This window comes from Stigmatopora argus, chromosome 1, assembly GCF_051989625.1.
Source record: "Stigmatopora argus isolate UIUO_Sarg chromosome 1, RoL_Sarg_1.0, whole genome shotgun sequence".
Taxonomy (NCBI): domain Eukaryota; kingdom Metazoa; phylum Chordata; class Actinopteri; order Syngnathiformes; family Syngnathidae; genus Stigmatopora; species Stigmatopora argus.
Window position 1 is genome coordinate 6,717,532 of NC_135387.1, and position 144,179 is coordinate 6,861,710.

General features: G+C 39.6%; 2 protein-coding genes across 2 annotated transcripts; both read right to left on the reverse strand.

Moving 5' to 3' along the window:
• Nucleotides 1-35,608: 35,608 nt before the first annotated feature.
• LOC144071616 (putative glutamate receptor) lies at nucleotides 35,609-45,197 on the reverse strand. The gene is made up of 10 exons (XM_077596870.1): nucleotides 45,085-45,197; nucleotides 44,927-45,002; nucleotides 42,398-42,429; nucleotides 41,035-41,220; nucleotides 39,908-40,131; nucleotides 38,341-38,438; nucleotides 37,570-37,787; nucleotides 37,265-37,484; nucleotides 36,948-37,198; nucleotides 35,609-36,032 (listed from the first exon to the last, which is right to left on the reverse strand). Exons 2-10 carry the CDS (start codon nucleotides 44,988-44,990, stop codon nucleotides 35,934-35,936), a joined length of 1,392 nt encoding a protein of 463 aa, XP_077452996.1. The 5' UTR covers nucleotides 44,991-45,002; nucleotides 45,085-45,197; the 3' UTR covers nucleotides 35,609-35,933.
• A 4,055-nt stretch (nucleotides 45,198-49,252) lies between these two features.
• plch2a (phospholipase C, eta 2a) lies at nucleotides 49,253-89,484 on the reverse strand. The gene is made up of 22 exons (XM_077589265.1): nucleotides 88,772-89,484; nucleotides 79,910-80,056; nucleotides 77,625-77,868; nucleotides 77,308-77,437; nucleotides 74,056-74,226; nucleotides 72,899-72,992; nucleotides 71,926-72,129; nucleotides 71,035-71,155; nucleotides 67,160-67,331; nucleotides 65,007-65,114; nucleotides 63,640-63,792; nucleotides 63,413-63,511; nucleotides 63,208-63,305; nucleotides 63,038-63,126; nucleotides 62,775-62,957; nucleotides 62,437-62,544; nucleotides 60,944-61,068; nucleotides 60,668-60,752; nucleotides 59,857-60,003; nucleotides 59,628-59,707; nucleotides 55,579-55,951; nucleotides 49,253-52,067 (listed from the first exon to the last, which is right to left on the reverse strand). Exons 1-22 carry the CDS (start codon nucleotides 88,998-89,000, stop codon nucleotides 50,509-50,511), a joined length of 4,719 nt encoding a protein of 1,572 aa, XP_077445391.1. The 5' UTR covers nucleotides 89,001-89,484; the 3' UTR covers nucleotides 49,253-50,508.
• Between the last annotated feature and the right edge of the window lie 54,695 nt (nucleotides 89,485-144,179).

A 144,179-nucleotide genomic window follows, 5' to 3' on the forward strand; every position in this document is an offset into this window, starting at 1 on the left:
GACACACACAGTATGTAAAAGGAAATAAAAATGAGACAACAGGAAGTGCGGATGATGAACTGTGGGAGTCATATCGCTTGAATGCCGTGTATCCCACAAATGCTGTCTGGAATTGGAGGAAGGAAATGACAGTACAGGTCATATTAGAAGGAACTCCTCTCGAGATGCAACTGGACACAGGAGCGGCTGTAACACTGGTTTCAGAAATAGTGTATAAGAAGCATCTCTCTCATCTGCCTTTGGAAGTAAGTAAAGTGCAGCTGTCAACTTTTTCCGGAGAGAACATTCCTTTGATGGGACAAGTGGCGGCCAAGGTAAAATATGGGACCCAGGGTGGGGAGCTACCATTAGTGATCGTAAAAGGTGACAGACCAGCCCTACTTGGCCGTAACTGGCTCAAAAACTTCAAACTGGACTGGGCACGCATCTTCTCAGTTATACCAGCAAGGGGCGGTAACGATGCAGATGAGGAGTATGGTGACTCAAAGCCCAAGAAAGTGCGTGCAGTACCCCGTGAGCAAAAGCACAAGCGCTCCAAGGATTCACAGGATGAAAGTGAGGACTCCGAGGAAAAACTCCCCAAAACCAAAAATGATTCAGCAGATGACTTTGGTAGTGATGACCAAGACAACGACTTTGGAGAGGAAGATGAAGACGGAGGAAGTGACTACAGTATAGAGTACAGATCGTCAGCAGAAAATGCCAACGCAGATGCGTTATCTAGACTGCCGGGGAAGGGGAAGGATAACACCGCGGAGGAAAACAGCATCTTCTATTTCTCAGTAGTAGATGAGCTTCCCGTGCAAGCTACAGAGATTGCACAGAGCACTCTCAAGGACCCAGTCCTATGCAAAGTACTGGAGCTGACTCGGTCTGGATGGCCAAGTCAAAACAAGGACGAGAGACTGAAACCATACTTTTCCAGGAAAAATGAACTGTCGGTGGAACAAGGTTGCATATTGTGGGGAATTCGAGTTATCATTCCACCAGCACACAGAGAGCGACTACTGCATGATCTTCACCTAGGACACCCGGGAGGGTGCAGGATGAAGGCCTTGGCCAGGAGCTATTTGTGGTGGCCGCAGTTGGACAGTGACATAGAACATACAGTACAACAATGTGACGCCTGTCAGAGTGTGAGGAAACTACCTGCAACCGCACCTCTACACGTCTGGAAATGGCCGACTAGAGTTTGGCAGAGAATACATATTGACTTTGCAGAGAAAGACCAACACCACTTTTTAGTACTAGTGGACAGTCATTCAAAATGGCTGGAGGTCATCGCCATGGCAACAACCACAGCAGCCAAAATGATTGAGGTGTTGCGGAACATTTTTTCTTCCTACGGGCTTCCTGAGGAGATTGTTTCTGACAACGGACCTCAATTCACTTCGCAGGAGTACAAGACATTGCTGCTGAGGAACGGAATAAAACAAACTTTGGTACCAGCTTACCATCCCGCTTCCAATGGAGCGGCAGAGCGAGCAGTTCAGACAGTGAAAGCATCACTGCTGAAACAAGTACTCGAGGAGAAGAAACAAAAGGTCACAATAACTATGCAGCACAGGCTAGCTAACTTCCTGATAGCATACAGGAGTACACCGCACACTGTTACAGGATGTGCACCAGCGGAACTGTTTTTAAAACGTCAAATCAGGACCAGGTTCAGCTTACTGAAACCAGATCTCGCTCGAGTGGTGGAAGCAAAACAAGAGAAGCAGAAACACTATCATGATAGAACCACCTCCAAGCTGAGACATCTGTCTGAGGGTGACTCAGTTCTGATCCAGAATTTCCGTGGAGGGAAGGAGAGGTGGACAAAAGGAACAGTGGAAAAGAGACTCGGACCAGTCACCTACCTGGTGTGGAATGGTGTGAGCCGACGCTCGATCCACATTGATCATCTGCTGTACAACCAACCGTCCAGACCAGAGACATTGGAGCTTCCGGATGAGCAGCTGGACATCACAAACAAGTACCCTGTGGTGGTTCACGCAGATGTGGGGGGGAAAGGCACACCTGGAGCAGTAGGTGGTAGCCCGTACTCACCTGAAGAGACACGTGTAACATCTTCGCCAGGCTCAGTGGCCTGTGACAAGACAGTTACACCTGACAACCGAGCAGTCAGTTCCCCAGAGGTGTGTGGGCGCAGGTACCCAGTGAGAGATAGAGCACCTCCGAAGCGACTGAATTTGTGATCGGTCAGTTGTGAGGAACGTCGTTCCTAAAATAAAAGAGTTCCTGTTCATACAAAAATGTGAAAAGAGTTCCTGAGATTGAAATGTCAAAGACTGGAATATTGAGTCTAATGGTTGTGTTAGCAGTAATAATTTAGTTACAAGTTGAGAAGTAAAATTATAAAAAGTTAATGAGGCAAAGATAATTGTTGGAGTTGAGTGCTAAGTCTAAATAGGAACTTCATAGTTAAAGGGGGAGGAGTGTAATATATTGATAATGATAGTTGCCTCGGGTTATGGAAGTGTTTAACCACGCCACCTGGAGCCGTGGGGTAGCACAGCGTAACCCGGACGTAGTAGTGTTGTGTGTCCGGTTTGTGTGTGTGTGTGTTGTTGTTGGAGTGGCAATAAAGAGCTACACGTGTTTTACCCTGGGCTCCGCCGTCTATTGCTGTTATGGATATATTAACAGTTATATAAACTGCAAAATTATTACAGGGGGTATATTAAACAGCAAAATACGGTACTCCAATTGTGCCGTTTTGAGTTCCACTATGAATGTTTTCATCGTGTCTTGCGTACATTTCTACTCCCATCACGGAATTGCCTGACGTTTACAGACAAAATGAGACAAAATTACTCGGTGGATCTTAACTTTTCATTTGTGTATGGAGCTGAGAGCTTTTTTGTGGGTGTGCCTTCCCTATTTTGCTCCACTCAGGGGCTCGGCTATAATTGCTTGTTTAAGGATAATAACAAGGGAGGACTCTCGGAGGAGCCCCACGCTGCAATCACCAGCCTTGAGGCAAACACCACAACCGCATTGCAGTGTGAAAAAGAAGTGGAAGACGGGGGTGGGAACATATGAAGGCAGAGACAGATTGAATGGTAATTAGGGGCTTATTTTTCTTACAGACTAAATGAGCATCTGCATAACTCTCACCTGCGCAGAAGGGATTTACGGTTGTTTGTACATGTGATCCCATTCTTATAAGCCTTTGTCATTTCCGTGCGGCTAAAGGCTACGGCCTCGAAATCCTCCCTGATGGATCTGGGTGTGTGAATCTCGTGAGAATATATATTTTTATTGTAATGTGCGGATAGGAGTCAGCACACGAGGCAGCTCTCTCAGACAATGCGCGATAATTAAATTAAGGGCTGCACTTCAGCAACCAGCAGGTTGAATGTTATGTCAAGTATTTTAGAGTGTGATTCCTAGGAACTTTTGAAATGATAATGAACCCCCCAAACCTCCAAAAAACTGTTTGTTTTGGAGAGTTGTAACAAAGCCACAGGTTTTAGAGGCAGAGGTAGGTCTGATTCTTTTATAAACAACTGAACACAGGACTGTTGCCGTGAGTGTTGTTACAAACTTCTCCAACAGTGCAATGGGCAATTGATGCATGCATTATATAGCCACACTATGTAAATTGTCAGTTTTTAATGAAATAAGAATAACGCACTTGCAATTAGTTTATACCTAAACAAAATCATTTGATGTCATTTGTTGTCGATCAATTTTAATTTTTGGATCCACACGTTGTGCACAGGTCCACGCTTGCCGAGACCACTGGTGGTAGAAGTATTAGTATGCTATTTTGACGCTTACGTATTAGAACACCAAAAATATGTATGTAGAAAAGTTTGACTATGCAGCATGCATGAGACAATACCAATACCAATATTGATGGGCTGCACATTTACCGCATGTATTTTCAGGTGTCATGTAAAATTAAAAATATTTTTTGTTTTGTGAAATTTAAGGAGTATTAATATATTTCACCTCATGAAATATTCTGTCCATTGCGCCAATGGAAAAAACACACTGCTATACTTTAGCTTTTTCCCCAGAATACTTTTGCTTTTAAATATTGAATTTACCGTATTTTCACGCCTATAAGGCGCGCATAAAAGTCAAATATTTTCTCCAAAATAGACAGAGCGCCGTATATTCCAGTTCGCTTTATAGATGGGCCAATACTAAAATTGTTATCACGATAAAATAAAATAAATCAGTCAATAGGACAACTACGGAAACCAGCCCCCGACTCTACTATTTTCCCGTAGATAAAGTACTGCGCAGTGACTGCTGGGATATAGAGTTCTTAATACACCCAGTTCTTCAATACAGTTAGTATGATGGCAACCACACTAAATTGGTGCTGGCCGTCATTTCGGCTGTATTTACAAAAGAAGTCCTGCCGCTAAATGTTGGCGTCAGCAGAGCATTCAAAGTTAGACTGTGAAATATATATATATATATATACAGTGGCGGGCGGTGCATTTTCTGGTAGCGCCTTCAACGTATCAATCCAACCCTCAAAAACTATTTTAATGGCTATAAAACCTCTACTGCAGCTACAGCTGCAACACATAAATAATAATCAATAAATTAATGCACAAAAATGGGGTAAAATCCACTTCCTAGCAGCATTTCATGATTAAATACAAATACTGGAGCTTTTCAGACATTAAAACCAGGCCAGGGGGTGATTTTCCCGGGAAAAGACAGCGATGAACGTCAATGGCGTACGGGCAAACATTGCCCGAAAATGGGGTAAAATCCAGCCGAAAACAGCATTTATTGATTAAATACAAATACTGGAGCTTTTTAGACATCAGAACCGGGCCCGGAGTATCATTTCCCCGGTAAAAAGACAGCGATGAACGTCGATACATCCATACGTGAAATGACAAAAAATGCACTCAAATACTAAAATTAGGTAAAATCCACTTCCTAGCATCATTTATTGATTGAATACAAATACTCGAGCTTTTGAGACATTACAACCAGGCCAGGGGGGTGATTTTTCCCGGGAAAAGACAGCGATGGACGTCAATGGTGAAACGCCAAAAATTAAACTGGGGTAAACATGACGGCCAGCACCAAATTAGGGTGGTCGCTGGCCGTCATTTCTACAACCGCGGGACCCAGCGTTTTGGAAGACTCATTTGGGCAATTGTTTGATTCGGACACAGAAAATGAGGACTTTGATGGATTTGTGGGTGATGATGACGTGAGTAAGTTGTAAAATGTCAAAATAAAGTACTGCCGAACTCAGTTTTGCTTCCGTTGCCTTTTTAAAGCGTGTTTTTAGCGTGTGGGTGTAGCGTCCAAGAACTATATTTCCCAGCAGTCACTGCGCACCGGAACCCGGAAACAATCTGCTTCCGGTAGCCAGCGCTATTGCGTTTCGATGTTAATCCAAATATAATATATAATATATATGCATCTAATGAAATGGTGCGTGCTTTGTGTGTCTAAAATACAGAAATAGCACTCGTTACTGACACTGCGGCGTAAAAAACGATGCGCCAAATAGGCGTGAAAATACGGTAATTGAAATGAATGCTTTTACTGTCATTATACAAGTATAATGAGATTCAAAGCTTCACCACGAAGTGCACAAATACAACAACAAACATATATAAAATAGGCCTGGCGGATGAGTGGTTAGCATGTCAGCCTCACAGTTCTCGGGTCCTGGGTTCGAATCCAGGTCTGTCTACCTGTTTGGAGTTTGCTAGTTCTCCCTGGCCCTCGTGGGTTTTCTCCAGATACTCCGGTTCCCTCCCACATTCCAAAAACATGGATGGTAGGCTAGTTGAACTCTCTAAACTGCCCCTACTACTTTCTCACTCACTCAGTCATTCATTCACCCATTCATTCATCCATCCATCCATTTATTCATCCATCCATCCATCCATTCATCCATCCCACCCCATTCATTCATTTCATTTAGCACAGTTGATGGATTTCATGCATTACTTCTACCACATGCAATAGTTTTAATGTGTACTGTAAAAATTGAATGTGATCAGTGATTACAATTGTTGGCAGTTACCCCAAAAAATCAATCTTCAAATTACTTGCATCAAAGGATAATTTTTGAGCCGCCTTCAAATGATCTGGCCTCTGCTTGCTAAGGTTGGAAGGAGTAACAGGGCTAAAATGTGTTTCACTAAACACCTTATTGCTATATAACACATTGTCAATATTTTGTACCAAACTGCCGTGAGACAAATAAATCTTTGACTTTAACAGACTCCTTTGATTTCCAAAATATTAGAGCACTAAAACATTTACATGGCAAAAAGCAAAGTCTACCATGTCTTTCCCATCATAGTTGACTTCATCTTCTAAAAATTCAGCCTGTTGAATTACAGAGAAAACACGCACTGCCAAATATTCTCTCTTTGCTCAGTGTGGGAGAGGAAAAATATTCCAAAAGAAAGCTGGAGATGAGTATGGAAGGATTCCCATATCAACATTCGGTGCAGTTTGGTGAGAGAAAAGTATCCGTCTCGCTGCAGTCCTTTAGACCTCATGGTCAGTCCTCATATGTACATTACATACCGAATATAGGGTCTCAATAGAACAGGAAGTGCTGAGAGTGAATTGTTATAAGACAGTTGAGTCTGTTATTCCTACGGGTTTCGTTAAAAATTTCAGCTGGAGACAAGTGTACATGATCACACCGCGTCCTACCTTTTAACTTGGCCTTCAATATCTTAATTTTTCTTGGATGTGATTCGGTTCTCTCAAGAGGAACGAGGAAACCTGTGTGTGGTGAGATGAATATTATGAGAGAAACTGTACCTGATCTCATGCCCTTGACCTCATGAGCAGTTTTCTTTGAGTTGTCTACAAAGAGGAAACAAAATAACCCTTGCTTGGTCCAAAATGGAAAAAGGTATGAGAAAGTGGGTGCTGGAAACGAATGAGAAATATGATTGGCAGGTATTATTATTTTTATTATTGGACTTAATATCTATGACTCCGTGTCTTGTGGCCATGTATACGGATTGCATCATGTTTTTTCTAGTTCTTTCTTGGTTTGCCAAATTTTACATTCTTTTACACAATTTACAATTGCTTCGGAGATCTTCCGCATTTTTGTACACAAAAATGAACAATAATTAACGATAAGTGCATATATGGTCAAGGGCGGCCCGGTGGTGCGAGTGGTTAGCGCATCGTTCTCAAAGCTCTGGGGTCCTGGGTTCAAATCCAGTTGACGTACACCTGTGTGGAGTTTGCATGTTCTCCCCGGGCCTGTGTGGGTTTTCTCTAGGTACTCCCGTTTCCTCCCACATTCCTAAAAACATGCATGGTAAGCTGATTGGACACTCTAAATTGTCCCTAGGTATGAGTGTGTGTGCATGGTTGTCCGTCTCCTTGTGCCCTGCGATCGGCTGGCCACCGATTCAGGGTGCCCACCCGCCTCTGGCCGAGACAGCTTGGATTGGCTCCAGCACCCCCCGCGACCCTAATGAGGATAAAGCGGTTCAGAAATTGAGATTAGATGAGATGTATGGTCAAGTTTACTGTGGAAAGGGTAAAATAATAATAATAATAATAAATTGCGATAATTTTTGACCCACTTTTTCCCCAGCTAAAAGCAGACAAAGGGTGGTGTTTGACAAAAGCCATTACTGCTTCCATTTGGATTCCAGTATTTTCAATATATTTGTTGACCCAATCTACGGAATGTTGAGTTATTCCCTGGCTGGACTGAGCAGACAGATATCATCTGCAAATCTGAAGTTGTTGTGGGGTTGGGCAATGCAGCCAAAAAAAGGATCATATCATTTTTTTTCTTCATATCATTTCATCTTGATTGTTTTTCATTACTTTTTTAAAATGTTTTTTAACTAGTATTTTTAAGGAATGTGCAATTAAAATGTTCTCAAAGAAAAATAAGGTGAAGTGATGCTAATTTAGGTCAGTGCCTAAATGTCATCTTCCATTGTATATATTAGCATTAAGCTATCAGGTCTTTGATAAACAAACATTTTGTATTTCATGCTCAGTTTGTGTAATTAACTTTTTTAATGTGTATTTTTTTAACTATTTCAGTTTTCTTTAAGTGCAGTGAAATAAACTGCATGAAAACCATCATCATTTTACTCTTGATGGAATGTTCAAATTTTGCAAAACTATTGTCAATTTGCATCTCCACCATTTTGGGTCCATTTACAGTTGATTACCAAATTGACCCCCAAATTGTTTTGAACTTGATATTAAAATTATCTAGCCCAAGATTGTTGGTAGATTTATTTCGATGAAACACCCATACCATGATAAAACACTCTTTGTAACCCTAAACCGGAAGGAATTGCTTTATTGAGGTTTGCCGAATGAGGAAATCTTTGGTAAAACTTTTGTTTTTGATTCAGTGTTTCTTTAGTTTCAATCATGCTTCCCTCCATGTTCTTTGTTGTGTTTTCATTCCATTCTTTGGTTTCGTTTTGCAAAGTCAAACTTTTTCGACCTTCTTCTTGTTATATGTCTTATGCGTGTACGTGAGGCCGACGCACTAACCACTCTGTTGCCGGGCTCCCTTCATTAAAACATGATCAATTCAAATAAATGAATGCATATTAGGCGTAATGTTTTTCCTTTTCTTTTAATTTAATGAAAAAAAGAAAAAAAAGAAAGTTGAAAAATAAGAATAAATAAAATAAAAAAGTAAAAAAAAAAAAAAATTCACTTTTAACTCACTGCCTGCCATTCACAATGATAGACGTCCAATTCAATGAAAATAGGGGGACAGGATGTGAATGCTCAAACAAATGCCAGCCATCCACTCCATTTTGACTTAGGTCAATCGCCAACACCCTGTCTCACTTCTAATGGATTGGTTGTCTATCACCATCAATGGTAGCCACTGAGTTAAATTAGTGCCCTCCAAAGGTTTCAATGTTATTCACGCTTTGTTATACCCAACCCATGTGCTGTTTAAGATTGTGGTGTAGCTATATAGCATTCTTTTTGCCTCACAGCTATGATTATGAACACACTCTTATCTCTATTAAGGGAATCTTTGTTCACATTGATATTTGCCAAGCGTTTGCCAAATCCAAAGAGAACAGAAAATATTAAGCTCTGTATCAAAATCATGGATTACGTGGGTTACTCAAACTATATCAGAGGGGTCTTTTTTTGTTAGGAGGTTTATCCAGGATTGGTAGAAGTGGGGGTGTTTTTTTTAATGTGTGATTGTATTTTTTTTCACCGTTGGAGTCCAGAGTCTTACAGGCTTTGTGATACTGTCACATAATGGCCTCTCTTGTCACAAGGCTGTCTGATGCCATTAATTTGACTCTCCCGCAATGTTCTCTTGGGCTATGTCTATGCACCAAACTCTGTGCTTTTCATTGTGTCACATTTTTCTCTGTCCCTCTCACATTCTTTTCAAAGTGCGCCATGGCACTGCTGGAGAGGCTTTTCAGGAAAACCATGCAAAGTAGAAGAGAGGCAAAAGGTTTCAACCTGCGCCGTCTTTCAAAACATGCAAGAGGGTCAACGTCTTTGCATGAATTATACAGTGCAGCTTGGATTTCCTAACAAGAAAAAAGGCCCAAAACAAGAAGGGATTTGAACGCCATTGCTACTCAGCTGAAATTCCAATACCAGGGGTGTCCCAAATTTTTCTTCCAGGGCCGCTTTCAAATCATCTAAGGATGTGAGGGCCAACTTGTAATCCTTCCACCTTTATTTTTTTTAAAGAAACCATTGGAATCAGATAAAAAGAAAAATCAATGTAATTTAAGTATTAACTCATTGCCTGCCATTGAGGACAATCCATTTTGACTGGGTGGGCTGATGACGATCAGACGGTCAGTCATATCAGATTGAACGTATTTCACCGCCAATGGCAGTTAGATACAATGACTGGATACCAGCATTCCAAAATAATTTAATGTCTATGACTGTCAATGGAAGTGAATGGGTTAAAGGCTACAATTAACGAAACAAAGGCATAAGGATACTCCAAAATATATACACTAATATATATACACTGAAAAAAACTTTAGTCTTCAACATTTGTTTCAACAAGCCAGGTTCTGACCCTTCAACTAATGGAGAGGCACCCTTTAAGTTACTAGCTTCATCTAATGTTAAAGCGGAGAAGTGAAATGTTGGCTGAATTTAAGTTTCCTATGCAGGCCATATTCAATGATATTTTAATCATTTACTACAAGCCATTAAAGTTGGGCAGCAGGCCGTAGTTTGGACACCCCTGTCGTACACCCTGTGAAATTCAGAAAACATGAAAGCCAGGCAGTGTGGATGGTAAAATGAGTGTGTATGTGTATATACACATACGTGATGAGGCCTATGAGATATATCCAACCCCTGCTGCCCCTGCTCTTTTACTAAATATCCAGGATGACAGGGATGGGCCTCTTCATCTCAAGTAACTCCTGGGGGGCCAAGACGGCGCTTTTGTCTTTGTTGAGTCTGTTAGTCTGGTTTGGAGTGGGAGAGAGTTGGCCTTCTATATTTGATTGGCTCAAAAAGTTTGAATGAAGAGAGAACGATAGAAGTTTCTTGAAAGAGTGGAGATGATTCTGTGATGAGGGTGAGCAGTGTCTTTAGATGCTATTCAAGTGTATTCTGTTAAAATAAATCCAAACCCTAATTCCATTGAGGTTAGGAGGTTGTGTAAAATGTAATTTAAATCAGAATACGCTCTCGGATTTGCAAATCATTTTCAACCTGCACTATGAAAAATAAAGCCTCCTATGCTAACTTGAGATTTTGCGTAGATATAACATACATTCTGAAGTAACTTGTTAACGTGCATTCAATTATCTTCCATACCAAGCACCCTTGCAAGGGTTGAGGGGGTTGTTTGAGCCTATGCCAGCTGACTTCGAGCGAAACGCAGACTAGACCCTAGACTGGTCACCAGTCAGCCGTAGGGCACACAGAGAAACAGACGATCATTTGCACTCAAGATCATTCCCAGTGGGAATCAAGTCTGTGCCAAAGTCATGTGAGTGGCATCCTCACTTCACAACAACACTCAATGTGAAAGAATCGGGACCTGAGGACATCAACTGCTTTGGAAATTAAATTCCTTCACAGTCTTGCTAAATATACACGTTCTTCTAAAGCAGGGGTCGGGAACCTTTTTGACTGAGAAAGACATAAACAATTCATATTTTCTAATGTTATTTCTTAAGAGCAGTAAGTAAAAAAAAAGAAAATGTATGATTTTTCTTGGTCATTTCACCACTTTTAAATTACCAAATGTCTCTGAATTCTTTTGACAACATTGTTATGTTTTTGCTAATAAATCAGTATCAATGATATCATGCATACAGAAGAGTAATAAAAAATAAAATTATGATTAAAGTGGTAGTAGAGGTAGTGTCAACGCGACAGTGACACTTTTATTACTGTGTTCGAGACTCAGCTCTCTCACCAGTGAATTCTATATTTTACCTCACAGGTTAGTGGCGAGCCATAGGTTCCCTACCCTTGCTCTAAAGACCAGTTTCTATATTGTCGTATGTTCCGCTTTGTTATACACCCCACATCTTTAATAGGAGACAGGTCTGGAGCCCTGCTACACTGTTGTAACACGCAGAGTGTGGCCTTGAATTGTCTTGCTGAATGAAAGAAACTGCTGAAAAAGATGTTGCTTGTAATCTCTGGGCATTAACTAGAGTGTTCTGGTTGTCTAAGATGTTTCACCTCTCCGCGAGCAGGCTTCATTAGTTCATGCAAGGGTCAGGACAGCATTAGCCTGCGTTTTGGTGATGAAACTCAAGTATTCATGCTACAGGTTGGGGTCGCATTGCCAAACTACAAATGCTATCAAACTTTGACTCATGAGACATGACGTCTATGAAAAATAAATAAATAAATTTATCAGATCTTCTATACACACGAGCATGTTATGGAATTATGTTATACAAATAAAGGCATGAAATTTGTTTTGAGAAATATTTAGTAAGTTATAGAAAGCTTTTTCATAATACAAAGGAAAAATGCTGCATTTCTTATTTGCCTGGTAAATTGATGTTGCCGAGCAACCCCAGCAAAGCAAAATTCTTTCTCTGGCCACACAGGCGAAGTTTCCATCAGCGTAAACATCCAAGTAGACCTCACACCGATAGCCCTCCCTCCTTTCCACTGGCCTCTACTCTTCATTATCTAATTCAAGTGTCAATTTTAAGCCAACGCCTGTGTTGACCCTTTCTTCTGCCATTGTCTCTTCTCAGTAGGGCAGCAAGACTGTCACTTAATCGTTGATCCAATTAATTTGAGGAACCTTTCTGGGCTTCTTTACAAACGTGAAGGCCACTGAATATAAATGTGCAACAAAAGGAGTAAGTGAACACAGGGCGGTGTCATTGATTGACACCGGAGCCAAAACTCCTGTGTGCTGCCATAATGCTGATCCAGATATGGAACTTTAGAAAAGAAAAGGTTGGGCGTGATGAAAGACATGAACATGCCTAATTAACTTGCGTCAAATAAAAGTTTCCAGTTTTATAGGTCTGCCTCCTAGTAGGGCCTTTTGGAAAGAAATAGCTGATTGAACTGATTTTAGTTACGTTTTTTTTCTTGTGACTGCTGTACACACCTGGCATCTCTATGCACCATTCTTTGGTGGGCCAAACCAAGGACTCTGCCATGGAGATTTTTAAATGGTTTCACACTGTTGGAGGGCGGTTACTATTATATGGTGTAATTATGCATGTCTTTTGTCAATTTAGGGTTTTTTTACTCAAACCTTTTGCCTAATTGGCCATATTCCCAAAGGTTCATACAAACTGTTATCCTGGTGAGTTCTATGTGATTCATTCATCATGTATTACCTTCTTGCCGACCTCATGTGTCTGTGGACCGAGCCAAGTCAGGAGAAAGGCGGGAGCTGCAGACGTGACAAAGAGGCAACTACAGTGGTTAGGTTAAAGGTTGGGATTAGACTGCGCTACAGTTTCAGTATTCTGCATCTCAGCCAGTTCTTCGTCCCCTTGAATGCGTTGACCATTTCGATGGTTTCCAGCTGCTTAATGACCGTTGAGATCGTCTGACATATTCTGGCTGTTTGGCCTAGCTAGGTTAAGCAAACAATGCCAGGCTCATAATTTTTATGATTTCTTTCTTTATTTCGATGGAAAGGACATGGCCGCGATAATCGAAAAACCACAAAGTAAAATCACCCTTTTTATTACTACTTTACTACATGTTTTCGCACCTATACAGAAATGCAAGTACACAAGGACAATTATGTATTTTTTAAATATTACAGCTATAAGCATATGAAAAGACTGTAATGTATTAATATCTAAATTTAATCAATATATGAATAATTGTAAATACTTTAAATACTGTGCTGTGAGTCAAAATAATTCCTCTCCACTTAATTTGAAATTTTTTTTTTTAAAAAAAACAGGTTATTGGGAGCTTTAGTCCAAGTCTTTTTTGAGAGGCATTGGATCATTGATGGAATCTATGTTGAATCTGATTTGTGATCGCTGTTTCCTTTTTGGTACTGAAATGCTTTTGTACAAGGACATGAAACTGACAAGATGATTGCAATAGAGGTTGTCTGTCTTCTCATCTCATTTTCTGAACAAATTTATCCTCATTAGGGTCACAGGGGATGCTGGAGCCTATCCCATCTGACTCCAGGCCAGAGGCGGGGGACATCCTGAATCGGTGGCCAGCCGATCACAGGGCACAAGGAGACGGACAACCATGCACACTCACACCCATACCTAGGGGCAATTTAGAGAGTCCAATCAGCCTACCAGGCATATTTTTGGAATGTGGAAGGAAACCGGGGTACCCGGAGGAAACCCACGCCGAACATACAAACTCCACACAGATGGACATGACCTGGATTTGAACCCAGAGCTGTGAGGCCGACGCGCTAACCACTCGCTTCACTGGGCCCGCCGGGTTGTCTGTCTTTTCCAAGGAAAGTGAGCATTTATAATGAGCAGTGATGGAACAATCAAGCTTTGCATCCAATTGGTTAAAAGCTTCATGGTGGTTAATTTGGTTTCAAATAATCTGGAAGCACAGGGGGTCAAGAGGATTAAAATTCTACGGCGATTTGTGTACGAAAATGATAAACTATGTGCTTGTGTTACTAAGTATATAAACAAAAGCATAAATGCTATCAGGAAAATGTGTTATTTATTTGTATTTAGAAAGAATAGCTTTCCCCTAGAAACAAAACAAGGATGTGTCTTTGGTGATACAAAACGAAAGAAAACTAAATAAAATGGATGAACTCTTAAAAGTTATAATTAGGTAGTCAGTATTTTTTGTGACAGACAGCTTCAAATATCAAGCTCAAAAAGCAGAGTAAATGCACAAAAACTGCTTAATGTTTAGTACACTGAGCACTCGGTGCCTGCTGATATCTCCACATATGGACCGCGAAATAAGTTTGTTCAATGATAAGGTTACATTTACTGTTTAAACACCCATCTCTCCTACTTGCTGAGTTGGAGTTTTTGGTTGTGAACACTGGTTGCGCTGCACTTAATTAAATGTATCTAAGGCAATCAGTCTTTACCCCAAGCGGTCATAAATGTCTTGATTTTGAGCGTATTCCTGTCTGACCAAGGACAGGGCAGTTTATAATAAAATGGCCCATGCATTTATCGAAGCAACCATGTGAACCGTTGCAAATAGCATGTGGCGTGAGGACAAGGCAGGACTAACGGCATAAGCGGTTACGGCTTAAGTGTCTTAAGTGGCAAAGAATCCTACAGTCTATTAATTTCCAAATTAAGTGCTGCCTGCTATGTCCTTAGTCATAAATGTATTGAGGTGTAGGTTATTGCACCAGTCTTTATGTGACTATTCCTTCAGGGGTTATCTCAGTCAGTTCCCACGGGATGCCCTTGTCGTTGTGTATCTTTGTCCTCCAACCAATTATCATGTCATGTTAGCAAGCAGACGCCATGCTGGGCTTAATTTGCCCAAACCTGCCTACCTGATTTCAGTAATTGCACTGTGGTCTCATTATCTGATCTCGCTGAGCAAGTGTGTGTGCAAAAGGCCATGAGGATTGATGTGTGCGAGCACGGAGATTTCCAATCTTGTTTATGCTGGTACAATACATTTATGTACAAGTTATGTCACTGCTGAGCTTTTAAATGGTTTAAATGAGACCACAAATCAACACAAATGGGGAATTTTTGCTGTGATTCCAGGTAAAGAGGTAGAGATTGTCATTATTATACATAATAGTTAATTGTCATGGTTTCATAGTAGCGTGCAAATGACCCTGAATGTCTGTTAGCCGTTCACTAAGCAACAAGAAGGTCAAACTTAACCTGAGCCATTATATTCTTGTCTGCAAATATCAGTTGGACTGACATCTGCTGAGCGGAGATGATCTTCAAATAATGTCAATGTCAATTATGTTATTATGGCATACTTTGGATACAGTAAACACTATTGTAAAAGGACACTGCACGCTCCTTTTCACCAAGCAGTATGTTCTCTTTTTGCATTACATTTGCATATAACTGGCGCCCCGGCGGCTGAGTGGTTAGTGCGTCGGCCTCACAGTGAGAGACCTGGGTTCAAATCCAGGTCGGTCCATCTGTGTGGAGTTTGCATGTGCGTGGGTTTTCTGCGGGTAATCTAATTTCCTCCCACATTCCAAAGACATGCATGGTAGGCTGATTGGACACTCTAAATTGCCCCCAGGTATGAGTGTGAGTGTGAACGGTTGTTTGTCTCCTTGTGCCCTGCGATTGGCTGGACACCAATTCAGGGTGTCCCCCGCCTCTGGCTCGAAGTCAGCTGGGGTAGGCCCCAGCACCCCCCGCAACCCTAGTGAGGATAAAGCGGTTTAGAAAATGAGATGAGAGAGATCAGATTTGCATAAAATGCTTTGATGTCATGTTGCGGATAATAGAGAAAACCGTGTACGGTTTTGGGCAAAATCACCGCTGTATATTCTGAGCTGACGGAACAGGGTTAGGGTTAGGGTTACAGTATCATGAACCTTGGTCTATTCTAATAAAATAGCGTAGTCCTATCATTTGTTACTCTATTTTTCCCAGCTAACTTGACCTATCATTAAGTGCATTGCGGATAAGTGGTACAGATAAAAGATGGAAATTGTCATACTTACTTAATACAGTACTGCTTGCATACCACTAATAGGGATTGTTCATTAGCACGTTGATTAAATAAGAAAACGTAACCACAACGAAGGTTGACTTGACTTTATACTCATGGCTGACTTAGCTTTATATCTAAGGATTTAAAATGAAGTACACGTAAAAGCTTTTCTTAAATTTACACTTTGTTCCTTTTACGGAAGACTTACAGATATGATGTATGTCTGATAAAAACAGAATGATTGTTAGTTCAGTTAAGTACTTTAAACAAAATGTCCAGAATTATGTGATTTTGAAAACTAGAAGAGATTGGAAAAAGATTAGATAAAAGATTGGATCTAGGAAAAATGGTGAGGCGGTGACAGGTTCATTGGCTTGAATTTACAGTTCTTAACATAACATCTGCACTCCATAAACGGGTAACCACATGAATTTACTGTATGACTTTTATTATTTGTTGAACCAATGTCACACCGGCCATGTAGTATGTAAAACAACCTGAGTATCATGTTGCATTGACATTTTTTTTTTCCTTGCGCCTTTTTTGTTTTGTATTGACGAGATTTTGTCTGCTCGTTACAGGTGGGAAAGTGAATTTTCCATTGACATTGTCACAATGACACAAGCGGTATAACCTGTCAATAATGTGTTTGTGTATTTGTGTGTGAGTGTCTCTTTATGATAGAGAAGCTGTGCTTTGTCATTCAATTTAATGAGAGTCCAATAACTAGAAAGTGGCAAGTGAATATGATGAGCAAATAGAGTATCATGTCCATTACTTATGTACTTTGTAATGTTTCAATTGTCCACCGATCACACGTCTAAATTGAATACTTTCTTGCACATGTTCTTGAATTAGAAAAACAATCCACTATTCCAATGACGGTGTAATTTCAAATGTTTTTTTACTACTCATCTAATGTCATTTATTTTGGTACTCATGAATTGTCATCTTTAGCCTTAACAAACGGTGAGCCACAGACAATATGGTACAACCCGAAGAAAACTAAGTGAAGAGAATCACAGATGTAGACGGAGGAAGTGAAGGCACACTAAAATAAATCAATCAAGCCGGCTAGCTGCAGAAGCAAGGGTAGGGATTACTTATCGAGAGTTATCAGAGGCTAATCTGATGATGATGCCCTTTGCTACCCACTAGCAAGCAGACTTGATGAAGGAGCACTCTTGCGGGTTTGGCCCATGCTGTGAAGTCGACACATGCAGTTAGAGGACGTGCAAGTGTGTGTGGTGTATTGTAGTAATAAGTCAATCAGGAAGCAAATGGGGAAAACGACAGCAATCACATTGATGAGTAAATTGAGTCCCAGCCTTCTTTTATTTGTCTTTTCAACTGATAAATTTATGACATAATTTTAAGTTGATGAGTTGTAAAAATGTCTTTACTCATTGCAATGCGCTGAACACTCGATCGATTTGAACTGACAGGGATGGCAGAAAATGAACATTGCTTCATCTCACCACATTTTAACCATTCATAATACTTATGTTGAGTTTTTTTTATTACTAAAAAGAATACATACTGTATGAATAAAAAATGTGTGATTTTGTACAATAGGTGGCCAATCGAATCACCAATATCAGACATACAGGCTGGCCGAGGCAACGGCAATGTCAGTATTTGTTACAACTGCAGTGTATGGGAGAAGTGGTGGGACACAAATGCAGGGACGCAGATAGAGACGGGGAGTGAAGGTGCACTAAGAAAATGTTAATAACGTGCGAGGCAGGGTTTAAATAGATAGATATGGAGACAATCAGAAACACCTAGGTCACACAAGACACAACAAGCAGGAGATACACTAGGGGCAGGAAATGACAGGAGAACTCAATGGGCAATCACAAGTATAAGTTACACAGGGGAAAACCCAACAAAACTTGACCAACCCAATGTGTAACAGTATTGGCGCAGGAGAGTCAATCAATAACCAGAAAGTATTTACTTGCAGACAATTGCACGACTCCCTCTGATCTAGGCCACAAGCGAATTACAAGTCATTTGGTCCGAGTCCGGACCGTTTCCTGCAAGTCGATTCGTGTCAAAAAGTTAATTCGAGTGAAATCAAACCGAGTCATGAGGTTATGTCGAGCGAGTCAAGCCAAATCACAAGGTGAGTCGCATCAAGTCACAATTTCAATCTGAATTGAATTGAATATTTTATTGTGATTATACAAGTTAATGAGATTTTAAGCTTTCACCACGATGTACACAAATAACAACAACAAACAAACAGACAAATAATTAATCAGAAAATAATAAATACATATTCAATAAATAAGTAGTCCAAAAGAGATCAGTAGAGCCTTGTTCCATCTCAAATCCAGGATGAGTTCCTTGGTTTTGGAGACATTCAGCGCCAAGTTGTTCAGAGCGCACCACTCGCTAAGTCCATGGACTCAACAACAAACAAACAAACAGATAGATAATCAATTCATATTGATGATAAATACATTCATTCATTCATCCATCTTTCATACTGCCCATCCTCGATAGGGTTGCGAGGGTTTCTGGAGCCTAACCCAGCTGTCTTTAGGCGAAAGGCAGACTACACCCTAGACTGGTCACCAGTCAGTCATAGGGCACACAGAGAGACAAACAACCATCCTCACTCCCAATCATACTGCCACCAGCAGGAATCGAGCCCACGATTGCCCGCACCGAAGTCAGTCGAGTGAACCTCTACACCAAAAGGCAGCCTGATAAATACATAATCAATAAATAGGTAATAGATAAATAAGTAGGCAACATTATAAATAAGTAGTATTCCACACAGATATGTAGTCACATGGATTTGCCATGACAATAAAAAAAAACAATCAGCAGCACAAGTGATTGGAATGTTGCTCTGTTTGCGAAAGTGATGTGCTGCCATAATATGATATGACCCACTAAAAATTCAACAACAATATAGGGTCAGAAGTGACTGAAAGACATGTTCAGATCTGCAAACTTTTTTTTTCTTCAAGTCGGTTGCAAGTAATGAAATTTGCTACTCGAGTCCGAGTCCCTATGCTTGTGTTACACCCTGCATTCGATCTTAACACACAGGGGGAAATAATCAGAACAGAGAGATGTTGTTGTTAGTTCAATCCAACTTTTACTGTAATCAATTAACACAAAAACCCATAACATACAATTACACCCATATATATACATTATCAACACGTTAGAACCCAAAACATAATGTACAATTACACCTATATATATAAATATATATATTATCAACACTTTAGAACCCAAAACCCAATGCACACACACACACTCGTTCAACACACGGTCATAACTTGTTATATCTTTTACTTGTACAACTTCTAGTAGTCCTACTATTATTCAACAGGGCAAACAATGCAATATCAATAATATAACATCATTTCTATGACCGTTATAGACACTGTCAACGATAATGGTGGCCGAAGGTAGCGTGCTAAATGCTATTCCATGTGCGTGACCCGAGACTCTCACATTCACGCCCGTAATTCAAACGTAAATAAACATTAATAACCATTATCTCTTTTCTCACACGCTAAACAGTGTATATTACAAACCCCAAACTCAAACAGCCTTTACAACAAACAGCATACCTTAACACACAGGGGGAAATAATCAGAACAGAGAGATGTTGTTGTTAGTTCAATCCAACTTTTACTGTAATGATTCAGCAGACCTCCCGTGCCTCAAGCTATTTGCTAAGACATCAATAATCGAATACCGATCTACTTTAACATGCCCCACACTTGCCATGTGGATCCAAGGATCACCAATCGAACACCGATACACACATTCAATCCAAACTCGTCATAGCTTCTTTACATGCAATCGTTAATAAATCAAACACTCTAGCATGTCACACTAATAAATCAAACACTCTAGTATGTCACACTTGCTTGACTCCAATCGTCTGCTTATTTGTGAACAACTATGAGAGGCGAACGATTACACGGCACTACAGTACGTGAGTATGGATATTATTACAATCAATCATTGCACATGTACCTTCAAGGAATAAATAGCTTTATCTGGCATGCAAACTTGCCCATTGGACAAGTTTAAGATGTAATCCAGACACCAACATACACTATTCTAAACCTTGCAAGCTTTGGATTTGCATGTGGAAAAGAGAGAAGGATTGGAATTAGTTCTTGCTTTAACATGACTATTTTTTAAGCATTTACAAATCACTGAAATGGTTCATTTCTTCTTTCCCACACTAAAACATGGAATCAATGCATGAGACGAGGTGATAAATACTGAGAAGATGTATATGTCAGGAGCATTTAGACCCTGTTTTGAGAGGCTGCCAATGTGGGCACTCCTACACATTTATCATGTCACTGTTGGTGACAACAAGGTAGTGACAATAACATTTTGCAAAACAGTACCCATGCCAGTTTGTCTATACCCTTGCCTTTGAGACATGGCGGCTGACAAAAATTTAATCCAATTATTGGTCCCATTCTTTTCTTAAGATGTCTCATAGAGGATGTATTTTTGCCAGTGCATCTCTTGTCAAGTCTGCAAGAGGGATTTTAAACTGAATGCAAACATAAATAGCTGATTTAGAAGAGAGAGTTAAATGGAAGACACATCATCATATACTGAGGCATTTTATAAAAATGGCCGAGAGAGTGAAGCAACAACATAGACTCAGCTGTTGGAAATGATATTGGGGTGCTTTATGCAGTTAACTACTGTAAATGCAAACGTTTTTTAACTTTGGGCATTCCTGAACTTTCGTGCTACTTCAGATCAATACTTCACAGATCAATATACGAACAAACAGTTAATCCAAAACAGAGTACTGTCATTACTTACTACTTCACAGCTTCAGTCTTATCGCAGTATTTTATATTATTCTATTTTCTTTAAAATGACGATGAAAGACCAATGCAGTACGCTTAAGGTGAAGTGAAGATGATGATTTTGCGCACAGGGTGGCCCGGTGGATCGAGTGGTTAGCACGTCGGCCTCACAGCTCTGGGTTTCTGGATTCAAATCCAGGTCACGTCCACCTTTGTGGAGTTTGCATGTGTGAGTTTCCTCAGGGTGTCCCCCACGTCTGGCCCGGAGACAGTTGGGATTGGCTCCAGCACCCCCCGCGACCCTAATGAGGATAAAGCGGTTCCTTAAAATGAGATGAGATGAGATTTAGCGCACAGGTTATTGAGAGCTTTATTCCAAGTTAGGCTTCCAGCCGCATTTCTGGGAAAAATCCACCTCTTCCAGTTTGCTTAGAGAGCTCTATTTTCGGTTAAGAGCGACGGTGTCTTCTATTATTCCTCCTGATTTTAGTGGTGGTCCCCTGTCTTCTGCTTGCTTGTGAATTCAAGGTCAATTTTGACATGTTTATGAACATTTTGGATTTGGATACTTAATATAAAATACTGCAAGAGTCTGAAGCCACGAAGTGGTGAACGAGGACAGTACACCCTAGACTGGTCGCGAGTCAGCTGTAGGGTAAACGGAAAGACAAACGACTATAAGCACTCAGAATCATACCACCACCAGCAGGAATCGAGCCCACGCCTGCCCGCACCAAAGTCAGGCGAGTGAACCTCTATATCAGGGGTCTCAAACTTGCGGCCCGCGGGCCAACTGCGGCCCTCGGGACGATAATTTGCGGCCCCCGTCTTAATATGAAAGATCGATTTTTTTTTTTTTTTTTTTTTTTTTTTTTTTTTTTACCCCTTTCCCCATGATGGCGCCGTTTAAGTGGCAGCCAGTGGCAGTAGCTCTGTCCACTCATGTTTTTCTTGTTTTACAGCATGTTTTACATGAAAAATTAGAGGGAACATTGACATGCACCTGCTTGTTGCAGGTGTGATACTGGTGTGCCGATAGCGAGCAATGATGATGTCGTGACCGGATGATTCGCCTAAAGACGTTTCGCCGACGGACGTTTGACAGACGGACAGGTCGTACTAGTATTTGTTAGTTTAATGATTAAATACAAATACTAGTATTTGTATTTAATCATTAAACGCTGTTTTCAGCTGGATTTGACCGAATTTGAGAGCATTTTGAGCCGTTTGGCGAATGGACGTCTATAGACGTTTTTTTGCCTCCATCGCGATATCATCCAGTATTTGTATTTAATCATTAAATGCTGTTTTAGGATGGATTTGACCCGATTGCTGTCATTTTACCCCTCGGTTCTGCTACATCTGCCTGCCCAAGGGTGCTTACTCCCGGACTGCCATTGATGGTAGACGAACATTGATTTTTACTATAATTTGGACAACACCGGCGGCGGGCCGGATTAAAAATCCTAACGGGCCGTATATGGCCCGCGGGCCGAGGTTGAAAAACTTGTACACACACGATCCGGCGGGGCGAGCGTTCGAATCCCGTTTCGGCGAAACCTCCGTTCGGCCGAATGAACGTTCGGTGGAACGTCCATTCGGCGACCTGCCCGTCTGTCAAACGTCCGTCGGCGAAACGTCTTTAGGCGAATCATCCGAGTACCGATGATGTCGCTCACACTGGTACTCAGTGCGCTCAGGGAGGTTGTCTTTCTGCTCAGACCAACAAAAAATTAGAGGGAACTTTGGTTCGGAGCTGAATGAACCAATCACGGTGAGGTATACGGCTCTGGAGGGCGGGACATCGGCCGGGCTGTCCAGTGCCTCGCTCACTCACTCATTCATTCCTCCAATCAGCTGGGCGGAGGAGAAGCCGTGAGGCCGATCACTCCGCTCGGCGCGCACACTCCTCCGCTGCTCTCAGCATAGAACTGAATGAGGCGCTATGATCCGTGATCCAGCCTGTGTCAGTGTCTGTAGCCATCTCCGCGATTGAAACGGAGAGCGAAAGTGCACATGCGCCACAAACCCGCGCGACTGAATGTGAAAGATCAACCCGAGACTCATTCCAAGTGGAAAAACATATTACAGAGCCCCAGAGATGTCTCTTTCAAAGCCTGCCGTGAAGAGAAAGGTCGGTGATGAGCACAGACAGTTTCAAGAAAAGTGGGGAGTGCAATATTTCTTTGTTGAACACAGGGGCACCCCGACGTGTCTCATTTACACTGAAAAAGTTGCGGTGCACAAGGAATACAATTTGAAACGTAATTGTACTACGAGACATGCTGAGGAGTACGAAAAATACCAGGGAGATGAGAGAGCCAACCAGGTTGCCAGTCTGAAAACACGTCTTCTGAGGCAACAGGATTTCTTCAAGAAGGCTACCAAAGACAGTAATGCAGCAGTCAAAGCTAGCTACGCCGTTTGTGAGTTGATTGATCCTGTGCTAAGTGATCCCAAATGGCTCATGGACTTGGCTTTTCTTGTTGATATCACACATGAGCTTAATGTACTGAACAAGAAGCTACAAGGCCAGGGGCAACTTGTCAGTGCTGCCTATGACAACGTGAGAGCATTTTGCACTAAACTTGTGTTATGGAAAGCCCAGCTCTCTCAGACAAACCTTTGCCATTTCCCAGCATGCAAGGCTCTCGTGGATTCAGGCACACCATTCAGTGGTGAGAAGTATGTTGAGGCCATTTCGAAGCTACAGGAGGAATTTGATCACAGATTTGCAGACTTCAAGACACACAAAGCCACATTTCAAATTTTTGCGGACCCCTTCTCCTTTGATGTGCAAGATGCCCCTCCTGAGCTTCAAATGGAGCTCATTGACCTGCAGTGCAACTCTGCACTCAAAGCCAAGTTCAGGGAGGTGAGTGGAGAAGCAGACAAGCTTGGGCAATTTTTGAGAGAGTTGACCCCCAGCTTCCCTGAACTTTCCCGAAGGTTCAAGCGGACCATGTGCCTTTTTGGGAGCACATACTTGTGTGAGAAGCTCTTCTCCACCTTGAACTTCAATAAGTCCAAGTACAGGTCCAGACTTACTGATGAGCATCTTCAAGCTCTACTGAGGGTCTCCACTGCTTCCTCCCTCAAGCCAAATGTGACTATGTGAGAAGAAGCGCTGCCAGGTTTCTAGCAGCAAGGAGTAGGCAAGAGAAGCCGTGTTCAGAATATTTCATGTTCAATGTTCCATTCAAGTTCAGAAAGTTTAAGGTTAAAGAGCTGTTAATACAGACATTTGAAACGGAATAAAAATAATTCATTTTCTCTACTTAGCCAGCCAGTGTATATCTACTGTATGCTCATTAGTATTATTTGGTTTTGTATTACTGATTGATTTATTTTTTGTTCATCTTTAAGTTAATTTATTTAATTCATTATTTTTTGTTAAAAAATAAAGATATTTGATAACGTTGGAATGTTTTATCAGTGCTTTTCTTGTGGAAATCCTGATGCGGCCCAGTCTCACCCAGACTCGGCCTCTAGCGGCCCCCAGGTAAATTGAGTTCGAGACCCCTGCTCTATATTATCAGGCAGCCCACGATGTATAATTTATTTGCTAACTAGATGACCGTTTTACATTTCGGAGTTCCTTCTTCCTCAGCCACTACAACATAGCTCTGTTCCACACAATTTGGCTACCTGGGAGTCTAGAAGCTCACCTGTCGGCAGAAAGCTTACAGGTGGACTGGCTGCCACCTCTAGCCACTTGGACACTGGAAAGAGATTATGATGTACATGAAAGCTACCTCAATAGCTTTATATAACTTTAATCCAAAAATGTTTATTCTGATGAAAAATAATAAGAAATTTGGTCCCTTCAGCCTGTTCGACATTCGCATAAGGTTCTTCAAATAAATAAAACATGAACCCATTGTGAATTTGATAAAGTGGTTAGCATTGCTAATTTTGGGTAATCAGATCACTTTAAATTAGCGGTGATGAGGAACCAGCAGTGTGCTGATAAGATCTTCATTCAATATTACCCCTATTTTTCATATACATTTTAGTTTAGCCTTAAATACCTAGTTCGACTGACTGTTTACATCAATTCCCTGTATACATTACTTTTCTGTCATCTGTACTTCATGTTTAAAAACCTAACAATGAAATCTGAAAATATCAAGCTCATGATTTGTCTAGATGATGAATGTTAAAATTAATGTGACAGAGCCTCTGATTAGATATCAACTATTTGTGTGCAACTTCAAGTCTGTCTGTAAATTAGCATCATTGATACCGTTTAAACTTGTCTTATGGCAGGTCTGCTATTTTCTCATCTCCATCTCAACTTGTCATTAGCCCACGTCAAACAATTACTGCGCTAAGATCAGAGCGGATTTAATATTTCATCTGGAAATCTATGAAGGCATAGGGAAACTGTTGCTGTGCTGACAACTGCAACCTGTCGTAAACGTTAATAGCCATTGTAAATATAGCGGCAAGTGGTTTCCGCAAACGTTTATTTTAAAAACTATTGGTTTACCACGGCTAATACAGAAAAGTGTGAACAGGTTTATTTGTGTATGTGATAAATTGATTATATGATCTGCATGCCAAACTGTTAATGAACATTGTTGAATAATAAAAAAATTGTAATACAGTAATACCTTGACATACGAGTGCCCCAACGTGCGTACAAGTTGCATTTTTTTGCATTAATCAGTGCAAAATTAAGGGGAAAAGCAATGGGTCCAAAGAAGGCCAGTCCAATGAAGCTTAGCATCATTTCCAAGCTGGACAGTGACATTTATTAAGAGATGGAGAGCCTTGGTTGAATATGCTTAAAAGATAAACAGTTAGCGGGAGATAGCGTGACTGAGTCGATAATCTGCGAAAAAGCCAGTGGAATCTACATGGACTTGAAAGCAAAGCAAGCATCTGAAAAAGACACCAGCAAAACCCTTCAAAGCGAATTGTGGCTGGTTCGATAATTTTAGAAAACTAACTGGATGAAACGAACACTCAGTTCTGAAGCATGGAAAAGCCGGAAGTTCCACCTCGAAAGCTGCGGTGGAATACATTAACATCTTTGCGTCGGTTATTGCAGAAGAAGGTTTAAATTTAGTGTAACGTAATATTAAAACTCATTTTTAAGTGTGTGTGTAATAATCAAAGTTAAATTTAAAGTTTATGTTATGTTACGAGCACGTCCGTCAAGTCTCTCTCTCTCCCTTTCTCTTTCCGTCTGTCTTTACTGAGTAATGTCACATTTTAGTATCGAAGATAACCGCTAGATAGGTATTTGTTACTTTGTGAGTAGGTGGTGAATTAGAACCAATAAAAAGATGGTTTTCCATTGTAATATCCAGTTTTTGGTGTGTTTTTTCTGAGGGTGCGAAAAAAGTAATTTGTATTGCGTTAATTTCTATGGGAAAAATTAATTTGAGATATGAGTAAATTGACATAAGAGCTCAGTCCCGCTATACATTAAGATCGTATCTCAAGGTATTACTGTAATACCAATAATCCTTTCATTTTCATTTAACATACTATGTACTCTTGTTGGGCTCAAAGCACTGAACCAGACTTATTTGTGAAATCTCCAATGACAACAAACGTGTATGGCAAAAATCCTAAATTTGCAGCCCATGTGATTTCATTTTCTGTTTCTCCTTCTCTCTCTCAACTGTTTTCATCACCAAATGAGTTTTGGACAACCTCCAAGGCTTTGCTTCTAGCCACTCTCTGCCACCTGTCTTACACAAATCTATTTCAATGCCTAATCAAGACCATTCACTCTTACCCAGCGCCAACAGCCATTTTGAACTCTCTTTTCTACACTCCAAATCAACTAAAACACTCATTAACAGGCCTTGGGTAAAAGTTTGGAAGAAGATAGGTTCAAAGCCTGAGCGTGTGTGAAGGAGACATCATTTTCTGGTTCTCCCTCGCCAGTTTCTGGAACCAGCGCCCTGTAGGTTAACAGAATAACATACAACATCAGATGTGGGTATTCACAAGCATCCAGGAGGCCTATCAGGTCCCAACTCATGCATATGTTGCACAAGATCTATTAGCATGCATGATGGATTTACCATCTGCTAGATAAAACTGGCCATGTCATGTCAAATCCTGTTATATTCAATTCTATTTTGAAGGTATCAGTTCATTACACACTGTGTAAATGGCAATGACAATCTGACAATTTAATACTACTCAATTTGAGAGTCGGCAAACCAGCGGATGAGTGGTTAGTGTGTCGGTCTCACAGCTCTGGGGTCCTGGGTTCAAATCCAGGTCGGTCCTCCTGTGTGGAGTTTGCATGTTCTCCCTGGACCTGCGTGGGTTTCCTCCGGGTACTCTGGTTTCCTCCCACAAACCAAAATCATGCATGGTAGGCCGATTGGACACTCTAAATTGCCCCTAGGTATAGGTGTGAGTGTGCATGGTTGTCTGTCTCCTTGTGCCCTGCGATCAGCTGGCCAATAATTCAGGGTGTCAGGGTGATATATTATAATAATATAGCAACAAAGTGGGAAAAAACAGGCAAGAAATGTTTTTTAATGTAAAATATAAAGAGTTATTCAGATAACTATACCCTAATCAACACAATTCTTTGCCAAATGTCACTCCAAATCACTGCCAAATCCATCCAACACTTCATCTTCATTTAATCTCCAAACAACTTTACCAACTATGGAAAGTGATGGCACGCCTATAACGCCCTTTTTGCGACTGTCACTATGGAAAATAAAGACATCAGGTCACACCTGTGTATATCCAAAATATCCGGAAGAAAATGCAACTTTACTCCCGGAAAATATGGCAAAATACAGTAAATGTACTGAATCTATGTATGAGGTGAGTGGCAGGATAAACAAGTAAGTTTTTCAGTTAATCATGAAGAAAATTGTGACGTAGAGAACTCACGTGAGCCCAGTTAAAACTTGCAAATGCCACAATTTAACAGATGAGACCTTCTCAGTGTGAGGCGTCAGTTCTAACTGCCGACAACAGAGTTGCTTTCTTCTTTTGTGGCTTCTCTGATTTATGCAGGTCTTAATTTGTCACTGGTGTGTATTTACTGTGCAGCTCATTCAAGGATGAATCACGTCAAAACCTAAAAACGAAAAATGGGGTATTCTGTGTCCTAGACTCTCCAATTCCATGAGTTCCAGAACCGCTACAAAGCGCCAAGCAGATGTCACTTCAATGTCCTTCACAAAGCCATAGTGACTCCTCCCGTTACTTCACCTGCTGTTCTCCGAGTCTTCACCTGTCAGCATCAAAAGTTAGCGGTATGTGGCTGGAGGTGGGTGTCAATGCATGCCGGGTCAGCCAAATGCATCCGAGCATTCGGATACCTGTCTCCAAACATTCCAACCTGCTCCTCTCCGCGCTTTCAGCCGTCTCCTGAGGTTTATCAATAATGCAGCGCGGATCTCCATGAGCAGCGTATGAATGCACCCACACAGTCATATATGCACAGAGTTGAAAATGCTTAACGCAGGAGGCTCAGTCAACTCTGTGTCCCCTGTGTGATTTATAGATCGGCGCTGCAAGGGGCTCCTCCTGTGAAGGCCATTATCATGCAGGCAGGCACATCTGCAGACTTCAATGACAGAGGCAGGGGGTCGAGGGAGGTCCCAAGGTCACCGCCATGGGGTGTCTTTGGTGTCAGCACCATCCCGTTCTTACTGTTGCCGCCTTTTCAACAGGGGCGACAACAAAAGGTACCTCCTCATTTCTCTACACTGGCTGACTGTTGCTGGGTTTGATGAACAAAAAAAGAGCAAAAGACCTCCTGAGACATGTGTATGAACAAGAGGGAGGCCAAAGGAGTAACCCAAAACGGGAGCAATACAAAAGTTTGCGCACAGTCAGATGGGTTTTTGTGTTTTCAGTTCTTAAAAATAATAAGTATCTTTATATTCATTCATTCATGTTTCATACCGCTTATCTTCAAAAGGGTCGTGGGGGTTCTGTAGCCTAACCCGACCAACTCTGGGTTTTAGTTGGGGAACAGCCTGAATTGATGATCAGCTAATCGCAGGACACAAGGAGAAGAACAACCATTCACACTCATAGCCAGGGACAATGTAAAGTGTTCAACTAGCCTCCTACGGATGTTTTTGGGATGTGAGAGGACACCGAAGTACCCAGAGAAAATCCACACGCCTGTCAAATTCAATGCAGGAACCCACTGGGGAGTGAACCTTTGATTTCAGAACTCTGAGGGAGAGATGCTAACCACTTTACACCAGGACGCATCATAATCTCTATCTGTATAATTTGTACATCATAAATTATTTTGAGTTAAACAATTTAGTCAGGACATCACATCAATTAAAAGCAACCTTTTTAAGTATTTGGAGAAAAAAGCAGTTGAGTTTTGCAACTGAAGAGTATTTAGGGTTTAAGAGTGTGTTTGTTTGTCTAATAAATCATGAATAATTGGGTGCTGAGGATTGCGTGGATGTGCATGTGTGTGTGTGTGTGTGTGTGTGTGTGTGTGTGTGTGTGTGTGTGTTTCAACTGTTATGGAAAGAGCAAAGTGTTTTTTTTTCTTGCCAAAATGCTTTGTCATTTTAAAAGACTGTTCTATTGCTTTCATTTTTGGCTGACTCAGTTTCTGTTCCAAAATATGTTTAGCAAACCAGCAAAAGTCAAGAACACCTTCACGTGAGCTGGTTAACAGTTGAAATTAAAAGAAAAAAATCATATAACAATATTTAAACAATACATGATGTGTTTCAGTGAAGTTCCAGAGCTAGAGCCACATCAGATATCATTAAAATTGAAATGATACTACGTCGAGAGTTCCATCCCAGGTCGGTCCTGACTACGTGGAGTTTGCATGTTCTCACGGACTTGTGCAGGTTTTCTCGAGTACTCCTGTTTCCTCCCCAATCGAAACAACATACAGGATAGGCTGATTTACAACTCTAAATTGACCCTAAGTATGAGTGTGAGCGTGAATTGTTGTTCGTATCCTTGTGCTCAGCGATTGGCTGGCCACCAATTCAGGGTTTGCACCACCTGGTGCCCATAGTAACCTGGGATAGGCTCCAGCACCCCCTGCGACCCTTCTAAGGATAAGCGGTTCCAAAAATGAATGAACGAGCTACTTCCAATATTAGAGTAAACACACCAAACTCTCGTCTCTTGTCATGCACTCAGCAGGGAAAACCTGTCATGGAAACCCACCCTACAAACTGTGGGTTAAAGCAAAGCCTACATTGAAGGTGAAAAGTAGTTTGTAGTTTGGGTTAGAAATCTTTTCTTACTCCATTCCTGGTGCTTTCCTGACACACCTCTTATATGGAAGGCAGAATATAGAAGACGGAACACAAACCAACGGGCCAGCGGCAAGAGTAGAAATGAGAGGGAAAGAGGGAGAGTGTCAGAGTCAGAGAGATCAATGAGCAGACGTTGCCGGCCGCATCCAAGGGAGCAGCAGACTCAAAGTACTTCAAGCCCTCAGTTCAAAGTAGTGACATGCCTGTTAGAATTTCTAATTCTGAGATCATTGACAGGCGTGGGGCTGCAGTAGGGGCAGTGAAGAGAGGAATCAGGAATAAGGCAGAGAACTCCCTGCATAGTCAGAATATTGCATTAGTATTTAAACGACCACCTTCTTTTTTCCAATACATTTTCATAAATGTACAAAACAGGTAATCAGCATAGTCACATCCTTCAAAATTAACCTCAGCAAAGAACTGGAGAATGGGTTCCTCAATGGGTGTGCTAAATGTGTAGCATCGTCGATCTGAAGCTGCAGTTCAGTGCTTCATGTTGAATCAAATTTCACAAATTTTCATAACATTACCAAACTAGAATGGGGATTTTTTGGTCTGCGGGTCAGTAACATTTTCCCAATCACCATTGGAATTGATGGATACATCCGTCATTGAATTCGACGGTTATTTCGGCTAATGCAATTAACGGTTATTTTAGTCGTTAGAATTGATGAAAACAGCAATAAATTCAATTGACAGATGTTGACTAACCCACGCTATATAACCAAGTGCCAGCGTACGGGATTGGCACGTTATATAAAGATAGATCATATAGAGTCTAAGCCTTAACCAATGACATATTTATCCATCAATTCCAATAAGTTGTGTCTATACCAATGACGACAATATCTGTCAATTCAAAAGACGTCTCCATCCATATAAAAAATGGTTGAATGCTTTAAAGTCCCAGATGAAAATGGCCATAAATTCCATTGATGTATACTCTATATCAGTTACTTTTTCCAATGCCATTCATATCCATGAATTCCACTATTGGAGATTCTGTCAATTCCAGTGAAATGTGGGAATTGGGAAAATGTTACCAACCATGGGCAAGGCATCTCTATGCAATTTCTCCATAAATGAACACAAGGGATAAAAACCTTGTAATTTCGGCATTACAGTAAATCATTTAATGCGGCAAAATTGCAGAAATATGACAGCAGTAGTCAGTGACCGAGTGGTTTACAGTTCTGTAAACACAGGCTTTTTTGTTTGTTTGTTTTGGCTGTTTTTACGTCTGTTTATGGTATGAGGTACATCAGATGTATTTTCATAATACGCTTGCATTTGGGTCAAGTGAAACAGTGACCCACCAAATCCTTCAGACTCTTTCTCATCTCATCTCATTTTCTGAACCGCTTTATCCTCACTAGAGTCGCTGGGGGGTGCTGGCACCTATCCTAGCTGACTTTGGGCCAGAGGCAGGGCACACTGAATTGGTGGCTAGCCAATTGCAGGGCACAAGGAGACAAACAACCATTCATGCTCACACTCACACCTAGGGGCAATTTAGAGTTTCCAATCAGCCTACCATGCATGTCTTTAGAATGCGGGAGGAAACCGGAGTACCCAGAGAAAACCCACGCAGGCCTAGGGAGAACATGCAAACTCCACACAGGTGGACCGACCTGGGTTTGAACCCAAGTCCCCACTGTGAGGCCGATGCGCTAACCACTCAGACGCAGGGCCGCCTATCTTTGAGACTGTAGCGAGAAAACGTCTCGTCTAACAGGTGGCCCCTTCGTAAGGTGCACTACTGCCTCTCACCGGGATGGAATAGTACCACTCAATACCTTGGGGGTTTTCACTCAAATGAATTAGCTAGACATGTTTGGTTCTTTGAGCCTTGGTGGAGTTTTTTTCTTCTTCACAAGAACTACCTTTTTGATCTGATGGGGAGCACCACAGATTCCTTTAAAGATATATATTTTCATAGTTTTTACCATGAATACCTGAAATCATCCAAATCAATGTCATATGCAATAAGCTAGTCAATAATTATGAGAAGAGGGACAGTGGGGGATCGGGTGCCATGGGTTTGAGGCACTGAAGGGGCGGCAGGAAATCTGTAGGATTTACAGCTTAATCTTCTTAGGCACTTCCCTGTCAGTTGAGCTGCAGACTGTGGCACAGGGAGTATGTGCTATCTTAGCACAGCTGTCAGGAGCTGCCTGCCACCAAATCAATACTTGTCTTTTCCTACTCTACCACTCACATACACACCCTTTTTCATGGCTGCAACGTATCATGTTCATGTTGCCTCCTCAACCTCATCCTGACAGCTTCTCCTGTCGGCATTAAATCAATATGTCCTGATTAGCAGGTTCACATGCAGGTCTTTTCATACTGCCAGAGGACACTTGTGAAGATGAACATATAGGCTGTTTTGCGGCAATGTGTAGAAGATACATGTTTATATAAAATTTGTTTTCTCCACATGTCTGAAAGTTATGGAGCTCCCTGGATGCCCAGGCTATAAAAAAACCAACATTTTATTTCTAATCTATACTCAGTTTGGGAATTTCTGGGTACAATTCAGTCATCTGTATCCACAGTTTAGTACTCTGTGCTCTCAGAGTATTAAACCGCAGGTACTGTTTAGTAATCTGTACCTACAGTTTAGCAATGACCTGGAAACACTAGTAACCAATTTGGTTTGGTGACTTCTATTCCATGGAAAGTTTGGAATTGTGAGTGAGCAGTTTTATTAGGTATATATGCTCGAGTTGTTCTTTGGAGTTGTGTGCAATGCACTTCAAAGCAACATTTGAGTTTGGTTGCCGGTCAATTGCAGGGCACAATGAAACAGACCAGGCGGCCCGGTGGTGCAAGTGGTTAGCGCGTCGGCCTCACAACAGTGGGGTCCTGGTCATGTCCATCTGTGGGGAGTTTGCATGTTTTCCCCGGACCTTCGTGGGTTTCCTGTGGGTACTCTGATTTCCTCCCACATTCCAAAAACTTGCATGGTAGGCTGATTGGATACTCTAAATTGCCCCTAGGTATGGGTGTGAGTGTGCATGGTTGTCCGTCTCCTTGTGCCCTGCGATCAGCTGGCCACCGATTCAGGGTGTCCCCCGCCTTTGGCCCAGAGACAGCTGGGATTGGCTCCAGCACCCCCGTGACCCTAATGAGGATAAAGCGGTTCAGAAAATGAGATGAGAAGAGATGAGATGAGAATGAAACAGACCTAGGGGCAATTTAGAGTGTCCAATCAGCCTACCATGCATGTTTTTGCAATGTCGGAGGAAACCCACGCAGGCCTGGTGAGAACATGCAAACTCCACACAGATGGACCGATCTGGACTTGAACCCAGGACCCCAGAGCTGTGACGCCAACACGCTAACCACTCCTCCACCAGGCTGCCCAGCAGATAACTCTGCATCTGAAATTTGATCCTGTGGCATGCTTTCAAAACTACGTATTGGAAATGAGGACTGACGCTTATCAATAGAAATCCAATAGCACGGTCAAGTGGTAAAAGAGGGGAACAACATGCTGTCAAAAGGGGAAAAACAAGTGTGACAGTCAAACTTTTAGGAAGGCCATATAACCCTATTTGCAAAAGACAGTGTTTCTCTCATGAAAACAGGAAAAGAACAATACAACTAAATTGAGTGAAATAGTGACATTTTACCCAATTTGAACAGGGGCCTAAAAGGCTTCTTGCATTTTCTCCCCCAATGTCTCATCCAGCTTCTCAGGCACCTGACCGTGCCTCAGGTGTTAAAATAACCTTTGCCAGAAATGTTCTGCAACCAGAAAAAAATGTGCTGAAAAGACATACTGACCATCCAGCAGACGGTGCTGCCTTGCTCCATCCTGAGAGATTGGTGGAGGCTTCATTGGCTGAGTAGGATGCGGTAGAATGTCCTGCCAAGCATACCAGCTTGTGGAATTTTCCACACTTGTACCCAGGTGATAGCTCCAATGTTGACAATCTTCCTTGCTGGCCTTGCTCAACAGCTTTCACGGCATATTGCTGATTCCATCCTCTTGACGTCAGAGAGAACCAACGTCCTCTCCTTCTTCTTCTTCTTCTTGAATGCATAGATGGCGGTTTGCCCCAAACACACTCATACCTAGGGGCAATTTAGAGTGTCCAATCAGCCTACCATGCATGTTTTTGGAATGTGGGAGGAAACTGGAGTACCCAGAGAAAACCCAACCCAAACCATTCTATAGGTATTAACCCAACCAGACCAAGTGACATGCTGCTCTATATCCTACGTCTTTGTAGTCTAAATTTGATACCAGATTATTAATGCTTGATCAACACAGCCTGAGATACCTATAGTTTAACCATTCTGCCAGTTGTTGTATTTGTGTCTTTTTTTCATCAGGGACTTGTCTTTTTTTTTCCAGATAAAGGAAATGTATATTTAATGAAACTAGTCTATGCTTCTGATTGGTAGGACACTGAATTTTGCTGCTTTTTGAATAAAAGAAAATTAAAATCTTCCACAGATCTCTGACAATCTGATATGCATTTTTTTAATTTGAGACCATTTTTAATATCCTTCACAACTCCTGGGGATTCATGCACTCGCTGTCAAAGCTTATCTTTCTTGCAGAATAATGTTCTCAAGCTCGCCTAGTTTTTACCCTGATATATTCATGGGATTTTAGTGGAATCACTAGGCATTATGTCATGGGTCAGAGGCCTTGTGTTCTATTGAACATTGACAATGTTGTTGTGAAATTTCTAATTAAGTCTACATCGTATCTATTTGAATATCATTCATTCATTCATCTTCTGAACCGCCTTATTCTCACTAGGGTCACGGGGAGTGCGGGAGCCTATCCCAGCTGACTCCGGGCCAGGAGCAAGAGACCAGCCGATCGCTGGGCACGAAGAGACGGACAACCAGTCACTCTCACACTCATACCTAGGGGCAATTTAGAGCATCCAATCAGCCTACCATGCATGTTTTTCGAATGTGGGAGGAAACCGGAGTACCCGGAGAAAACCCACGCAGACCCAGGGGGAACATGCAGACTCCACACAGGTGGACCGACCTGGATTTGAACCCAGGCCGACGTGCTAACCACTCAAGCCGCCGGGCCGCCCCTATTTGAGTATGTTTAAGGAAAATTGGTAAGGTTGCCTCGTGGTGTAGAGGTTTACTCGCCTGGCTTTGGTACGGGCAAACGTGAGTTCAAATCCTGATGGTGGTGGTATGATTGGGGATGCATATGGCTATTTGTCTCTTTATGTGCGCTATTGCTAACTGGCGATCAGACTGGAGTGTAGTCCGCCTTTTGCCTGAAGACAGGTGGGTTAGGCTCCAGCAACCCCCGCAACTCTTTCGAGGATGGACGATATGGAAGATGAATAAATGAATTTTGATAAGTTTATCATTTTGGCAACATAGAATCTTTTAGATTTTTAGCATAGGACATATCATCATTCAGATACTTCCATATCACTGTGTATCCTAGAGACGGTTAATAACTGTGCACACTGAAAGGAAACAAGAGTAGATCTTTATTCGAATGAATAAATCAAGATACATTTTGATGGAGTTATAATTGAGAACGTTAATGCATTAATATTATTGTTATTAGTGGTTAGTATTTTACCAATCAAAATGTTATTGCCATGTTTTTTGTCCTCTTAGTATGATGCCACTTGCTGGTGTGTTTCATAGAATCAATCAGATTTCTGGCTAGAAATGAAACATCAGCCAACACAAGTTACAATGGAAACACAAAAAGCCGGGTGTGCTTGTACTGTATATCTAAGTTGGGAGATCACCCTCAGTTTATCTTCGTCTTGCTTTGGTTGCACTAGGCTTTGCTTTTGTTGGCTGCGTCTTGCTCTGCCACCTCTCCTCTATTACCAAAGCGTTGATTAAGCTCAGATGTCAACACCGAGCAGCATGATCTCTGGAGTAGAGAAGAAAAATCAAAATGGTGGTTGTATGAACCTGTTTGTTGTTAAATGCAGCAAGTGTGGGCTTTTGAAAACATGGTGACACGTAAAATATACCAAATGGCCCCGAACACCCTTGTAATGTGTATATATTTATTTGTTCTGATTCTCCTCTTTGAAAATAGATCAGGTATATATTCAAAAAATTTAAACTTCAAATAATAGCATTTAAGGACCTGTTTCATTAGTGAATGCAGGTTGCTGCATGCACAATGAGATATTGCCACATTTAAAGAGGATGAGAGGTGCCTTTTTGGTTGTCGATGAATCAGCTTGGTTGTGTAGACTGTGCAATAAAAAAAATAAAAAAAAGAATAAATAATCAATCTTGACCGTAGCAGACTTGGCAAACGTCGTCTTGTTCAGTACCGAGCCTTGTGTTAAGTGAGCGTTAACCAAACAATGATTATAGAAAAAGTCAACATTCAGATTCATTCATTCATGTTCTGAACTGCTTATTCTCATAAAGGTTGCCGGGGTGCTGGAGCCTATGCCAGCTAACTATGGGACACTAGGCGGGGGACACCCTGAATCGATCGCAGGCCACAAGAAGATGGAAAACCATTCACGCTCACCCTCAACCTAGGGGCAATTTACAGTGTTCAACCAGCCTACCATGCATGTTTTGGGGATGCGGGAGGAAACCAGAGTACCCGTAGAAAACCCACGCAAGCCTAGGGAAGACATTCAAACTCCACACGGTGAGAAATGACCTGGGATCGAACCCTCGGCCTCAGAACGGTGAGGCCAACATTATAACCACTCAGCTGCTGAGCCGCCCTACCATTCAGATTAGTATATTGTAAATATAAACAAGTGTAAGGAAGAGATTGCATTTTTCATCAGACATTGTAGACTGACATTCATACCTTTTGTTCCTTGGCACCATTGCGAGCCTTGGATAAGAGCTCGAGCAAGGCAAGAAGAAGACCCCCAACCAGACCGAGGCCGAGAAGGAAAAAGAGGCCCCGCAGGTCATGGGGCTGAAGGGTTTCTGTGGTACGAGCCTCGTTGTCGCCTACACAGCTGCTGGCCCACCACTTCTCCTGCAAATAAGTCAGCTTGCCAGATTCGCTGAGCTGAAGAATAGCCATGGTGAGGGATTTTAACAGTGGGGAACCTGGAAAAGGAGATTTGAGTCTGTGAACAACTGTAACCTCAAGGCTTATTGGTTGCTGGGCCTCACCTTGACGTGCAGCGATACTGTATGCTCTCATCCCAATGACTTCCTCTGAACGGATCAGTTTGCAGTTGCGAGCCACGGCCAAGTCTAAGGACACTGCTTCACCGATGAAAGCAAAGTTTCCTTCCTGAGCACGGCGAACACCTTCCTCCATGCTTGCCACGTAGCTCTTTTTTCGCTCCATGTGCTCGTACACGCGCCTATGCAAGGCAGTGGTTGAATTCTTGGACAGTAAAGAAGAAACTCCATCAGTGCCTTCAAGATGTCATTATCACAAGGAAAGTGTGTTATCAATGCACACGGAACACCTTAAAGAAAAGCGTAGTGGAGCCGCCGTCCACTGTGCCATATTGGATGTCATCCTGGTTGACGAGGTCTTCAAAAGTTTGGACGGAGGTGTGCTTGTTGTCCGAGTGACGCGCTGAGTTAAAGTTTGCCAAGTAGCAAGCAAGCAGCAGAATGGCAAATAACCACCAGATGGCACTGACTAGTTTTCCAGACACTGCTTTAGGATGAGGACCAGCACCTGAAAACACACAGACACACTCCTCATCTCATTTTCTGAACCGCTTTATCCTCATTAGGATCGCAGGGATGCTGGAGCCTATCTCAGGTGACTCCGGGCCAGAGGCGGGGGACACCCTGAATAGGTGGCCAGCCGATCAGAGGGCACGAGGAGACAGACAACCATTGACACTCACACCCATACCTAGGGGCAATTTAGAGTGTCCAATCAGCCTACCATACATGTTTTTAGAATGTGGGACCAACCTGGAGTACCCGGAGGAAACCCACGCAGAACTCCACACAGGTAGACCGACCCTGGATTTGAACCCAGGACCCCAGAGCTGTGAGGCCGACGCGATAACCACTCATGCACCGGGCCGCCCACACACACAGACCTACTTTTTACTTTATATGTTAAATGATTTTTTTGTGTCCATTCTGCCTGAAGACAAAAAAACAGCCATTTGCATTGAATCTGCAGAGAATCAAACTTCTTTTTTGACTGAATGCATTGTTGGATTTTGCAGCAGTGCAGAGATGAAGTGGTTAAGTTCAACTGGTTGCTAGGATACCTTGCAGCGTGAGTGCTCCTGCGATGTACCAGTAGCTGTGCAGTAAAGTGAATTGGTGCTCCTCCGTGTCAGGCTCGGTCCATTCAGTGGGGCTGATCCTGTTCAAATAGCAAAACAAGGCACAAGGCAAGGTTCACGCCAGTCTAAAATCGGTTAGTCGTTTTTAGATATGCTCAATTTATAGATAACTATGTTTAGAAGTGGCCATTTACAAACACTTATTCATCAATTCTGATTTGGATTCCTTGTATAAAAACATTGGTGTGAAGTGAATGTATTTTATAAAAACCACCTGGTGGATTTAGTGGTTAGTGTGTCGGTCTCATAGTTCTGGGGTCCAGGGTTCGAATCCAGGTCAATCCACCTATGTGTACTTTGCATGTTCTCCCTGGGCCTGTGTGGGTTTTCTCCCGGTACTATGGTTTCCTCCCACATTCCAAAAACATGCACGGTAGGCTGGTTGGACACTCTAAATTGCCCCTAGGTATGAATGTGAGCGTGAATGTTTGTCCGTCTCCTCGTGCCCTGCGATCGACTGGCCACCGATTCAGGGTGTCCCCCTTTTTAAAAAAAAGTGCTCGGCTGAATGCTCAGATGAAATAAAAGAAAAATAATTTCATAAAGTAGATTTATACATTTTGGAATTCACCCAAAGTTTTTACTGAAAAAGACATGAATTAGAGTCCACAAGAAAAAAAACATGTTTTTGGATTATCAGACGAAACTGGATTACCTAGCGAGAATCCAAGAAAATTCCTTATTTTCCTCCCCTACTTTTATGTGAAAAAGGAATTGAATGACTTCAGTCATTTTGTTTCTTTCTTTGTTTTTTGGTGAAACCCTGAATGGAAACACTCTGAATAAAAGTCGTTTTTTGCCTTTTCCCCCTGAAATATTAATGATTAAAATCATCATCCACCAGAGCCCTTGATTCCATTATTTGGGGGGGGGGGATGTTGGGGGGGCATGGGCAGTATATACTATGTCCTTATTTGATTATACTTAATTTTTCCTCTTTTTTTACCATGCGATTTGCAGCATTCATTTATTCCGTATCGCTTATCCCCACAAGGGTGGCGGAGGGGGTGCTGGCGCCTATTCCAGCTAACTACGGCATCAGGTAGGGGACACCCTGAATTAGTGGCCACCCAATCGCATGGCACAAGGAGACGGACAACCATTCACGCTCACACCCATAGCTCGGGTCAGTTTAGAGTGTTCAACCAGGCTACCTGCATGTTTTTGACTTGTGGGAGGAAATTGGAGTACCTGGAGAAAATCCATGCAAGCCCAGGATGAACATGCAAACTCCTCACAAGTTTCGGACCTGGAATCGAACCCTCGATCCCAGAGCTAAAGGGCCGAGGTGCTAACCACTGGCCCAGCACCAAGCTGGCATTGTAAATAAGAATAATTTCTTGACAGGTTTACATCGATAAACAAAGGTTAAGTGCACCACAGCATCATCAGTGACTGTACACATGTATTTTTTAGGCTTGGGGAAAAGTGTGTTTGTCAATGAAACAGAATACATGAGTAAATGTTTCTAGCAAAACTTTGAAAATACCTGCCCACAAGGAATATGCAAAGACCAGTCACTAGGAACAAAACCAGGATGCCCACCCACATCTCAGTGGAGAAGGGAGCAAGGAGGCTAAAAGAGGTATCATCACCGGCCACGTCTTTGTGAAGAATGAAGCTAATTCCTGTTTGCATGAAGGGGGTTGTCATGTCAACATATTGCTCTCTGATGGCGGTGAGGGTCAGTGGTGCCACAGCCAAGTCAGCTTCCTAATGGGTCATTTTGTAAAAACATGATGTAAATTGTGAACTTTTTCTAACAGCTCTAAAATACTAATAAAGTAAAATTCATAAGAATCCAAAAATGATTTCAGTTTTTCTCTATTAGGTAGGTATATATTTTTGATAGTGTTAAATAAACATGGAAGTCATGCCAATATATTCCATATTTTATAGCATGTCATTCTTTGATTGTTTTAATCAAATTAAGTAAAGGGATTTTTGCATTTTTTTTAAGTGACAAACAACACCTTTGTGTATTCCAGCAGAAAGAACCTTGTTTGAAAAATTGCTAACAAACTGAGAATTTAAATTTTCCAATGTGAAATACTAGTGAAAACAAAATAAAAAAATAAAGCAAGAATATTTAGGAAGTTGCTAACCAAAATGGGGGCAAACATTTACCAATACGACCAGTCTAGGGTGTAGTCTACATTTCGCCCGACGACAGCTGGATTAGGCTCCAGCAACCCCTGCATCCTTTTCGAGGATGGGCGGTATGGAAGATGAATGAATGAATTGTGCATTTATCAATCCTGATATTTTAGCCAATCAAATGGGAGTTTCTGAGCTTTCCTCGCTTCAATTTATGTGTTTAAACATTACCTTCTCCATTTATAGAAAGCTAAATCAACATTTGCACAGTAAATAGTTTGGGAAACTATTCATATGGTCATTTATGCTTCCTTTAGAAAAACAGGGATTGTATTGGTAAAAAAAAAAAGTGACCTGATAGAGAAAAAGTAAATCCAACTTTGGATTCTACACATGAAAATCTATTGTTCACAACTGTTATACCTTATCAACAAAAAAAATGTTTCCCAGTGTATTTAGTCAGAACTTGTCAAATTTTAAGGTCAGTGGCATGCTTTTGTTATATGTTGTTTTGCTTACCCCTCTGACGACTTCACCAATCATTCCATTCCAGTTCCCCTTGGAATCCATGACTCCATAGCGACTGTCCTTGACTAGATGGACTTTGTAGGTGAGGCCGAGCAATTGGCTGAGCTCAGACATCAAATCGATGCAATATCCTTCCAGCTCGTCCCCTGAGCCTTTGGACATTGCGTATGGGTCTTGCTGAGAAACATAGTCATTTTATTACAACTCATCTGGCAGCCAATGACATTACTAGACGTCTATTGCATTTTGACTCAAAATGGATTGAACGCCTAATTCTGTTAATGTGTTTTTAAATATGTCTTCATTCTTTTCACTCTTTAAACTATAACAGCGCATACTCTGTGAATACTATGCATTGAGGATGAGGTTATCTTCTCTTGTTTAACCAGCAGGTTAAAGCTATGATGAGAAATAGTGATAAGATGACAAAGGTCTAACTATAAATATGAAAAATACAGACAAAGAAGTATTAATGTGAAAAAAATCAATTTACCGTAAAATACTGGCAGATCTGGTTGGAGGATTATTACTGTAATATACAAATAAAAATGGTATGGTGCAGGGGTGGCCAATCTGGTCCTTGAGAGAGCCGCTATCTGGTCTGTTTTCCATATCTCCCTCCACCAACGCACCTGAGTCAAATAATTGGATCTGTATCAAGCTTCTGGACAGCTTGCTGATGAGTTGATCATTTGATTCAGGTGTGGTAGAGGAGGGAGATATGGAAAACAGACTGGATAGCGGCTCTCAAGGACCGGTGTTGGCCACAGAGTGCTTCGGTAAGTGTAAATGGAGATTAATTTTTTTAATGAAAATCGTAGTGCAAAAAATGCAACTGTATTTTTTTTCACAGTGAAATCCATTTGTAACCAGTTTTGACTGTTGTAATAATGTCACTGGACTCTTGTTCTCGTTCTCCGCCACTCCAACCGGTACTTAAGCCCACACATTTATCTTGGCATTTGGGCGTCCTGACTACTGAGCTAATGCAGACTGGATAGAACAAGTCCTGGCCGTGTAGTGCAAGGGTCACCAACTCTGGTCCTCGAGGGTACCTGCCCAGTCTGTTTTCTATGTCTCACTCTTATAACACACATTCAGGTGTGTTGGAGGAGGGAAACATGGAAACGACACTGGACAAGTACTGGAGTTGGTGAAAATATGACTCCCTGAGAACTTGAAAGAGCTTCCATGCAGCTGAAACTAGACTGGGTTGACGGCTCGGTAGTCAGCACACTTAACGGCCACAGTGACAATGTAGATTCAAAGCTTGTTCTCCCTTTTTTTAATTGGTAGAATTCCACTGCCAGTATTTTACAGTAAGTGTAACTTACGTAGGAACAAAAACAAGTACCTTTATTGTAGTGATGGATAATTCCTTGGTGCCTAGAATGTGGATGGGGAAAAACAGCATCTCTCTTAAGAACAAGTCACAGTTTACCAAGCACGCTTAAATGTACTTTGATTTGAATGTTTGATGGTTTCTATTGATGCTTTGTGTCCTTTTGGCTTTTCTCTCGCTCTAGCGGTAAAAAAGAATCGCTGCCACTGAAGGACAAAGGAAGCCTTGTATACAATAACACACAACATTGTCGTATCTGGGAATCAAATGAGAGGGAACCCTTTAGAAAGATCCAAGCTTTCTTCTAAGCATGTAAACAAGAGCAGGGCAAGGAATTTGCACTCCGATAGACATTGCACCATGGCTTCTGTCTGAATAGTGGCCAGTCATGGTCTCAGCGTGTCTTACATCAGAGAAGGCAGTGGGGATCAGGAGGTGCCGAGGGTGCCATGTCGCTTATAATTTCACACGGCCACAAAAGTCAGCACAGAAGGGTCATATGAAGCTCACGGCACCCGGTGAACCTCCTCCAGAGAGGCTGGCAAGACCTATTATCAGCGGAGATGCCTGTCAGTTCATCGCCTGCCTGACTACAGGCGTTAGGGTAATTGATTCATCACAGTGCTTTCTAGAACACAGCACGACACAAGCCCCTCCACTGGTGAGAAATGGGGTGATGCCCAGTGGACGGTGCATTGACAGGACCCATACAGTGCGGCTGGGTCAGCGGGAGGAAAACACACATTCAAGAAAATTGGTTGGGAGCAAGACCTTTTTTCAAAAGGTCAGCCATAGCTCAGCGTCTGGGATAGTGCTGTTTATAACTGTTTGGCTGGAGAAAAATGCACTGTGAAAGTGAACATGTTGGCTGCCATGGATAGTGATACACATCCATCCAATCCATTAGAACTTTGGGAGGCCGACAAGTAGGGTTTAAAATGAGGATTAAGGTTTTAATTAGAATTTCAAACTAAGGTTGGGTTGACAAATGAGGGTTTCAAATTAGGGTTGCAGTGACAAATGAGGGTTTCAAACTAGAGTTAAGTTCCAAATTAGGCTTCAAATTACAGTTGGCGTTTCAAACTAGGGTTTCAGCCAAGGGTGAGTTTCAGAGGAGTGTTTTAAACCACTGTCACTGTTCCTAATTAGGGTTTCACACTAGGATGAGTTTCAAATGAGAGTTTTAAACTAGAGTTATGATTACAAACTAGGGCTACAAAGTAAAGTTTCAAACTGGGGTTAAGGTTCTACATAAAAATAGATAACACTAGATTTTTGAGGTTGCACCTAATGATGTAGTGGTTAATTCCTCTGACTTCGATGAGGGCAGCATGGTGGTGTTGTGATTGCAAATAGTTTTCGGTCTCTGTGTGTTCCCTACAACTTTAGGGTGTGTTCGGCCTTTCGCCCAAAGTCAGCTGGGATAGGCGCCAGCACCCAACAAGCCTGACCAGGATAAACAGTGTTTAAAATGAATGAATGCTTAAGGTTGGTTTATTTTTTTACATTTGTACTGGATGTAGGACATATGTCCCCATTGGCTCATAGGACAGCCTATAATACATCGATCCATAATTCATTGTCTGTAGCAGCTTACTTCAGGAAAAAGGCAGACTGACCTACACTGGGTGCAAGTCAATGGCAGGGCACACATAGAGACAGACAACAATTTTTACTCCCAACCACCACCAAGTGGGAATCGATCCCACGCTGCCCACACCCAAGTCAGGCGAATGAACCAGCACTACATAGAGTGGCACACATCCATCATGTTGGTTTCATTTTTACATTCATGAGACTAAAGAAAAAATATTACAATAGCGAGGGTTCAAAAAAATCCTCTCATAAGAAAGGAAAGCGTGTCACACATTGTTAACCTACAGGTTACAAGAGAGAAACAAATACTGATGGGCGTTGTACTGGTTCATGGAAATGTTTTTTCTTTTGCCATTCAACTTGCTCAAGAAAAAAAGGTTTTGCAAAAACTATTGAAAAATATAACAGACAGTCTGCTTTAAAAAGTTGAGAGGGGTTCAAATTAAGTAGTTTTTTTAGTTATAGTAATGCTTTTTAGGCTCAACCTGAAATTTTACGCAAAACAAAATATCCTTTATTTAGTATAGGTTATGCCAGCCAGTTTCTGCTGAGTAGTTTCACAGTAGTGAAATCACTTTTGTACCTGCAGTGAATCTATACCATGTCTGATATTGTCAGAGAGCAAGTTTTTAGCAACTCTATTTCACCGATAGCTATTGCCCTGATACAATTTCTATTTTATCGTTCCATCTATCCATCCATCATTGTAATGATACTTAATGTATAGGCAGGTCAGTGGATCGTCCTTGCATAAAAAAACATTTTTCCCCAAGCAAGGAATGAATGAAGACAAACAAAATCTAAAGCTTGAACATGTTTTAGTCTCAATTACTAGTTTGCTATATCAAATAAGAACAAAAATCACAGTCAGCAATAATACTCATTTGCATGTTTTATGCTTGTTTTTGTGTTCATGTAGACATTATTATTGAGAAATGATCTTACCTGCAGCAGAAGCCCATCTACATAGGACTCCTACACTGAAGAAAAAAGCTATGCAGGCTTTCATAGTGTCGAAACTCTGAAAAATGACACATATTTAATGTGAATGTTGACATAGCTGTGTAAAAATATAACTTTCTTTTTCCAATATTCTTACTCACCTTTAATTTGTTGAGTAAAAAAAGACAGTGCCGAGAAGTCAATCTACTTGTAAACAATCTTGCAAGTGGGAAGTGTTGTATTCTCTGATGCCAGTAGTGGGAGATTTTAAATGTGGGAGGACAGAGGGAGGGTCTAAATGGGGGAATACCAGGATCTATTTGTTGAGCTTGAGACTGAATAAAGCCTTGAGACAGATTTATGTGTCTTGCATGGAAGAAGTCAAATAAAATATACATTTTTGACAGCAAGCGGCCCGGCGCCTTGAGTGATTAGCACATCGGCGACACAGCTCAGGGGTCCTGGGTTCCAATCCAAGTCGGTCCACCTGTGTCGAGTTTGCATGTTCTCCCCGGGCCTGTGTGGGTTTTCTCCGGGTACTCCGGTTTCAGTTCAAAAACATGCCTGGTAGGCTGATTGGACACTCCAAATTGCCCAAATTGGTATGAGTGTGAGAGTGAATGGTTCTCCGTCTCCTCGTGCCCTGTGATCGCTGGCCACTGACCTAGGGTGTCCCCCTGCCTCTGGCCCAAAGTCGGCTGGGATAGGCTCCAGCACCCTTCGCGACCCTAGTGAGGATAAAGTGGTTCAGAGTTTTTATATCAGGTCAGGCTTTCATTTCGGCAGAAAATCTGTAATGGAATGGCATAGTGACCCGATGGTGTAGTGGTTCTTTTGTTGACTATGGCCTGGGCAGCATGGGATCAATTCCCACCTACTGGTGGTAGAATGGTGTGATTGTGAGTGTGAATGGTTGTCTGTCTATTTGCGTCCCCTACGACTGGCCAACCAGTCTAGGGTGTAGTCTGCCTTTTGCCCGAAGTCAGCTGGGCTTCAGCACCCCGCAATTTATAACAATACTTTTTTTTTCAAAACGTTGTTTCTGTCCAATGCAGTTTTTTCCGTCCAAAAACTATATTATATATCAAACAGACATAACACGAGGACCAAGCAGAAAACAGCCAGTAAGGCTGAAGCTTGTTTAGACCACTCACATGCCTATTGATTGGCTCTGTCATTTCTATATGTTTGTAGTATTGTAAATTGCTCAAAAAAAGAAAAAGAAAAACAGGAAACGCCCTGAAAAGGCCGCATATTAAACAGGAGGTGACCCAGAAATGCCACAAAATTGACAGGAAGTGATCCAAAATGAACAGAAGATGACCAGGGAATGCCTCAAATTTAACAGGAAATGACATTAGGTTCTAGGTAGCGACTCTGAAAAACTGACATGCCCAAAATCAGCAGGACGTGACCCAGAACTGCTCTACAATCAATAGAGAGTAACTCGAAATACACAGAAAATGACTTGGAAATGCACCAAAATCATTTGGAAGTGATTCACAGGTTTTTATTGACCAGCAAAGTAAGGCATCTTCACACCATTCTTGCAGAAACGTCATTTTCTAGCTACATTAACATTTTATTTTTAATGATGAAAGTTACCTTTTTTCTCTGTGGGTTTTGGCAAAGTTCCACGAGTTAATCAAGCTTTAAAAATGAGTAGTGACTTCATCAGAAAGGAAGGGTTGCATTCACTTTTGGAGACAAAACATTCTGTTCGGCCGCAAGTGCCAAACTGTGAAGCCAGCTTCAATTGAGAGAAAAAGTTACGCCAAGCTGTCTAGATAAATACATCCTTAAAAGAGTGTCTGGGATTGTCTTGGAATCCTAATGAAGCTGTCTTTTGTATTTCTTTACTGGCTGGAATGGAGTCTGCAGCGCTAAAACAAGCATGTTGCGCTTCACAAAGTCTCTCAGAGCTGAAGAAGAGGCCCAGCAGAATGTGACAGCGAGCCAGCGGAGGCCATCAGTTCTGGAAAGCACAGAGTGACAATAGGCGAGGCTTAGAAGAATCCGTGTCATGAGAACGCGTGAAGTGGCTCCGTGCCTTTTTGCATGTGAAGATTGAAGATCCTGGTTAGGCTTGAACTGTTTTTGGAGTGCAATGCAAAATGTAATGGCACTCTTACAAATCAGAATTCAAAGGGCTTCTCGAAGGACACAGTTTAAATACATTCCCCATGTCCCTGTTTATCTACCTTTTCAAAAGATTTACGGTCGAGAGCTCTATGCAAACAAATTCGCATGGAAAAAATTAGTAATCAGGACAGTGGTTGCCAGTTTAGCCATTAGGGGTGAAATCAAATGTGGATCCACTCTGTCTTTAACAAAACATCTCCTGTTCTGCAGGGGTTTAATAGATTTTGCCAAAGGTAATCGCTGAACACAGAAGCACAGTTGATAATTAGAGGAGAAAGCATTTATTTATACCAACTACAAGGTCAAATCCATCCACGTCGGTTCGTGTAACGCTCAATTACAGTGGAACACACATTTGGACCAAAATGTGACACTTTTGCTTTGTTCAAATGAATGTGGCCCTTTTTTGACCCCTGAGAACAAACAATGTGAAGTATGTATATTAGTGCTGTCAGACAATCAAAAATATTGATAGATCACATGCAGTCCATACGTAGCTTGCAATCACATTTTCTTTTTAATTGAAATGAAATAATTATTATATATTTTAAGCTTTAAATATACTTACTGACACAGGATTGGACTAATGTGTTTGCCTTACATAATTCAAATTGAAGCCCCATATAAACCATGATTTGGACAGCGTTACACCTCTAAAGATAAATTTAATTTTTAATGAATTGGTATCATGTTCAAGCAGCAAGGTGGGTGAGTGGTTAGGACATCGGCCTCACAGTTCTAAGATCGAGGATTAGACCCCAGGTCCGAACCTTCCTGTGTGGAGTTTGCATGTTCTCCCTGGGCTTGCCAGGGTTTTCACCGGGTACTCCGGTTTCCTCCCACGTCCACAAAACATGCATGGTAGGCTGGATGAACACTATATATTGCCCCGAAGTATGAGTGAGAGCATGAATGGTTGTCCGCTTCCTTGTGTCCTGCGATTGGCTGGCCACCAATTCAAGGTGCCCATAGTTGGCTGGAATAGACTTCAGCACCTCCCCGGGGACCCTTGTGAGGATAAGCGGTTCGGAAAATGAATGAATAATACGTTTGTTCTTGTAGGGGTTAAGTATGATGAGTTGACTTCACAGACCTGACCTCACAGACCTGGGGTCCTGGGTTCAAATCCAGGCTGGTTCTCCATTGTGGAACTCCTGTGTGGATATTCTCCAGAAGCTCCAGTTTCCTCCCACACTTCAGAAACATACGGGTTGATTGAACACTCAAAATAGGTTCATAGGTGTGAGTATGAATGGTTGTCCGGTACATGGTCTTTTGGTCGCCAATCTTTTGGTCGCCCAGAAGGTTATTGATAATTACCATTTAAATCGTTGCTCAAATTCCCTAAATACAAACTGTGAATTACTATTTAGTCATACATAATGCCCTAGTAATTATTAGGCTGAAGAAAAGCTCCAAATTTCCCAGACTTTTATTGTTTTTTGTTGGAGAACTTGTTAAGACCCTGACTGACGTAGCTTCTTAAAGGGACAACGCATGTACATACAAACTCTTATACTACACTCACACGTCGGCTCAGTGAAACTGCTCAGGGCCATTGTTGGCTTTTATTGATGCGTAGACCGTGTTGTTTTACCTTGTTTTGTCGCCGGTCTTTTGGTCGTCGGTCTTTTGGTCGCCGGTCTTTTGGTCGTCCGTTGTCGCGGTCCGGGCGACCAAAAGACCGTGACCAAAAGACCGGCGACCAAAAGACGGCGACCAAAAGACCGTCGACCAATCGACCGCACATGGGTTGTCCATCTCCTCATGCCCACCAATTCAGGGTGTACCCTGCCACTGGCCCAAAGTCAGCTGGGATAGGCTCCAGCGACCCTTGTGAGGATTAAGCAGTTCAGAAAATGAATATGTACTTCTTTTGAATTTATTATTGTTTTTTGTGTACAACAGAGCTTTGAATCACATTTAGAATGTCATGCTATTGACCGTGATTAAAATTTTAAATGACTGCCCAGGCAAACCTTTATACTTTGTAGGTCAGAATGCCAGGGTATGGATTTAAAACAATCCTGAACAGTGTACACATTTTTACATAATTATTACTATATGCATTACAGCATTGAAAATTCCCAAAAAGCAAATATATTCAAACAAATATGGTAACCATTTTCATGTCCTGGTGGGAGAGACATTGTCACACCACCAATAAAAATAACCATGAAACTATCGTTGAATTTTACATTATTTTATTGAATTACACATGATTGAATTAAATACCATCCCAATATGTTTGGACAAACAACTGGCATGTAAGTACAATTAATACAGCAGGCCAACAAATAAACGTGCATTGTTTTAGTAGCATGGACTACGCGGAACAAGAATTACAATGTGATTCTCTTGGGAACACCGATTAAGTGTCCTATAAAAAGTCTGGGACATTAAACATCTTGATATAAAAAATCTTAGTAAAATAAAGCCCATCCATGGGATAAATATCACAGTGTTTATGACACATGCAGTCAACTAAAATGGGCTAACAACGAAAAAAATGAATAGTTATCTCAGTGCTGCGACATGCTACAGATGAAAATCATTAGCTGAAAGTTGGCAGCCCAGTTGCATTACATTGAAGCGCTTCACAAGCTATTTTATTAATAAAACTATACCTAGCAGTGTAAAAGTATAAACATAATTGATTTTCTCAGTAGGTAAGCCTTTAGCTCATTGTTTAGCTAAAACTGCACATGGTTCACATAACAATGCCATCGCGCATAGAATCTTGCTAGATGGATGGGCTACAAATACGGATAAGAATCTCACAATAGTTCTAAAATTCAAATGATAAATTTCTGGGTTTAAGAATTGGAAGAGATGGCCTCTACTTCAAATATTGACACTGGATTTTCAGAGCTGATTAATACACATGATTAACCCTTTATAGGACATTTATTTAACGCACAGACTGCCATAAATGGTGCTTAGCTGTCTAGTGCCGTCAATGGCAGTGAAAGATGAGCAATCAAAGCCAGTCTTACCAGTTTAAATGAATAGGACGATTCCTGTCAAAAAGTAAAGTACCAAGCAATTTCACGAAAATACTCTAAAAAAATAACAGCTTTAGATAGAGATAATTATTAATAAAAGAAAATTGAATTGAGACCTGGTCTTCACATATGTGGACATTCAGTTTTTATCGGGTTATGTTTTTTTCTTCGCTTGCCCTTAAGGGTTAAATCATCATGAAGATCCATTTTAAATAAAATGTTCATTTTTACTAAGTATATATCATTTGATGCAAATTTACAGGAATCTTTACACGCTGCTTTCCTAAAGTCAGGACAATGTTTGTAGAGGCAGATTTCTCTGATAGACATTTAATGAGTTATGCTACCTTTTCATCATAAAAAAATGAAGATTTCTTGAATGCTTGAGAATATGTTGCTCTTTGAATGTGTCACACTGGTTAATTTCAAGTTATCCAGTTAATAAAGTTGAAGCTTGAAAAGTGCCTCATTGTTTTCAGGCTCTGGGGAGGTAGGGAACAGACTTGAAGAAGGAGACCTTAAAGATGGGGCGAGATTGACGAAGTTTGGGCTGCCACAGGGAGACCTTGCTATGCAACATGCCCCTTCAGGTATTCCCCGTTCCTCAATGGGGCTAGCGATACATCCGTTGATGTTATCAGTATAGCCAAAACATGTATTTCCTTGCATCAAATTCTGGAGCCTTTGCCTTTCCTGTGCTTTCTTGGCTCGATTGGCAATGTAACGTACTCTGCTTTGGCTCCTGGAAGACGACCTTCGAATTGTTTGCGGCGCGTCAACAGATTCTTGATATTCACTCGGTTTGTTGTCAGTGGCAAAGTCATTCGCCGTGAGGGGCTCCACATCGGTCAACTTCCGTAGCTGCTCTGTCAGCTCACTAGTTGGTCTAGCTTTTGCCGGGCTGCCCTTTCGAAGTTGGTCCCTGGTTGGCCTCATGACAAAGCTACGGCTAATGCTGCGGTACTTGCTTACAAAGTTACAAGAGATATCATCCGAGGTGAGATCCCCGAGGCTTTTGGATAGGGATGTTGGCGTTTCAGATGGGGAGGTTGATGAAGTCCTAGCCGATGACTGCTTGAGTCCTTCCATGAAGAGTCGGTTCCATGTATGACGTCTCTGAGTAGGTCCGTTAGTCAGGGAGACATTGGATGTGAGTTGGAGAGACGTTTGTCCATCTTTTAAACAGTCACTCTCCGGAAGATTAGGGTTGGATCTACTCCTGTTGACTTGAAGGCTATCAAAGGAAATGAGCGCTGAATGGCGGCAGCTGGCACAGAAGGGACCACAAGGGACGCATGTTTTGGCAAGAGTCTGCCTGGACAAGTTGTTAAGGGGGGAGTCAATGATCGTGTCGCAAGAAGAGACGCTTGAGGATGAAGACATGCTGTCTCGATGGCAAGCAGGATCAAGCTTGCTCCAAAGGCAGTCGTTCAGAGTAGCATCTGTACATACTTCTGGTACTACTGAGTGGGCTCTCCCGCGAGCGTGGACTTCACTATTTGTTCTTCTTACTATCGTGTGCGATTCCAGATTTCTGATTGGTCTTTGCAACTGACTTACATGAGTTTCAACAGATGTTTCTAATGTAGGCTTCACTTCTGATTCAATATTTTCCTCATTTATCAGACTATGAAGGGTTTCCTTTTGGATTTTCATATTCTCCAAGAAAGTTTGGAGAAGTTGTTTTTCCTCCAGCTGAAATTTTGGCTCGGCAGAGTTTGTCACTGGGTGGGATATTGTCCGAGTGAGTGTTTTGACTTTTTTCTCTTCCATAGGCATAGCAATTGCACTGCTGGGCAATGGATTTGAAACAACTGTCAAATGGGATTGAGGATTCACTGGAACAGAGGGTGAGAGCAACAATGATGCGGGACGCTGTGGGGAAAAGCTGTCCTCGGGGATGGTAATAGAGCAGTTGATATGTGTCTTTTTCGCATCCCCAGATTTCTGGGAAAGTAATGGAGGTGGAGCAGTTGGGTTCCGGATCGTAGAACAGTCTGTGGGGGGGGAAATGGATAATTATGAATTATTTGATGATTAACCTAAATTCGAATAATTCTGCTTCAAATTGTAATTAGTTGACACTAGTACACAACCAACTCGTTTGAACAGAAAGGGAGGCAGCAAATGAATGGATGTTCAACTCTTCCACTTGAACGGTTGTTAATTTGCTGCCAACCCTCCCATTTTTAGTCCATTGGACATATATCAATGGCAGAGAATGGGTTGATTAGTATAAAAGGCCACACATGTTCTCACCTGGGTTTGTTAAGTAGGAGAAGACAGTAAAAAAACTATGCCTTTTCATTTAATTACAACGGAACAGGTATGGGCTTTTGTACCAATTAAATAATTGTTGTTTACACAACTGGGACCATTATTACTATTTGTTAAAAAATACCATGGATTTCGGGATGTTTTACTTCTTGTACAATATATTGTATAGCTCATGCGACAAAAATGAATAAACAAAAGTGATCCGGGCTTAATATTTTGTTGCACATCCCATTAAATATCTGAATCAAGCCTGTAACATTTTGAACTTATTATATTTTCAATTAGGTTTTTTTAGAGATGTATTGCCTTTCATGACAGCAACTTCTCGTTGTTGTTTTTCAGCAGTGTCCCTGGGTATAATTTCCCTCATTCGTCATCGTGCAATAAGATATGTACATTCAGTTCACTTATCTCTCAATAATGGCATGCATGCTGCTAAATAGCTAACCGAGTCTAAATAAAAACATACATCACAATATATCATGTTGTCCTTCAACGACATATTACAACACATTTTTACATAAGGTACTATGTTACTTACACTGTTTTTATTTAGTTGTCAAAATAATTTGTATGGTGGACTTTAGTTTGTTGAATGATGTTATTTTGTATTCAAATAAAGAGTTAGCCCTTTTGGAGCTATTTATTCCAAACTCAAATCAATTATGATTAAAACAAACGAAAAACATTCTGCTCAAAAACCACAACAACTTGGAAATGAATGGTGGACAAAGGTTAAAAAGGCTGGTAAGATGGAGAGAATGATGGGTGAAGTAAAAATGCACAAAAAGACAGTACTTGAGGTTGTGTGCATTCAGCAGGTTTACCTGGCTCTGGTCATCCCCTCAATTCTGCACTAGGAACAGAGAGAGCGTGCAAAGGGAAAAACAGGAAAAAAGGAGTTCAGCAAAAACTGGAAAGAGAAGGAGATGGGGCCTAGGGAACAGCTTCCAGAGAATAGCATCAATTAATAGAAGTGATAAGCTGATTTCGAGGAAAACTACATTGAAAAAATTATTCAACAGTGAAAGGAGAGAGGAAAAAATCAAACTTAAGCATGTCAGACTTCCACAAAATTACATGCAGAAAACACATTACGATCACAGAAACGTAGCCTCATTCTACTTCTAGAAGCAACTTGAATAATATAGTGGTACCTCTACTTCTGAAATTATTTCGTTCCAAAAATGGTTTTGTAACTTGGAATTTCCGTCAGTAGTGACATATTTTCCATTGAATTAGCATAATTTGTTCCACAATCTTTGATACTATCCCCTAACCCGTTAAGGATATCAAAAGTATACATATTTTCTATGAAATATATGTATGTGTGGCAAAAAAAGAGAAAGAAATTTATTCAATTAGATTAGATTAGATTAGATTAGATTAGATTAGATTAGATTAGATTAGATTAGATTAGATTAGATTAGATTAGATTAGATTAGATTAGATTAGATTAGATTAGATTAGATAACTTTATTCATCCCGTATCCGGGAAATTTCACTGTCATCATTAACCCATCAAAATGAATAAGAAATGCAAAGACGTTTTCCCATGGAGTGGAATTACGAGCGGCAGCTGAGTAAACGTGCATACACATGAATATAAACACACAATTTAAGACCATAAAATTATGTTACGCACACTCAGAAAAACTCAAGAAACAACTTAGTGAGGAATGAGGTACACCGATCAGGACCTCACCCCCGGAAAAAGATTAAAAAGTGCCCACAAAGAGGCTTTTGGTCGGACAGTCGCGCTCATACTTGGCCGGCCAGGCGTCCGCCTTTGGAGTGCCGTTTTTGGGACAGACTGGCGCTGTTTTCCCCCTATCAGACTAAGTGGCAGCTACCCCACACAGGGCCCGGGCTGGCTCTACTGTCCGCCTACAGCGCACTAACCTTGGTTCCGGCATCATGGGGATGCATATTTAAGTTTCTGGGGATGTTTGATTTCATTTGACATTTCGTAACTTGGATTGTTTTTGTACCTTGGAAAAAAATATTTGCCATTGATGCTTTTCATTGAATATCTCATCTGTAGAAGCATTCTTAAGTGGAGGTACCACTGTCTTTGCATCGTTTGGTACTGACATTACTTGTATTTGCAATCAATTAAAACTTACCACTTGGGTGATCTATTAAGCATGTGAGGTGTACCAGGGGGCAAAGAGAAGCACAAGTACATTCACTTGGGGAATCTTATTGTTAAAGGAAACTAAGATTTCAAATAAACTAAATAGGACAAAAGTTACAAATTTTGGGGTTTGCTCTGATTTGGATTACATCTACCTCAGGTGATTTTAGAAAATACGGGGGTCTACTAGAGTAAAACTAAAAGTACTGTTCTACACTAGATTGTAAATACACAGCATCCAGCTGCACATGACATCTTACCAGTGAAGAACAGGGGTGACTTATGACGCAACTCCTCCATTTTCTGGGCAAACAGGGCATTCATCTCACGCTGAAGAGTGCCTGCTGCTCTCTTGCGGCTGTCGAGGACAGAACTTCGAGGCAGCACTGGGAGTGAGTCAAAACTGCTCAGGCTTCCAAAACTATCGCAGCTGCTGCTGTCATCACTGAGTGAGAGTCTTTGCATCCCATCACTGTTTGTGAATGGTATGAATGCAGGGCCACATACAGTACCGTATTTGGGTACTGTTGCTTGATGCCAACGGAGGTTGCTCCTGTAATCCGGTGTGACGCTCTGCACGGGTGTGACAGTATTGGGAAAGCGCCTACGTGGAATATTGCATGACAGTGCATTCCTGTGTGAAGCATCAGGCAGAATTTGGAGGTGCTCGGCGGCTAGAGTTTGCCTTGCTTTGGATCTGGGGATAGGCTTAGGTCGTAGAAAAGCCTGGGTAGCGTACTGAAACTGGGCTTCCTTGGATTGGGGAAGTGAATGTGAAACCGGTGGAGAATGAACCGCACGTTGCGGCCGAACAATTTTCTTGGGTGAGTAGTTATTTATTTCCTGCTCATCCGACAATTTTACCTTCGAGCCCTGCTTTTTATTAACACCACCCTTTCTCTCTGCGTCTGGACTCTCCTTGGAGCCGATCACACACGTGATACAGTTAGAAGATATTCCCACTCTGCCCGAGCTGTTAAGCGAGACCCGAGCTAAAACCCCTGGTTTCGTGTCTAAATCGTGAAAACGCAGTCGGCTGGTCCGTTTCAAAGGCTCACTCAAAGGACGGCGATGAGCAGAGCGAGGGCTCTTACCTTTACCATCGGCATAAAAAGTCCCATTGGAATCAGGGTGTTCATTGGTGGCCTTGGGTTGGCGGGATGCCAGTGAATCGCCATTGCGGAATTGTGGTGCTGTTGACTGGTGAGAGGAGGAAGCAGAAGCCTTGTCCTCTGACTCTCGGTCTGCACTTGTACCCTCCGAGTTGCAGTCTTTGGTGTTTGTGGTAATCTCAGGAAGGCCCTTCTTGACTTTGGGTGGGGCTTTGGTTGGGGCACTGGCAGTGCGGCGCAGGATGTGGGCACCAAACGGCTGCTTACGGCTGTGCTGTGCAGCAGCATGACTGTCTAGGGAGGCCTGCTTTGGGTTTCTGTGAAACAGGCCTTTTATGCCACTGGCTGCTTTGGCCTGACGAAAGCACAACAAACAGAAATGGTAAATTACTAATCACAGAGGATACCATTGCAGCCAAATATAATTCACATGAAAAGTGGTGGACTTCATTAATACAATAACACGGTTTTAGAGGAGTGAACATGCTAAAGTGAAGGAGCAAGTAAAATCATAACACATTCACGTATACTTTCATGTCACTGCTCACCCTACAATAGTTGACTAATACATTTGAAGAAAAGCTCTTTGAAATTGATGTCCTCACTTTCAAACTTGAAATGATACCACTGATGAGCATTGCATGCTTGAAACAATGCATGAGTGGCAGAAAAAAAAATAAACAACTGCATCCGATATTTTATGCAAATCTTACTATTAATGACATGTCCTATACAAAGCCAAGGCTATTGAACATATTTTCCATAATAATACAGCATAGTACTCAGTTCTATGTCATGTATATGCAAATGTGTGGATGTTTATGTGTCATAAATGGAGCAAGGTAAGACTTTATATTTACATTTATAATAACAACCCGACAATGTGATGACATTATTTGTCCAATAGTAAATCTGATCATTCTCGAGAAAAAAAAAACACCAGTGCCACTTTAAAATAATGTGAGTGAGGTAGATCCAAGTATAGTCAGAGTAGACATTGGAGGTGACAGTAACAGTGAGAGACAGACAACGACATAGAAAATTCAAAAAAAATGTGAAGTGGAAAAGCTGAGATCAGCCTGGAAGCTAAGTGTTTTTATTTGCAAACCTTTTTGTATAAAACATGGTAAGCGTTTTTATCCTTTCTCAGGAGATGATGAGGCATTATTTTTATCAGATTGCTTATATATATATATATATATATATATATATATATATATATATATATATATATATATATATATATATATACACACACATACATACATACATATATATATATGCATACATACATATATATATATATATATAGATATATAGATATATATATATATATTTTGTATAAAACATGGTAAGCGTTTTTATCCTTTCTCAGGAGATGATGAGGCATTATTTTTATCAGATTGCTTATATATATATATATATATATATATATATATATATATATATATATATATATATATATATATATACACACACATACATACATACATATATATATATGCATACATACATATATATATATATATATATATATATAGATATATATATATATATTTTGTATAAAACATGGTAAGCGTTTTTATCCTTTCTCAGGAGATGATGAGGCATTATATATATACACACATACATACATACATATATATATGCATACATACATATATATATATATATATATATATATATATATATATATATATATATATATATATATATATATATATATATATATATATTAGAGGTCCTGCTAAGAATTTATCTTGATTAATCACATTTTTAAGCCCATAGCAATATTGGTCTCGAAAAGCTGCATTTGTTTTAAATTTTCAAATGAATGTTTCTATTGTTATTTTTATATATGGTAATATTCGCTGGAAAGTTACATTTAATTGCATTTTACTTTTTAAAAAAAATAGCAGCAAAAGAGTTACCATGGAACTAAACCTAAAAGTTAAAATCTCTGCTTTGATGCAAAAACATAATTTGAAGTATGAGCGAGTATGGTTTCGGGGTGAATTGTGTAAAGACGAGAACAGTTTGTATATTTTCTTGAAAACATTTCTTTTTTTAGGTATCTTTTAAATTTAAATTCGGACTATTTAATCAGATTTCCGTATTTCAGTAGCTGTCACACTAGCTTTTGTGTCAGCAAAATTTATGTACTGGGAAATGTCTGTGATTGGGACGCAACCCGCGATTAGTAGAATGCATTTGGTTAAATATTTTGTAATAAATTCATTATTATGATGGATGGAGCTTAAATGAGTGTGTAAACTAACAAATGTCAAAGGAGAAAATAAGTGATGGAAGCCAGGCAGATTCCCTGATGATTTGTTTTGATAGAACTGTATACATAGCAATAGCTCTAGCTGTTAGACTTGAAGACGTTGGATCTACTTGATGGATCACGGAAAGTACTGATAATTCAAGCTTTCAATAACTCATGCCAGGCATGAGTTGCTTCTCATTATAAAGTTGACAAGTGAGATATGTGGAAAGGCAGTTTGACTTGGGCTCATGCAAGATGCCGACTGGGTGTCACTACACCTGAGCTTTGAGTGGCAGCGTCAATTCTCCTAAAAATGTCCCACTTCGAAAAGAATCATTTGGTAAAAGAGGGGCCCACTGGAATTACAGAGAGACACAGACAGAGCAGGACAGAAAGAGAGAATCAGAAAGCAACAGATGAAAAAGAAATAAAACATGGGAGTGGTAGGAAGTAAGATATAAAGCACAACTGTTAAGAAAGAGAAGCTTTCCAAAAAAGACAATATGAATTACACTTATACTACAGGCAACGAGAAACAGATGCTTGGAACAGGAAGCAACTGAATTTTTATCATAGCTACAGCTACATTCTTTCTAAAAGTTGAAATACCAGCAACACCTCCTTCTTACACATATTGTACGTACATTTCTCTTATAACTTTACGTTTAGATAACTTATATAATACAATATATAAGAACACCATAAGACCGACTTCAGTGGGTAACCAGATGAGTAAAAGTGGAGAGAAGCAGTCCCATCAAAGTCAATACATTGACATTCAATGAAGTTGTAATGATCTCATTTTTAACCAATTTTTAAAATACTATTTCATTAATGCCAAAGCATCTTCTATTAACTCAGTTGTTGCCATTGACCACGCTAGGGTTGACAGCAAATGAAAGTGAATTCATTTGCTGCCACCCTCCCACTTCAATTGGGTGGGTGGGACGTGTACTAGTGATCAACAGAAGGATGATTGAATGCCCCACAACTGGATGTGTATCCTCATCTTGGGAAGGACGACAAGTGATTCTCTTTTGACTGGTATGCTGAAGCTAGCTCTTAAAAACCATATGTTTAGGTACTCTGCCATTTGTTCACTGGACTTTTGGTCGCCGGACGTTTGGTCGCCCGGAAGGTTATTGATAATTATCATTTAAATCGTTGCTCAAATTCCCTAAATACAAACTGCGAATTATTATTTAGTCATACTCAATGCCCTATTAATTATTAGGCTAAAGAAAAGCTCCAAATTTCCCGTACTTTTATTGTGTTTTGTTGGAGAACTTGTTAAGACCCCGACTGAAGTCCCTTCCCGAGGGGACAACTCATGTACATACAAACTCTTGTACACTCACACGTCCGCCCAGTGAAACTGCTCAGGGCCATTGTTGGCTTTTATTGATGCGTAGAACATGTTGTTTTACCTTGTTTTGTCGCCAGACTTTTGGTCGCTGGACTTTTGGTCGCTGGACGTTTGGTCGCCGGACGTTTGGTCGCCGGACTTTTGGTTGCCGGACGTTTGGTCGCCGGACGTTTGGTCGCCAGTTATTTGGGTCCGGGCGACCAAACGTCCGCGACCAAACGTCCGCGACCAAACGTCCGGCGACCAAAAGTCCGGCGACCAAACGTCCGGTCACGATATATTGCACACCATTGGCACAGGATTTCTTATTTCTTTCTATATCTGTGATGCAATTTTAGTACCGTATTGCCATCGGTGCTAGAATAATTAAGAGATGACAATCACAGGAGTACCTACCTTACCAGTGATGTCATGCACAGCTACATGGACAAAGATGGAAGCCTCCTCCATACCTTCTAAGTATACGTGGCGATAACCTGTACACAAAAAAAAAAGGTTTTCCATAATCAAATCTAAATGAAAGTCAAGATATATTAACATGCGCATAATGCGCTCATCAGAAGTCAGCCAGACACACACTAATCATAAAATTGTAAATATGCGTGTAGGCGATGAGTATATTTACCTGGCATCATGCTGTTGAAGGCAATGGAACGTTGCCCAATGAAGTCTTGACCAATGGGGTCGTGGTCCCAGACGAGGAAGCGCACAAGAGTCAGTTCTGGCATGTGGATCGTGAACACCAAAGTCTCCTCCCACATCGGGTTGAAACCTGTGGGATCATCCCAAACAAGGTTTTGGGTGTTGAAAAATCAAAAAGATAAAGGGTTAAACAAACAATGTGTTGGAAGAACACAGAAGAGCAAAAGTAAGAAATGAAAAGATAATAAGAATAACAGAGACAAGTGATAGGAGGAGAAGGAGGCAAAAGTAGAGTCAAGAGAGTGTTGTACTGTGGAATTCAGCTCAGTAGTAATACATTATTCAGGGAGTGTGTTTTTCTGTACAGACAGAGGTTTGGCATGCGCAGGTCTCTTTGGGCTCAGCCTATCAATAATACATCCAACAACATATAAGCAGCCAAACTATGTACTTTTAACTTGCATGTTCCTCGAAAACAATATAAATCATGATTTCTCTTACTTTAGATTTTTTTTCCCACATAGGATTTAATATGCAAATTGCACAACCAAAACAGAAGCTTCCTTAGCCAAGACTGAACTTCTGTTAGTAGACGGTTACTTTTGATATTTTACAGTAGGGAAAGCAGTGTGAGCTTATGGCCACATATATTGTCCACATTGTGGTATAAACCTTTCCGTAAAAAAAACATGAATTATTAAACTGCATTCACTGGTTTAAATAACCAATTGAGTAGTGGTCATAAAAAGGCAGAAGATAAAAATTGTGAAAGGTAAAAAAATAATGGTACTCACCATTATCATCCACTACTCGAGTTTGCTCCTTGGCGCAGTCCACCGGAAGTCCAATGATCTCCACTTCCACAAAGGGATCAATGATCTGACAGACATGGCATACCAGAAAACATACAATAGTTAATCCAATGTCACCATGCAATGATGAAGTGTGTACTGTTAACATGTACAATAGGTCCAAATGCAACCATTCATTCTCTATTATGGCGGCCTGCATTTGACTGGTCGCCAGCTATTTCATGTACCCTTATGAAAATGAGTATGAGTGTGTTCTACCTCTCCTCTGTCCCCCATCATAGAGTCTTTGGGTTTGGGCAACTGCTGTCCACTAATGATCTTCAATACCAACTGCTTCTTCATTTGACCTGGTCGTGGATCCTCCGAATTGGGATTAAAAGCATCTGAAATGTAGCAAAGCACAGTGGAGGAAAAAGTTAAATAACATTATTAATATAACTATTATATAATGCATTGTTGAGGCAATTCACACTAATGCTACTTCATACCGAATAGAATAAAGATCGCTCGTGGTAACCCGGATGTAGATCTTGCGTGGCACCCGGATGTTGTGTTAAATGAGTGCTCTTATTGATATTTTGATATTAGATATTTAGATATTAAACTCACTCTCCCTCATGATTACAATTTTGAGAGCTGGTTTCAACAGTAAACTGAACCTGTTCTACCAAATGTCCGTTCTACCAAAAGTCAGTTCTACCAAACGTCCGGGCGACCAAACGTCGGGGCGATCAAACGTCCGGCAACCAAACGTCCGGTCACGCTTCATACCACACTATTTATGAATATCTTCTAGGCATAGTGGTAGAATGGCGAGCACATCCACCTCACAGTTCTGAGATTAAGAGTCTAATTCCAGGCTTCAGCCTTTTTGTGTGGCATTTGCATGTTCTCCCCATACTGGGTGTTCTTCAGGTACTCTGCCTTTGTCCCATGTCCCAAGACTTGTTAGGCTACATGAGCATTCTAAATTTCTCCGTAGGTGTTATTATAAGTATGAGTGGGTTATTTGTATGTGTGTCCTGCAATTGGCAGGGCAAACCACTCGACCCAGGATAAGTGTTAAGGGAAATGAATGAAAGAATGAATGAATGAATGAATGAATGAATAGTCATTTAAACCAGGGGTCTCAATCTGTGGGCAATTGTAGTATACGTTTAGCCCACCTGCAATTTGCCAGGGGCAATAAAGCTCTAGATAAACACATTTACATAAATTGTTTTATGACTGACAAAAAAAGTTGTAATTTAAAATCTTTAAGAAAAAAAGAATATTAAACATACAATTACAAAAGTACAAAAGTAATGATGCACGCTAGATCCACCCAGATTCTATTTCAAAATGTCTAAATACAGGGGTACCTCTATTTACAAAACTAATTGAAACTGATACTGGAAATGCATTTACATTTTGGGGGATTTCGTAACGTGGATTTTGTTTTCGTACATTGAAACAATTATTTGCACATCAAAGTGTTTCGTAACCAGAAATTATCCTATGTAGAAGCATTTGTAAGTAGAGGTACCATTCTTAATTGAGTTTGAAACCCCTGATTTAAACAATGTATCTATTTTATTGGACACGAACTAGACTATTATGGTAGGAGAAAACAACCTCAGCATAACAGTCTTATAATTAGATGTAATCAAAATCACATTTGGATTGATTGAAAATGCAAAAAGTGAGAGGAACATTGTGATACCCGATATAAAATATGAAAATGTAAAGCAGTTCCAAGCAAGCGCGCTCACCTTCACACATGCATTTGGGTTTGAGGATGAAGCCGCAGTTGCCGTTGCTGTAGAATTTGGCTCTGTTGAGCTGAAGGACACGACCCTCGGACTGGTAGTTGAGTGCAACTGTAATAACAGCCTCCAGTTATGCGAGTCAACAAATGGATGCAAAGTGATGACTATTACAATGGCATACCCATATTTATATATTTATTCATGTATTTATTTATTAACTTACTTATTACCTATCTATTTATGTCTAAAATGCCTTTCCTATTTCTGCATCCTCACCCTCTTGCTACTGTAACAACGAAATTTCCCGAATACGGGATGAATAAAGTTATCCAATCCTATACCGAGTTGGCAGCCTGCGTTCCAGAAGGGTTGCGGGTTGAAGTTTGAAGAGTCCACGCGATATGAAGAGGGGTAGATGCGAGAGAGCTGTCGCTGGTTAAAGTGGTTGAAGGAGGTGGCTTTCTGCTGCATCACCTGATGAGCTTTGGTTTCACTCAGGGATGAAACCTGCCAGCTGCAGTTGGCTGCCATGCATACCATGCAACTAACATAGGTTAATCACATACTTGGCACGCGTCTTGTTCACATGCAGTCAAGAACACACCTTGTGCTTCGACGTCATAGAGGCCTACAGAACATGTGTATTTGACCAGGTCAGACAGGGCTCGGGATAACTTCATGGTTTTCTTCTTTCTGGAAGGGTTGGGGATTACAAAGAAATGATACATCAAACATCAACACCAAGTCACAATTGTGTCTCAGGGCGTGTTTCACTTGTTGTGATGTAGGGGTGCGCGTGATGCACTGCTGGAGCTCTCTTGGTCAGTATCGGTGTCTTCCAAGCTTGAGGTTTTTTTCAGCTTGGTTTTTTTCTGTTGTGGGGACAGAATAACAGAGATCATAAAAAATAGTCTTTGCATGGAAATATGCATTTTCCCTTTGTAAGGGCAAAACAAACAGAAATAGACAAAAAGCAAACCTTGCGTTTTGAGAAGCTCCCTATAAATGAGTGGCCAGTGCGCTTATTGTTGCTGGTGTTAGCATCATCCGATGTGACTGATCCGTCGTGCCCTTTAGCCTGGCAGAAGTAAAATTAGTGACACTAGCAAGTAGGTTTTAACATCCTTTAATAAAACAAATAATATTTTTACGTTAATCTCTACTGTATTTTGTAGTGCATAAAATGTGCTGGTATTTAATTCTGACCTCTGTGTCAGTTTTCTCTAAATGTCCAGCAGGTGGAAGTGCAGTAATTGTGAAACTGTCTGGGTCTTCTCTGTCTCGAATCTTGGACTCCTTCATCAGGTTGTCCAGTTTTTTCTTGGCCATATTTTCCACCAGCTTCCTGTTGGTAGACATCTAAATAAGGAGAATATAGATTAGAATAGAATGCCTTTTACTGTATACACAGTACTGTACTGTGTCACAAAGTATGATGAAATTTTAAAAGCAGTGCAAAAAAATGAATCCTACTATGAAGTAAGTGAACTGCTTAAATTCAACACAGATGAAAGTTCCAAAACATTAAATGCTTCATTTGAGAAAATGATTATTTTTGGTCACAAAGACTTACTGGTCACATCCATGAACAGCACATTTTGGGTCAAGTAGGTCATAATTTTAGACCAGAAGGTGGACAAACTATTTCAGAAAGGGTCGCATTGGGGGCGGGTTTTTGTTCCAACCTATAGAGGAAACCTTTCCACCAATCTTAGAAGTGCAATCAGTGGATTTTAGACATTATTTTTAAAATATATTTTCACACAATACCAGTTAAACTTTTCAGTCCTTTGCAAGATTGTTTTTTTCCCGCAAACATTACCTTGTCATAGTTGACTGATTTTTACGTAATAGACGACTGCGCAGGACAGTCATATTGTCTCTATTGTTGGTCTGCTTTATCTGCAGTTGCCTAAATTCTAAAAGAGGGCATAACAGGTATGACTTTGATCTATCTATATCATTACTATAGTATATGTAGTCGTTTTGTTAAAGATATTGCATTGCAATAGTTTTGCATTGCCTAAAAATAATAATAAAACAAAATAGAGCTTACGGTGGGAAAAAAACAATCCAAGATTCAAGACTGACTTACATGTTTTTAAATGTTAAATGCAACTGTAATGTTGAATGTAGCCACATGATGGCAGAGTTTAGCTATAAACCTACTGATTTAAATCTGGAGCGATACTGTACAATGTACAGTAATACCTTGAGATAGGATCTTAATGCGTTGCGGGACTGAGCTCGTATGTCAATTTACTCGTATTTCAAACCAATTGTTCTCATTTAAAATAACTAAACACAAATTATTTCGTTCCCACCCTCTGAAAATAAACACAAATTCATGTTTTTAATTGTTCTAATTCACCACCTACGTTCACAAAGTAACAAATACCTCGTATGTTGGGACACTCGTATGTCAAGGTATTACTATAGTGTTTCCTTTGAGCATGTACAGTGTATATGCTCAAAGAAAATGGGAAAGGGTACGTTTTTGGTTTACATTCAAGCCTTAGGTTTCTCGCCTCTTTCAATTAAACAAATGTGTTTGAAAAAATAAGGTTACATACATCTCCATTCATCAATTTGCAGTCATCTTCCATCTCATCTGCACTGTCTTCATCTGACACATCACCTTCTTCTGCGTTTTCATCAATGTTTGGCGGCAATTTTTTACCCTGTCGGACAAAATACATTTAGGAATGTAGTTGTGCAGCAAAAATAAATGCATAAGTATGACAATGAACTGGAATTTTAATTTTTCTACAGTTCTATTTTTCCTTATACTGTTTGCATGTGTAATTTGCATTTTGTTCATGTGGGGGAACTATTAAACAAGCATCTGGCGAGCAAACCCAAGAATGCATGTTCTTAACTTTTATAACATGTTATTAATAAAACATTACCTATTTGTTCTGGGCGAGTGGTTAGTGCGTCAGTTTCACAGTTCTGAGATAGAGGGTTCAATCCCATGTGGATGCATGTTCTCCCTGGGCTTGAGAGGGTTTTCTCCGGGTACTCCGGTTTCCTCTCACATCCCCAAAACATTCAGGCTGATTGATCACTTTTAATTGCCCTTACTAGTGAGTGCCCTGTGATTGGCTGTCCACCAATTCAGGGTGGCCCTCGCCTGGTGCCCATAGCAAGCTGGGATGAACTCCAGCACCCCCGTGACCTTTGTAAGGATAAGCGGTTCGGAAAATGAATTAATGAGTGGCCATTTAATCGTTACATTAAATTCGCATTCTTCCTACAAGATAGACTATATATGGGTATCGGATGGGAATGGGCAAATAGTAATTAGAAAAAAAATTGGATTGGATCCGTAGTGAAAACCAATCAGCTTGGAAATTCCCTAATACGTATAATGTATGCGCTCGACTTCTTATTTTGCAACATTTCTCTGGGGAGAAAAAAATCACGATACAGGCTGAAAATAACTATAGTACTGCATTCTCATCATGAGGTTTGGGGCACTTTAAAAATGATGCGATTTTTACATTGATGCTATTACGACTATATACTACTGCTGACAAGTGCAGTAGTGGATTAAGACGTTTATGTAACACCATATATTGATACTGAGCCTACACCTCAGTGAACGCATTTGGTGACTATGCAGCCTACTTAACTTCAATATGCTGCATCAAAGATCTGTTACAAAATAATAATTGATCTTCAAAAATCAGGCCTAAACTTGAAGTTGGAATTTATGACAATATTTCTGCTTTTAAGCACAGTTGTTAAATTATCGACTAACGTCACTTTTTCCTCCAGTTAGCTCAGTTTCCTCTATTAGACCTCACACTATAATTTGCGAGATGCCTGTCGGTCATCAATTTTCCTGGGGGATTGCTTGTTGGCTAGGGGAGGAACATGTTCATGTATTTTACACAGTTAGTTGACGAAGAGCCTCAAAATTGATTCAAATATGATATTAAAATGGAACAATCCACCGTTCTGAGCTCCACCACAAGGCGTTATCATCGCTATGGAAACCTATGGCTCAATGCACATCATGTTGCTTTCAAAATGGATTCATGCCAAAAATACACACCCGGGAGGACCAGAGCTGTCATTCTGCCGTCATACAGGCACACTTTCCACAGCCCGGACATATTACATTTTACAACAATAAGAAACCATGTTTTTATTTACCTAGTATGAAGTAGTGAATTTAAGTGAATGAGAATGTCTCCCCGCTTCAAGATTGTGCTCATTTTTACTATTTATTTTCTATTTCATTTTATTGTCACAAAAAACATCTTTTTTCTTTTTCTGTTCTTTATTATATCTTTATTTATTGATTTATGATTATTTTAAATTTGATGGGTGGAACAGATATTTCTCAACAATGCAAAATTTTATGCTGAACCTCCAACATAAACTACGATTGAGATTTCAACTTCTTCAAGTACTGAGGATTATGTACTTAAAAATGTTATTCCCAAAAAACGCTCGAGACGTGTACGCTGGATGTTTAAATAAAAAAAAAGTAGACTGATCTTGCTTAAACGATTGATTGCCTTTACAATTGACACCGATTGATTGCCATTACAATAGACACCAAGGCTGATCTTCTTTTTCCAACAAATTACCATCATTCTTCACAAGCTTGACCACTTCACTGCTCAGAATCTCTACCTTTGAAGTCCAAGTTGAAAGGGCAGTTTTAAACTTCCAGGTCAAATTGGGCAAGGGCTGACTAACAACCTTGACTTACTTTAACGAGGATCTTTCCCTTAAGTGCCTCTGGTGAAGGTAGCCATCCAGACTCTTCTGCTTTGATGTTGGAAACATCAAGTTTGTCCCCAAGAATATCAATGAGGTACTGAGCCATCTTTTTCTGTTGCGGGACACTACAGTGGTTCTCTATGGAGAGGATGACTGGGAATCTGGTGTAAGGCAGAAAATGTCACACAGGAGATTGTTTTTATGAGGCGGAAATGCTGGAAATCACAAATAATAAAGTTCTATTTGTTGGAAATGTTGTGCATTTGGGTCCACAAGATTGAAATCACGTACAAATCTATCATGCATTTCGAGGAATTGATATGCATTGCTTGCGGAAACATGGTAGTCACTGACAAGCCCCACAGCTGAACACCTAATAGTAAAGCATCTTCCAGTGTAATGGCATGGGTCTACTTTAAGAGGTCATTGTTTCATTTTATACCTGCTCTGCGATATTTGAAACTATATTTCCTTACTTTACTGTAAGTTAAGTTTATTTTTGTAGCTCTAAAGAATGAAAAGTTCCGAAAGTGTATCATATGGTAATGCATATAGTCTTCTACCACGACACTTGACGACCATAATTATACTTAAATATGCACGGCTATCATAATAATAGCAGGTCTCGATAAAGCCCTATAAATGACACCAAGATAAGGCACACTACCAATCAAAGTAAAGCACATTCGAATTGAGAAACACAGTGATTAAATCAGTGCCAGCACTGGAGCCACATTTTGTCCTAAAAATTGTCGTGATTATTTCTAGAAAACAAAATGCCTATTTTTCTTTCAGCCTATGTTATTCCATGGACATACATATATCAATTGCCTTCTAAACATGAGATCTAAAAGCTAAACCAGACAATATATTCCTTGAGTGGCAGTCTTCATAAGCTTTTCTTTATTATTTTGCTCATGTGAGCCCTCTTTATAGACGTTCCTCATCTGGTCAGGAGGAAATCTGATCGTCCTTTAATATTAAATGGGACCTTTTCCTTCGAATTCTTCTCACTGATTTTAAATGGGTATTAATGATCACTTTTTCAGAAACACAAAAGGATGAAAATCTCAGCAAATGGAGCATTTCTCTGCCTTTCACTCTAAAAATAGCGCTTTTCTGCACATCCTCCAAACTGTGTGCATGTCGATGGGATTATCACCTTCAGATGCAGCTATCTTAAAAGAAAATAAGGGGGTGTCTCTTCTTCCACACACATTTTTCTTGGTATCTGAATAGACATTGCTGCAACTCTCCAATTCAAAATGTCAAGGATCATCTGAGCATACAGATGACAACAAACAGGCGTTAAATTTGAATGTTTTGTTGCATAATGCCTGTGTAAAAGTTACAGTTTTGTCTTTCATTGTTATCATAACCTAAATTGAAAATTTTGGGGTGCACAATGTAACTAAAATAAAGTACTTGAGGAGATCATTCATGCATTATTGCCAATAACTGGCCACACGTTTGGACAGAAATCTGTCAAAAAAAAAAAAAATAATAATAATAATAATAATAATAATAAAAAATAATAATAAAAAAATAATAAATATATGTATATATATATTTTTGTATAGACTTTTTGCACCGGTGAATCGTAATATAACAACAACAAACAAACAACAAATTTCAATGAACTTGGATTACGATGCAGACATTCAAAAATAAGTTTAATCTAACCTTACACTAAACTTAATTCTAATTTTGTTTTACATTTTTATACATTTCTCCCGGCCGGGTTGGCTCTGTTTGCCCCGCCTCCTGATAACAGCGCTATTGTATACATTTCTCTTTGTGTTAATTGCATTGGTGAAAAAATATGAAAAAGTGACAAAGAATAACTTACCATACTATGAAAAAAGAAAATATTACAGTTTTTCGACCACTACCAAGCGGGAGCTTTATGCACCAGCTGCCTTAAATTTAAGTTGCGTTTCTTTAGTGTTAACTCTTTCAGTGCCATTAATGATAATAGATGTCCAATTATGTGGCTCTTTTCATAGACGTTCTATCTATTTGTGCTGGTAGGGTTGGCAGCGATGAACATAACTTCATTCGCTGCGATGCATCCAGTTCAAATGGATTTGACATCTATGATAACACCAATGTATGTGGAAGCTTTAACATCAAAATCATTTTTTCAATGCAAAACTCAATTCCTATACCACTTATTGTAACACAGATTTGGTTTCTCTCCAGGATCACTGATGAGTAGTGGTTCTATCACATAACTTCCATTTGTGGGTTGAGTTCAAAAAGTAAGAGTGAGCCTCTTTACTACTCTGGATTCAAGGGCGTATTTAGTCATTTAATCATTAGTCAATTATTCCAATGCTTTTAGTGTAATTGAAAAGAACATAAAGTTTACCATGACTGAAATGCACTGTAGTCTCAGCAAAAAAAACATTCAGCTCCTTCAAGATATTGGAAATGTGGCTGCTAGACTTCTAACCTCCATGAAAGGACCCGAGCACATTACAACTGTCTTTGCTGCCCTTCCTTGGCTACAGGAGAGTTTAAGAATAGATTTTAAGAACACCGTTTGAGGCTTTACTTGGGCCATAAATGTTGACTGGTCTCCATGGATCATAGAACAGTTGCAGTTAAAACTCCATGTCTGGAGAATTCTCTGCCTTGTGACCTGAGACAAAATGGATAAGCCTTTTTTTTGCTTCTAAAAAAAAATTCTAATGGCTTTTAGTCAAGGTTTTTTTTATGTCATAGTTCATGTATGAATATGTATGATATTATCTTTAAATATTGCATTGTGTAGTGTCCAGCACCTAATAAGACCAATAGAATTTTGATTATTCAAATTATTACACAGAAATAATAGTCTTAAGGGCAGTATTTCAACTAATGAAAGGGTGCCAAACTTTTTTGTCACGGGCCACATTGTGGTTGCAGTTTTATTCGGATGGCCATTATGTTTATCAACTAGGCTGCCACAATTAATCGATTAATGAATTGACACTTTTCTGATAGTGATGTGGCGGGCCGGAGGTGTGCCCCGCGCCACCACTTTGACAGCCGTGACCTACTAGTTAAGCATTCTGAATTGTTTAAATTTCAGTGGTTAGCGCGTCAGCCTCACAGCTCTGGGGTCCTGGGTTCAAATCCAGGTCACGTCCACCTGTATGGAGTATGCATGTTCTCCCTGGGCCTACGTGGGTTTCCTCCGGGTACTTCGGTTTCCCCCCACATTCTTAAAACATGCATGGTAGGCTGATCGGACACTCTAAATTGCCCCTAGGTATGGGTATGGGTGTGAGTGTGCATGGTTGTCCATCTCCTTGTGCCCTGTGATTGGCTGGCCACCGATACAGGGTGTCCTCCGCCTCTGGCCCAGCGTCGGCTGGGATAGGCTCCAGCACCCCCATGACCCTAATGAGAATAAAGCATTTCAGATAATGAGATGAGAACATCTAAGATTTGTCCTCTTTAAGAATATTGAATGATATCTGATCATCTCATCTAATTTCTAACGCTTTATCAATCTAGACGACTAGGGTCGTGGGGGGTGCTGGAGCCTATCCCAGCTGACTTCGGGCCAGAGGCGGGGGACACCCCAAATTGGTGACCAGCGAATCACAGGGCACATGGAGAAAAACAACCATTCACACTCACACTTATGGCTAGCGGCAATTTAGAGTGTCCAATCAGCCTACCATGCATGTCGTTGGAATGTGGGAGGAAACCAGAGTACCCGGAGAAAACCCACGCATGCCCGTGCAGAACATGCAAACTCCACACAGGTGGACTGACCTGGATTTTAACCCAGCACCCCGATTGCGAGTAAGATTTACAGTATGTCAGGTTCAGACTGAGAAAAGTGTAATGGTCGTGGGTTTTAAAACGTACTCATTCTTGACGAAGGCATATTTGTTGATGGTTTCAATAACGTCTTTGAAGAGGATCTTGGAGGTGAGAGTATATCCATGATGAACAATAGGCTCACCATCCTGACCATCCCAGCAATCCACTGTGGACAATAAGATGTGTCAATCAGGGAGAAAAGCATATTTTCAAACCAAAACATGAACCAATATTGCATTAAGTTGACTGTTGTTCAAGCCAAACCACTTTTCCCATTTAACCTTTCACTAAGTGATGTCTTTGTCAAAGGAGTGATGTCTGACCACTGTAATCGTTGATGGTCTAAGTAATGGAGTAGCTGGTGACGTTCGCATTGTAGGTATACAAGGCACCACCTAGCATGACTTGTGAAATTCCCATGGGAAGTTTACATCATTCAAAATAAGAACAGCTAAGAGTGAGTTCATTTGTGATCAAGTGTAGTAATAAATAAGAAACAAGATAAATCAAGTGAAACATTGACTCATTTCGCAATATTATAGTGATAATATTTAACAATTTAATTTCTTTTCTCGTGAGTTTAAAATACTTTAAAATTTTAGCCTTCAGACTAAAATGCTTTTGGATAATATTAAAATGATAAAAATGTTTTAAGGTGTACCATTTGATCGGGGGCACCTTAATACATTTTTGGGGATCGGTTGAAAAAATAACATCATTTGTCATGACATTCATGGAATATTAAAAGAGCATACCTTGTTTATTAAATAAAAATGGGATCGGCAAAAATAAAAAGGTGAGGTTTTTCAAAAATTTGTGACCAGCCAGAAAGTTTGGATCGGTGCACCCCTAATTGTGCTTAATGATATTGTCTCTATTGTATCACTATGTCAACTCTGCCTAAATAGTGTAAAGCTGCAGGTGATAATAAAGTACCTTCAACACAGCGGCAGCCGGCCTGCAGCACCCAAGCATACATGTCCACTCTGGACTGGGACATAAGCTGGTCTCCCATCAGGTAAGTGTTGTGTGACGAAGCAATGTAGTAGTTGCAAAGCGGCTGGCTCATGTCCTGGATAACATTGTAGTGATCTGGGTTGAAGATATCCCCTGCAGGACTGCGCATGTAATTTGTAAAGCCTGAGAAGATATTAAAGTGCCGTTGAGAACAAATAGGAGCAGGTTTGGGTTTTTTGTAGTAATTTTAAAGTAATTCAATTTATAAGAGCAATCATAGTTATGGATTTGCTCTCATTGCATTTTGAAAATGAGGAGTGATTTTGATTGATGGGTTTTGACAATCAAATAACACTGGTTTAACACTGCTTAAGAGCTAATAGTAGCTCGAATTATTGCTCCAATAAAGACGATGTGCACATTTTTCTGTTTCCAACACACATGATTAGGTTGGAGACTCTCTATTTTCTTTATGAAAATTAAAAATTCTCACTTAATCGATAATGGGGGACTTTTTGCGTTAGGGTTAAAAAAAGAGACAAAAGCCAGTAAAATGGTATTTAAATCCCTGCATGTTGTAAGGTTTTGGCTTCAATTCTCAGTGTCATTTAATAAAATACAGCAGAGTTTTAACATTTAGCTCACTCACCCTATATTTCAAAGAGAAGATTTTTAATAAAGCCATTTTACTGTTGGAAACAGAAGTTGGATAATGGAAATGTTATCTGAGTGAATTTATAACACTTGAAATAATAATATTGTACAAAAAAATGTTTTATTAAAAGATCTTTTTTTATTCAATATATGATTTCAGAATTGGTGTCTTAGAGAGAGTAGGAAGAGTATGCTTTATGTCATAAATTTTTCTGGATTTCATTCATGGTAAGTGTGAGTTTATTTCCAATCCTGACAAAATGCAAGCACTGAAATATAACAAAGTAGATGTTCTTACCATCAATCCCTAAAACTTCATTCTTCTGGTTCTCTGAACATGGCTCAGATTTGTTGATAATCTCCAGACAGTGGCTCTTTCTCACTTTGGTCATCTAAAAAGTATGAAAATCCATGTCAAACTAAAATATTGCAGAATTTATTAGCTTGGAAACTGTTAGATGAATGGGTGTCCCTCAACCAATGATCCAATTTTTTTTCTGAGGTTACTGTTATAGAGCGTGAAATGGTCTGCGCCTCTTATTGATGTTTTAAATGGGGGCGCGTGATGCTAGGTCAGTGACCATGTTAACTATCTATTCAGAATGGTATCAATTCCAATGGGTAGTATAGGTTTGGATATCACTGGTATTGGAGTGAACCCTTTATATTCAGATCCACTCCTTCCTTAAAAAAATCTATTGTTGAAGAACTAACATTACATTGTAAAAAAAAGAGTTAAACGCCTAAAATTGGTCAATAATTTGAAAAACTGAGTCAATGTATCTAGACAATCCTGCAGCATTGTTGTTTTCAAATACAAATGACTCAACTCCCAAAATGGCTAGTTATACAAAAACCAAGTGCCATAACATGATGATTAAAAATTCCTATATGTAGGTGGCATATTACTAACAAAGCATTTTCCCTTCAAAATGACTCTGCATCTTTAAAAAGCCCTGCAAGACTGCTAATTGGAGAAAGGAGCAGTCTGGCTCCCTAAGAAAAACTTCAGTCACGCTTATTAACTCATTTTTTTCCTCTTCAGTGCAATGGTGATGTCAGAGAAGAGAAAAGACTTAGCAAATTTTCCTCTAGGATTGCAAGGGCACTGCAAATGTCTCCGATGTAGGACCTTTAGCTGTCTACATATTCCCACACCCAATACCACTTGAGTAGTGTCAACTAAAGTTGTTTTTTGCATTTCACACTACCACAAGTCCAGAATGAAAATATCCCAAAGTTATGTCAATGAGAATTAAGTCCAAATCAGCAGTTAATTGTAGAAAAGGCATCTGATAACATAGATATTTTTGGCACATATTGGACTTGGTTTGCCAAGGCTGCTTACTAGCAATGTGAATGCTGACAGGGAGGACTGATTGTATGAATTCTTTGACTTTTATTGTAGAGTTCAGGTATTACAAAGCATCCACACAAAGACAACAATGATAGTACCTTCTGCTCTATTTCTAAGAATCGGGTCAGGTCATCTGTGTCAAGGTGGTCTTTGTGGTTGCTGTAGGTGAGCATTAGGAGGTAAAGATCTCTGCGGGTTGACATCATCTTGTAAAAGGAGCAGAACTCTTCAAATCCCAGAGTTCCTTGGTTGTCGTCTGTGTCGGCCTCCTGCACAGCCGGTGTAAGCAAAAGAGTCAACTCGATGAATACTGTAGTACTTTATTTCAATTACTTCTGCTGTTATTTTTTTTAAAGCTGAGTGTTCCTTTCCAAGTTCTTCAGTGAAAATACTCCCTGAGAACAAACCAGTCATCGATGCATTACTCTGAAGTTGCAGCACTAAAGGAATCTTATTAGTGAGAAAACATCTTCCATAGATACCACCATAGCAAAAGTTTAGCTGGAGAACAACGGTCATTGAACTCTAAACATCAATCTAGTCTTGCTCTTTCCAATTCATTATGTATGAAGCAGGCACTTAACTTGTTAGCAGGATTCTGCTCAGCGTTTTAGCTCAACAGCTAATATGGATGTATTTCATTAGTAAGAACTGCGGTAGCTGCTTCTTCCAAAAGAGCTCTTCCTCGACACCATATATAATCAGTCATCTGTGATAACTCATTTGGCAAAAGATCGCTAGAGAAGCCAGCATTTTTTTCTAGATCTCATTTAATGTTTTTGTGCACTCAGCTGAATTCAGTTGCATTAACACATGAAAAGATTAGTCTAAAAATTCTAAATTAGTCGAACAAAACAATGTGTCATAAAAATAGCCCTGGAGTTAAGTGTGCTAGTAACAACATGAAACAGATTTGAATCAAAACAGTGGGGTCCCATTAGTTTGTGATTTTTATGAAACTAGCTAGGCTGAGAAGTTTCATTATGGGATAAATGATTTTTTTACTGTCTAACTGGGTTTTGCTTCCTTCTGATAAAACACTGCTCATCACATTTGGGCAAGTAAAATCTTTTACTGCATCTTTATAGGATAAAAAAATACTTTATATTGGCTTGATTTAGTTTTCTAAATATGTGAATACCTGCTTATATTTATTGAAATAGGATGAACTGTGATTATTACACAGTTGTTCAAGTTTACTACTCAAGAATACAGTTAATATCTTATCGAGATGCCTTTCCCTACACAGAAGTATTTTGACTAGGAGGCTGTAATTAATGAATTGATTGAATTCCAGTGTAAAATGTTGTTTTCATTATTTATAATTGCGTTAAAATTACCTTGGGATTTTCAATGAACAAAACAGCAACAACTTGAGAAACAGTACTACAGAAAGTTTGCATTTCAATTTTCTCTGTCGGTGTTGGTCTGTGTATGCCTGTGCCCGTCTTCATTAATTATGAAAATTTTACATTAATAAAGATTCTTGAAATGCGATGTCAGTAAACAGCCAGATATGACTGTGAAATAACATTTCATTGCCAGCTAACATAAACTTGTGGGCTATACATTAAGAATTTTTTTAGCAAGTGTGCCCTACAAATGTACATATGCCACAAATTAAAACACTGTAGTTGGAAATAATTGTTAATTTCCTCAATATTGAGAATAAACGAAAAGAAAAGAAAAGGCAGCGAAAAAACGACCAAAAAGATTAAGGATTTTGCTAGGAAGCAAGTATTTGTGCATGTGTTTAGAAATTAGAAAACGCCATCAACTCTACAGATGCTTGCCTGTGAATAGGTTAAATCAAGAACGAGCTGAGGTTTTCCACACGCAAATCTTTGGCAATCTTAAAACACAGAGGGGCAGAATGGACTCGTGTGTGTTTACCTTGCATTACATTAGAAGCCATCTGTGTCACAACAGCACCATATGGATGCCGTTAACAGAGCCCTGGACTTAGTCCAATAAGCAGGCTAACTTCTCTGTGAGCGGAAGGCTAGAACATAGATAGTGCTTTATGTGGCTGGGTGCTAATCCTACTGATGGGGAGGCAGTGACAAAGTCATGTGCCACTACAGTAAGCACAGCTGTGCACTCTGAGTCAAGGTGCACATAGTTCTATCAACGGAATTTTCTATACAAATAACTTCAGTTCCAAGTGTTTTTATCACTCTTAATGACTTGCTCATGTTGACCACTTATATTTATCTATTACTCATCGCATCTCCTTTTCTGAACCACTTTATCCTCATTGCGGTCACGGGGGATACTGGAGCCAATCCCAGCTGTCTCCGGGCCATAGGCGGGGGATAGAATCGGTGGCCAGCCGATCGCAGGGCACAAGGAGACGGACAACCATGCACACACACCCATACCTATAGGCAATTTAGAGTGTCCAATCAGCCTACCATGCATGTTTTTGGAATGTGGGAGGAAACCGGAGTACCCGGAGGAAACCCACGCAGGCCCGGGGAGAACATGCAAACTCCACATAGATGGACATGACCTGGATTCGAACCCAGGACCCCAGAGCTGTGAGGCCGACATGCTAACCACTCGCTCCACCGGGCCCCGTTATCTATTACTATTTAGGGATTATTTATCATTACTATTTATTGATTATCTTTGTGTTTGTTTGTTTGTGGTTGCGTCCATAGACTCAGTGAGTGGTGCGCTCTCAACAACTTGGCTCTGAACGTCTCCAAAACCATGGAACTCATCCTAAACTTCAAACAGAACAAGCCTGCTCCACTCTGCTGACCTCACTTGGACTACTCATTTCTTTCTTTCTTATTCATTGATTATTTGTCTGTTTGTTGTTGTTATTTGTGCACAACGTGTTGAAAGCTTTAAATCTCATTATACTTGTATAATGATACCTCTCCTACACAGAGGTAAACAAACCGCATTCCAGAATTCCAAAGGTAACAACTGAATACAGTCGTGCCATAATATTTTCTTATTTATTATTATAATTTCCTATTGCTAACTGTATGAACACAACCAAGATGGTGCAATGGCTGGTACGTTTCTAGTATTGTTATCAGTTACACTAAAAAGTATTAACAGTCAGCACGAATCTGATGGGGTGCAAACCAAATTTATATATCACCACATTACAAACAGAGAATGATGCTTTAAAAATGAAGTCATAGTATGTAGGTCAGCTTAGTTCAATTATTCATTCTGAATTTAGACAAGGGAAATGTAGGGTGCAGGTGAATAATGAAAAACCAACAGCATAAATAATTCTTACAAAAACTAAATTCCTAGTTTCAAATTGATCTATGTCACACAAAATAAGACAAATTGATCACATAAAATAACAAGTTACCCGACTGTACCTTGAACATCTGTTTGACCTTCTGTCGTGGTAAATTCACATTGAGTTTATGTAGGAGCTGCAGAACCTCACTGATGCTCAAGCTCCCGTCGCCATTCTTATCCGCCTCTGAGAAGGTCTGTTTTAGCCATGTGACATCAAGTGGAGTTAAAGAAAGCTTGAATAAAGACAAGGCAAAGAATGTACTGTATATTGCAGTGTTATTTATCAATGCATCAGAATATGTAAAGATCACTATTTGTAATTCATGCTTGTGCCAAAGTAGACAGTTAAAACTCCATACAACAACAAGTCAGCAAGTAAAGCATCCAAGGATATTGGTCTCGAGTGCGCTGCCGCTTGGCCAGGCTATCCTCGTCACTGATGCCAGCTATCAGGTATTTGAGGCCTGTGATCCAAGTTCGTGCTTCCTCACCAGTACCGGATACAAGATCCAGGGACTCCATGTGCTCGCCGTAGTACAAGGTGAAGCAACAGTTGGGGTCAAAGCATCCCTCAGCATAACGCTGGAAGATCTCAGACTGCTTACCCTCACCCACCTCCCGAATGGAATCTATAGAGACTGGTGCAGGCAACAAAACAACATTAATTAGGTTGTTCATTAATCACCTGGTTATACAGTATGATCACAAATAATTTGAGGTTGACACACTGCATTCCTTTATGTTCTTTTAGCTTACTGTTAATGTAAAATGGAAGATACCATAAATGTGCTAGCGATAGTGAACAGGGCTTCAAAATATTTAGAGGAGTATTCAGAAATTTAAATAGATATTACATAGGTAGATTAGATAAGATATTTAAGAAGAGTGAATATTGATACTTTTCAAGAACATTCTTAGACAAGAAATAAAGCATATGCTCTTTGTACAAAAAAAGGCATTATAGTAATTACTAATACTTGATGTTACTGTACTTGTGTACAACTTTGTGAAGCTCAGTGGTCAAGATACACACAATCAGGGCAGCACAAAATATGCGAGATACCGTTCTTTTTCAGAATTTACTATACCGGCCCGAAGTCAGCTGGGATAGGCTCCAGCACCCTCCGCAACGCTTGTACCTTGTGAGGATAAGCGGTTCAGAAAATGAATGAATATATATATATATATATATATATATATATGTATATATATATATATATATGTATATGTATATATATATATATATATATATATATATATATATATATATATATATACACGTATATATTAGTCATGGAACATTGTGATTTTTGAAGTGAGCATATAAGTCGTAAAGAAAGTTGATCAACAACAGACAGGAAAATAAAATCATCATATTTTATGACAGATTGCATAGCCGTAGCCTGCTAAAATTTGAAAACAAATTGGTTCTCTTCGTGCCTTATCAGAAGAGCATCTGGCCATGGGTTGTGGATAACCACAAGGTTCATTCATAAATCATGAGTAGGATGAAACATTGAATGGGTATTCATCCAAATACTGTAAAATTCATTTGGTGAACTTTCAATTATGCTGCAGTAAAGACAAAAAGTAGACTAATCTTAACAAGGCATAACACAGTATATAGACTCGATGACACTTTTAAGATGCTACTGTATACTGTGTTGTCCCATGTGGTTATCCCGACAGGTAGAATGTTTTTCCTCAGTGTATCTCATAAATAATACAAGAAAATACTCTAGGTTGCTGTGAAGTAAGGTTATTTTGATAAGCTGCAGTGAGGTGATGATTCTATTAGATGGCACAGAGTGACATCTAACTTTCATTGACATTTACAGTACAGTGTTGCTTCTGTGCCCCTATAGATTCAATTGGCCAAACAGTATATTTATGTGGGAAACTAGTGCAAGGGTTGAAAAGGGTTCGGAAAAAGTAATAACCTTGATTTTTCAGGGCCTTTAAAAAAACTGATATTCAGTACAACAATCATTTGAAAACATTTGCCAAAAAGTGTGATTTGCAACCTGTGATAAATATGTGTAAAGCATCTCAGCCAGATTAAATCAGATGAATAATTAAATTTATTGAATTTTATTAGATCCAAGTTTAGAGTGGCGAGGGAGCGAGAGCAAGAGAAGTGAACTGAGTCGCTACAAGAAACTAATCCATAAAGCTGCTGATTTCTTGCAACGAAACATTAGGGTGAACACTCAATTTAACGCCATTTCTCAATGAGCAGCCTCAAAGTTTTATTCCGTTCAATCTGTTTTAAAATACCTGAATATATTACTTCTCACATTTGTAAAGCCTTTCCCATTCTCTGTAACATACTTATTGTTAAATACAAAATCTTATATATATATATATATATATATATATATATATATATATATATATATATATATATATATATATATATATATATATATATATATATATATATATATATATATATATATATATATATATATATATATACTTAAAGCCCCAGAGGGGTAAAATTGAATTCACTTATTAACACCAAGTGAAGCAGTGCATTTCATCTTGAGTAGTACAAAAAATACAAAGGTTCAAAGAGGATTGATCAGGAAAAATCATCCAGGCTTGCTGCATTATATTGCATTTTCTTCATATTTGCCGCCTGAATGAAGGTGTGATTACAGGGAAGATGACACTCACTCTTGGCCTTTTCATTCTTGCGCGATGGCCTCCAGCGGATACAGGACTTGTGTTCGTCTAGATAGAAAAAGCGCACCAGTCCCTTGGAGCTGCCACGGAGCTTCACCATCTGCGTACCCATCTGCATGGAGCTCATACATTTCTCCACTGGGAAGAAAACAAAACAGACAATTAGGGAAAAAACTAGCTGTTCAAATAGAAAACAACAATGTTTGGATAATATTGTCTAGAAGTGCATGCAGATTAATATGATATGAATAGGTAGTGAAAAGCTATAAGGGAACTCTGAGCATGGCTCTTGGGAAGAAAATATAAAGGGATATGATTGACAAAACCAAGGTTGCAATATGATGTCTAATATATGCAACCATCTTAAAATCTACAAGAAAAGAAAACAATAGAGCCATCTTTCTTTTCATTTTTTTGTTTTGTTTTTAAATCTGTCAACAAAACAAGTCATACACTAACATTGAATATAGAGGGTGTGTCCTTGACAAGATTTCATATGAAATACCTCCACGTGAAGCTAATGGGTGGTATTCAGCAAAGGGGGGTGGGGATAAAAGCTCCAAGGCTCCTTGCATGTGACCTTCATAAACACTGTCAAGAAGGGCTGTCACTATCAAATATTTGTAGAATAGATTGTTATTTTAAAAAACTGAAGTATAAGGGTATTCAATTATAAATACATCAAAAAAATATATATTCTTATATTTGCACAAAGAAACAAAGAGAAAATGTACAGCCACAGCAAAAAAGCCAAAACTATCAAAACCTAGATAGCTCATTTCATCCTGTTGAAAGACTGACCAATTTAATTTTTTATGTTATTTTATTCATGTTAAAAAAATGTTCAGACATCGTTTGTTTGCAACCCTAGTTTATGTTGCCCAACTGATGTTAAAAAAAGAATGATAGGTATAGGGATAGTTTTGGTCAAACTAATAAAATGAAAAAACATTAGGATATACATTTTCTACAACGTCTTTTTCTTGAGTCTGTATCCGTTTTTGCTACTGCAACCAAGATGACGCCGCTCAAGTGGCAGCCGGTAGCGGTAGCTCCGTCCACTCTTGCCCGTTTTGTGTTTTTGCTGCTTTTTTGTCTTAAAGATTTGATTTAATGATTCTTAATGATCCCATATACTTTGCTTTGTACTTTTTGCTTTTTGCTTTGTTGTTCTGCGACCTTTGCGACTGTATTATCTAACTTGTAACTATGTGTAACTATGCCTTTCCTGTATCTGCATTCTCACCCTCTTGCTACTGTGACAATGAAATTTCCCGAATACGGGATGAATAAAGTTATCCAATCCAATCTAATTTTTCTAAATCATGCATTGCCCAGGTATCGGACCTGGGCTCAGTGTTTGCAGATCCTTAAAATCAAGTGACTCAAACTCAGACTTTTGTGGAAAAAATATTTGAAAGGGATATTTCTTGTATTATTGAATGAAAGTGAGTCTGAAATGGTTTGGGGTTTTTTGCACTGTCTTTGCTAGCAATCAGTTCATAAGCAATATACTCCAAATGAGGATATACGAGGGCTGGCACATATGACCTTTAACAGGTCTCAACTCAAATCTAGAACTGAAAATGTAGTTTGACATGTGTGTTTTGGCTTTGGACTAAAATAAACGACCTACTCCGGTTTCCTCCCACATTCCAAAAACATGCATGATAGGCTGATTGGACACTCTAAATTGTATGGGTGTGAGTGTGCATGGTTGTTCGTCTCATGTGCCCTGCGATCGGCTGGCTACCGATTGAGGGTGCCCCCCGCCTCTGGCCCGGAGTCAGCTGGGATAGGCTCCAGCACTCCCCCGCGACCCTAATGAGGATAAAGCAGTTCAGAAAATGAGATGAGACGAGACTAAAATAAACTAAGCATGGACTGTGTGATTTGGCCAAAATAACAATTAAATAATGTATTTGTTGTAGTTGCTATAATTACTATCCTTCTAAAATCTTTAAAAAGTGTTTTTGAAAAAAGAGGTTTTGAATAGTACTCAATGACCACCGGATTTTTATTGAGGGGTTTGTTTGTTTTTATTCGTGTTATAGTCTATATAAAAATATTTATATTCATACAACAAAAAGGGAAAATTCCATACTGCACACTCTATTCTGCATTAAAATGAAATTAACATATGCAATTGCAGGTTTCTTTAAAGTCAACAATGTCAAATGTGTAAACATACTTGTATTCTCCCGGGCCTCCTTTGCACAATCCAACCAAAGTAACAGAACTAATGCACAGGAAAACATTTGCTCTAGCTAATCGAAAACATTCATAATGAAAAATTTCCTTGAAGAAATCATATTCCTATTGCAACTTAATTTACTCGGTAATAAAAAGAACAAAGTGTAGCCTCCAATGCACAAGCCAGCTCTAATATAAATATCCAACATGTTTACTTACAATATAATAATGTCAACATGTGATATTAAAATGACGGGAAATCCAATAACACGCAGACCAGCAGACTTCAGACTGTTTTGGGTGAATACTATTTGCCCCAAAATTAGTATAGCATTATGAATGCAATATTACACATATATTTTTCAGGATCGAGCTGACAATTCTGTTTAACATGGCCAAAAAGAGTCTAATATTTAATTATTTTTTTTGACTCAATTGTCAAGAGGAAAGTAATAGTCTGCCAGCATGACACCGGTGTGACCTTAGATATCCCTGTTACCGTGCTTGGCACCACCACAGTCTGTTGAGAGAATTAACACCGGAGTTAACGCACCGCCTGGAGCAAATTCATTACAGGGTGCCAAGCCAAACCCACATGCAGGCTCAGTCACTCACACACACACACACACACACACACACACACACACACACACACACACACACACACACACCAAAACAGTAGACCATAGCACACTGTTAAGTAGTTTGTAGTGTGTCTACATAGAACTGTTGTAATAAGGGGCCACCTTGGTTAAGCTGGAAGAGTTAAAGTAGCCTTGATATATAATAACCTAGCTGCTCCTGCGACTAAACCAATCTACCTATCTACCTCTATTTTCCTTCCTTCTTTTCATCATCATCGTTTTGTCAATAAAAGTATATTTTTATGTGTTTTAAGGTAGAAATGGAAGGAATGGTGATGGCCACAGTATATCAATTCCAGTAATTGAATGTAAGAAATGTCGATTATGTTACATCTTTGGCAAGACGTCAAAGCGAGGAAGCGGGGAATAGGACCCAATCGCAGGGAAGCAGGCGAGGACGAGGGAGGTGGTGCTCCAACCAAAACTTTAATAACTTAAACAGGATCTTAGAAAATAACAAAGACTTAGAAATCAAATCACATAACCAAACCTGACAAGGGGAGACACGGGAAAGCGAGAAACGAGGCATATGGAACAGGGATCGAGGTAACGTGGAAAGATGGCATGGACAAACAAAAGCAGACGATCCGACCAATGACATAACAATCAGTGGGTTTTAAATAGACTGACATGGGTTGATGAGACAATTAGGAACTCCTTGGAGACACACAAGAGAGCAAGCAGGGAATAAACCAGGGGCGGAGAAACAACAGCTGAACACAATGGGCAATAACTCAGACAGGATACCAGGGGGGAAAAAAGCATGAAACAAGCAACCCTAGCAGATTAATGTAATATTAATATCAACATGATTAATATAAGGTTTATTTAGTGTTTTTACTGCCAGATATATATGAACATTATTCACAGTATGTCCTGTGGGAGTTAATCAATGAAGATTTATGAGATGTACATTGAAAATACAATTGATGTCGCCAGATTTTCAATCCATTTTGAGTGGGATGGTGAGTGAAGTTATTCAAGTTTTACTGGCAGCAAATGAGTTAAAAATGAAAGAAACCAGTTAATTTCCCAAGATTTTTTTCCAGTTCAATGTAGTACTATAGGACAATATATTATGAACAAGAGCCGAGGGATTTTGTTTATTTATATCGGTCAATCTCGATATTTTTACATGTTATCTAGGGCAGTGTGATCATTTTTAGTAGCAGTAGAACTTGTTTGTTAACATATGAAATAAATATTAACATAGAACTAGCAATAATGAAAATGCTAAAATGCGTGTTTAAAATTTAAAAGCAAACCAAACATATTCACATAGTAAGGCACAAATAAACTAAATGAATTTAAATAAATATAAAAAATACAAGAAATTAACCATAAAAGAGAAAAAAAATAAAGTTTGGCCTAAGGAAAAAGGATGGATTGCAGATACTTCCCCTCACTGACACATTGAAATGAGCTTCATTTTTAATAACAATTGCTAATTCGGTACTCTGTCGATTCGCCGAAAGACGTTTGGGCGACTGACGTTCGGGCGCCGGACAGCTCGCCGCTCGGAGGTTTGGGCGTCCGGATAGTTCGCCGACCGGAGGTTTGGGCGTCCGGAGATTTGGGCAGCGGAGGTTTCGCTGCCGCGGGATTCGCGCGCTCGCCCCGCCCCCGGATCGTGTGTGTACAATGTCAACCTCAGCCCGCGGGCCATATATGGCCCGTTAGGATTTTTTATCCGGCCCACCGCCGGTGTTGTCCAAATTGTAGTAAAAATCAATGGCGTCCGATTCATGTTGACTGAGGTACAGATGCTATTTCTGTTATTAGTCTGTAGGATGAGTTAGAAAAGACAGCAACGGGTTGGTTAAAATCCGGACGAAAAGAGCATTTAATGATGAAATACAAATACTGGAGCATTTCAGACACTACAGCGGGGCCAAGGGAGTGATTTCCCCGGTAAAAGACAGCGATGTACGTCAATGGCGTACCGGTCAAAAATGCATAAAAATCCAGCCGAAAACGGCATTTAATGATTAAATACAAATACTGGAGCTCTTTAGACACTAGAACCGAGCCCAGGGGAGTGATTTCCCCGGCAAAAATTCACTTTTAACGCCTGTACCCGACCCAATTACAATGAATTATTTTGTCCACCAGATAAAAGAGTTCTGCCGATTATGTACAAAAATTAAAAATACAATACAAACTATGTACAAAAATTATAATTAATTACATTAAACCTCCGCCGCCCAAACCTCCGGTTGGCGAACTATCCGGACGACCAAACCTCCGGGCGGCGAGCTGTCCGGCGCCCAAACGTCAGTCGCCCAAACGTCTTTCGGCGATTCGACCGGCCACATGCTAATTCGGTCACATAATAAACCAACAAGAACAGATTTCCAATACATTTTTACACATCACAAATATTTCTAGTGATCAACAAACACACTCAATTAACCAGCCTGCCCAATTTTGCGCACAGAACCAATAATGAAAAATCTTCCGGCAGTAAAAAGAAGATGTTAATTGGGCGGTAAAATCTGTAAAACAGCTTATTAACAATTCTTGTTCTTCCAAAAATTATTCAAAGAGCAGCAGCCGTAAACCCAAGATAATGAGGAAAACAGTCATTGGTTACAAAATGGTAATCAGAGTATCATTCCACGGTGAAGACCCATGATCCATAACCAAATAATAAGGGAGAGGAAGCGTGTTACTGTGCATTGATATGAGGGTGTTTGTGTTGTGAATGTGTGCATGCATGTGAAAATGACACATTTCATGCAAGCGAAGAGGGTGAATCCAGGGAGAAAACACAACTGGAGTCTGACACTCATTCCTGCAGTGAAGTTAAAACGACAAATTAGTCCAGGTATTTTAGGCCTCAAACCTTGAGTAACAGTACAAACTGCAGTATTAATCATTTAGCAACAATTAATGCCTAAGTACAAAGTATCAACTTACATGGTACAAGTATTGTAACACTCAGTTTTAAATGTTTTTGACATCTATAAATATAAATTGAATTTTAGTTAAATGAAAACATTTCAATGAAAAAAAGTTAAAATACAATATATCTCTTAATAGGTTTTCACCAAATTGAATACATTACTGTCATCATCTTTAACCTCCTAAGACCCAGACTCTTGCAAGGCATGCATTTTTATTTTCTCTTTGATATTTAGGCTAATTGGGACCTGAAGAGTGTAAAAACAAATAATTATCTTTTTACATGATGTGGTTTCTGAGAAAACGCCAGACCATTGTAGTCCAAAATTTAACATTGTAGTGTTTGACAACCAAAAATGTGATGTCCACACATGTGAAGGCCAGATCTTTGGAGGTTAAGGTTTGAGGAGGCTTGAACGCCTATGTAGCCTTATAGGCCTACATCAGTGGTGGGCCGTCAGGGCTTTCAAGGCCTTCTCTGCTGGCCTAAGAAAATATATGAATCATATATTATATTTTGTCCATCAATACTTATTAAATAATTCCAAATTGTCTCTTAGCTGCCTTTCATTGGTTTTCCCCCTGGTTGCACTGCTTCCAGATGTGTGTTTTCATATTGAAGCATTTGACCAATCACATTTCAGCCATCATTTGTTGCCAGGGTCAGAAATCTGCCTCAAGGCCTTCACAATCAGTTCTGCAGGCTCTGCTGCATTAAACAAGCGTCGATATGACTGTTGCTTTAACCAATCAGATTTCGAGTTGGCAACACCACAATGCCTTGTTGCAGGCGTAGGGATACGTCATCGCTTTCACCAACTATGATTGGCTAGTGATAGAGTGGATTAGCCAGAGCTACCAAACTGTATCTGGAGCGAGCTGCACAAGCAAATATATTGTTGTGTTAATTTAAAGCCATTTTCAAGACGGACTTTTCAAGAAAAAAAAGCTGGACATCATTAAGAAAGGTCGGACAACTCAAAAGCAAGCAAATCTATCACAACCGGGAACGAACATTTTCAGCACTAAATCGAATAAAAACGTATGCCAGAAATACGACAGGACAGGCTCGACTTTCTGCATTAGCGTCGATGGCGATAGAAAAAAAGGAAGAAAGAAAGGAGGATGGATAATGTGTGCAGTTAAAAAGGATTTTTGGTGAGTAAAATATGGCTATATTCCTAAATAATATTTCAATTGTTTGAGGTTATTATTGATTATTTTTTATGTGTCGCAGCTGTAGCTGTACAGGTTTTATAGCCATAAAATAGTTTTTGCGGGTTGGATTGATTCGCTGAAGGCGTCGCTAGCGGACCGCCGCTGGCCTACATAGTTTTACCATATGGATTTTCCAAATCTACAAGATTGTTGGTTTTATTTTTTTTTCATGACATTTCAATTTAGTCACTATGATCACGTTTTTCCATACTGTTTCCTCTATAAAGTGGCCTTTGAAATTGATTTTGTTCTGTGTTCTTGCTGCTGGATGCGTATGTTTGACGACCATAAAAGATGTAGAGCACCTTTTGGGGAGTAATCCATTAAATTATCTACCGTCAATTCGGTTGGGATTACAAAATAGCGTGACATTGTTTTGATTCAGAAATCTCAGGCAAGAGCATGTCTGAAACCACCCCCATAAACAATTCAGCCACATCCATCACAGCCTTCAAACCCAATTGTTGATGTTACTAGAAAAACAGCCAACCTGAGATCTGCCAATCTGTCACCATAAGATTATTTTATTGAAACAAAACCTACAGGTAAGATTAACCAATCAAAATTTCACATGGCTAGGTAATAGGAAATTATACTGCTGTAACAACAGTAAAACTCATACTTGGATTTAGTATTGTTTCATTATCAACATAAAATATTGTTAGCTCATTAATAATATCTCAGTGATGTAATGTTATTTGTTATTGTGGTAAAGGTTTTATTACCTCAAGTGATAAACCATCACATCAATATGCCAAATGTATTTATTTTCAGCAACCGCTAATTAAAAAGGTTAAAAAAGTGGAAACAGTTTCCCATTAACAGAGTCTTCCGAGAAGCCTTGCCCAAAGACACGTTGACAGCAGATAGTTGGAGGCAGGATTCTTCCAGTCTTTGTCATGTCATATTCTATATGTGCTTGTGCTTGAAATCCCCTTCTAAACATGTTGTCATGGAAGTTAACCATGCTAAGGAATTCTAACTTGTCAAACAATCCGCAAGTAAGGAACTAATTGTGCTAGGAACAGACAGATTGCCTAGAGTGGTGCATGAAAAAGTTTGACAAACTTTGCTACACAGTGACATATTTCAAAGATCCATACTGGATATTTTGTCTGGTTGAGTCAATTGCGTCAATTTCAAACACATGTAAAGCCAGAATAAGCCATTTAAATGGACTGAGGACAGGATCTAACTTATTGAAAAGGCCCAGTTTCCATTTAAAGAAATGACCTATATCTACACTTAAGTAGTAGAAGAACTGCTTGAGGCCACAGCTGTTGTGATTATTAAAAGCCTTCTTAAATTAGGAAGCAGACACTGTCTAACTTGCTGAAGCTAAGGCCAAGTTATATATTGACCGTTCTTCTGTGATACAAGAATGCCACAGGTGTGATTATCTTGACAAAGTCACAATATAGGCCAAGCAGGCCTAGTTAAATTACACTACACCATGAGAGCAGCAGGTTAAGCCCCAGGGATTGCCTGGAGACCATATGGTGCAGGCCTAGTATATACACATGTGATCTCGAGGTTCAGTAGTTTCCTGACGTGAAAGTATATAGGTAAAAATTGGTTCAACAACAACAAGCTAAAAAAAAAACACCAAAACAAAGATATGAGGATAATGACATTCATCAACCAATTTGAAAGGCTAGTTTTGTGACAATTAAAAAAAAAAAAATTGACAAAGTAGGGCAAGTAGGTAGTAGTAGTTGACCTCAATTGAGTAATCTTGCCTACCGACAGGCAGCTTGTGACCTGGTTCGTACCAACGATTAATTAGTCTTGTTTGCTAAACATGGAAAATTGGATCATAATATTGTCAAAAAACTACTTCAGAATGACAAACCGAACCTGCAATTCTACTTTCAGTTTCATCTATAATACTTACCTATGTAGCCAAGCCTCCATTTTGAGAAGGCTACAATACTGCTGCCTATCCAGAAATACTCTTCCACCACATGGGATGATTTATATTCATCCACCTTCTTTTCTTTTATGGAAAAGGCCCCTTTAGCCGGTGCTCCGGGCATGTCAACAGTAGCCACAGCGGCTGAGCACATCAGGGCCGACGGCATTGGACGGATGGACAAAAAATTGCTCTTTTTGTGGGCATTCATTGAAAAAGATGGAAATTGCAATTGCCTCGATATTGCACTGTCAATTTTCAGTCTTCAAAAAGGGACTATTTATTGGTGTTTGGTCACCATCTCGTTTGTCATCTGTATTATCACTCACTGTAACGGTCCCATTTTCAGTCCAGAGAGGAAAAAAGCCCACAGGAAGACTCGCTGACTGTTTGGAATCAACAGTTGGTCAATAATCCTTTGATGTTATTGCGCCAGCAACACTGTTTATTGCAATGCCAACTCCTTAATATTCTTCTCTGACAAAGACCCACAAGAAGAAAAAAATCTGCTGCAGTAGTTTGTTTTCAAATCTGCAATTTATCTCCATTCTGTGCCGATATTTTCCTTTTCCCAGCATCAGGGGTTCTGGAATTGCTGGGGTCTTCTCAAAGACTGGCAGTATTGTGAGACAGATAGAAGAGACGGTGAAACACAACACGCAAATTGCAACTGTAACCTGTATGCTGTAGGTGGAAATCCTAAATCCCTTTGGAGCTATAATCCCAGTCTAGGAGATTTGCTAATGGTGTGGAGTGAATCAGAATGACCCACATGGGGGAAAAAGACGGTAAAGAGTATGGGTGATAACCTCTGGGTACCTCCTGATACAATTTGCGATTCAGGCTTCACGATAACAATTATTTCACAATATGGTGATGCAATAATTATCGATACATCGGCCAGGAACTAAATCTTAAAAACCTTTGCATTCATCACAGACTGAGGATATTTACATACAACATGTGTGTAAATAAATATAGCAACACCATATTATTGCAACATTTTTGTAACTAAACGAGTGTCATTAACGCATCGGCAATACATATTGACAACGCTGTCTAATTCATTTAAGCTTGACATGATTGACTTTGAATGCTCACATTTCAGTATCGTTGGCGGTGCTAGATGTCCGATCCATTTTAACAGAGAAGGTGAAATGAACATTTGTTCAGGGAAGGGAAAATGAACATTCATTTATTCACACATCAGTCAAAATGAATTGGATGTCTAGTGCCGACAATGGCAGCCAATGAGTTAAATTAGTGGCCTTTCAGGGTTGAAAAAGAGAAATCGTAGTTTTTGCATGAAAGGGTTAAAAAGAAATGCCCCCAAATTTTGTTTAGTTACAGTTAGGGTGATACCTTGACACACGAGTGTGCCAACATACGAAAAATTTGAGATACGAGGAATATTCCGAGCAAACTTTTGCCCTGAGATATGAAACTCATTTGACATACACGAGTATATGATGCGGACGTTACGTTGTTCTTTTAAAGCTGAGCAGTGATATTCATGATGAGAGGGATGTGCTTCTTTTAATTTGAATAAAGGAGAAACAGTTAGTGGAATTTACGAGGACTTCAAAGAAAAGCCAGCCGCTGAGAAAGGGGAGACTTTGTCGCCAGCAGAAACCTTCAAAGTGTGTCGTGGCTGGTCCGATAACTTTAAAAAACGAACTGGCATACTGATGGAATAATGATTATTATAAATGTGTTTGCAATGCTTACTTAGGAATAGAAAGCCTTATTGTAAACATGCTTACTATATTAATCAATATATTTACTTATTAGGAATAGTAATGCTCATCCTGAATGTGTAACAATATTAAACCATACATATGTGTTGAACGCTGTGCTTTTATGTTAGAGTTATTGGCATTAATAAAGCCATTTTAATGCATGCCTTGCTAAAGTAAGAACTGTGGTTCACATCGAGAGGGCAGGGAATGGCCATGGGCAGGGAGAGGTCTCAAAACAATTGCTCTTGGGAACTGCGAACTGTTTGGGAACTGAGGACTGTTTACGGCTTCGGAAGATGGACTCACAACAAGCGCTCTTGGGAACCGAGGACTGTTTTGGGAAGCCCCTCTTCGCTGAAGGGTTCGCATCGAAACTCGCTTGGGAAGATTCAACAGGTCCTACATTGTTTTGATAACTGTACAGAATTGTTGTGAGACGATTCAACAGGTCCTACAATTGTTTTGATAACTGTACGAAATTGTTATGAGACTCTACGAATGTTTAGACTTCTGTGGGGAAATCTTATGATTAAATTAGCGAAACGGACTTCGAGTTGTTAGAATGATCTTGGCCGGAGACGCGGATGGATGTATTCTCTCTTGCAAGAATTAAATGTAGATATGACTACAGATGCCTTTTTTATTGAAAGCTGAACACGGAAAAGCCTAAGGATAAACCTACAATTGGATGAACCTATCACATACACTCGGTTGTCTCGGTTGTGAGGCATCCGAAAGCAGCAAATTCTGACTCGAAAGCCGCGGCAGGATACATCAACACCTTTGCCTCGGTTATACCACAACAAAGGTGTGTGTTTCGTAAGCTCGTATCTCAAGGTATTACTGTACAGCAGGGCTTTCAAGGCCTTCTCTGCTGGCCTAAAAAAATATCAGAATCACAGACTGCTGTTAATTATGTTTTGTCCATGAATACTTATTAATAATTCCAAATTGTCTGTCAATTCCTTTCATTGCTTTTCCCCTGGTTGGGCAGCATTCCAGATGTGTGTTTTCATATTTAAGCATCTAACCAATCACATTTCAGCTATTTGTTGCCAGGGTCAGAAATCTGCCTTGAGGCCTTCACAATCAGTTCTGCAGGCTCTGCTGCATAAAACAAGCGTCGATAAAACTGTTGCTTTAACCAATCAGAATTCGATTTGGCGACACCATGGCCTTCTCGCAGGCGTAGGGATACGTCATTGCCTGCTCGCAGGCGTAGGGATACGTCATTGCTTTCAACAACTATGATTGGCTAGTGATAGAATGTATCTGGAGCAAGCTGCACAGGCAAATATATTGTTGTGTTGATTTAATAGCGGTTTTGTCATTAAGAAAGACAAGCAAGCCTGTCACAACTGGGATCGAACATTTTCAGCACTAAATCGAATAAAAACGTATGCCAGAAATACGACAGGACAGGCTTGACTTTCAGCATTAGCTTCGATGGCGATAGAAAAGGAGGAAAGAAAGGAGGATGGATATTGTGTACAGGTAAAAATGATTTTTGGTGAGTAAAATATGGCTATATTCGGTAGGAAATTCACGGACCACCGCTGCTGTACAGTACTACAAAATGAATAAGTCTAGTACTTTCAATGGCAGCCAATCACTTAAAAGTGATAAATTAATTTCTAGGAGGAGCATATTGATATCCTATTGGGATAAAAGGTATCACAACACATCAGCATGTCGATATATTATCAAAACCTGGGTAAAAAAAAGTTAAAGAAATAAATGACTGCTCAGTAAAAAAATATAATTTTGACTTGAGGATCACACAGTATGGAGACATAATGAGGCTTGCCAGTCTCACTCCAAATCAGTGAGCCAAAACAAGGCTGGTATTGAAGTTGCATTCATCAGGTTCAAGTATTTTTGCGGGTCTTAAAAAACACGTGCTTGATTTTTTTTTCAAAATGAAAAACAAATCAAAGTGAGGGTATGTGCATCAGCCTGTGAAGATACAAAACCACCACAGCCCACATTATGACACAACCATCAATTGTTGACTGAAACAGGTCAGGGTGGGATGTGGTTGCCTGAGCACGTTGAATGGTGTCAGAATATGTTAAACCACTAGAGGAGGTCTCACACAAACCATTACAGACACGAAGTATGAATTGGAAATGAACAAATTTACAAGGCTATCTAACAAGCAGCATCAGATTCAAAAAGAGAAAACAAATTAATAAATAACTCACCACATCACTGCCTAAAGTCTGGACAAAAAAAACAGCGTTAAGTCAAAGAATTTCCACTGTTTCCAATCAATTTGTCATCATTTTTTAATATATATCAACCAGCCATTTTATTGAAAGATTCAATACGACAGATTGTTTTGTGCCATTTAAGCACTTTGTAGGTTCTTGGCTTGTGCTGCTCCACAAAGTTTCGGCCAACTTGGCCACTTTTATTGTGTGGCACACATAGACAAGCAAAAAAAGGACCTCCTTGCAGGATGTAATTGGGCTAAATTTAGTCTACACAGCTCAAGTGGCCCATTTCTAATTTTCTCCCCTTAGACAGTTTACATATTGCGAGTAAGTAAAAAAAAAGTTGTACAATAATGCCTGGTTTTAAACTAACATTGCCGTTTCTGTTTGTTTTAACATTAGCATTTTAAACTGCATGTATTAATCATGCACAATTTAATGTATCAATCGAAGGTAACTTTAGAAAATGGAGGCAAGTAAAAAAGGATAGGAGGGGAAAACTTGATTGAGAATAATTTTGAAATGTGATTAATAGCTTGAGATCAATTTGCTGATTTGAAAATGTGACCACTGAATGAAAATGAATTAAACATTTTTGCTCAGCCAGAATGTACTTAATATTACTATATCCTTGATATCACACTTTTGATTATTAAAAAAAAAACAATGAATGAATGGTATACTTCTTCATTTTATAGAACAAAGGATTAGTAAGTGTCAGAAGTATTGCATTTCTGCACAGTTTCCCTTTAAACTCTGATTATAAGACGCCTCGTGGTGTAGAGGTTCACTCGCCTGACTACGGTACGGGCAGGGGCGGACTCAATTCCCGCTGGTGGCAGTATGACTGTGAGTGTGGATGGTTGTTTGTCTCTCTGTTTGCCCTACGGCTGACTGGCGACCAGTCTATGGTGTAGTCTGCCGAAGTCAGCTGAGTTAGGCTCCAGAAACCCCCCAACCCTTTCGAGGATGCGCAATATGGAAGATGAATGAACTCTGATTATTATGAGTATAAATATCATTAGGGTGGCCCGGTGACTGAGTGGTTAGCTCGTCGGCCTCACAGTTCTGGGGCGCTGGGTTCAAATCCAGGTCAATCCACCTGTGTGGAGTTTGCATGTTCTCCTCGGGCCTGCGTGGGTTTTCTGTGGGTACTCCAGTGTCCTCCCACATTCCAAAAACATGCATGGTAAGCGGGTTGGACAATCTAAATTTCCCCTAGGTATGAGTGTGAGCGTGAATGGGTGTTTGTCTCCTCGTTCCCTGGGATTGTCTGTCAATCAATTCAGGGTGTCCCCTGCCTCGTGCCCGTGGTCAGGTGGGATACGCTCCAGCACCCCACGCGACCCTAGTGAGGATAGTGCCGTTCAAAAAATGAATGAATGAATAATTAACACTAATTACCAAATATTCATCTCATCTCATCTCATTTTCTGAACCGCTTTATCCTCACAAGGCTTGCGGTGGTGCTGGAGCGTATCCCAGCTGACCACGGGCACGAGGCGGGGCACACCCTGAGTTGGTGGCCAACCATTTGCAGGAATATACATACATCACATTATGTTTTATGTAGGCCACAATATTAACATTGTGCATTCAAGTATGGCCTACAAAACACAAAATGTTCACATATGGGGAGGTGAACGATATACGAGATCTAAAATTTCTCTGCATGTGGATATACTCTGTTCAAGGTTGAAGGTGAGCTGGAGCTTGCACCATCTGATCTAAACGAGAGGTGGAGTACTGTCTCTCCTGGATTAGTCAGATGTCAATTGCAGGATGCACATCGACAACCAACCAGAGACAGACAGCTAGAAAAAAGGTGAGCTACAAACAGAGACACACGCACACACACACTCCTATTCCCTCTTAGAAGCTATAAATAAAACAATGCAGGCTATTACATCAACCTCTGCAAGAACAACAGACATATCAGGGGCAGACTAGCTCCGTCTATGGTAATGTCCTGTCCTATAATCATTTTACATTGCAGATTAGAAGAAGACTGATGGATAACTACTATAACTTAATATAGTAATAAAAGTAACAATCAATCACATTCACATGAAAAAGGTTTGTGCAAAAGCTTCACTTCCTTCTTGGTTATACTCAACAATTTGTTTCCATTGTTCTAGGTATTGAAGTAGCGTAACCTTGTGTGTGCAGTTCCCAAACCATTCAACGTTGCCAGATGGCATTGTGGCATTGGGAAGGATGCATGCTGGTTAGCTCTGCAGGGGAATGATCCCAGCTTGTGTGACCGAATTAGTGAGTGTGATAGCTTTAGTGCAGAAGATTAGTTTCATCAAAATTCCCTAAAACTGTCTGATGTTTTAGGAGACCCACTTTAAGAGCCACCTGGAGGCAACGGAAGAAGGTTTGTGCTACATAAATCTGGTCTGAAACAGCTGTTGACGCTTTGGGGTCGATGATTTGCTATCTTAAATCTAGTACAATCTAAATCTGTAAGGAGGCAAGTTAGAGCAGGTGTTGGCAATTCTGGGAATGTGTATAATTTGGTTAAGGGCAGTTTGAGCTGCTCTGGAAATTATGCACATGCAGGGAATCCCCAGTTACCCTCACATCCTCTTTAAATACAATGCGAAGGTTTCTCCCCCAGCACTTCACATGACAAGTGGGAACTGATTTGTTAGAGTTTGTGAGGTGAAAGTGTGCAAAGTAGAAGCAGTGTGTTGTTCCTTAAGTTACAACTCTGCTGGGCACCCAGACAAAACACATCCAGCCAGGTCTTCAATGATAAAGAAATATTAGCCAACTATTAAAGATATTACTTTTAAAGAATCCTAAACACCAATCCCAGCAATTTAAGTTGTTACTTTGCTAATAGCGTTTTTCAGAAATTGCTCAGCTAATATATCTTTTTCAAGTACGATGTCCACCCAACAAATTGACACCAAATTCAACAAATACTTTTATATTTGGCTCAGAGCACTCATAGCGGTTCTGGTTTAAGTAAACCAATTTCAAATAAAACGTTGGCTTTTCAAATTGCAGAAGCAACCAAAACACATTAGTATTCTTCAGATCCAAGGACAGCTTCCAAACATGAGTTATTTACATGATATGAATATGAATTATTATCGTGTAACAGTTTGTTTTTTCTTCATGGCCGTTTTGAGATGAGGGTCAGGATAGAAATGAATATGTAACTGACTTGGTCACATTGGAGAGAAGAAGTGTTTTTAGAACAACAGCTATCCATTTATTTAGTATTGCGCTCATTCATTTAGCTTGCTGGTGAGGTACTACTGCAATACATGAGCAAGCACTGCAACCTACAATTTGTTTCTGTGGGTGGACCTTAATAAACAATACTCTGTTGGTTCGGGGTGACGGTGGAGGCACAAAATATAAAGCTGAATACAATTAAAGATCTTTGCTTTTCTGATGCTGCCTGTTTTTCTTGTTTTGTTTCATATATGATGTTTAAAATGGCAATGAAACAAAAATGTATTTGATTTTTGGGGAAATAAAACGTGTGCTATATATGAAAAAAATCATTTTTGTTTTCACCTGAAAAGAAATAATTTATAATCATTTTAAATTCAGACAAACAAGATTTGGACCATGAATATTTAGTGACTTTTTAATTGTGAATAAAGGCTAAAATTAAAGTGAAAATAATCCATGCACATGACATCCTAAATAGTTGTGTAACTCACCAATTTTATGATGATACAATATTGATTCTTTGGACAACGATAATGTATATGACAACATTAAAGACTGCCAAGACTCAAGTCATATGACTTTGATCAATTTAATACAATATTATGTACACATTCAACATAATCAGCTGCATTTCACCTGAAGGAGTGGGAACATATTCAGGATATTTTACAATGTAAATAAAAACCAGTTTTTTTTACCAAAAAAAAAACACATTCATCATGATGCTGATTCATAATTTTGCATTTTGATCAATTACAATTTGAAAAATTGTTGGAATCCTATAACTAAATTTGTTTACTATTGATCTTTGAAAGAAAAGATTTTGTCTCGTAGATGCTAAAATGTCATAAAATTAGAATTAAAAAAAGGAAAAAATAAAAAGTGAGATTGCCAGAGAGAGTCCGCAGCTTGGCGTATGTCATCACTTTAGGTTTTTGCCTCGACTTGTTTTTTGTTTTTTTTTAGGAAAAAGTGTTTCGGAGTAAAACCATGTTATTGACGTTTCAGCCAAATATTTCTGGTGGCCAAAAATTCTCCATAATTAATGATTTATGGTTAATTCAACCAGCACGATGCTGAAATGTTTCAGAATAAAAGGAAAAAGGTTGGTCTGTGCATAATTTTTGGACCTTTAATGAATGGTGCATGTATCTGCAGAGCTAATTATGCTTTACTTGGAATAATGTCTGAAAAGTCAGATTTAAGATAGATAGAAGACATTACAAATTGAAGCCTTGATGGGTTTAAATAAAATGTAATGTAAATCTGCTGAGAAAATATGACATATCATGAAGATCAAACACAGGTAGGCTATTTGAAAAGCTGGTCTTTATGTACTTTGAGTCGGTAGATGATGAATACAAAGTTGCTAAAGTTATGGTTTGCGCATCTTTCACTTTTTCATCCACTGTAGTAACGTAACCTTGTTGCGCTCACAAAGTCAACAGGATATTGTTAGGGACTGAAGCTGTGGAGTGGAAGGCCGTGTGAGGAACAGAACAGTCGGTCATGTGTGAGCAAGTGTCCCTCTGCTCTGATAATTTTCATTCACACATACAACTAATTGCGTGGCATGGCAAATTCTATTGACCCACGCATCAATCATTCCACTACTCTTTACGAGCAAACGGTCCTCGATTCTGCTGGCCGGGCAGGCACATCCCCAAATACAAAAGCAATGTTTTGACATTAACTTTCATATAAAGGCCTTGTGATGTATTCACATGGAGAAGGAAGTGTTTACTTTAATAAAAATCAAAACGAGAAAAAGAACCATTTGGCTTTTTCTTTGGTCCTTTGACATTTAAGAGACAAGCGCAAATACGCAGAGCTCTCATACGAGATCTGCTCATGGCACCTAGACTTGAGTCTTGCCATTTTAACATAACAAAATACTTGACTAACCTTTTTGTCAAACCTTTGTTTCTCTGCTAGTTTATTTTGATAGCACATTATTATATGTACAATATATAATACAGCATTTCTGCATTGATTTTATCATTAGTTTAGTCATATTTCTCCTTCCTTATCTTAACCCTTTCAGGAACAGTGCTCATGACAGTGGACAGCTATTCACATTCCTTTATAAAGCGTCTGTTTTTGCTGATTTTATTAGTATATAGTAATAGTATAGTTATGATTTTTACACTTAAGACTTTTAATCCATTATTTACAGGGAAAGTGATTATCTTTGGTATAATTAAAAAAGAAATATGAGCAATTTTCTTAATATTTGTAAAATTATTAATTTTATATTATTTGTTATAATTTTAAATGCATTCATAAAGTAATTCAATGTTGAATCAAATTAAATTAAAATGATAATGAACATAAATACACAATTGTCATGGCCTCAACTAACACTCTAAAATGTATTAATATTTGTTTTGGTTTATTTTAATTCTGAGTATTTAACCTATTTTATGGCAATGATAACCCCGGAGGCCGAATTCATTAAACCGGGAAGACTGGGTGCGAAGTCTCATGTTTAAGTCCATTTACATAGCTAGACATCTAATCCATTTTGACTGAGAAAGGGCGAATGAATCTCATTCTCTCGCCCCCTCCCAGTCAAAATGGATTGGGCATTAAGCGCCGTAAATGCCACAGTGTGTTAAATGAGTCCCCTGTTAGGGTTAAAACATAATTAGTGAATAAAAGACTTAACTACTCGTAGTTCCTCTCTTAATGTACAGATACAATATATTGATATCATTCATTTATCTGGCATTTTCAACTTCTATTGTACATCCTCTGTATTTGTTTTCTTTTTTTAAGCATTCTCGTTCCTCTGTCCACTTCTTGGGTAATTTTGTACTTAACCGTCACTTTTTCATGCTGACCTTTTTTTCTGAATTATTTTTCATTTCAATACATGCTCTCGTTTCACAATTGTCACTTCCTGTAAACTGATTACATTGTCTTTTTCATTTTTTATACAGAAAATAATTACAGTACATCTGAAACAAATGGGGCGGCCCGGTGGGCGAGTGGTTAGCGCATCGGCCTCACAGTGGAGGACCTGGGTTCAAATCCAGGTCAGTCCACCTGTGTGGGTTTTCTCCGGGTACCCCGGTTTCCTCCCACATTCCAAAGACATGCATGGTAGGCTGATCGGACACTAAATTGCCCCCAGGTATGAGTGTGGGCGTGAATGGTTGTTTGTCTCCTTGTGCCCTGCGAAGTCAGCTGGGATAGGCTCCAGCACCCCCGCGACCCTAGTGAGGATAAAGCGGTTCAGCTTAGAGCTGAAACAAATGATTCTAACTATATTTTCGAGAGAAAAACCATGCTATTTTGCCTCATTCAAATCATGCAAAAACTGTCTATCACAGCTTAATATCAGAACATTTAAATATGTAAACTAAAGTGAAATCACATTTTAAATGAATGGCCTTTGGTTTTTTAAATATAAATTAACCTACAAATTAACCAATATACTGTGATAAAACAACAACCTTGTAATAACTGCATCAACCATCAGTGTTCAGCATTCACTTTAAAGATATGTGGCGCCAACTAGTTTTGCGAATGGGTATAATGTCTAGACCATGAATTTAAGACGACAAACACTTTTTCAGTCTTATTTCAATTTTAAAAACACGGTCTTATATTCACACCAATACGGTACTAACTGCATTAGCATCAACGCTAGCAAATGCTGCAAGTGTGATTGACAGACACCCACAGAATCCTAGCACTGACAGGGATTCAGTCAAATGTTTCTGGGTTTTTAACATCAGTCTTTACTTTTATACATACATACAGGACCTTTAAAGAAACAATATATGGAATATCCCATATTACTGTGCTTGCAGCTGAGACATCAGGCGCTGCAGGCGCAATCCATTGCTGACATCAATAGAAAGTTGGGGTCATTTATTGACCAAATCATCTACCATTATCTACACAATGTACACCTCCACATCATACAATACAAGAGCAAAACGTTGAGCGTCGCTTATTGATGCCCTGAGGGAAATCATTCACTCACCATAACATTTCTATATTTTTGACCTTTCAAGATCAGACACAATACAGTCACGAGCTGGCATACAGAATATTGTTAAAGTAAAACTTGTTAAATTGATGCAATATAAATACAGTAACCTATCGTTACTCTGTTATTAACACCAAGGGGAACAACCTATGACTGAAGAATGCTTTCAAACCTCATTCATTTTACAGCAACAATACACTGCTTTGTTTTACACTACAATAGATCGATTAATATAATAACTTGTCATAATTGGTCTCCTGTCACTGTGTCTTTTAATCTCCTAAGAGGGGTTGCTAATATATGCAACTAATTCTTGATGCTGGGCGAGAAGGGATGAAGTGAATTTCACAGATAGAACCTATAGATAATCAATAATACTGTAGACAGCGAGTGTGACCCGAGGAGCGATTTCTCATAAAACAGACCTGATGGCAATCATGCCACTGTGATGTGATGGTACAGGTGTGTTTTTCTGCTGTACTAGTGAATTTAACACTTCCAAGTACACATAAATCTATTCTTAGAATTTTCAACAATACGATACAGGCAGCGAGGTGACCGAGTGCTTAGCACAGTTTTGAGATCGAGGGTTCAGTCCTCGGTGGGTTTCGACCTTCCTGGAGTTAGCATGTTTTCTCAGGGGCCTGGGTGAATTTTCTCCGGCTGCTCTGGTTCCCTCCCACATCTCAAAAACATACATGGTAAGCTGGTCGACCACTCTAAATTGCCCCTAGGTATAAGCGTGAGCATGAATGGCTTCAGTGTGCCCTGTGATTGACTGGCAACCAAATCAGGGTGTCCTCGGCCATGATCCTTGTGAGAAAAACCAGCACAGAACAATCTCATCTCATCTCATTTTCTGAACCCCTTTATCGTCATTAGGGTCGTGGGGGGTGTCCCAATCCCAGCAGTCTCCGGGCCAGAGGCGGGGGACACCCTGAATTGGTGGTCAGCCAATTGCAGAACACAAGGAGACGGACAACCATGCACACTCACACCTATACCTAGGGGCAATTTAGAGTGTGCAGGCACATGCAAACTCCACACAGATGGACATGACCTGGATTTGAACCCAGGACCCCAGAGCTGTGAGGCTGACGTGCTAACCACTCGCCCGACCGGTCCACCCTCAATGAACAATAAAGTATACAAAATTTCCACTAAGTGATGCCAGAGCAAGCCTCAAAAATACATCTGGTCTAATTTTTCGCCCAGGGCAAACAACCCTCTTGTCCAAACAACTCCTACTAATGTAACATAGAAATGAGGGAAAATAGCCTCAACAACTGGTCATATAGTTGAAAAAAATGGGCTCTCCTGTGCCCTGGGAAGTTGCCCAGAGCAAAAAGATGTGCATGCTTTAAAAGTAAAGTTCAAAAACAGCTTAGTCCTTGGAAAGTGGAAGTGACAATGCTCCAGAAACACTTTAGGAAAGACCTGCTGAAATTCTAGCCAAATTTGAATCATTCAAAATCTGTATGTATACAAAATGATGCTTCTAAATAATTGAAAATCAAGCTTTTACCTCCCATCAGTAAAACAATGTGAGCTTGTCAGTTGAATGACCTGAAACTATACCCGATAAAGATGCTATTCATTTCAGCTCTCAACAATGAATAAAATGTCTTTATGCCTGTACATCCTTCCCTACGTGTTTGAGCCATAAAAATATATCTCCTTAGAGCCTGCAGTGGTTGGAATACATCCCACCTAGTCGGCGTAGGGCTTAACATGCTCTAATCAGAAGCCAGAACCACCCGCTACCTCAGGCTCGCATTTTTAGGATGTTTGGGGCTTTTCGTTTGTTACAAAAACAGACAAAAGAAACAACTAAAACCTGCATAGGAATCTATCATATGAGAGCATCCATGTAGTAGGAATCTTCCACTCTGCCAAACAACTTTCACCGAAAACATTGTATCGTTTATTCTGCCACTAACACTCATTGTGAAGTCACAGCCAATCCACGACTGACGCCCTTGCTCGCGTGAATACAGCATCTTTCCTCCTCGTTTCCAACCTGTTTGCTCGTAAATTCAGTGTTCGGCTCTATGCGTGCCTGCATGTTGTTTATGTGTGCATGTCTTTCCTCTGAACTGTGACAAATTGGTCTATGGCAACACAATATCACAGCTGGGAGCTTGACGTGCACAAAACAACCCAGAGCTCGACAGGAACCCCTCTGGGCCTCAAAATATTCATTTCCTATCAACAATGCAACCGTAAGTGGTTTGAAAGGCTGGTATAAGCAACCACAAGCATGCTTGGAAAAAATATACGCGTTTACATGTTGTCAATGCACAGTTATTATAATAATTTATCAATACATTATATAAAGAGCTTCTTTCTGAGACTTCTCTAAAAGGGTACATCAACTTTACTTTTGAATTTGTGTCATCATGAATATCTTCACATCATCTATCTGTGTAGCGCAAATAGAATTTGTAAAAAAAAAACACGATCGCAGCAGGGTTTCCGCTCGCCGAAGACCCAAATGTATGTGAAGAGCTAGAGAGGGCACAAATCCTAAATAAACCGGAGCCACATCTTGATCATGATCTTATGCCACAATTTTGCAAGTAACCTGGCTATGCACTTCCCATGTGACCACTCATCTCCACCTTGTGTAGTAGTGCATACACATCTGATATGGTTACTAAGTTCTAGGGTAGAGGGTTCGATCCCAGGTCGGTCATCAATGTATGGAATTTGTGTGTTCTCCTCGGGCTTGCAAAAGCATGCAGAGTCTGGTTGGTTGAACACTTTAAATTGCCCCTAGATATGAGTGGGAGTGAATGGATGTCCGTCTCCTTGTGATCTGCGACTAGCTGACCACCAATTCAGGGTGTGCCCTACCTCGTGCTCGAACTCGGCTGGGATAGGCTCCAGCACCCTGCGACCATTGTGAGGATAAAGCGATTCACAAAATGAATAAATGAATGAATGTCTTAAGCATGAAAAAAAGTTGTTTTTTTAAAGGAACAAAAATAGTCATAATCGTGTCATATAAGTGTCACCGTTTGAATAGAGACCACTGTTCCTAAAAGTGTTAATTACCCAAATAAAAAAATATCCACTGGATTTAATATAAGATAGCATTTTAGATAACATGGGTTATGTTCACACCACAAGGCGGGATGTCTAGTTAGGAATTTTTTTTCTTTTTTTTTATGTCACTCTTCACATTACAAATATCAGTGCAACTTATAAATAGAGGTATGTAATGCATCCGTATCCTAATACAGGTGTGCAGTGTAAAATGTCATTAGGTGCGACAGTGTTTACACAAATAAATATGGTCCTATTGGGAAGTCTCCATGTCACTATTCATGAGTTTATGGTACCTGAGCCATTTTTTTTTTAAGCTGAAAGCTTCAAGTGTGATATAAAGAAAGAAAAAACATTTTTCATCCGTTTGTTTGGTGTTTGTTTTGTCAAACACTGATGACATTCTTACTAGTGTTTAGGTCACATGCATACAGATCATGTTCATACTGAAGAGGCATTGGATAGATATCTAAGTTACTGTACATCAATATACGAATGAGCCCATGTTGGATTAAATTATTTTCACTGTATTAAAAAATTCAAATATGTGTCGCATATGGGTAAATAAATCAGATTTGACCTGCAGTGTGAACATAGCATTGAACGTACATTTAATTAATTTCATGCAACAACGGACAAAATCTGTCTTTTATCTACAGTACAAAATCAAATAAAACTAATGAGAATCTGCTTTCAAATTGTTTCCAAATCACCACTATCTAAATATGGAGAAATATACACTTTGCCAGGGATATGTGCTGTGGACAAAGTTTATAATAAACTATTTTTATGAGCAGAAAACATATCTGTTTCAGTGTGGGGTATTGGAAATATTAAGCTTAAAAGGTATAAGTGAGGGCCAGCAGTGAAGGTATAGATTTGTGAAAGTGTGATTACGGTGCTTCACTCTGCCCCTGTAGCTGCTTTGCTCCTGAGAGCCACAGTGATCCAGCACTAATGATGCGCTCTATGGTTACTAGGGCTTGTGGGAATGCTGAAAAGTAGGGGGTGGCAGCTGTGCTAAATCCTAATGGGGGTACTTGTCAAAGATGGTCGACTTGATTTTTACAATTTCTCTCTCGCTCTACTTTCAGGAGGTACCTAGTTTAAATGGGACTCGGGGAAACAAGCTTTTACTACCATTGTATCAGCACTCAGCTTGCCACTAAAATGTGTCTAATCTTGCTCGTTTAAGTACCAACATGTGTCAACATTAAGGAACAAAATAGCCACAAAGTATCACAGAGTGATGAAAACCTTCTACAAGTCTCAGCAGGAGAGTAGAATCACCAATGAGACAATAATTGTTGCCCTGAGCACACAAAATAAAAGTAGCAAAAATAAAAAAATGACAGGTTTAAGTCATATATCCCCACTCCTCTCTCACATGTGCCAATCACATGGGCTACTTGTTTGTCTTACCTTTCTCACGGCTCAAGCTGCGAATATTACCGGAACCATCCATTGTTGCATGTCATATAGGGATGTGACAGCATTCCAATGCTCCAGTGCTGTAAAAAGCTGGGGGAGCCTGCTTCACCTTAGCTACCATGTGGAAGGCTGCTGTCAAGTATCTTCTCACCTCGCCGGTGACATTATCCAGGCTGTGAAAGGTTTGGGGAGAACTCACTTGTTTCTATGCTATCTTTCCCTCAAAGTCTTTTTCTGGCATGCCGTTTAGAAATGAGCCCCATCTTCTCTTTCAGAGATAACAGTGTGCTCTCACACTTCTTCTACTGTACAGTGGAAGGGTGTGTGTGTGTGTGTGTGCTTGTGTGTGTGTGTGTGGGTTTGCCTGGAGAGCTTTAGGCGCGCACTCAGCACAGTCAACCACTCACAGCTCATGTAGTGATGGGGAAGCGCTTGGTTCAACGCCATTCACCTGGGAGAGCGAGCGCTATTAGATGGACAAGAGTGGGAGGGAAAATTGAGGCAAAGGAGGAGGAGCAGGAGTAAGGCAGGGAAAGGAAATGGACCGAAATGCATCTGCTGAGATAAAAGGGAGGAGAGGGATGCAAGGGGCGCAGAGGAGCCAAGGTGGCTGTGATTTGCAAGTGGGGAGGAGCAGCAGTGTATGGCATACATGTTTTATTCAACACGGAAGGATGCTGAGGGATAGGAATAGTCAAGTATGGATGGGTGTGTCCCAGTAGTCGGCCAAAGGGAGACACAAGTGAGAATGGGCTGGCATGGTGATGGACTCTGCTTGTGAATTAGCTATTCGTGCCAAAAAGCTTGACTGCGAGGGCTGTCAGCGATCGTCTGTCTAGTGACAAAAGTCATTTAAATTCGTAGCGGAAAGATGAAAAATGCCACGTGTAGCTCACAGTTTGGACGTGTCTATCATCATCAACAATCAATCAATCAAAGAGTTATATTTACACCATATCTGTCCAAATAAAAGCACATTGCAGTCTGCCGCTCTTTTAGCAAATCAGGAGCCTAAAGACGTAACAGCTGTAGCCTCCTTTGTCACGCATTCTGACTACTCTGTTCCTCTGCATTGTGGAATAAAATAAATTAACACATGCTAGAAATCAGCAGCAAGTAAATACTCAGTCGAATGTGACAGAACATTTTGTGTTTTTTAATTGGCTTTAATTTTTCAATGTACAAATGCTTTGTTAGGATAATTTCTATTCTAGCCCCGTGCTTTTTTTGTTCCAGTTTGTTCTCAACGAATTCAAATGTTTACAGACAAACAGCTCGATCACAATTTTAAAAGATTTCTGAATTCCTTTGAACACGATCATGTGGTACTCTGCCGGAACATCTTCATAAAAGGCTTAAACTTCACTCTCAATATCATCTGAGAATCATGGCTTTTTCGACTAAATTTACAGAAGTTTGAAAATGTCACAGCAGTACTTCAAGTCAAAGTTTAATTATTATTCAATCATCTCAAAAGAACAGGAATTAAATGAACTATAGTGCATTGTGAAAAAAAGACTAAAACAAACAAAAAATTCTCAGATACGGGCACTTCTGGTTGCTGGAATGTTACCATTAGCGAAAATACTGTGTGTAAAAATAAAAAGGTTCAGTAATTTAAACAAGAAAATTATTTTTTGTAGGTTATGCCACTGATAAACATATTAGAAAAAAAAGGTTTTGTGATTTTTTTTCTATACTCCGATGGACCGGATCTTGGTGCTGGTTGAAACGTTGCTTCCCCTCTTCCTACACAGATGATTGACTACTGAGCTACTTAACATGAGTTGGAGGAAATGCATACTCCATGAGAATTTAAAAGAGTATACCGGCATCTGAAACTAAACCAAGTAACTAATCCCACCCTCCTAATCCAAATTATAATTCCTACTACAAAAAGAATGTTGGTAAGAGTTGGGAGTGTCATATTACTGCATCATTGAACTAATCCTTGAATTACTGGTCGGTGATGCCTTTAATCTATAATGATGAGGATTATTAAAAGCTCTGACCTGTGATTTTATTATTAAATGCAGCCCAACCGAGCATGGCAAACTCATTTATGAAGGCAGTCAATTATCTTTTTAGAGTTAGTGGATCGTGTGAAAGCTCTTTAATAGAGCAAAAAAGATATAGGATATTCTGGTATATTCAATATACCATACATTCAGCAACTTTCACCTAATGCATGAATAATACATTTTGTGAATTGTCTGAGCTCATGTATGTTTCATGAGGCAGAAATTCAGATATTCAAGTTCTCCAGCACCTCAGGAGATGCAGCAAAACCTGCACTTCACCAAAAGCCATACTTCATTTATTTGACAGCATCATCTCTGTATATGTTTGTGACTGACACCTCCTGCTGCTTGAATGAGCTTTGGGAACATTACTTGTTCATTGAGTCACAATACCAGCAGGACTAGCTTCATGCACGTGGGGCCTAATGACATTTGTGACACAGCAAGAGCTTACCTCAGATCAAGATCGCTAAGCATGGGTGTAAGCAGTGGTCAGTGGAGATGATCCCTTATCGGGTGACTCTCTAATAAACATAAATTCTTGAAAAAATGGCCTTCACTTCTCGTATATTCTGATATATATTCATCCGTACTCGGTCATTTGGTCACCGGTCTTTTGGTCGCCCAGAAGGTTATTGATAATTACCATTTAAATCGTTGCTCAAATTCCCTAAATACAAACTGCGAATTATTATTTAGTCATACTTAATGCCCTAATAATTATTAGGCTAAAGAAAAGCTCCAAATTTCCCGTACTTTTATTGTGTTTTGTTGGAGAACTTGTTAAGACCCTGACTGATGTCCCTTCCTAAGGGGACAACTCATGTACATACAAACTCATACACTCACACGTCCACTCAGTGAAACTGCTCAGGGCCATTGTTGGCGTTTATTGATGCGTAGACCGTGTTGTTTTACCTTGTTTTGTCGCTGGTCTTTTGGTCGCCGGTCTTTAGTTCACCGGTCTTTTGGTCGCCCATTGTTTGGGTCCGGGCGACCAAAAGACAGCGACCAAAAGTCAGGCGACCAAAAGTCCGGCGACCAAAAGACGGCGACCAAAAGACCGGCAACCAAACGACCGCACACGATAATCATCAATTACTATAAGTAACGAACTACCAAATGAGCCTCTTGATGGGGCAGTGGTTCTTCTGTCTGACTTTGATGCAAACAGTATGGGTTCAATTCTCACTCTGTGGCAGTGTGATTGTGACCGTAAGTGGTTGTCTGTTTAACTGTTTCCCACGATTGGCTAGCAACCACATTCGTGGACAATAGTTGGCTGGGATAGGTGCCAGCACCTCCCGCGACCCTTGTGAGGATCAGCGGTATGGAAGATTATTGAATGAATGAATTATCAAATGCTTGATTATCTTATCTTAATGATCAGTACAATTTCTGACATCTTTAATTTGCTAGTTGCACAATTTGGTAAAGCCACAGTTACATAGCTGTGTGTGAAAGGGCTGCAAATATGTATTGAATAATCTTTTCCTTAACCACATGAGTGGACATCACATTTTTGTCACAAGACTACAATGTTGAATTTTGGACTACAAGGGCCTGGCGTTCACTTGTGATGTGGACATCATTTTTCTCTGAAACTACATCATGTAAAAAGATAATTCTTTGTTTTTGCACTCATCAGGTCCCAATTAGCCTAAATATCAAAGAGAAAATAAAAATGCATGCCTTGCAAAAGTCTGGGTCTTAGGAGGTTAAGAGTAGAAGCTAGTTGTTCATCTGGCTGTTACTGCGAACCAAGAGGATAGACTCACTTGTGTAAATAAGAATTAAGAAAATGTTTTATGGATTTCAGTTTCTATGCACAATCAGGTTTGCATGTGGTAGAAGACAAACAAAATTGTTTTAAAAAAAATTGAAAAAAACGACACAAGAACATCAACTAGCTTGAGCCATTCTTTTGAGATTTTTTATTTTTATGATGTCAAGTCCAGCAGCCCGGTGAAGAGTGGTTAGCTCATGGGCTTCACAGTTCTAGAGTCGAGGGTTCAATCTCAGGTCGGCCGTCACTGTGTGGTGTTTGCATGTTCTCCCCAGACTTGTGTGGGTTTTCTTTAGGTACTCCCGTTTCCTCCCACAATCCAAAAGCATGCAGGGTGGGCTTGTTGAACAGTTTAAATTGCCCCTACTTATGAGTGTGAGTGTTTACGGTTGTCTGTCACTTTGTGCTCTGCGATTGGCTGGACACCAATTCAGGGTGTCCCCTGCCTAGTGCCCATAGCTGACTGGGCTACGGTACTCTTGTGAGCATAAGCAATTCGTAAAATGAATGAATTCATGTCAAGTCTATCACGCCATGCACTATTTTCTTCATGCATTAAGCTAGAAAAGTAACAGGGTTGGACCTGTGGTGCCCAATGTTCTATGAAAATTCATTCATTCATCATCTCTACCACGCATTTTCGTAAGGGTAATGGGGGTTGCTGCAGCCTAACCAAGCTGATTTCGGGCGAGACAGAGGCTACACCCTACACTGGTGGCCAGTCAGCTGTAAGGCACACAAAGACAGAGCCATTCGCACTCAATCATACCGCAACTGAGCAGGAATCAATCCCACGCTTGCCTGCATCAAAGTCAGGTGAGTGAACCTTGACACCACAAGGCAGCTCTGTAAGGGCTATTTTTAGTGGGTTGTTTTGTATAAATTTGGTCTCAGCACAATTATATTCTCCCTGAAAATCCATGCTTTATAACTTCCTATGTGGATTATTTCAAATGTTAAGGGTGAGACATAAAGCAGAATGCACTGCAATTATGGAATGACCCATTATTTGTCCTCATTCCTGTTGTTGGATTAACTGAACATGCATGATTTTGAAATGTGGGAAGGAGCTGTAGGATGCCGAGAAACCCTCACCAGCCTGGGGAGAAAATGATAACTCCACACATGAAGTTAATCCCTGGATTTAATAATCCAACGTCAGATATGTGATGCGGATGTGGTAGTCATTCATGCCACCATTTAGTGTAGTCATTACTCTGCTTTTACTAGCAATTTGAAGAGGTTTTTCTCTGTGTTGTTTTTACATGTAGGAATGAAAAATGGTGCCTCTGATTTTTATAATCCTGCATTTTGAACACATTGACATTGCCCAGCCTCCCAATTAAACGCAGGCATTTCCAAAGAAGTGTCTATTTGTGTATGTGCTTCTAAAATGTGGGTTACCGAAGGTTAATAGAAACAGAATATGAGTAATTATACCATATGCTTTCTGGAATTAAGGTCTCTTAAGGTCAACTTGTAAAGATAAGATTAATTAAAATTTAAAATAAATAGAAGCACAAAACGTGGTCCAGTTTAGTGCGCTTGTAAACAACATTCAATGATTTGTCATCCATCCATTTGTTATTGTGCTTAGACCTACAGTATGTGTCGGTGTGACAAAATTAGCTGACTATAAAGATTTAAAGAGGTGGTCACAGAGCTCAGTGACTCCTTTTGGAAATAGTTAAAACACCATCCCACCTTTTTAGGATTAGTACAGGCAAGTACAGTACATGGCAGTGATTTAACAGGGGGAAAAAACTTGATCATTTACCTAACTCAATCCCTGCCATTGACAGTGAAATCCATCAGATGTATTTTAACTGGGACTGCTGGCAATAAATCTTCATGTTACAGTGCTATTGACAGTGATAGACGTCCAATCCATTTTGACTGCGAAAGACTAGCAGCGAATAAACAATCTCGCTGAGTCCTTTCCGTCCGAATGGATTGGACCTCTATCGCTTCATTATCAGTCAAAAGTTAATTTATGAAGTACTACCAAGGCCGTTAGGACATTAGGTTGGTCTGTTTCTTAGTTTTTGTGTTTCAATTGATAATCTGACATAAGTGATATGTACGAATATCTCAAATGCCATACTTATATGAAAAAAAGAAAAAAAAGAGCCTTACTGATTTATATATTAGTGTTGCCCCGATCTGGTACTTGGTATCGATTTTGGTGTCATTCATTAATTTTCTGAAGCTCTTATACTGACAAGTGTAAGCGGTCAGAAAAATGAATGAATGAATATTTTATCTTAATTTTTTTTTACTTAGAATGTGTCCCATTTATTCAGCTTGTCCTGAAAGGAGAATGTTGATATGAATTGTTTTGAAAAATCCGGCAGGCACCAATAATGATGGAATATGACCAATGGCTTCAGGCGCAGTGTGCGTGTGTGTGTGTGTGTGTGTGTGTGTGTGTGTTTATGTGTGTGTGTGTGTGTGTGTGTGTGTGTGTGTATGTGTGTGTGTTTATGTGTGTGTGCATAGTCTGATAACTGGCTGATAGGCAAAACTGTCAAATAGAAGTTCCGTGACCAGAAATGTGGCAGCTGTATTACACATTGTAATATATTTGGACAGCTATGTATGAACAGGAAACACATTTCATACTCTGGCAGTAATGCTTGTGTAAAGCACTTTGCGATTGCCAACACGGTCAATATGTAGATTTTCAGACTCCTGTTCTCTGTCACTGACTGATGTTAACCCAAACATCCGATGGCGAATGACAGACTAGATATTTCCTTACATTTTAGGTTACAGCGGGTTTACTCTATGAATATTTCTGCAATCCAAATCATGGCTGCATAGGAAATTGCCAATGACGGATGGTTACACTTTCAGCAAAATATGCAAATTCAACACAAGACAGGTTCTTGCTTCAATGCAAAAAATAAATCCCAAAATACGCAGGAAAAAATGAATTCCCAGCTAGGAAGATGAATGGGGTCAAGACTGATGAGGGACTTACTAATGATTTTTTGGCTAGATCAATTGCTTGTTAATATTATATATACTGCATTTATACCAGGATCCATTTATGTGCAATATGTATTTACACCAATAAAACAAATTGCTTACCCGCAACCATTATTATTCTTTCCTTTCATTCATTGTCAGTACCGCTTATCCTCACAAGGTTCCTGGGGTGTACTGGAGCCTATCCCGGCCGACTACGGCCACCTGGTGGGGATACCCTCAATTGGTGGTCAGCAAGGAGACCGACAAGAATTCACGCTCATACTCATACCTAGGGGCAATTTAGAGAGTTTACCAGCCTACCAAGCATGCTTTTGGGATGTGGGAGTGAGTACCCACGCAAAACCTATGCAAGCGCAGGGAGAATATGCAAACTCCACAAAGGGAGGTCAGATCCCACCTGGAATTGAACCCTTGATCTAACAACTATGTGGCCAAGGAGCTAACCAATAGGCCGCAACCATTATTTTTGAGAGCGTTGAATGTAATGTACAAAAAAGTAAGACATTTTGTTCTATATATTGGGTTGTAGTTGGGACGATTGGCTGGCAACTAATTAAGGGCGCTCTTGGCTGGCTGGGTTAGGTTACGGCACCCCCAGGAACCTCGTGAGAATAAGCGACTTGGAAAATGAATGATTGAATCATTTTAAACATGTGCTTTGTGTATCCAAAAACAATCCGGTTTGATTTCTCATGAGTTGACAAATGTCTAAATCCTGGCATCCTTTCTCTGTGCATGTGTTCCATAATTTTTTTGTAGAATCGAGATACTTTCTTGGAATAGGCTGTTGTGCTGTATTTTGAGTAGAAAACAAAGTGCAGAATGTATTCATACCAGGGGACTGAAAAGGATGGAGGAAACGTTGTAATTCATTTACTACAGGAAGAAGTTGCATTATGGGTGATGTGTAAATGAGCCGCAATAATTTCTAACTTGTGGTGCGGTTACATATTGCCTTTAACTCCCCTCCTAGTTAAATCAGGAGATATTCATTGTGTTCCCCGTTAACACCTGGTCTCCCATTTTCTTTTTTTTATGGTATGATTCTGAAAACAACAGCTGCCAGTATTTTAATGTAAAATTTTACATATAATTTTTTCTACAATGTACAGTAACCATGCAAGCCACAACAGTTAAGATGGGAGTTCTTTCTTATGGTAAATTGTCGTTAATGTGACGGTCTATTTTTATATGCCATGTTTTTTTCACGGTTTATTACTGAAACAGCTGCCAGTATTTTATTATTAACTTAACAGGTATTTTAATCCTTTTTTCCTCTTTCTTGGAGATCGAATCATTCTTTTTCTCCCTTGAATGGGCTGTAAGCACCATGGACAGTGGCATACAGCGCAAGCCTCAGTCAGGGAAAGGATTACATACTTGGTCAGCCCCTTTGCCTGAACATTAACACTCACAGAACTGTGATGTTTCGGCACAACTGCTCTAAATAGAAAATTACAGCTTGCGATTTCTATAATAAAGTGGTCTGTAAATTACACACTATTGTTTCAGTGCTGGATCATCCATCAATTAAATATTACGAGACAGCAGAAAATAAAAGGGGGTGTTCAAAAAGGCTGCTGCTCGCAGGGTATTAATATTTGAGGTTTGAAAATGTCCAACACTCTTTTGCAACAACAAACGATATATCTACTTGTTGGTAAAATATCGGCACAATATCTGTTCACCAGGCTCCTAATGGTGTAGTGGTTCACTCGCATGACTTCGCTACTGGTGGTGTGATTGTCAGTGTGAATGGCTATCTGTCTCTCTGTGTGCCCTAAGGCTGACTGGCGACCAGTCTAGGGTGTAGTCTGCCTTTCCTGTAAGGTTAGCTGGGATAGGCTCCAGCAACCCCAGCAATCGTTACGAGGATACATGGTACAGAAGATGAATGAATGAATGAATATCTGTTCACCTTGTTCCACCCAAAATAAATTAAAATATACTGTATGTCTAGCCTCACTAACAAGATGTAGAGCAACACATCAGGGACATTACTCACATGCACACACAACGTGTAGCAAGAAATCCTGGTGATGCATACAATTTTATCTCAAAGGAAATTGTGGAGGATATAATGAAAATGTCCTCTTTTTTTACTCAAGGCTATTTGAATGCCCTAAAAATTCCTCACTTCACACATTCGTCCTGACATCTAGTGTTTGCCTGCCATTTGATACCACAGGGAAACCCATGCAACTCTCTTGAATATTTTCTCTCTTTTTTCTCTTTGTTGTTGTTTTTTTTAGGCCACCGGGGTTATATAAGATCTAATGCTGAAGCGCTCCACTACAGTGCAATGCAAATGTGTGTGTATCTTTAGATAAATTATGTGAACAATGCACCTGGGATGAAGTGAAGTTGCAATGAAAGAAGCAGTTTTTTCAAAATGCGAAAAGGCCTACTTTTAAAGGATTTTGTGGTTTCTTGATGTATTAAGGGAGTAGGAAAACTTTGCATATACTATGTGTCCAAATGGAACTGACATCTATCAGCATCAATAGAAATTCATTGAAAATGGTTAGACAAGTTTGATTTTGTATTTATTTAACCTGTGTGCACATTTTTTTTAAATTTAGCTTTAAATATTCTAACTCTGATCTGTTATTATTTATTCAACTTATTTTCAGAAGTTAGAAACATGTTGTAAAGCATTCAATTTATTTGTGTTTATTAATTTTGTCCCTTCGTCCTTAGTTTCAGATCATTTTTAAGGGATGCGGTTCACAATTGGGTTTTTTTTACCCTAAGATATGACATTAAGAATAATTATATTATTTTTCTCTGTCTTAATTGTTTCATTTAATTTTACAAATTTATGAGTACAGAACCTTTCAAGAGCCAGTTACTTTTAAGGTTCTACTTTGCCCCAAAAATTTGAGAAGTGTCCTATAGCATAGTAATGTCGTTACTACTTTCATTTGAGCAGTTATTGGTCACACTGGGTTTTTTTATGTTATGTAGTGTGTTGTGTGGCTGACTTTTCCTTACCAGCGCCTTGGATGGATTTGTAATACATTCCATCTGTTGTGTAAAATTAGGATTGTACAGTACATCCTCATACCAGATGTGACATATTCAGTCTGAAAGTGTGGACACACCTCCCTCTCTGGATGTCATTACTACTCCACACCACCCACCCACTACGACACAACTATCTTCTTGGTTTAATTGTCTTTGTGCTAAATCAAATAACGCCCAGTGTTTTTTCTTTTCTGTTCATTCCTTTTTCTAAACTGCTTAAATATATAAAATAACACTTTAATAGTCGCTGATGCTGATAGACACCTGCAAACTGAGCCTCCAAAGCTACATGTGGAATTTTTCATACTGCCGGTACGAATTACAATTATTTTGTCACCAGACAGACGATCGCTGACAACCCACCCAATCCAAAAATGATGAGATGTCCATCACATCATTGGCAACCAAAGAGTTAAAATCCTTTGTTTTTACACTGAGGCGGGGAAAACAAATCTAAGTTGTTCTGCCTTAGAGTTTGTTATTCAAAGTATGTCACATATTTTCTGGAATATATATATATATATATATATATATATATATATAAATATATATATATATATATATATATATATATATATATATATATATATATATATATATATATTCATTTATTCATTCATTTTCCGAACTGCTTATCCTCACAAGGTTATGGGCACCGAAAATGCAAAAAATGTAATTGGACACAATGAATTGGTGACCAGCCACTCGCAAGGCACAAGGACACAGACAACCATTCACGCTCACACTCATACCTACTTACTGCCAGCTTTTGCACTTAACATGGATATTTGACTTCTATAGCAGGGAATAGAGTTTAAAAATTGGTAAGTGTATTAAGTAATATGGTGACAAGACCTGCTCTAAAAGTGAACATTTTATACATTGACCACGCACTTTGTCACATAAAACCATTAATTCATTCAATGTGTTTTCAAAGGGTACGTGAAAAAAATAAAATAAATAAAAAGCCCTAATGTGCTACTACGGGCTGTGATGAAGAACACTTGCCATCTACTGAATAACTCATAACCTAGAGGCAACAATGAATCTGCAATTAATTAGTCATTCTGAGTCAAGACAAATTTTAAAAAATTAAATCGGGCTCCAAGGATCAATGCAATCGTATTGCATTTTCCGTACCGCTTATCGTTAAAAGGGTCGCGAGGGGTGCTTGAGCCTATCCCAGACAAATATGGGCACCAAGTGGGGGACACCCTTCATTGGTGGCCAGCCAGGTACAAGGAGAAGGACAGCCATTTACGCACACACGTTAACCTATCAAACATGTTTTTGGGATATGGGAGGAAACTGGAGTACCCGGGGCGAACATGCAAACTCCACACAGGACGGTCAGAACCACCCTGGGCTTGAAACCTCGATCTCAGAACTGTGAGGCTGACGTGCTAACCTCTCGTTCACCGGGGTGCCCTCCCTATACCCTTATGTGATACAGAAGATGATTGATTGATAGTTTGTATTGCCTCTTGTGTCTCAGCTAATCGGCTACCTCTCGTCTCACTAACCTGTTACCCCCTGTTTGTCTATAAAATCCCTCAGATGTCATTTAGTCGTGGTCAGATTGCCATCAACGTTATGTCACGTCATTGTCCGCAGCAACATGGTCTTCTAGATCCCCCATCCAACCCTTGTTCTTGGTTTGTAAGTCGTTTTCGATACCCAGTCTTTGTTTGCCTTTGTGCTTTGTTTATGTCATTGCAATTAAACCATTTTGAGTTACCCACCATCGTGTGTGGCTTCTCTGTGTTTGCCCTGTGTTTTCCTGCCCTTGGATACACCCTCGGTTTACAATTAAAGTGGGTCTTGACTTAGTGACAATAGGAAATTGCGGGTCCTGGCGGAAAATCATTAAGAATCAATGAGTTAAAGGAAAGCTTTTCATTTAAAGAGTGTGACGTGAGTGTTGCAAAGCCCAAGGGCAAAAGGAATGTAAGATTTAAGGAAATGATTTATCTTTATCATAGGACTAGAACAAAGACTAGAGGGCATCAAGGAGAAATCATTTGTTGGAACAACATATTTTGCTGGTAATTCAGCCTTGCGACTCTTTATTTTCAACTTCAGTTACCTTGGAACATACTTGGACAATGCTGTTTAGACTGCTCTTGCCCTTCACTGAGAACAAGCAGATAAATCAAGTTATAAACCTTTCATTAAAAATGAAATTATATAAACTGGTTGTGCAGGCTGAAAAAAAGTTATTTAATTCCTCTTGATGAAGTCCGTGTTTACTTCCAACAAACCTAGTGCACCAAGGCTTTGATAAAATTTCCAGTTTAAATTTGTCTAAAAGCCAAACCAAAAAGGCCACAATCCTCTATAGAGAATTAGAATTAATGATTTAATCTATCTTGTACATAAGTCACCAAGTTCTACCACTACGACTATTGTGGGCCACAAATGAGTTTTAACATATCTCTATAGAATTGGATTTGAGAGAGAAGGTGTACCTGTACTAGTTAGCAGCTAATCAGCAGGCTGCCAAGTTCACACTGGATTGCAATATACACCAGTACAGGGTCCCAGAGGTCATTAAGCTTGCACAAACCCCCTTCCATTGCCTGTGGTGTCTTCAGTGGTTTGATTACATTATCTCAAACACAAAAGCTGTGTAATGACTGAGGTAGATGCACATGCAACCATAATAGGCCTACAATTTCTGTCAAAAATGATGAGTGAGTTAAAATAAAATAATATTTATACAGACTGCTCCAATATTGTGCACAATGTAGTCTCAATACGCCAGCACCGAAAATCGGCCATGCGGCTGTCTGAGTCCACTGTATGAATTTGCTTTTTAAGTCACGAAGGAATTAAGATTTCTACAGAGATAGCTGGGTGGCAGCCCGGTGGAGCAAGTGATTAGCGCATCGGCCTCACAGCTGTGGGTTCCTGGGTTCAAGTCCAGGTCAGTCCACCTATGTGTACTTTGCATGTTCTTCCTGGGGCTGCGTGGGTTTCCTCTGGGTACTCCGGTTTCCTCCCACATTCCAAAAACATGCATGGTAGGCTGATTGGACATTCTCAATTGCCCCTAGGTATGAGTGTGAGCGTGAATGTTTGTTTGTCTCCTTGTGCCCTGCGATTGGCCGGCCACTGATTCAGGGTGTGCCCGCCTCTAGACTGAAGACAGCTGGGATTGGCTCCAGCACCCCCCACAACCCTAATGAGGATAAAGCTGCTCAGAAAATGAGATGAGATGAGAAATAGCTGGCTCTATGGCTTGGTTGACCAAGTGCTCCCTCTATTGCACTATAATAAATGCTGCAGACATGGTTGGTCTCCCACGAATCTCATCTACTCACTTCACATTGCTTTAGATGACATGACATGTCTGCAAGTGTGTAAAATGGCACAGAAAAGAAAGGCCCAGTGTATTGCAGGTTGTGAAGTTTACCATCAAATAGACAAAGATAGTCACACTCATTTCACGGGGTTTCCAACTGTGTCATCTTGCAATAGCTCATGAAATAAAAGCTGATGTTTTCTCGTGTGTGACAAGAAAACTTTGTGTAGTGCACAATTTTCTCTTCACTCTGAGCCCAATCTTGAATTTTTTTTGTTTGTTTGTTCTCGCAGGCTTTCTTTGACTTTCTTTATTCGGATGAGATGGGAGAAAAACGTTGATGTGCTGTAAACTATCTACAAAAATGACGAACCAATTATATACGATAATATACTCACTCTTGGCTTTGAGCTCTGCCATGGCATTGTGTATGAAGCAGAAATATCAAAAACAATCTAAACCTTGGGAAAAATATGGACTCACCAGACCCATTGCATGTTAACCTAGTTGATGTAACGGTGTAGAAAAAGGCTAATCATAATCCATATTTTACTTTAGGTTAGTCTTGATATATTCTAAAACTGAAAGTTGACATTTGAAATGACTTTAGTTTTGGTCCATGTCAAAGATCTGCTTTTTCTCTCCACAATTAAACAACTGAGTGAACATCCTCTGAGAGTGGTTATTCAATTTTTTTTTCGCCTGAGGTTGTAGATAAAGTATACTCAGAAGAATTTTGATGTGTCAATTGAAACATTTTCATTACATTCCAATGTTTCACATCTTAAATCATACATCGCTCTCCAGTCCGTAGGCTGTTATTTATTTATATTAGAATAGAATGTTTGTTTATGCTGTGGTGCCCAGTGAATCTTCCCAATGGGGGATGAATAAATCTGTTATTCATTCTATTCTAATCTATCTATTCTAATCTGTTCTATTCTGTCTTTGAAACTATGATTTCAAATGGCCTCTCGCCCATATCCCGTTAATGCAAATTTATTTATATGTGGACATAACATCAAAGGCACAGTGTCCTATAGGGAAGATGGATGGGAATGTAAAGAGGTCGGTCGGTAGTTAGATAAATGAAACACGTGTAAGTCGTATTTAGATTTGCTCAAAAATGTTTCACTGTGGCTTTCATTCGTTGAATTTCCTTACCACTTATCCTCAAAAGGGTCATGTGAGTGCTTAGCCTATTCCAGCCAACTATTGGCACCAGGCAAGGGACATCCTGAATCGGTAGCCAGCCAATCGTTGGGCACAACGAGATGGACAACCATTCATGCCACATTCATACCTAGGGGCAATTCAGAGTTTTCAGACAGCCTAGCATGCAAGTTTGGGATCTAGGAGAACATCCAAAATCCACGCAGGAAGGTCGCAACACACCAATTACACCCTTCTTTGTGAAGGACTTGAGTGTTAGGGAAAGTGTTTACATTTGCACCAAAAAATGCAATTCTAAACTCTGTAAATTTGGGGGGAAATTTGGAGTTGAGAAATGGGGGTGCAGGCGGCCCGGCGGATGAGTGGTTAACGCGATCCTAGTGAGGATAAAGCGATTCCGAAAATGAGATGAGATGAGAATCGTGAGCAAAAGGTGAAACTGTGGGATGCTTTAATTTTGCAAGTTTGGTCATTAAAGTACTAACAAAAGGTTATTATTTGTGGTAATGATTGACTGTCAATTCTTTGACTGTGAATTGAATTGATTGAATTGAATTGGATCGAACGTTTTTATTATCATTATACAAGTATAATGCAATTTAAAGCTTTCACTACGTAGTGCACAAATAACAACAACAAACAGACAAATAAGTAAGCAATAAATAAAAAATAAATAAATAAGTAGTCCAAGTGAGGACAGCAGAGCGGAGCGGGCTTGTTCCGTCTGGAGTGCAGCTGTCAAAGCATTACCGCAATGAATATACCTTCTAGTGTGTGAACCATAACTATCCATTAGGAAACTTTTATTTAACCCTTGAATTTCATAAAATAATTCATTCATTGTTATTATGACTCGGAAAACTTTGGCCACCACTGAAAAGAGCCCGTTATTTCAAATGTAGGTGACTTTGCTCTTTGGAATTACTTTGAGCAGATTCTATTGTTGCCTCATTCAGATCGATGCTTTACTGACTGTGGTTCCAAAGGTGTTCTTTCAACCTTGTGGCTTGTTTTCTGCTCTAATATGCTGTGCCAGTCTTGATGCCATTTAAAGGCAGGTTGCATCGACATTTCATGTTTCTTGATAAATTAAAAATTTAATAAAATTCATGTAGTCCTTTGTTTGTTCCCTTTTTTGTTTTTCTTATTCATCCTTTCATTCATTTTCCCTACTATTCTAACAAGTGTGGCAGGGGAACTCGAGCCTAATTTTTTGTTATTCAAAATGTAAATGTATTCATTCGTTTTCTATGTCGCTTATTCCCACGAATGTCACAGGGTCTCATTTCATTTTCTGAACCGCTTTATCCTCATGAGGGTCGCGGGGGGTGCTGGAGCCTATCCCATCTGACTACGGGCCAGAGGCAGGGGACACCCTGAATCGGTGGCCAGCCGATCACAGAGCACAAGGAGACAAAGGACAACCATGCACACTCACACCCATACCTCGGGGCAATTTAGAGTGTCCAATCAGCCTACCATGCATGTTTTTGGAATGTGGGAGGAAACCGGAGTACCCGGCAGTAACCCACGCAAGCCGGGGGAGAACATGCAAACTCCACACAGTTGGACGTGACCTGGATTTGAACCCAGGACCCCAGACGTGTGAATGGTTGTTTGTCTTCTGGTGCCCTGCGATTGGCTGGCCACCAATTCAGGGTGACCCCGGCCCGAAGTCAGCTAGGATTGTCTCCAGCACCCCCCACAAGCCTAGTAAGGATAAAGCAGTTCAGAAAATGAGATGACATTATAACAACTTTTATCATTTCAAGAAGGAGGGCGAGATTGAAAATCTTCATATTTATTACTTTGATGGACCGGCACCAGGTAGCTCGCAGACCAATGCTTGTGGACTCCTGCTTTAATCCATCTCACCACCCATGGTTGCCCTTAAATCATTCATTCATTCATTTCCCGAACCCCTTATCTTCACAAGAGTCGTGGGGGGTACTGGAGCCCATCCCAGCCAACTATTGGCAGCTGGCGTGAGACACTCTGAACTGGTGGGGTAGCCGGAGAAAACCCACACAAGCGAGAGAACATGGAAACTCCACACAGTGAGGATTCACCTGGGGTCAAACCCTTGACCCCAGAACTGTAAGCCTGACTCACTAACCAATCGTCTGTCCTGGTAGAAAATTGAGAAATTTCGAGACCCATCCTTTCAAGATAAATGCATTGTTTCTTCTGCACTGTAGTGGCCCAGAGGGTCTTCTCTTGTTAACAACTTAGTATGAACATAGGATAAAATCACACCTTGTTACATCGGCATGTTTGGAATGCTAACAATAGCTAATGGTGCATTCATAGCACACCCCGATACACATAAATTAAATAAAATTAATTAATTAATTAAAAATAAATTTGTAATATTGTCATTAGTTAAGGGCCTGTTCACAGTGCTGAAAAATATAGTTTGAACATGCCCGGATATACAAGAAACCTCAAGAGTGTTGTTATAATGGAACATTCTCACTACTCAGTACAGACTTTGAACTGTATGTCTCAATGTCATCATAATGTGGCAAGCTTTGGAGTGAAATATATGACCTGAATAGAGAGGTTCATTTTTATGTTCATGTGAAAGCATGAAGTTGATGTTGGTATATGCTGATCTTATTCACTTGCGCACTGAAGTGAGAGGGTCCCTTGCCACATATTTCAAGTAGCACACTACAAGCCTCGCTGACAAGCCCACCAGCTATTAGATTATCAAGTTGTTGTTGCTACTGAAATAGCAGTTAAAATGGTTTTGAGCATACGGTGTGCATCTGCTAATATGCCTAATTGTCCTGGGCTTTGGACTGATTACACAAAAATGAGTTAACTCTGAGGTAATTTTCTTCAATATTCTATCATACAGCTTGAGCATGAATATGGAAAGTTGGGATAATTACACAATCACATTAAGCAAGTAGATTGTAGAACAGTGGTTCTCAACCTTGCTGGAGCTACCGATCCCCACCAGTTTCATATGCGGACACCCTGAATCCTGATCGCAGGACACAAGGAGACGGACAACCATGCACAGTCACACAGTTTAGAGTGTCCAATCAGCCTACCATGCCTGTTTTTGGAATGTGGGAGGAAACCGGAGTACCCGGAGGACTTGCAAACTCCACACAGGTGGACTTGACCTGGATTTGAACCCAGGACCCCAGAGCTATGAGGCCGAGGAGCTACGGCCGACATCTAAAAATCAAAATATAAACGGCTTTTGTAAAGAAAAGCATGTCACCAATGGCACCAATGACCGCATGGCACTACTAAAGCTTCGCTCTTCTGTACCATTCAGAGAGCAGTCCAGCAGTAACAAGATGAGGTTTGCTTACATTGCCCTAAATGATGTAGAATAGTTCTCGTTCTGCTTCTGAAGTACTATTAAAATGTACACGTTGTCACGTGTCAGCACATTACAGGAGTCTGAGACACTGTCATTATTAAACGCTGGATAGCATCAATTGCCTTAATGGCTGCTTTGTTACACTTACGGGCACAGAGCATAGGCATCCTTGCTGACAGCCATTTATATTTATAACTACTACCTTTACACTCATTTCAATGAACTCATTAATGCAGCAGCCACACAAGGAACCCATTTAACAGCCCTCATAAGGCATTAGAAGCCTCATGGAATTATTAAACATTATTACAGGAAAAGCGAGGGGGTCAGGGCATCCCTTGATCCCTCTAGAAATAATGTCACTCTAATCTCATCAAATATGCAGGCTCCAAAGCTGTAAATGTCAAAGCATGTCAATCTCATCCAGAGCGTACATTTGTCATTTACGTTTTACATTGACAAGGCAATGGGAGATGTTAACACTAAATTTCTTTCATTCACGACTTGATTTCAATTGTTTGAGGAGATAATGTTGATGATCCATTCAAACTGGAGTATATTCTCTGATGAATTATACATTTTTCCAAGATAAAATAAGAAGTTTTTACATAGTGTTTAATTCTTATTGGTCAAAAGCAAGTCTTTGTAAAAATACTTCTAATCCCCAAAAAAGTCAGAAATAAAAAATTGATAATATTGTTGTAAATGTGCAGAAAAATATGCTAAAAAAATCTCACCAGTCTTTCAAACTTTCGTTTGAAGCAACAAAATGTTTTCATGAGGTTTCGTAATAGAAGTGTCAAACTAGCAGCACATGGGCCCACCACAGCATCCATTCATTCATCTTCCATCCTGGAAAGGGTTGCGGGGGTTGCTGGAGGCTAACCCATCTTACTTCGGGCGAAATGCAGACTACACCTTAGACTGGTCGCCAATCAGCCGTAGGGCACACAGAGAGACAAACAATCATTCGGTCTCACAGTCATACCGCCACCAGCGGGAATTCAGCCAACGCCTGCCCACACCGAAGTCAGGCGAGTGAACCTCTAGACCACAAGGCGACCCACAGCATCCAGTCAGAGGATTTTTTTTCTGCCTGTCAGGCATGTTTTAGTTCATTACTACTGTACAAGCAGAATATTATTTGATATCCGTGTTTATTTTACACTTGTATTAAAAATATATATATTTGTTGTTGTCTGTTTTCATATGAACATGTGCAGGTAAAAATGTGCTTTAAGTTACATACTAATTAATCTGTTTCCCTAAATCAAAGGATGGTCCATAGCAGTGTCTATAATGTGTTAATAATAGGTAATAGTTTATAATAAGTGTTTGTTTGTTCTGAGTTAGATGAGGTTCTAAATATTTCCTGTTGGATGTGGACATATTTGTAAATGTATAATCATGTGTAGATAGGATTTTTTAGTAGAAAGTTCTCATTATATATAGAAGTATTGTCATCGGTATTTTGCACGTGTACAGGAAAACAGTTATTATAATATAGTGAAGCCACACTTATTTTTGTTCCAAAAGATGATGCAAAAAAATAAGCGTGAATATACAAAAATTGACTTGTAACTATTTCCACAAAAAGTAAAAAATATCAATTGTGGTCATTTGTCTGAAATGTGTTTAAAAGCCCTACATCTATTTGAATGTATGGTATGAGCTCTTCATATTTTAGAGCTTGTGTGCAAAGTATTAAATTCTGTGAAGCTGTCAATGTTTTATTCTATCAACCGACTTTGTTAAAGACACCCTATTTTGATCATTCCATTGCATAGCCTGCATCAAATCAATTGGTTGATCTCTTCTTTGATACGATTTTAGGCCCCGTTGGGATTTTCAGACCAACTTTGATGTTGATGTCAAATATCTGCTTCTTGGTTTATACACTATACATTTTGACTTTAAATGTAAAGCTTTCAAGAATCATGTCAGCTTTACTAAAGCTCTCCTGAGTGAACTATTTTGAATAAGCCAAGGTGTCATGTATAACATACAGTAATGTAACTGTGCCTCAACCATAAACTACTATCTTAAATAGCCATATAGTGTGGGTTCAGTTGCATTTCAATACATGGTTATCGCTTTGTGCCCCTTTTTAGATATGCGTCATCTAATGTAAGTTGAATTGAACATCCAGCATGGCCAAAAGGGATACAGGCAGCCGCTTGATATGAAATCCATAAATCAATCTGATCAACACTCACACACTTAATCTACTACAGGGGAGCTCAAAGGTGCCTGGACCATTAGGTAGGGAATGCAAGAGCTAATGATGACAGGGTAAATAGAGAGGTTCAGGTCCCAAAGTGTCAGTAATAATTTGAGTGAACTCTCTCTCATCTCGCTCATTTTCTGAACCGCTTTATCCTCATTAGGGTCGCGGGGGGTGCTGGAGCCTATCCCAGCTGACTCCGGGCCAGAGGCGGGGGCCACCCTGAATCGGTGGCCAGCCTATCACAGGCCTCAAGGAGACGGACAACCATACACACTCACATCCATACCTAGGGGCAATTTAGAGTGTCCAATCAGCTTACCATGCCTGTTTTTGGAATGTGGGAGGAAACCGGAGTACCCAGAGGAAACCCACGCAGGCCCGGGAGAACATGAGTAAACTGATTCACTGCAAAACCATCTCTTGTTTGTTTTTCATACGTCCAATGAATTCATTTTCTCTTCATAATTCTCTATGTGGCTTCATCAAATAGAACCCCAATGGTAATTTGACATTCTCATTTCATTAAATATTGAGTGTGACCCAACTAGACTTAGCAACAACACACGTATTTTAATTTAGTCTTTTATCTGGACATTAATTGGGTCAAATTCAATTGATTTTTAAGTGGGAGGGGTGAGCGAGCATGTGTGTTTGAAGACCTAGGCAAAACAAAATTTATGTTCACGATTTAAATAGTTATTTCCCCATTAAAAACTGCATTCATAAAATGTCTATATGTTAATTTTTAAACGTATTTCTGAAATATATACTCTCCACTAAACTAACCAGTACACAACCATAACAAAACAGATTGAGTTTCGTTGTGGAAAAAAGCAACCTATCGATGCAGCTGAAATTCAATCATCATCTGACAGTTACGTAGAATGTAATTATTCTCGCTCAATTACTTTGCAGAAATAATACAAGTGTGTATTACTCATGAATTCCTTGTTATTTTACGTTACATTACATTTGTGAAAAGTTTTATCAGCAAAAAACAGAAGAATCCATGGAAAACCAATATAATACATACAAAAAGCTTCTGAACGTTTAAACATTAGTATTGTTGTTGTTGATGCCATGTGCAATGAATTTAATCACATTCACTTTATTCTGAAGCTTGACTTGAGGCAAGGCATATATGATGGATGGACTCAATATGCGGATGCATGTCAAGGTTTCGCTCATGTTGTCCGTCACATTGCCTTCTTTGAATCAAAAGTACAATAGTACAGCTATTAGATCGAAATCCAACAAAACCATTGTGAATCAGGGTGTTATATTCTAGCAATTCATATTTTCTTGCTGATTAAAAAGCTTTTTTTCTATCACTGTTGCATACTTTTCATGGTTATCTTGCAGATTTTTTTGTTATTATACTCATAAGTCTTTACAGGAATATACTCTTAACCTACTCTATTTTTCTATATATAACAGACCGTTTTCCTCAAAAAGAGGTTGTTCAAGTCCATACACATGCATGCACATCCCCTGTTTATTGTCTGGAGTAACAGTACAACATTGTAAGTACATGGTCCAAAAAAGAAAGTAAACTTATAAGTTAAGAATGTTAAGAATACAAAAATGGAATCAGGTGATACTTTCATCAAATAAAACAGAAAATAAAACTGAAAAATCAGTAAATGATAAGCAAGTTTGCCTGGTTTACTTTTGTCCAAGTTTGTTATGTTTTCATTTTTGTTGTTTTTTTTGTTTGGTTTTGGTTTTTGCACTGCAGCACAATAATTAATAATTGATTGTTTGATGTGGTGGGAAGCTGGAGTCAATCCCAAGTGATTCAAGGGCGAATTGAACCCTGTATAAACAGCAGTTAGTCACTCATTTTTGTTGACTGTGCCTGAGCATTCTGGCATAAAAACTGATTTAAAGTGTATTTTTGGCAATTTGATTGCCACGTCTAGGACAATGTAGTCCAACCAGTAAGAGTGTGACCTTGTCCATGAAGTAACCAAAACCTGGTGCAAAATTCAGTTAACGCAGACAGACTCTCATCACGACAAGAGATCTGTTTCAATCTAAAAATAATAATAATAATAATTTCTGTTCAGGGGAAAAGATTTGAGGAACCGGCAGCCTATAACAACAACCTGACATCTCTCCCCCTAGAGATTGTGTCAATCAAAGATAACAGAGACTCTAATAATTTGCGATTCAATAAAATGAGGGAAATAGGATGCAGTATTCTCACTATGCAATTCACACTGGGCAAGCACAACAAAGTCACCACTTTAAAGCAAGTGTGAGTGGCATTTGGCAACACTGACTATGCAGAACATGCCTCTTGTCAGTCAGGTTGATATGTACATTCACAGAAACTAATACTAGTTATGAATGATACATTTTAGAACACGTTAATCTATGAAAAAGCAATGTTACAACACAGGACATACATCGTGAGCCTTGAGGCAGAATGAGATGCCAACAACTACTGTCTCCAGTTTGAATGTGCGTACCGTTGTTTAAAAAAAAATTAAAATGTTTTTAAGTGTTAATATGGCTCTTTTTCTTTATTTTCTCCCATTACAGCACTCTTCATCCTCACGGTGTCTCCCTTTGTGTCCCTAAGATACCCATTATCAGTCATTCTGGGTGACCATGGACCAACAATTCTGCACACCTTAACCTAATGAAGAGCCTGTTGCGATCAATTATTTACCGTATAATTAATCACGATCCAATTCACTACATACTGGCGCCCAAGTTCCATCTCAAGGGTCCTCATTAAATGTTGACGAGTATGCCCACCATATAAAGAATTCCCATGTAAACCACCTCTGACAACATTTATCCTTTTCTCACCGTTTTGGCCCTCACAGCTCTGAATGTAGGCAACCTTTCACCATCTTTCTCCTTCACGCTTATGCTTTCTTTATAGTTTAAACCAAATAGTAGAATGTATAGCTAGCAGACTTGGGATTCATTGATTGCTTGTTTATGTATTTATATATTTTTATGTGCATACTGACAATTTTTTTAAATTCAAAATCGCTAGCGAGCCAGCCAGCTAGCTTGCCAGTCAGCTAGCTTGCCAAACGGACAGAGAGACACCCAGACAGATCGATTCTAAATTAATAAATACATGTTAAAAGATTAGAGGGAATAATCCTTTTGGTATAATGTACCCCTGAAGGATGTGTATTTTATACAACGAAGCAAAAGTTAAAAAGGCTTCAAACCAGTTTCTCCCAAATCTTTGGATTTTAAGGGGCCATGAAATCACCCGCAGAATTAAATTTTTACATTAAAAACCCATAGTTCGGACAGATTTATTGCTAAATAGCCAAGGTATATACAATGGATCAAGTGTGTGCATGATATTGGTGTAGTTCCAGAGCAGGGGTGCTCAATATGTCGATCGCAAGCTACCAGTTGATCGCCAAGGTAGATCGGTTGGTAGATTGCATTACAGTAAGAATTGATCCAAGGATCATGGCATCAGGGATATCATCAGCATACATAACTGCTGAGCTTTGTCACAGGCCTGAAAAAAGGGTAGATTGTGCAAAGTTGGCTCCATGAAAAGAAGATCTTGGAGCAAAAAAGTTTGACCACCCCTGTTTCAGAGTATAGTTTATCGTTTTCTTTCTTATGCAACCACTGCATCACCACTATTACTGTTATCCGGTAGTTGGCATCACAGGATGGTAAAAAGATGTTACTCTTGATACTGCATTACAAGCAAAAACACTAAATGTCTTTTGGTTTTATTGATTTTAAACATTTTTAGGCTATAACATACTGTTTATCGTGCACAGTCAATACCACTTTGGATCTCAGTACTCTCCACAGCCACGTGGAAAGCCATTTGTCCACATTTCACCTACAGCTCACTACTCTCAATGGCCACTCATTGCAAAGTGTAAATTGATGGGCTCGTTCAAAGACCATTAGCATATTCTCTTACATTGCCATTTATGGGTTTAGAGGGACTCTTTAACTACTCGCAAGCACTCCAGTAACTGCATGAAAAATTCAACGTTGATAACGTTATGATATTGTTACTTTGTTCATGGTATTAGTAGGGTGCGCAAATAGTCTTTTTGTTGGAATTCATTGGAAAAAGAAAAAACATCTTTTAGAAATATTAAAATTTTTCACTGTGCAGTTAGAACATAAAAGGCTAACGAACCATGCACTTGGGACATACAGTTCGACAGTACATTGCAATAAAAAAAAATTAAAGACTTTGATTTAGTAGAAAGAGGGAGTAATTCAATTTATTTAAATTGCAAGATGATTAAAGGTGAGATATGCACACTATCATATAAAAAAGGCTCTCGGCAATTGTCCGTAAAAAAGTAATGCTATGGGTCCCCACCTTTTTTTCTTTTAAATGCTTATGTAGTCCTGAACCTTCTGTAATTATTAGGCCTGAGATGAGTGAAATACCCATGTGAATGGTTGGCCCTATTTTCGGGAATAGCACAAATGTAGAATGGGGTAATGTTGTATCTTGTGAAAAGGGCACTATTTTTGTGGTAAATTGTTTCATATTGGAACGGGTGTTTTGAACACGTTAATATTCATTCATCTTCCATACCGCTTAACCTCACCAGGGTTGTAGGGGTTACACGGGCAACAGGGCACAAGGCACTATGAAACAGACAACCAGCCACACTCACAATCACACTGCCCCTGAGTGGGAATCGAACCTAGACTGCCTGCACTGAGGTCAGGCGGAGGAACCACTGCACCATCGGATGACCAAAGTTTATATTAGCTAGAAAACATTGTATAAATGAGTTTTTTTTTTGTTTTTTTTATGGAGGAAATTAGGTTCCAAAGTAAATAGATGAATGCTGTCGGTGAATCGGCTGGTTGATACTGTATTATTACACAATTCCTATGAAAACAAACATCATCAATTATCAAGTGCTTGTGACTTTTTTCCCCTTTTTCAACAAAAAATCTATGTTTGAAACTTTTCACTCATCTTCTAGCATCATTGTGAACATGTTTGAGACTTCAATTTGTGTCAATTATAGATTAGCCCACACTCCAGAGACATTTAAATGTCACAAATCTCTCTCCCAGCTATGCTAAACCAAGACATACTAAATAGGCCAGAATAAACAGTGGTCTGTTGCTCATGAACCAATACAGGCCAACCAATATATTGTCATATTCTGTAAATAGGAAATCAAGTATCAATAACATATACTATTTATATTGACCCAGTAATATTCATGCATAAAATATACTAATATACTATTTCTGCACATTCTATGAAAGGATTTAATGATAGATAAATCTTACCCATATATTGGTTGAAAGCTTTCATAATTATGGCAGATTTTGTCATTTCAGCAAATGTCTAATATCATTTTCCAAAGAATAGTTATATCGTATTACCATAAATTTGGTGATTTATGCCCCTTGTTTAAGATCTAACTGGAACAATTGATAAAAAAATATTAAGCCATAAATCTTTGCGATATGTCCTGTTGTTTTTGTTATGAGAATGGTTTGCATTGAAATGTCTGTTTCTACAATGAAATGGTTAAAACAATATTTGTATTTTTTATTACTTGAAATCTAACTATTGTGTTAAATGTGCACATACTTCATATTAAATCAATTAGAGGCCCTTGAATCAAATCGAAATTAAACTATGACAGATTATGAACAATTGGCAAATATCTCATCTCGTCGTTACATTTTTTACTTACATCACTATTTTTCATCGTGGTGTTCTAAATACCAACTTTTACATATTTTCACACAATTAAGAGACAAACAACTTCGATTGTTTTGGTATCTTAAATAGTATCTTACAGTGCATATTTCCCAACCAGTAACTACTTTAGACAATAGATAATATTAAATAACCATTTATTTTCCGTTCCTTTGATCCTCATAAGGATCCCAAGGGTGCTGGAGCCTATCCCAGCCAACTAAGGGGGATATCCTGAATTGGTGGACAACCAACCGCAGGGCACGAAGAGACAGACAACCATTCACGTTCGCACTCATACCCAAGAGCAATTTAGGGTGTCTAACCAGCCTTCCAAGCATGTCTTTGGAATGTGGGAGGAAACTGGAGTACCTGGAGAAAACCCGCACAGGTCCAGGGAGAACATGCAAACTCCACACAGGTGAACCGAGCTGGATTTGAACCCAGGTCCCCCACTGTGAGGCCGACGCGCTAATCACTCAGCCGCCAGGCTGCCCACTATTAATAATATATCTAAAAAATATAATATTGATAGGCAATAAATATGACATGAATTAATGGACATTCATTCATTTTCAACACAGCTTATCCTTGTCAGGCTCACGGGGCGCTCTAATTTATCCCAGTTAACTTTGGATGAAAGATGGATTACACTCTTGACTGGTCACCAGGGCACAAATGGTGATAGACAAGCGTTCACAATAAAAATCACACCGTCACTGAGAGGGACTAGATCCCAAGCTGCCCATACCAAAGTAAAAAAAAAAGAACCACTGCACCATCGGGTGGTATGAGTGGTAATGATGGGACAAATCAAACATTACATAACCAACTTCTTCTCTTGTACGTTTAAAACTAAAATTCAACAGTAAGTAAGCAGTAATATTGCATAAACTGAGCAAAAATTAAATTTGAACAGCAGAACTATTACTATAAGTGTGAGTCACAATGCGACTTTGGTTCAAGTGTTTGAAAGCCAGTGGGAAAGAACTAGTTTTTTTTTTTTACTTTTCCAAGCGGTGATACTCCTATAACATCTGCCAAACGAAAGAAGTGTAAAGTGTCCATAGTTAATGTGTACTTTGTGTACACACTTTTAACACAGCTAACATAAACGTGATATTGTGTCGTGAAAGCTATGCCGCAGTTTTGCTTTGCAGTTGTAATTGCACTCTGGAGAGCCTTCCAGTCCCGTACAACGAAGATCCTGTTCGATACTGGGTTGCAGTTAGGATGATTTCCACTGTGCTCTCAGATTCGATAATTAACTCTTGAGTGCATTTAGAGAGAGATTATTTTCCTTGGACCAGAACACCAGCTGGGCATCTTTCCCAAGGCTACTTCACCACCCGGGTTCAAACTAACGACAGTTGGGTCATCAGAAAACTTGATAGTGGTGATATCTTATGAGGTACCGCAGTCATGGGTGAAGAGGGCTTGCGGGGTGTTGTTGACAACACTCTATACACATAACCACTCATCTGTAAGGTGGTTCTAAATTTAAAAAAAAGAGTTGTAACGGCTCCTACGCTGCATGCCTGCATAACAATGTATGTAAATGAAACAACATTTAATAATAGGGTGGCCAGATGTTGAACTTTTTCAGAGTTCTGCCCAAGGTGAATTGAATGAACTGAGCTGAGATGAGACTAGACTGACTCCTTGAAGTCTCTGAGGTTGCATGGTGTCGGGGACTGGGTCCAACAGGGGTGGCTCTGTATAGGGTACTAGGTCTAACACAGTGGTTCTTAACCTTGTTGGAGCTACTGAACCCCACCAGTTTCATATGCACATTCACTGAACCCTACTCTAAAGTAAAATAAAATGTGTTTTTTTTCTCCAAATTCAAGATATATAAATTCCTCACAGCACTGATTGGCCAAGCAATGTTATGTGACCATCTGCAGCCAGTGATGGTCAATCGGCATATTATAATGAATAGACATGATGAGTCGATGTGTCTTGACCTTCGCGGCAGAGGTTTCACCCTGAGACCGACTCACCGAACTGCTAGGGTTCGATCGAACCCGGGGTAAGAACCACTGGTCTAATAGAAGTAGATGTGTATGCGATACAGGGTCAAACCGGAGTGGTTCTGTCTTGGGTAGTAGGTTCAAAAGGGGCATGAGAAGGTGCAACATTTGTACGCAAATTTAGGAAGTGTCTGGCAAAAAGATATAATCACTTCAGAATCTGCTCACTGTCAATAGTATAAATACTAAAAAAGGAATAATTGAATAATATCTAGACAATACACTGGAAACATAGTTGTCCATAAGCATTGAGGCAAATTAGCTACAAAATACTTTAATTCAAATTTATCAACTGCTAATCTTTATGTGTGTGTGTGGTCAACAATGGGATGTGATGAGCCACGGATGTAAATTGGAGTGGGAGCCAATTAGGAAGCAATCTGAAGGACACACTGTTTTCTGACATAATAACTGATTGTGTTGGCAATAACAACTCTCCAAAGTTAGCACATCAAACATAAAAAGTAGAAAAAATACACTGTGGTATATAGTTACTGTACCAGTTAAGCTACGCTTTCACCATTCATTCATCTGCTACTTTGACAGTGCTAGTCCCTATTTTTTTTCCCTTGGCAGTCCAGATGGCCTGTGGCGCCATGCTGCCAAACTGCCCACTCTTCCTCATGATGTCATTAATGCTCATACTCAAGTTAATTTTCCCTACCGCTTCTCCTCACAAGGGTTGCAGGGGGTGCTGGAACCTATCCCAGCCAACTATGGGAACCCGGTAGGGACACCCTGAATTGGTGGCCAGCCAATCGCAGTGCATGATGAGACGGACAACCATTTGCACATTTAAAGTGTTCAACCAGCCTACTCAGCATGTTTTTGAACGACCAGTGCATGAATAAATGCCTTCATTTACCCATAACGCCCTCGTTCTTAGTGCACTGCAGCAGTCATCTGTGTGCTGAAATTTCGAGTTTGTTGGATGGGAATCTGTGCAGAACATGGTGTACAGAGCTCCTAGATAGACTTCCAATTAAATCTTCCTCCTAGTCGCCTGGAGAGAAACAAACTTCTCCAAAAGTGGGTCTATCCCTGAATTCATTTGGAATCTTACTGGGCAGTTCAGCAAGGAGCGAGACAACACTTCCTCACAAATACAATTTTACAGCCTGATCGCCACCTTAGGGACCCTGCCAATTTGGGCTGTAACCCAATGTGGAATCAGTCCACTATGAAGTGTTTCTCCCCAATTTACAGCGATCTTTGCTTCCCTGTGCACACTGCAAAAATCGAGGAAAACATCGTGGTAAAAAATGCGGTGTTCCATATTTTACATCTCAAGCTTATTGTAGGAAATTTCAATTTTCTTTCCTATTCACTTTTCCCACGCACTAGACAGTACAGGCGCTCTGACTGATTTACACTGTTACAACTTTGAAATCTTCCAAAAAATAACAAGACGCAAGCTCTTTTTATATTTCCCCCTTTACATTGCATCATTTTCTAAATGCTTCTTGTACTACTTTTGCTTCAATTCATATAATTCAAATATTAGAAAATTCACAAAATCACACAGCACAAATCACTAGTCGTTCAAAGGTTATATAAAATACTTCATCATACATTTACAATTGTCTCATTTATTTCCAATGCTGATTCACCACCAATAAAAACATTTCGATTCAATACTATTGACTTTCAACTCGGACCTGCCAGAAATCTGAAAGAAATCTACATTGGAGGTCATTATTTTTGATAAAAAACTTCATTGAACTGCCCAAAAATCAACAAAAAAGTGGCTTAAAAGTCTAGAACATGACACCAAAACAGCCCCAAATCAACATGAAGCAATGATTGCTCTCATTTTTCCTGGGACGTTACCTCCCTGAGCACAATAAGACCACTATGTGTAACATTGGAAGTACATGCTCTGGCCACACACCAGTATCATACTTGGTATACTACAAAACTTGGATCATGACAAGTTGCATGGTTTATTAAAAGAATTAAGCCATTCATTGACATGACACATCATTCTTTTCAAGGAACTCTTGTAGATTATGCAATTCTTTGAAATGTGTGATTTTTAAGTGTTCTCTGTTATTAAAAGCAAATTCATTTGGTATCTCAAAACTAAATTCATGAATAACATTCAGCAAAAGCCTGAGACCGTAAATGACAGTGAAACTAAGTACTAATCAATAACTAATCTGTTATCAAATGAATCACCAACTATTTTGATATTTGAATTGTTTAGAAAGATTGTTGTCCACAACATTTTCCATAACCTATTATTTTAGCCTCCCAAAAGCATTTTTTTGTTATTTTTTATTTTTAATGGTCAAGAGGTTCAACATTCTGTTCTATTTATTTCCTATTTTTTTGTTATATTGGAAAAATTGTCATTTTATTTTTCTTAATATATACTTCATCATTTATTTAATGTTGAAAAAAACAGTAAATAACCTCATATTTCTGGAGTCCTCTATCTTTCATCAAAGTCTACAGAAGTATTATTTAAAAAGTATTTTAGCTAGAAACATGGAGACAAAGCACACGATTTGTGTTTGGGGTCTGACGGGACAAATTTAAGTGAAAAAGATTTTAAAGACAGATGATGAAACTGTCCAACTCCTAAAACTAAAGTTATTTCCCCTCATCCTTACTTATGACACAAATACATACGAGAAGTCACTGTTTTATCCAGAGTGCATCTGAAAACTATAAATAATAAATCAAAATACATCTACACCTTATAAAATGAAATGAGAGAGATAATGACGCCAGCACAACATATAGGCACAATCCGTTATTTAAATAATTCATTTCCACGACATCACTCTGAGTCTTGAAATACTACTCACATAATAACCATGATTGATTGAGCTTAGTCACTATGACAGGCTTCATATATGGCCGTCAATCCCCACACTATGCCCGCAAAACTGACAAATGGAACCGGTTCAGCATGGTAAAGGGGTCCCGGATAAACTTTGCTGATTTGTCACCCCTCCCTGATATGGGACTACAAGCTCCCCCCATTAAATTCCGCCCCTGGCATCGTGTAAGTGCATGAGAAGGCTTGTAGAGTTTTATCAGAATTGGACAGTTTAAACATGAAGACACAGGCACAGTCTCCAGTTCCACATCGTTTCATGCTCCCTCTCACAAAATTGACAGGAAACACATCTTTCAGAACATGAAGCAGCTTGTGAGGAAGGCTGTAGACAGTAATGTTTTTTCACCGTCTGTCCATCATACCGTTGCCTTGGCCTGTATCATTATTTGCCTGTGACAAATATGTTTTTCACCTCTTAAATGCTCGAATGCTTGAAGCGAATCCAGCCTTCCTTTTGTCACGATTACATTGGCTTGTCATGACAAAGCTGCCACAAGGAGTCACGCTTCACACCTAAGACGAATGACTTTACATATTTACCAAAGTTACTTCTTTCACGAGTATGTCGCAACATACTTGTGTTCTCAAAGAGCAACGCTTTATAGGATGATAAATTGAATAACATCACCATTGCAAAGAGTTGGTTTCAATCCACCTTTTTGTACATTTGATTATGCGAAACCTTACCCTTTCAAAAATTGTAAAATGAGCAAACTGACTTGTTTGCTGTTTTTTTAAATCTTGTGTGCAGTATGAAAAGGAACTCCAAAGCGAGGTTCCCAAAAGTCATTAAAATGCATAGCACAAAGCATTTCTGCTTGGACTTGAAAAATATGCAGGTGTTCACTCTTTTGTACAAAATACTAGATATTTAAGAATATATTTACTAAAATTTAGAATAGACAAGAAAATGTTTAATGTTATTTTTGTTATATAATTTAAAAACAAATATTTTTCAAACACATTTTAAAATAATGAATTTTTATTTTTCTGAGTTTGCTTTTATATATCTAAAAGATGATTAGAAACTGAATTCTACCATTCATTAACAATATTGCGGTGGCCCGGTGGCACAAGTGGTAAGCATGTCGGCCTTACAGCTCTGGGGTCCTGGGTTCAAATCCAGGTCAGTCCACCTGTGTGGAGTTCACATTTTCTGCCAGGGCCTGCGTGGGTTTTCTCTGGGTACTCCGGTTTACTCCCACATTCCAAAGGCATCCATGGTCGGCTGATTGAACACTCTAAATTGCCCCTAGGTGTGGGTGTGAGTGTGCATGGTTGTCCGTCTCCTTGTGCCCTGCGATTGGCTGGCCACTGATACGGGTGTCCCCCGGCTCTGGCCCGGAGTCAGCTGGGATAGGCTCCAGCACCCCCTGGGACCCAAATGAGGATAACGCAGTACAGAAAATGAGATGACATGAGAGACTCCTACAGCAGTGGTGCCCAACCACCGGTCCGCGAGCCACCTGGTGCCGGTCCGTCAGAGAAATAAATATTAACGTTTTTAATCTCGCCGTCCTACTTGAAATTAGAAAAATTGTTATAATAATAATAAATAATTGCTAGTATGCTTGGGACATTTTTGTTGTTGTTGTGGATGTCATTGATGCAGCTACCCCACCCCCTCTGTGCTCTACGTCTTAGTAGCGACCAGTCTAGGGTGGAGTCTGCCTTTCCCCTCAGCTGGGATAGACTCCAACAACCTCTGCAAACCTTACGAGGAAGCAGGGTTGGAAGATGAATGAATGAATGTCGTGCACCATTTGCATGTGTGAATGTCTGCAAAGTGTGGTACACGCAATAGTTTGTGTTAAGGCGACTCTGTAGCACGATGCAGGTAGGCGGATTCAAATGCAACATTAATGAACAGAGAATACATTTAAGGAAGACAACTGAGCAGCCCAAGCGGAAAAGGTGCATTCAAACAAGCCATCCTGCCCGAACAAAACATACAAGCATTAGCTTGTAGGTGAGTAAAAAAAGGGGTAGCGCATAAGACCATACAAACAGAACATGATGGAGTTCATTGAATAGAAATTGCGGAAAGAAAAAGGAAGTTGAAAGGACAACAAGAAAAAAGAAAATTATAGAAGTCAAGCTTCTGCAGAGGATGAATATCCCATTAGATGCAATATATCTAAAATTGTTTTTTAGCTTCTTATGACATTCTGACTGTGTGAAAACTACTTTTCATATGGCCACTTGCATATTGTTGCTTCAATAATTAGTACTTGCGCTCAGCAGGCAGAGAACTAGGAAGTACTGCAAAGCAAAATAAATAGTTTTATTAGTCCTTGAGAGGGAAAAATTCAATTTTATGCAAGAGAAATGGTGTATGGTAAGTATTTGATCACTCATAATTGCAGTTGTTAGTTGTTGTTATCTGCAAAAGTGAATCCAGAGAGGTGTCTGCTCCGGTGTGCTGCTTTTATTGGACATTTTTGAGTGTGCGCGTATGTGTGTCTGAACCTTCTTCAGACGACAGTAAAGACCGATTGCCTCAGGGTACGTCCATTAACTGTGCTGCGAAAACCACAACACAGAACAGTTGAGTGTGGGTTTCCTGCTTGGATGCACTAAATGAAGAATATCTTTAGATGTCTGCTTTCAAAAATCTGCTAGATTTCCTCACGGTGAATGTTTTTAAGACGTGCAAGGTCAGTTAAGATGAGAAAAAAATAGAAACTTGCCAAAGTATTCTGTGAAATTAAACTGCTCATTATGACATCTTTTATTAAATAGCATTATAGAGTGATTGTGAGTTGTCGCCATTGATAATTAGAGCAATGTTTTGTTATAAATGAAATGGCTGACAACTAATTCAGGGTCTTCCTTGCCTATTGCACATAGTTGGCTGAAATATGCTCCAGCCCCCCGCAACTCTAGTAGAGATTAGCGGAATGAAAAATGAATGAATGAAGTTGAATGCATGTGGACTATGAATTAAATCATCAAATCGATGGTGGTGCTTTGAGCCTTTCCTGTTTTGACTTTTGAAGAGAAACTAGCTAAATCCATTAAAAATGATGCCACCTTAATTATAGACTATAAAAATAATAATACTATGGAATGATATTCAACAAATTATGCATTACTCAGGGTGTAGTTACATATCTAGAATCAAGGTGACTCATACATACAAACTGTGGTAATTAGCACAAATGCTTGTTCACACACACATTGAATTTTTGTAATGTACCATAATTTTGGGACTGCAACCCACTTTGTATTCACTCACTCTGAAACTTTAACACGGTGTCTTATTCATGGAAAACGAGATTCCTGTTTTCTCAGTAAAAAAAAAAAAAAGAATTTAACATTTTCATTTTATTACACTTGGTATGTATCAAAGTCTCTACGGACTAGCGTGAGTTTTCAATTTTTTAAACATTCTTGAGTTCTTGTGTATATGTATACACGCTATATTCCCCAACGCACCCTAATGTTGTGTTCCAAAGGCTTTATTTGTTAAGTGACTTTCTCCATGTTCATGCAGACTTGTTGACAAGAGAAGAGACTCTAGTGACTTTGAACAAAGTAGAAAAATAGAGCTCCATCCATCGCTAGATGCAGCTACAGAAGAAGAATTTATGTTTAACCATAGGTAGTGAGACAGATTTAAAAAGGATGAATACATCCCCACCGTTTGCTCCGACAAAAGGACGCCATGCTGTCACCAAATAGCCGTTAACAAACAAGCACTCACTGGACTTTATTGCCGACTATGGACAGATTATTAAAAGGACTTTGTCTGCTGCAAGTTTAAGATGTAAAGTGTATTTTATTTCTTTTTTGTAAATGAAATAACCTCTTTTTAAAATTGAAATGTCTGAATTGGCGACCAGCCAATCACAGGGGACCAGGAGACACACCATTTTCTGCCAAGCATCCAATTGAAGTGAATTAGCCGTCTACTTGTGATAAACTAATATAAAATCACAGCAGACAGATGGATTGAGATGCATACCAAATTTCTACTATGACAGCATATATAGAAATGATTATAAGAATAATATCAGTATCAATACATTTGCAATCAAATATTGTACTCCGATACAAGATTTCATTACCAATGTGAAGATACTTTGCGGTTAATTTGACAACCCTACTAATCAACACATTGATCGCTACTTCATCATTAGGAGTTCAGAGGCATTTCATGAAATATTTTTTTATTAATAATAATTTTAATGCAGTTCTTTCATCAATGTAAAACCATAACTTAAGTTTTCTTTTTTGATGTTTGGTTTTCACTTCACTTTCAAACGTCAAAATGTATTGTCTTCCTTCAAAATATTTCAGCTTTTTCATTGTGACAGAACAAGAAAGACTGCAAAAATGATAATGAAAGTAAAAAAATCAAAATCATTTTTTTCTTTAGAAACAAACAAGCACCCCCCAGCTCCCGCTAAAAGAATTTGACATATCTACTATAGTTTTTGTAGAGCAAAGCTTCTACAAGTTCACGTATCTGTGGATTTATTGAATAAGCCAAGCATCATTGCTCACGCTCCACATACAAGGCCATCATCTGCTCACACTTGTCATACTAAATACTCCTGTAGCACAGACGAGACCCACTTCATTTCCCTCTGGGACTTTCAGTACTACATTATGCCTATTCTAGCATGGCCAGTACTTCCATACTGTTTGAAACTATACTAAAAATCCACACAAGCTTGAAGTGTACATGTATATGTGATGTGCAACTATATGATGTATCGCTAGTAAAGTTGTACAATGCCGTATATCTCAATATCTCCTTAAAATATGAATACAAACAGCACACGATCAACAAAATAAAGGACTGCTGGGCAAAGAAAATATTATGGCGCAAAGTAAAACGCTTTCTGAGGTCCAGCCAGTGAACCACAATTTCACACTGAATGGTGTCTGCTGGACACTGACATTTTCTGATCTTGTCTCAGACAGAAGAACATCCATTATAAAAATCTTCATCATCGTTGGAATGGTTAAATGTATTCCAGTGTTTTTTTCGACTGTTTTGTTTACATTTCCCTTTTTCAATATTTTAACGATATCATTTATCATATAAATATTGCTATGATTTGCCGTATCCTAAAGAGCTATTTCATAAGCTCGGATAAATTTGTTACCAAATAATCTAGTCATTAATACACTTATTATCGTAATAGCATTACTCGTTTCAGATGGTAAAGGCATAAATAATAATTGTTCTTATCATATTCCTTCCGAATGCGGTGTGTACATTAAGTATTTTTATTCCGATCATCCTTTGACGCCAGGGTTCAGAGGAAAATTTTGATTTGGATTGAATAATCCTTTGCTCCTCCTTTTGCTTTCAGCTAAATACTAAATAGAGTTACGAGAGTAATTTAAAATACATCGTGAAATACCAAATTATCACAAAAATAATAATAATAATGTTTTTATAGCCACCAAAAAAGAAATAATAATAAATACAAATCACCTAAATCAGCGACAACAGGCATCTAAGGTAAAAACATTTTTTTTAGATAAAAAGTATTCAGGCTTTGTGGATCTGGTATATTACGGGCATCAAGGCAATATGAATAAATGTGTCTGTGTAAATGTAGCAAATGAATGAAGGAGCTAATAATCTTTTAATTTTAACTAATTTATAGGTTTTAGATCATAAATAGGTTCCTGCACCCAAGTTCAAAATGACTTTTAGAGCTCCTCTATTTGTAGAGAGTCCAGGGGTGGCCAACTCCTGTCCTAGAGAGCCACTATCTGGTCTGTTTTCCATATCTCCCTCCACCAACACACCTGAATCAAATAATCAGGATCGGTATCAAGCTTCTGGAAAACTTGCAGATGAGTTGATCATTTGATTCAAGTGTGGTAGAGGAGGGAGATATGGAAAACAGACCGGAGTTGGCCACTCCCGGTATAGACAGTGCCAGAGGGCACATGTATAAAACACAACACGTGTTTTTGTGATTGAGCAGAGCATGTTGCAAGTGTTTTGGTTTATGATAGACTGTTTTGCCTAGTGCAAGTGACAATTTCAGGGGGTGGCAGGAAGTTCACAAATGGACACCAGTAATTGAGGTAGTTTCCAAGTGCCTGTTTCAGTGTGCATCCCTCTCCATGCCCAATTTCATGTAATCTGGAACATTAGGTCTGCACATACTTCCTCACACCAAGTGTGCATCAATTTTCCGATAAGGCAGGGGTGGGCAAACTATTCCACAAAAGGACGCAGTGTGTGCGGGTTTTTGGACCAACCCATCCAGAGGAGCAATTTGACCAATCTGGTTTCCACAAGTGGAATCAGTGGATTGCAGTCAGGTGCTTCTTGTTTCCGCAGAAACCTCATTGGTTATACTGTCTATGTTGGAAAATCAGGTGCCCTTGAGGACCAGTTTGCACAACCCTGCTTTAGGGTATCCAGTTTCTGTCTGTGAGGTTGAGGTACATGAAAAAAAATACTACAGTTTAAAGGGAATGTGAAGAAGCCTGCTTATTTGCATCATCCTATATATACCATTTATAGATATTTATATTTATTAATTGATTGTTTGAATGAGAGTACAAATCTACATTTTGGCGATAGAACCTGCAGGTGAAAAGTCCCAACCAAAACAATTTAGTAAACAAAGCCTTGGCATGGGTGGCTTGTTCGTAGAGTGGTTAGTGCGCCAGCCTCAGAGTTCTAAGATCAAGGGTTAAAATCTCAGGTTTGGGTCTTCCTGTGTGGACTTTGCATGTTCTGCCTGTGCCTGCTTGGGTTTTCTCTGGGTACTCTGTTTCCTTCCACACCCCAAAAGCATGCATGGTAGGCTGTTTGAACATTTTACTTTGGGTATGAGTGTGAACATGAGTATAAGTGGTTGTCCATCTCTTCATGCCCTACGATTGGCTGGCCACCAATTCAGGGTGTCCCATGCCTGGTGGCAGCAGTTGGCTAGGATAGGCTCTAGCACCCCCCATGACCCTTTTGAGGACAAGTGGTATGAATAACGAATGAATGAAAGAGAGGCTTGGCTATAATGTGACATTACCTATTTAGGAATCTGTTTTGCAATGCTTGTAAATTTAATTTTTTTAACTGAATTATAAAGATGCACATTAAAATGCTGAGTCTAGATATTTAAAATCGTATGTAAAACTCATTGCCTGCCATTGACAACGATAGACGTCTTAAATCGTTAAAAGTGTGAGGAATGGTTGTGAATGCTCCAATTACACTCCCATTGACGGGGTTAAATGTCCAATCTGTTTTTACTGTGTGGGCTGGAAGTGATCAGAGCTAGCAGCTCCCAGGTCAAAATGGACTGGAGGTCTGGTACGGTAAATGGCAGCCAATGGGTTAACACCTTCAATTACTTTCTTTACTTTCTCATTTACACTGCAATTGGCTGGCAACTGATCCAGCGTACCCCGGCTGTTGCCAATAGTTGGCTGGGATATGTTACAGCACCCCCCGCGACCCTTGTGAGGATAAGCGGTACAGAAAATGAATGAATGAATGTATTCATTTACTCCAGCATAGTACTTGAAATTTTATCTATCTCAATATGAATTGTGTTCTATAGTTTCAGTGAAGCTCATTTTACATCAAAATATATGCTAGAGGAAAAATACCATCTAATATCACTTAACGTAGTATCTGAAAGTTAGCTATAATAGACTCCACTACAAAATGGAGAAAACTGGCATATTTCAGATGTAAAATAGAAAAGAAAAAAAAAACCAATTGGATCCCAAACGAACAACTCAGGCATTACTGCTAAAAGATTAACATGATTTCAAGGCATATTTATATGATGAATTGTAAATTCCCTTTAGAGGCAAAATACACTGCAAGATGTGACATTTTGAAATATGTCAGTAATCAAATTGTAATAGAGTTGTTACATTTTACCCTTCAATTTGGATGTGAAGAATTTCAAATGTCATGGACACACTTCAGTGCTGAAGTCCTAATGTCAACTGATCCAGTGAGGGTACATTGACACACATGGACAAAAAAAACCCACCTATAAACTGACGAGCAGATTGAAATCCTACCGTTTCGACCAGAGGCTGAGTTGGCAAAAATAATCAGATCAGCCTAAAGGTATGTTGAACTTCATTGATTCAACAGGTATTTAAACAAAACAAAAAAAGGAAAAAAATAATGCAAAAAAACTATTTCTCTTTTATTTTTCAAGGCTAAAAAATTGATTGTCAAAATAACTTCATTGTATTTGAAATTCCCAACCAACTGAAATAATAAAACACATTTATGTGTAACGTATCAAAACCAGCAAGTCCAACCAATCACAAAATCATCTCAATAATTATCCAACTTTTAAACACATAACTCTACCAAGGACCTTTGATATCCAAGAGGAACGCTATTCAATTTGTGTTTTCAGCGTAAAATAAAGTGTGATGCCGAGTCAAAGAACGTCAAACAACAGAAAGTGAGAGTAAAACAGCATTACATACTGAATCTTGGAGGTTCCCGCTCCATGCCGCCTGGTGCTGAGTTGCAAAAGCAAGTGAAATCAAAGAGAGGGGAGAGAGAAGGAAGCTTGCTCTATCTCCCCTCCCCTGTCTCTCCTTTTTCTCCAGTCTGTCTGCGCCTTTCTGCCGTGATCCTGTGATGCTGTGATGCTGTTAGGCTATTTTCAGTCTTTTAACTATATTTCATTTCTTCCATGCATTACTCTCTAACTCACTTCTCTGTCTTTTTTACTTTATCTATTAAATACATATTCAAAAGCACACTTTCACAGTAACCTTGGTTGCCATGCACACCAGATGTGGTGCATGTTCGGAAAGTAGCACCAGTATTGTTGTTCAGGTCAAATGTGTTAATTTCCTAAGTGTAACTGTGTCAGAAAATATGAGAACCTCTGAAGTTACGCAACAAGAATGAGAGACAAAAGAGATTTTGCAGTCTAAAATGGTGATGTTTTACAGAGCACAATCTGCACTAAATCATCTAAGTAACTGATTTGTAATTTGTTTTCCTTTGGGGTTTTTTGTCTTTTTAGCTACATATTTTACTATTACTCAGACTCTCTATCGACATCATATTTGAATTAATATGGCTAGCATTGAGTGATCATGTTTCAATCAATTAAGTTATCAACTTCATCCCTCCCTGTCAAAATGGATTGGAGGTCTAGTGTTGTCAATGAAAACCGTCTCATCTCATCTCATCTCATCTCATTTTCTGAACCGCTTTATCCTCGTTAGGGTCAGAGGGGGTGCTGGAGCCTATCCCAGCTGACTCCGGGAAAGAGGCGGGGGACACCCTGAATCGGTGGCCAGATGATCGCATGGCACAAGGCGACAATATTAATTCCTA

What these genes read in the sequence shown, in the direction of transcription:
- plch2a (XM_077589265.1), bottom strand. Translation starts at nt 89,000, where the DNA reads ATGAATGCCCACAAAAAGAGCAATTTTTTGTCCATCCGTCCAATGCCG. An exon ending in ACCCAAATGCATGTGTGAAG is followed by an intron (nt 61,069 to 62,436) that starts GTGAGCGCGCTT and finishes GCTACATTTCAG; the next exon opens with ATGCTTTTAATCCCAATTCG. An exon ending in TGATGGGGGACAGAGGAGAG is followed by an intron (nt 60,753 to 60,943) that starts GTAGAACACACT and finishes CATGTCTGTCAG; the next exon opens with ATCATTGATCCCTTTGTGGA.
- LOC144071616 (XM_077596870.1), bottom strand. Translation starts at nt 44,990, where the DNA reads ATGAAAGCCTGCATAGCTTTTTTCTTCAGTGTAGGAGTCCTATGTAGA. An exon ending in TATCCATCACTACAATAAAG is followed by an intron (nt 41,221 to 42,397) that starts GTACTTGTTTTT and finishes TATGTTTCTCAG; the next exon opens with CAAGACCCATACGCAATGTC. An exon ending in TTGGTGAAGTCGTCAGAGGG is followed by an intron (nt 40,132 to 41,034) that starts GTAAGCAAAACA and finishes ATGACCCATTAG; the next exon opens with GAAGCTGACTTGGCTGTGGC.